The sequence below is a fragment of the Solenopsis invicta genome, chromosome 3 (genome assembly GCF_016802725.1).
Source record: "Solenopsis invicta isolate M01_SB chromosome 3, UNIL_Sinv_3.0, whole genome shotgun sequence".
Lineage (NCBI taxonomy): Eukaryota > Metazoa > Arthropoda > Insecta > Hymenoptera > Formicidae > Solenopsis > Solenopsis invicta.
In genome coordinates, this window is record NC_052666.1 from 2,931,119 (window position 1) to 3,060,000 (window position 128,882).

The window sequence follows — 128,882 nt, forward strand, 5'->3', positions numbered from 1 at the left end:
TATTACTATTATGCCAGGTGCTTTAAATGTTTATTCAATACTTTATTGTTTAAATTTTAATACACAATTTTACATTATATATAATTTTGGCACTTTTTCCAATGCTTTTCAATTCCCCTTCATTCTTTTTTCACATTCACTTACATTTCCCTTTTCTTTTTCCCTAACCTTACCGAGAGTTTCGTTACCTTTACTGTACCCCCACGCGCGTCATTAGACAAAGACAAAATAGTGGTCCAAAGCAGGCTATCTCTTTCTAGTTTTTCACGCGAGAACTTTACCCCCACTCCTCGAATGCTCGGTTTATAGATCCTATGACTATGACTTTATGTCGACTTCATGGCGACTATAAGCCAACATTGCTTTTGAGGTTATGGCGACTAGGTCGACTTTTAGTCGGCCATAAGTCGACTTGTAATCAATTTGAAATCATCCATACATTTACTACCAAATTTTTATTCTCATAATGACATTTATCAAAAACTTAATTTTAGATTTAAAATATATAATATATATTATACATTGAAGATAATAAAATTAAATTTTTTACAAATGTCATTATGAAAATAGAAATTTGGTAGTAAATGTACAAATGTAAGTGAATATAATAATAGTAATAGCGAAAGAAAGAACAAAAGTTATTTGTTTATATTATTTAATAAATTCAGTGCAAAATATTAATGTTATTTGGTACAAAATATCAATGTTTTATATATCTTAATATTACATAAAATTTATAGTTTTAAAACAAACAATTCACCGATTATATATATAATCTTTTTATATATTTTTCCCTCCTATACTATTGTCAGTTTTGCATGAGTTTCTCATAATAATAAATACAGCAGATGTCTACTGATTACACATATAGATATTGAAGCAGTTGTAAATTATAATTTACAATGAACATAATTTGGTTAAAGTCCATAAAGTTAGTATTCTATGGTAGAATTTAGCAATTTTATAGTAACAAATGCAAAACTCACAATATATTTACTTGTTTAACAATCTTCTCTTCCTATCGCCAGATCGTCGCAACCATTCTTGTATACATGCTTCTACTTCAGTGATTGTGGTATTCTTTTTCTTCAAAACAATTGCTCCAAACATAATAAATGAATCTTGTTAAAATACATGTTAAAATGACATAAAGTAGTTCTACAAAAATTCTCATCTGAAATTGTATTCAATGTTACAGAAAAGTTTGTTTAAATGCAATTCGGTACAACTACAAAGATTACGAAAAATGTTAAAATTATATACCAATTATTGTGTCAGACAGTTTCGATTTTTTTAATGATAACCTCTTCTTTTGGCCTGTCCACGTGTAAGCTTGTGCAACTTCATAGCCCATAGTTTCCGACATTAAGTTATTCACAAATTTTGGTACAGTATTTCCACTAAAATGCGCCATTTTTTTCATCTTTAACAAATAAAGCAATATTTTATATTATATAATATATACATTATTTGATTGCACAATTTCTTCAATTTATTCTTTTTCTAAGTACCTTTATTAATTAAATAAATTGCATTAATAAAAATTAACAATTATGTTTACATTAAGTAATCAACATAAGAAATTTATATTACATTACATTAATAATATTTATAATAAATTATTGATTTAAGTAGGAAATTACAATGTAATAGTTAAAAATTTCTTTTTCCATTATTTATACTTTTACCTTAAAAGTAAAAATAATGGAAAATATATATTTATTTGCCCGTTATAAGAAACTTCACACTTGAATCAATAATTGTAATTAATATAATGTAATGTAATGTAATATATTTGTTTCATGTTTTGATACTTAATAATTTAATTATTTTCTATCAATTTAATCTATTAACGTTAGCTTACTGTTATCATAAGCCCTTTAATTTTTGTATGACAAGATACTTACAAATTGTTGCCGAACATTAATATCATCCAATCTGTTATTGAACATTTCTATTTGTACCACTGTAGTGAGGGGAAAATTGGGTAACAACGATACATCGTCTTCGTCTATTTCATTTTGTTGATTATTTTCATTTTCTAGTAATTGAATGATATGGTTGAGTTGAATTTTCCGTTGAATTTTCTCATATTTGAGCGAGTAATTTTTGCGGCATTTTTCTATACAACAAAATATATAAAATAAATAATTATAAATTAACCTGGAAACATGTAACTGAAATGCAAATAAAATAAATTACTAATAATAACAATAAAGAATAAAACTGATGTGACTACACCTAGTATAAGGTAAATCTATTGATCATAGCTGGCTCTTAGTGCTATTTATATATTTGTTATTTAATATATTATATTATATATGATTTTACATATATTGTTACATATCTCAAAATGCGCGCCAAACAAATGTTAGGTCTTGATACAGTTATAGGTTAAAAACGAGAAGAATAGTACCAAAAGATTAAATTGATAATTAGATAATAATGATAACAAGCATTTAATAAAATCTCCTCTTTTTTAAAATGTTGCAAGTAAAGAATTTGTTGCCAAAGTAATACCTCCAATCAAAGTGATAATATCGTGATATTGTTCTCATTCTAGTTATAAATTTTTAAATGTTCAAATTTATTCGATGTGCAGTTTGATCTTGAAGATGTACATAAAATTGCATAATAAAATATTAGCACCAAAATCCAGCTATAACCAATTACCTTTTCTATTTTACTAAGTGTGTAAAATTACTACATTCAATTATTGAATGACATTCATTTTCAATTACTAAACATATAATAACATAGAATAGTGACAAAATGCAACAAAACTTACCACAACAAAATGTGTGCTCCAATGTTATTGAATCGTGTGTTACAGTGCTCGTGGAAGGAGGAATAGTTATTTGTGAAACAATTGTTGGTTCAACTGTTACATTCCCTGTAATTGAAAGAAATATATCGTTTACATGAAGTACATGGAAGTACATTAATAAGTATAGGAAAAAGAAAGAATAGATGAAAATATTCCTATTAACTGCTGGAAGTAGTTTTATAGAATTATCAAGAAAAGTATGAAAGAGGCATATATTAAATCTAAAGAAAGAAAAAGAAAATTTTTCATTAAGAAACAAGAGCAGCAAGAGATACGAAGAGAATAGGATATTTTATAAGATTGATGACATAATTTTAAACATACCTTGTACAACTTTTAGATTTTCTTGCTTCTCGGTCATTTTGTGCATTTCTGAAAAGCAAGAGAAATATAAGATTTTTAGTTAAATTGTTCGTATTTTTACTGAGTAAACAAAAGAAATGATAATAAGATATAACAATTTGTTTATGATAGAATTTATTTTTGCATTTACAAAATTATTTTGATTTTTTTTTAAAACAAAACATCTTTATTCGAAAAATATATTCCGTATTCAATATACAAATATTAATGTACCTGTGTCACTACATGACGACTCATCTTCGTATGAATGTAACGTATTTTCATCTATAAAATTATTATTTTTTAATATCGCATCACTTTCTCCGGTTTCTAAAATATTGTTTACATTTTTGGTTGCCACGTTGGTAAAAGCCTCGTTGATTGCTGTAATAGATCCGCATGCTATACATAAATGTACATATATGTACAAATATATACATTTATAACTTTCTAACTAACAATAATAGCGCTTTCGAGTACAGTGCGATTTAACCCAACCCGAGTCAGATTAATGACACCACATGCTGGAATTATTTAATGAGAACGTAAAATAGAGCATGTAATGTCATTAATCCACCATGAACAGAGTTAAAACCCACTATACTCAGAAGCGCTATAAGAGATTTGATTATTTATATAAGATGTTCCTAATTTAAATGTCAAGGACGTTTAGGAGAAAAATAATAACAAAAAGTACTGTAGAGATTTTCTCGATTTTGCTTTATTTTGGAAAAAAAAATGTTTAAATTATAGTTATAAAAAAACCGCTTTTTCAAATCGCTGGAAAAAAACCGGAAAAATTCCTGTTTTTTTCGGAAAAATTGCTTTTTTGCAAAAAATTGCTGCTTTTGTGGGATATTGTTTTTTATCATCTTGATTAACTATCTTTATATTGTTTTTTGAATCTGTTCATGTAGGTTGAGTCAGTTCACCAGGAAGTCTGTTAATGTCTAACTATGTTTTTGGAATGGGTTCAGTAGATGGCGGTGTAGGATGGAGTGTCGGAGTGTACTGAAAATTTTTGTAACCACGAGGGGGTCGTTCATTCGTCCATGAAACTTGTAACGGAAAACACGCGATATTACTTCATGTTCACAAACCTCAATACATATATGTTTTATATCAGCAATAGAAGGAAGAATTTTATTAATGATTCCCTGCCTTCGATCCCACAATTGGTAGCAGAGCGTGGTTGATGCAAAAAGAAGGTTGGTGAGTGTAATTGAGAGACCGAGTGTTGAGAGTTTGTGCGTGAACGACGAGAGAGAAGAGTCCGATTCAAGATGGAGAATTGGAATCTCACAAGTGTGGAACCGCTTGACGACAAGAACTATTTTCTATGGAGCGAAAAGATAGAAGGAATCCTGAGAGCGAAAAAGTTGTGGAAAAAAGTTATTAATGTGAAACCACCTGAAAAACCCGTAGAAGGTACGGAAAATTATGAGACGAAATACAAGTCATGGAACGAATGGGACGACGACAATTACGCAGCCCGTGCTGTGATAATAAATACAATGCGTAGTTCACAATTGCTGAAATACAGTCGTGAAAAAAGTGCGGACAAGCTTTGGAGCTTGATCAAGAACAACATGGCAGCGGAAACCGATCAATTGAAGGCCAAATTCCTCAGCGAACTGTCGAACCTGCGAATGTATAAAGATGAGAGTGTCGATGCATATGTGAACAGAGCGGAGGCGCTGCGAAATCAGTGTGTGCAACTTGGAAAAAATATAGAAGACTTTGAACTGAGAATGTATATACTCAGCGGACTAAGATCCGAGTTTGATCAAAATGTTCGAGTACTGGATACACAGAGGGAGCTGACGATCAATGATATAAGATACGCACTGAAACAAGAAGAATCCCGGAAGAATAAGCGAAAAGAAGAGAGGACATCGAGGGATGAATATGTGAGAAGGGCAAGAGATAAACCAAAATTCGACGTTGCGTGCTATAATTGCGGAATGAAAGGCCATGTATCGAGTGAGTGTAGAAACAAGCAAAAATGCTTCAACTGCCAGGGATTAAACCATATTTCGGCCGACTGTAAAGAACCGAAGAGAATCGCATCACGAGGAAGAGGAACAAGAGGAAACTCGAGAGGAAGAGGATTCGGCAGAAGACGCGGGCAAAATGAGGTTACGTTGAAGACAGCGGATGAGTCGGTACTGACAGTAAGAAACAGCGCGCATGTGAGTATGTCGTTATGCAAAAATGGAGAAAGCAAGGTAACGAAAGATAATTCAAACGATTGCATATGGATATTAGATTCAGGCGCGACAAGCCATATGGCCAGTAATGAGGTTATGTTTGGGAATCTAGAAGACGAAAAAAGTGATATTCGGTTACCAGATAAAGAAGGAAAAAAATTGATTGACGGGAAGGGAGAAATAGTATTAAAACAAGATTCAGTCAATAGTAGAATCCGATTAGAAAATGTGTTATGCGTTCCTGATATTAATGTAAATCTATTGTCTGTGGCAAAGATTACTGATCACGGATATAATGTGAAATTCGATAAACATGGAGCTATCGTTTACAGAGATAAGGACGAGATAAAGATGAGAGCCGTGCGTGAGGACAATGCGTACTACGTAAAAACTACAACAATGAATGACGAAAAAGCAGCGACAATTACAGACATAGACATTTGGCACAAACGACTTGGACACATCAACAAGAGGATCATCGAAGAAATGAAGAGAGAAGACCTTGTCATTGGAATGAAGGAAACCAGTAAAGAGATAAGACAATGTGAACCATGCGTGGAAGGAAAGATATGTCGAAAGGCACATCCTAGATTGCCAGGGAGACGAACAAAGAAAATAATGGAACTGTGGCACACAAGATTTGATTGATCCTATAAAACGATCGTCACGAGGAGGTAAGAGATACATAATGACGACAATAGATGATTACTCAAGAGTAATTTTTATTGATTTTTTGAGAGAAAAGGGAGAAGCGGCAAAAAGGTTGAAGGAATTGATAATGTTGAAGGAAAATCAAACTGAATTAAAATTGAAAGCAATTCGATCAGACAATGGAGGTGAATTCATAGCGGAAGAGCTAGAAAACTGGTTCAAATCGAAAGGAATCAAACATGAATTTAGCCCAGCAAGAACACCGCAGTGCAACGGGGTAGTGGAAAGGGCAAACAAATCAATTATTGAAATGACGAGGACGATGATGATGGATTCGAAACTGTCAATGGATTTTTGGGCTGAGGCGGCGAGTACAGCAGTATACATCAAGAATAGGAGCAAGTCAACGGTTCATGGAAAAACACCGTATGAAATGTGGAACGGTTGGAAACCAAATATAAATTTTATGAGAAGGTTTGGCTGCATGGCATATGTCCTGGATAAGGAAAAACAAAGAAGGAAATTTGATTCAAAGTCTGTGAAAGGAATATTTATAGGCTATGCAAGCAATAATACATATAGGGTGTATGTTCCGGAAACAGGAAAGGTGAAAGCGGATTGCGATGTTAAATTCGACGAGACCAGGAATGGATGTGAGTTGATCAATAGAAAGGCAGACAAAGAGGAAAAAAATGAAGAAAAACTGATAATCATGGGAATCAATCCCGGAAACAACGAAGAATGGATGGAAAATCGAATGGAAATAGAAGAAGATGAAGAGGATAGGCGAACTGAGAGCAGTGTTTACGAGGATGCAACACAGGAAGATCTTGGAGATGATACACATGAAAATCTAGAGAATGGAGACGAGAGCGAAGATGAAAACGAAATTAATAATGGAAGGAATGTGAGAAATGGAGTGATAGAAGAAATTCAAGAACAACCAATTGAGATTAGAAGTAGAGGAAGACCGAAGGGAACCACTAAAGCTGTAATGGAATTACGAAGAGTTGAGAGATTAGAAGAGCAAGAAAGAAATATAGGACAAAACGACGTTAGAAGATCTGAAAGGATTAAAAATCAACAGTCAGCATTACTGGTGACAGACGACGAAATTCCCAAGAATGTTGAGAAAGCGATGGAGTCGAGTGATTGGAAATTTTGGAAAGATGCCATAAAAGAAGAGCTGACATCTCTAGATAAATATAAAGTTTGGGATGTTGTGCCGAGGCCAAAGGACAAGAAAGTTATAAAGTGCAAATGGATTTTCAACATTAAAGAAGACCCGAATACGGAACAACGGGGATACAAGGCTAGATTAGTGGCACTTGGATGCGGACAACGACCAGGAGTGGATTATAGAGAAACCTTTGCCCCGGTGGTAAGAACGGAAACATTAAGAATACTATTCAGTATAAGTGCTCAAGAAAGGAGAAAAATAAAAATTTATGATGTGAGAACAGCGTTTCTACATGGAACATTAAAGGAAGAAATATTTATGGAAATGCCAGATGGATTACGAAGTAACAAAGAGCAAGTATGTAAATTGAAGAAGAGTATTTATGGACTCAAGCAGGCCGGAAGATGCTGGTATGAATGTTTGATAGATGTGATGCAGAATTGTGGAATGAAACAATCGGTGGAAGATCCTTGTTTATTTTATGTAAAAAAGGAGAATAATTACCTGTATTGTGGAATACATGTCGATGATATGGTGATTATTTCGAATAGAGAAGAATTTGAAAAGGAGTACATGGATAAGATCAAACGGTACATTGATATTAAAGATCTCGGAGAAGCGAATACAGTTCTTGGAATGCAAATAGAACAAGAGGAAGGACGAATATATGTGCATCAAAGGAAGTATATTCAAAATTTACTGCAGTTATACGGAATGGAAGAGTGTAACACTGTCGGATCACCAATGGATGTAAATGTAATTATGGAAGAATGTAGTAACAGTGAACAAGCTGATGTTCATATTTATCAGGAATTAATGGGACGTCTTATGTACTTGGGAGTGTACACTAGACCAGATATATCGTTCACACTGAGTAACCTGTCGCAATTTAATAATGATCCAAGGATGATGCATATGACAGCACTGAAGAGGATACTTCGTTATTTGAGGGGAACCATTGATTACCGCCTGGAATTCGGAGAAAAGGCTGTGGAAGGACTAATTGAATGTGAAGCTGATGCATCGTGGGATAGGACGAAGGATGCTAAATCATATTCAGGAATATTGGTGTATAGAAACGGAGACTTGATACACTGGAAGAGCAAAAAACAATCGAAGGTTGCACTTTCTTCGACGGAGAGCGAGTTGGAAGCGATGCTGGAAGGAACAAAGGAAGTCGTATGGACTGCTAGGCTACTACGTGAAATTGGGATGTCGAATGGATCGCAGACGGAACTGAGATGCGACAATTTAAATGCCGTTAGATTGGCAAATGGAGGAACATTTAAAACAAAATCCAAACTATTGAACAGAAGGTGTCATTACATCAAGGAGATTGTAAAGGAAGAAAATGTTCGTGTGAAGCATGTACCAAATGAAGTTATGACTGCGGATTGCTTGACGAAACCATTGAGTAAACCAAAACTGTCGAAGCATGTGAGGAAGTTCATGAGCGTACCCGAATGATAAAACCAAGGGGACAGATTGTGGGATATTGTTTTTTATCATCTTGATTAACTATCGTTATATTGTTTTTTGAGTCTGTTCATGTAGGTTGAGTCAGTTCACCAGGAAGTCTGTTAATGTCTAACTATGTTTTTAAAATGGGTTCAGTAGATGGCGGTGTAGGATGGAGTGTCGGAGTGTACTGAAAATTTTTGTAACCACGAGGGGGTCGTTCATTCGTCCATGAAACTTGTAACGGAAAACACGCGATATTACTTCATGTTCACAAACCTCAATACATATATGTTTTATATCAGCAATAGAAGGAAAAATTTTATTAATCATTCCCTGCCTTCGATCCCACAGCTTTTACTATATAAATGACATGTTACTTAATTTTTTATGTCTTTTATCACATTATTATTAGTCTCGTTTTATAGTTTATTTTTTCCTATATATTTTGTTATAAATATAATTACTTTCAATTCAAATTATTTTCTTGACCTGCTATTATCTTATGAACATTGAATTTAGACTACATACTTTTAATTTTTATAATACAAGTTTAAAAACTTTAATTAGTATAAAAGTAATAAGACGGAAAATTGAGCTATCTCACGAAGTATGGCAAACTACGGATTCAAAAATAAGTATGGCGAACTAAAGTTAAGAATTCATGTCGTAAAATTTTGATACTTTTTGAATTTTTCCGATGAATTTTTCTACCGTTGAGAAAAAAACCGAAAAAATCCGCGAAAAAATTGAAAAAAAACGGGTTTTTTCCCGAGCCTTTACAACTATAGTTAAATAATTTCTTTTGTTTTTGTAATTTTTTCCAAAACAAAGCAAACATAAACAAATCTCTACAGATTTTTTTGCATTAGTTTTTCAATCCGCTACATGCTCCCGAATTATTTAATTTGGGAACAATCTGTATGTTGTATTATATGCATACATAAATGACAAACCTAGCTTAGTAATTTTCGATGATGTATTAATCGGCTGGCTTGATAAGTGAGATACATTTTGACTGTCTGCAATGTAGTTCGAAGGGAATTTTAGAACTTTTTTCTTTTTTGGTTCATCTAAAAAATTAACAAAATTATTATATTAACTTGTATTCCGAAGCAAAGCGAAAGAATCATTCAACATTATTAAAAGATTTACAACAATGAAATATACTATTTTATTAAGATTGGGTTCTATTTTCAGTGTAGATTTTCTAAAAGGTTACATATGCTCTATAAAGCTTGAGTACTTTTGAATACTGGAACCCAATCTATTATATGATGTCTAATCTATCTTTCTTAAGATTGAGTTCCAATATTCACTGCAAGTACTTAAAGTCTATAGAGCACATTTTTTGTAAATTATTGAAAGATATACACTGAAAGCGGATTCTCTAAATATTTTCTGTGAATTCTTAGAATAAATGCACTATAAGTATCATAATCAATTTGAATATTACAAAATGCTAAACGTACACTATTGATATTAAACGCTTACTGTATATAATAAAACACCTAAGATGTTGCGTACAATGGAGGAAATGTTACGAAGAGGAATCAAATATTACTTTGCTCATACTTTTTATCAAGTATCGAGTTTGAACTGCGCTAAGTAATGTCGATTGCCTAAAGATCATCCACTTAGACCAGTGCTCGGAGTTAGTTGCTCATTTCGAGCCGATTCCTGAAGAGTGGCCCACTATTCCCCCACTACCGTTTGCCGCTTGACGTTCGAGCCGACGATCACGCGGCTGGCGCTCTGCATCAGGAGCGTCTCTGAGTGAAAAATACGCTGGTAGCGTACTATTTGAGTAATTTGTCATAAAAAATTTTCCTTTTTACATAATTTTTATAAATAAAAATTTCTATTATTTACATATATATTTTTTGTAAAAATATAAATGATAATAATATACGATAATTAGAATTAAGATAAGTTTTTACAACAAATTTTTCGAATGGTACGCTACTAGCGTATTTTTTACTCAGAGACGCTCCTGATGCAGAGCGCCTGCCGCGTGATCGCCGACTCGACAGTCGAGCGGCGAGCGGCAGTGGGGGGACAGTGGGCGTCGCTTCAAGAATCGGCTCGAAATGAGCAACTAACTCCGAGCACTGTTCTACTAAATGAATGCACAATTACATTTATTAAATATTTTATTATTATAATATTCGAATAAATGTTTATCAAAATAAAATAATTCGTCCCTCAGTACACGAAAAGCTGAAAAAAAAAAATTATGCAATACATGAAAATTCCAAGAATTTCTTCTTTTAAAAGATTATTTTATGTTAATGCAAAACACGTGCTTCGTGGCATGTGCAAGAGGCATTGCCTTGTTACGCGATCAGCGAAATAACGATTCAGCAATTCGGACGCTATGGATACGGGATGGATCGACAGCGAGCTAGTTGCGAATGAGTTCTGCCTTTTGCGTCGCGTTTAACGCACGCGATTGGCGAAAGGTTCTACGCCAATCTGCTCAAAAAAATGAAGAATATAAAGCAAAATGTTGCATTACTCGGTAGACGAGTCGTCGCTAGACGACGTTCGTTTCGTCGACGAATAAGTGATGCCCGTCGGATGATTCAGCGGTGCGTTCAGTTGGTCGTTGCTAGCGAAGATGACGTCATTGAGTCGTCGGAATCGTCTTCGCTAATAGGAAGAAGAGTACAGCGTTTACGTAGATTTGCTAGGAAGATGTCCGAGTCGAAGTCGCTGCTCGTGCTGAGTCCGGTGGAGAAACGACGACTGGCCCAGCGTCGTTGATACGGTAATACATGGTCGGTGGACTCTGATAGGATGGACACGTTCGTTTCTGAGTCGTTTGTGTGTGCGAGGAGCATTTCCTCCTCCAGTCGCGTCAAGACGACGACTGGTTCTTGTTGCGCCGGAGTGACAATTGTTTTTGAGTCGCTGGAGGCGGTCGTTTTTGTGTCGCGTGTCTGTGCGAGAAACATGTCTTCCTCCAGTCGCGTCAAGACGACGACTGGTTCTTGTTGCGCCGGAGCGACAATTGTTTCTGAGTCGCTGGAGTCGATCGTTTCTGTGTCGCTGGAGTCGATCGTTTCTGTGTCGCTGAGGACAATTATGGGTGCTGAAGCGTCGATGGTTGTTGACATCGCGGGCTGTGGTGACAATGGCTCCTGTGGTTGTGGTGGTGGTGGCGGCGGCGGCGGCACCGAAGCTGGTATGTGTTCTAATCGTCTTAAAACTGTAGGTCGCGAGTGCGCCGTTGGTATTACGAGTTTTGGCGATCGCGATCTTAGTGCTTGCACAATTCGCCGAACTCGGTCCTGCGCAGCGTCAATTTGTGCTTCTATTGCTTCCGCTTGCGTAAATGTGCACGGTTGCATTTGCGCGTGTCGAAGCCCTCGCAAATAGGCTCGCAGTTCTTGTAATTCGTTGTTAAGCTCTCGCGTTAAAGGTTGCGCTTTTCTCGGTGAGAGCGGCGGCGGTATTACGTTAACGACGTCTCGTTCTTCATCGTCGTCGTCGTCGTCGACAATGATGCGTCGTTTACGGCGCGGCGGTTGTATCGCCATGTCGTCATCGTTGTCATCGTCGTGACGAGCGTCGTCGTTGTCGTCGTCGTCGTCGTTGTTGCGTTTTCGTAGTCGTATGTTTTTATCACGTCGACGAAAGCCCCGTGGTTTTTTTATGGGCCGGCCCCAGGGTCGTCGGACTTGCGTCGGCGGAGGCGGCGACAAGCTTTTTCCGCGCAAACTTTCTTCAATCTCCGGCGGCGGCGTGGGAGCGCGCGGTGGTGCGTGCGACGGTCGTCGCCCAAGTCGTGGCCGCCGTTGGAGCGCTCTGTTTCGTAAACTTCGTATTTGGCGTCGGAGGTTCTTAAGAGTCTTGACGGCGACAGTGCCATCTTCGCGCTTCAGCGCGTACCACGATCTGAGTGCATTCTTCGGGTTAATTACGTACGCCGGGAAGACATGTACGTAATTGTCTATAAAGTCGGCGAGTCTCGCCGTGAGTGCGTCTTCGTCGTTTACCCGTACAACTTGTCGCGCGATGTGCGCGAACGGCGTAGACGGTTTTTTAGCAACGACGAGCGCAATCTCTTGCGCCGTTGCGTAGTCCGTTGCACGCACAGCTTTACTGAAGTGATTAATTTTGTTGCATTGTCTTAGGAACGTTTTTACGGACAACGCCTGTCTTGGATCGACGTAAGTACTTTGTACGAGGCGAGCGTCAATAGTGATGGGCTGTTCCTCGTACTTGGCCGCCCTGTCGGCGGCTGCCGCCGCTTGAAACGCCTCGATCCCGTCGTTGCCGTCGGTGTCGGACTCTTGGACGTCGCTAATCAGAAAGGCGCGTGTTTGTTTGTTATCAAACTCGTTCATCGCGCCATACGCCCACGTGGCGTACAGTACGATGAGCATGCGGACTGCCTCGTCAATGTTGTCGAGGTTCTCCTCCTCGGAGGTCCGTTGACAGCGAAAGCGCCATACGTGTCTCAGAACCGCCCAAGCGTGTTTTATGGCGCGCATTTCCCTTGGCGGCACCACGTCCGTATAAAGCGGGTATCGGCACACGTTGTCGTCGTCGTCGTCCTCGTTCGCGCGGTCATCCAACGTTCGCACGCGAATCGTGCTTGGCTCGGTTTTTCGACAAATAGATCGCGTTTCCGTACGTCCGAGGAACATATGTTTTGCGATTTCATAATTGTGAACGCGGCAGAATCCATTTATGAAATATTGCATGCGGAAATCCGCTCTGAAACACTGCTCTATGACTGGCAGCGGTGTCCAAGGTAGTGAAGGGGCTGGTTGTTGATAGTCCTCTAACAAACAACGACGAAGAAATCGAGCGTCTTCCGCGATGCATGCGTCGACGTAAAACGCTGCCAATTTGTAAATCGGCGTATTGCGTTGTGGCGTAGCAGCCAGTAGGCCGACGCGTTTATTATCGTGTCGGAAAATGTGTGATTAGCCGCTATAAATTCTGTCACGGAGGACTGCGCGCACCTCAGTGGGTCAATAGTTGTCACGTCTTCGATTCTGAGGACGCAGGACTCTCGAAATGTCCAATTGAAATGCGACAAAATGTCGCGAATGTATTGCGCCGTTACATTGCCGGCGTTCACCATCTTCGGCGATCCGTGCTGGCGGTAGAAGTCGCACATAACGGCCGCCGGTACAGTTCCGGAGTCTATTGCAGCGGAGTACTTAGAAGCGGCATTATATGCTTGAACATACGTTATTCCTCTATCGGGTAGCGCATGGTTAGGTGCCGCATGGTGTTTAAAGTGCCCGTGCTCGCCGAGGAAGTCGATGCGGTAAGGAACAAATTTTCTATCCAACTTGTGGCAGTTGTGGAACATTTTTTGCGTTTTCTTGAGATCCATTAGTAATGCATCTTTGCCATTTCGGGTCCATAGGTTAAATGCACGGTGAATTTAAATTATGTCCACGTGCTCGTGGTCGACAATAACGGACTCGTGCAGATAATGTTTGGCCACGTTCGGGGACATCTTTTGTCCGTGCGTGCAAGTATAAAAATGAACAAAATTCATCCCCGCGTTTGTTGCTAAATCGATTGCTTTTAGACGGCTGGTCGCTATTCGCGCCAGGATAGGCCAATCGTCGCGGTAGACTCGATAATTTCTTTTGATCGGGTACGCGAGATATTTTACGCCATCGCGCGCGGTCTTACTGTTAGATGGCATCGCATTGAGACTTCGTACAACGACGTTGGTGTAAAACGCCGCTGTGACCTTGCGCAGGCGACTGCTGTCGTCCGGCGCGTTTCGCAGAACTGGCGAATCATTGTTCACTTGGAAAAGCACGTAAACGTTGGTGTTGTCAACGGTGGCCAAAACGAACTCATACCACTTTCCACGGTGGCGCGCGTACTCGTCGTGACCGTGTTTCAATTTTGGCTCGCGCGGTTGATTTAAATTGTTTGCGAGAAATTTCTCACGGCATTCCAAATATCGTGTCAGTTTTGTGTTCTGACACAAAGTTATATTTTTGGGATATGTCTCTATGCGTGCCATCCATCGGCATCGGAAAGGTTCCGGGAACAGGGCGCAAGTTAAAATAGAATCTACATCGATCTCGCCCATGAGATCGGCGTGAAATTCGCCCGCGTCGTCGCGAAGCGACTCGGGCATCGGTGGTGGTGGTTGCGGCGGCGCCGGACTTCGCGCTCGGCGTCGTCGCGGCGGCGGCACGCGACGGATCGGTGCGTCGGGCACCGGCGGGAAATGACGCTGCGCCATTACGTACGCTGTTTGACTTGTTGAGTAGCTTTTAAAAAAGCTGCTCTGCACTATTAGGAATAACGATAGAGATAAATTAAAGGGGGGTGGGGGGAGAGAAAGAGGAGGTAAAAAAAATTAATTCGAGATCGAGAGGGTTAATCCGACTGAATGCGAAATTGAATGGCGAAGACGAATCATATTTGACAAATCTCGAAACGCAACTTTGTTCTCGGCGCATCGGCTACAGCGACGATGACGATAGGTTAATTAGTATACACAATGCAGTGATCTCACAACGTGATATTTCCGTACACGCTTCGCATGACGCGAATCACTGTCTTTATCTCCTTTCTTCCATCGGCACCGACCCAGCCGCTTCCTCTTTCACGTTCGCACGAGAGACAGAAGTCGAGAAGAACTCGTAGCGAATGTTCGAGAGCGTAAAGAGTAAATTAAATCGTGATTAAAGTTAATCTACATTGATAGAGGTAGTCAAGCTAGAGAGGAGAGAAAAAAGTAAAAGCGAAAATAAAGAGACAAATGGTTGGGGAGAGGGGGGGACTAAAAATTGCGGACCGTTAAAATATGCATACATACACAAACGCACACAGACGCGAACGCACGCACGCACGCACGCGCGTGCACACGGAAGATCACTACGCCGATTCGCAGATGAAACTGCGTAGCCAACTTGCGTGGCGTAGGACGTGTTTTTTCATGTTCGTGTCCGTCGAGGACCACGCGCACATTGAGAATGTCGACATCATACGCCGGTCTCGACCGGCGATCGTCGCCGGCCGACAACAATGCATCCCGCTATCAACGCGGTAACCTAAAATACGCAATTCAGGGATTCTCGCATCCCGAGATTCCCCGATGACAAGCGACGGCGAAGGGGGACGCGGGCGACGTACCTCGGAGAACCTTCCTCGTCCGCACCTCGTGCGTACCCGTGTCTCAGTGAGGCGCGAGAAGCGCCGAGCTGTGACGGTGCAACACTGGAACGGCGATATAGATCCACTGAATATGTCGGCACTACGATGATGCGTCGCGAAAACTCAACTCGAGAAGAAGAACGCGAGAAAAACGCGCACTCACTACCGCATGTATGTACGTACGAGACTCTCGAGAGGAACTGCCCGCTGCTCGGTACCGCCCCACGCCCCCCACGCTACTCGCTGCTCACTACTCACTACCGTCGCCCACCGGCATCGCCCGCCGCCCGACGCAAGCCCCGTGCACACGATCGGCGATGCGAGGGCGCCACGCCGGCCAATCGCGGCGCGCCGGTGCGAACCCTCGGCCGTCGCGCTCAATTTATACGTCTATAACGGTATATGCCAAGGACATGCACGATGGTTCGTGCGTGTCAATTATGTGAAACGACTGGCAACAACCATAATGGGAAATTGCTGTATCTTATGGCTGTCCGATATACATATCAAATTTATATTAATTAATCATATGTAATATAATTTGATAAATATATATGTAATATAATTGATAAATATATAAATATATAATAAATTATATTAACTACATTAATTGGCCCTTGTATGATCGTCGTTTCTCAATAATTGAAAATATCGTCACACGTGTCATTGACATAGCATAATAACTTTTATATAGAATGATTTCCGCGATAACGATGAGCATTTAAGAGGAAGCAAAACTGAAAAAAATTAAATTAAATTAAATATAAATTTAAATTTAAAATTAAATATTGAAAGCAAACATTATAAAAAACGTTTCTGCTTTTGGTAATGCAGTGAGCATTATATCTTTAAGTTTGATTCAGCAATTCGGACGCTATGGATACGGGATGGATCGACAGCGAGCTAGTTGCGAATGAGTTCTGCCTTTTGCGTCGCGTTTAACGCACGTCCAACGTCGATATAGCTCTCTCAACCACGATTCGCACGACACTCGCATCAGCATTTGTTACGAGCCACAGTCGCACGGCAGACGAGTCACTTAGAGGAGACTGGGCACTTTCCGTGGTGCGTAGTCAACAAGGGACAGGCTCAAAAATCATGGCTGATTCAGCTGATCGACCGGTTGGACGCTAAGTCCAACGAGACGTCCGGTCTCATTGAACCGACAACGCGACGAGAAGACAGTGTGCACATTGCAAAACGGTCCCCTGTACCGAACCGTACCCACCCTGTAATCGCACATGTGTTCAATCGAACACGAAAATTTAACTTTTGGACGAGTCGCAACGTCTCTTACACTTACCACGCTGAGAGAAAAAAAATTGCTATATTTTAATAAATACTTATTCGAATATTTCTAATGAAATAATTACTTACATATCTTTTCTAGTGGAAGAATGAAAACTTAAATTTAATTAGTGATCCTTCTACTACAGTGCTCGGAGTTAGTTGCTCATTTCGAGCCGATTCCTGAAGAGTGGCCCACTATTCCCCCACTACCGTTTGCCGCTTGACGTTCGAGCCGACGATCACGCGGCTGGCGCTCTGCATCAGGAGCGTCTCTGAGTGAAAAATACGCTGGTAGCGTACTATTTGAGTAATTTGTCATAAAAAATTTTCCTTTTTACATAATTTTTATAAATAAAAATTTCTATTATTTACATATATATTTTTTGTAAAAATATAAATGATAATAATATACGATAATTAGAATTAAGATAAGTTTTTACAACAAATTTTTCGAATGGTACGCTACTAGCGTATTTTTTACTCAGAGACGCTCCTGATGCAAAGCGCCTGCCGCGTGATCGCCGACTCGACAGTCGAGCGGCGAGCGGCAGTGGGGGGACAGTGGGCGTCGCTTCAAGAATCGGCTCGAAATGAGCAACTAACTCCGAGCACTGACTTAGACTATCGATATTAGTCGACGCTACTCAAACTCGACTAGTAATTGATAAGAAATATGTATGAGATAATATGTAATTTCTGTCTCAAATATTTTCTCCATTGCGCAGCCTAAGAGTGAAAATGAATTGCACAGATACCTTCATTCGATGTGTCGCCATAAAATTTACGTGCTTTAATAAACCTTTTTTTCGGAATATTCTCTTTTTCTTCCTATAGGACAATATTGTATCATCTGACGTAGACATTTGGGCTACTGCTTGTTCAACTGACCGTGCATTTGAGTAAGTATCTGTAACATTTTCGCATTAACATAAATAATAATTTAAAATTTTGATAAGATATAAATAATAGATATAAATAAGAGATAAAAAACCATACGGACCAAAATGTTTATGAAACTTAAACTCGTTCCAATCATTATGTGGTGATAATTGCTTGCGACAAGCTTGAGTAAGATTTTTTGTCGCAGGCATTTTAAAAGAACACTGTTCAAAGTCAATCCAAGTTATTGGTACTGTTACACAATAATCATCATAGAGCAAAACGTAGAACGTCATTCTGAAAAATGAAATTAAAAAAACAATACATAAATATGAACGTGCATGTGTATATGTATGTATGTGCACAAGGTACATTATTAAACCCTCCGCCGACATTTAATTTTGCACTTTTTTAGCGCTATTTTGAAATTTCGTACATGTTTTCACAGTTCCGAATATAAAGATATAAATTTGAAAGTTTTTCAAACTTGTAAAAATTTTAACAATTCTTATCATTATTAGTATAATTTTTATCATTATAAATTTAATTTTGGATAATATTTGTTTGCTACATATTTAAATTTAATTTAGTATCTTAAAATTCGAAATAAAAAAATTGATTCTACCTTCAATGTTTTATATTGCCAGTGGTAGATTAAATGTTTATTATTAACTATTGAGTGTTAAGTAGATTGAGAGAGAGAGAGAGAGAGAGAGAGAGAGAGAGAGAGAGCATTGAGGATTAAGAATAGAGCACAAGAAGTTTTTATTATAAATTAAATTATACCTACAAAATTGGCATGTCTGTTGTAATTTAGGCGTAAGCATTTGTGCCATATCCAATTCCACAAATATGTTTTGTACGGAAAAGTAATCGTCGTTGACAATAATATGATATATTGCTTCAGCAATATTATCTTAATTAAACGATGAATGCAGTAATGGCATGCAACACCAAGAAGTTGCATCTTCAAGTGGAAGTTGAACAGCTTTGTTCAGAATTTCTGTTATTGGCCGCATCATTAGATCCGAGAAATTTGTAGTCACATATATGTCTAACTGTTGTGAGTCGCAAGGATAGTATGGCAAAGAATTTTTTGTCAAAAATTTTTTTCCGATAATGACAGCTATTCCTTCTGTATTATGACAAATATGTTCAATAACAACAATTGTTTTATCTTGAAGGTAACAACAATTGTTGGGTTCTTTATTTGTTAGTATAAAGTCGCTAAATTCAATCATAGAATACGCATCGGTACAATTCATGGCAGGCACTTTAGAACATTTCTTTTTCAATGTAGGTGTTTTACATTTGTTACAATCAATTGGAAAATCTTTAGAAAAATATTCTGAAATTCTTTTATACAACTGCTGCAGTGGTTTCTCGGCTTTCCTAAGCATTCTTTTTATTGATTGCATGTAATTCTCGAAAGGAAAAGCAGAAAAATTATCCAATGGTCCAAACATTAATACGTCTTCGTTTATATGAACCAAATTATGTACATTATAAATTATAGCTTCGTCGCCATACAATTGCTTAAATGTCTCTACAAATGTATCAATATAATAGTAATCAATAGATCTCTGCTATATTTATTATTACGGAAGCAATCCCTTGGATGACACAATATCCGTATTGCACAATTCAATGCATTGAAATGCAGTAAGTTATCTTCAGGCAAAATATTTAACAGCACGACAGGTCCAAAGTAGAGTAAAAATTCTCGCAATTCTGTTGCTTTCCAACGACTCAATTCATCCAAAGAACGTGGTTTTCGAGCAAACTCCTTCGGTACCCGCTTTGACATTGCAATTAATTTTTCTGTCAATACCGTAAGTTTTCGTCCACTTAATCTTGATGTTTGATAACCATTTATCCATAACTGCAGTAATTTTTTCATGACTCCTAAACATATCAAATGCATATAATCTAACGGGAACTGTGAAACCATTGGCAGTTGTATTAACTCAAAGGGAGATACACCAGTATGATGCTCTTCTTGTGCTCTATTTTTGTCCGTTCGAAGAGGTGCAGTAGAGTCCAAAAATAACATATGATGATTGGAATATGTGCCTTCTTGCATACACTTTCCACATCCAAAGAATCCGTTATGTGCTTTTGTGCAAGTTACAAATGCTCTTGCAGGACTATCGCAAATGACACTTCTAATTCGTACAGTGTATCTTCTCTCACAAAAAATGAGTCCAGTATTCTGGAGAGTATTATATTCTTGGCAAAAAGGTATTAAAAAGTTTTGTATTGAAGGTGGTTTTGAATATCCATGATAAGCACTAATTACAATGCCTTGTCGCCATAAATTTTACCCAATATTGGCCAAATTTGACTTTTACTGCTTTTTGATATTGGAAGTCCATCTATATTCAAATCTATCAAAATTATTTCATTTTCCATATTCACCACCCTTGTGCGCGTCAATTGTTCAATTATTGCTTTTTCCAAACCGTAATGAAAAAAACTTTTATTATCTGCTGATACCTCTACGATGCTATTTCTCGACGTATTTAAAAGCGTTCTTGCATCTTTTGGTAGTTCAGTATGCCCACGTGTATACAATTTATTTAATAGTTCTGACAAGGCAATGTGAGTAATGTTATGTTTTACATTTCAAGAACATAACCAATTTGAAAGTGGAATTTCATTAATCTTGTCTTCGCCATTCTCTTCATTTCCCGGTTCAACAATTACGTGCTAAATGTGGAACATCGAAAGAAGGTATATTGAGATTATCTTCGTTATCTGTACAAGAGTCATTCCTAATAGTACACTGTCTTGGAGAAACATTTTTATGATCTCGCGTTTCTAAATTGATTTTTGTATTGATAGGTCTATGTATAATTGATTGCCGTTCATGTCTTGCATAAGCTTCAAGGCGCCGATATTTTTGACGTAAACATAATTCTCGGAATCTTTTAGGCATCTGTTAATAATAAATTATTACATAGTAACGCAAATATTTAATTTGGTTATTATTTCATTTCATTATTTTATTTAATTATTTAATTATTTTATTTCATTATTGCAATATTACATAAGGTGGATTATTTTGACTAAAATATTTCATTTTTTTATACAAAAGTTTTCACATAACAGCTATAAGATATAAACATAGACGAATAATATAGCAAAAACCAGTTTTGGAAAAAAAGTATCTTTCAATATAATGTAAAAATCATAGCCTGTAATGTGGGGAATTACTTAAAATTCACTCACTGAGTTTCGTCTTTCGTTTATGAGTTTATTTCTTGATAAGTGACAAAGGTTCAATCCACTCGCGTGATAATCAATGTTCACGTGTGACGTGATATTTTGTATGTGCGTGAGATGACACGCTTCGTCGCGACAACGCCTCAGGGAAGCAGCGGCCCTGAGTCTAAAGAGACGACGCCTTGGGGTAGCTGTCCCGAGTCGCGAACTCGATAAGATATTCTTAGTCGAGGAAGATCGGACCGTTCGGACACTGCTAGGCTCGGACTTGACACGTTCGACCGATTTCTGCTCGTGATTCGTAATCTGATGGAATTAACCCGTCATCCGTGGGCCGTTCTTATAACTTCTGATTCCCGAACCTTTGTCCTGATTGGCACTCAGGTCGGGTAGGCGTACGTCCAGGATAACAAATCGAAACCGACCAGTTTTTAGTTTGACGAATGAGCTGTGAACAACTAAGACAACGATCGCCGCACCCAGGATGACGAACGCGACAATAGCCTTTTCCGGGTCATCGTTTTATGGTTTAAGGGTCCGATGCCGCGGCGTCGGACCCTTTCTCGCCTTTCAAGGGATGCATGTGTACAAACATTCGGCAATTATCCGAAACTCGCCCGTTATCTCCTCGGCTATGAATTATATCGTTCGTTTTTAGAAAGCAAAATACATAATATGATTCATAGCTATGAATGGTCATTTTGACATTATCGAACTGTGTAAGTGTGGGTCGTGCACGACATTGGTGTGTGTGTGTACATAACATAGCCTTTCTTAGAAATAGAATTAGTCTTAAAAACAAAATCAATTTTTTTTATATATGATTCCTGTAATCACACACACATTCTGCCAAAGTGATGTTATATTACAAAAGTGTTACACCAAGTTTATAAAAAAAAACAAATATTTGCTTACATTAAATAATAAAATATTGACACATTTTCTATACATAAAAAAGAAACATTTAAAAATGAAATAAAAAGATAGTTTGCAAGAAGTTTACATTTTACGCCGAAAAGTTCAATCACATATTGTAAAAACTACAATACAATATTTAATAACTCAACAAATTCTTTTTTATTAATATAAAAATTATTACAATATTTTTAAGCTACACTCCAATCGACACTGATCAATATAACAATAGTGTTATATTTATATTGCTGAGTGCGAAATTTTAACATGGATATAATGTTACTGACTTTTATACAGGGTGTTTAATAAAAAAAGGTTACATATTTTGATAGCAGATAGTACTGATCAAAACAAGAAGAAAAGGTCTAATTAACATAGGTCCTAAGACTAATATTCAAAGATACAAACTATTTTGTTATTTGAGCTCTTTATCATTTTCTTATTAGTCGTGTCATCTTTAGAATGTAATGAACAAAGGAGTAGGAGAGAGAGAAGTACAATGGGGATATCTTTTTTCTAGGTGTCTTAAAAAAACAAAGAGAGATAAAGAAACAGTTTTTATTTTAATATGAAATGTAATCATTTATCCTTTGTTTATTACATTCTAAAAATGACATGACTAAGAAGAAAATGACAAAGAGCTTAAATAACAAAATAGCTTGTATCTTTGAAGATATTAGTCTTAGGACCCATGTTAATTATACCTTTTCTTCTTGTTTTGATCAATACTACCTGCTATCAAAATGTGACTCTTTTTTTTAAACACCCTGTGTATATATATATATATATATATATATATATATATATATATATATATATATACATATATAGTATTTATATTATATATATTACATATAAATTGTACTTGCATTAATTATAATTCTTAAAAATAAGAAATATATACAACGTATGTGTATATGCGTGTGTGTACATATATACATGTACATATAACTCCTATTTTTAAGAATTACATTTGTGAATAGTATCTATTCTATCTTAACCTCATTTTGCAGATATGAAATACGTATTTTTAGGCCAGTATTCATAACCAATTCTTATATTTAAGACCGTCTTAAGTACCATCTTAAGATGTCATTAACTAATCTGAAATAATAACTATATATATATATATATATATATGTATATATATGTGTATGTATGTATGTATGTATGTATGTATGTATGCATGTATAAACATCTTAATGTATTATTTAAGATAGTCTTGAAATAAGAATCAACTAATGAATATTCGATTATTATTTTATTTCATGTTGCATAAACTTTTAAATAAATGTGTTTGTTGAATTATTGTATGTTTAGTAAAAGGGAATTTTTATGTATATGCATAACGTTTATTTTTAAGACGAAATATTTATGGTAATTAAAAATGAAAATATTAAACTAAAATAATTGTTCATTTACAGAAACGTGAAATATACGAAATAGAACAGATGGACAATCGACTTATCAAGAATTTATTCGACCAACAATGTGAAAACACAATATAAATGAAGTGCCTTTAACGGTCATAGCTAGATCTAACAAGGGAAACCTGGCAGTCTGATTACCGATTTTAATAACATTTTATGGGTGTGTGGTATTCACTCAAACATTTGTCACAGTAAAGCAAATATATGTTTTGTGTTAATAAAAAATTTTAATTTAATTAAGAATAGAAGAGCATCTTTAAATTCTGCGATTTTTTAAAAATAAAATTTTATATTAAATATAAATTAAAAGTAATTTAAAAATTGTATATAACAATTAAAAAATATAAGATTTTAATGAAAAAAATGTCCTCGGGGATAGAACTTGGAACCCCGAGCGTAATAATCAACGTTTTAACGCTACACCATTGACTCAACAATCATCTTTTCATAACGATACTATATAGGTGCTGGAAATATTTAATCTTTATTTTCTTGAGAATGCCTGAATATAATGGTACCTGTGGCTTTACTGTTGACCTTCATAACTCAAAAAGGTGACGAGTAAAAAAATTTCTTTACGTGCATTTTGTAGCCGACTAAAAACCATGTAAATTTTCCTTATTAAACTTTCTTCTAACTTCAACCAGTTACGAGATATTTGCTCGGACATTTATGGACGGACACCCTGTATATATATATATATATATACATTCTTTAATACGCGCTTTATTAATTAAGAAAAAAAGACATTACCTTTGATATATTGCACAATTAAGAAAGTTGAAGCGCACACTTGCACGCTAAGGCACACCGGGCACACTGATGCACACACACAGACAAAAGGATGACGAAATCGCGGCGATCGCATATGGCGCGCACTACGCGTCAACTTTTGACTTTCGAAGTCGACTTAAAGTCGACAATTTGAAGTCGACTTTAAAAGCTGACTTTAAGTCGGCTGAAAAAAGTCGACTATTAGTCGACAAACAGACATTTGTGCTGTGTGGGGAATTATTACAAATAGTTGCTCCAAAACTTCATAAACAGACATTTTTAAGAAAGCCTGTTAATGCTGAAGAACGTTTATGTTTAATTCTAAGGTACATTTTATTAATTAATTGTTTAAGCTTACAGAAATATGAAACTGGCACACAAAACAATGCAAAATGATAGATATATAGAAATATATATAAATATATTTGAAAAATATATATTTTTTTATTTAAAAACTTTATTATATTTACAACTGTTTTAATATTACATACATTACAGATATTTGGCTTCTGGCGACTCGATGGTGTCAATATCTTATCAATACTTATTAGGATGTACAACAGTAAGCAATATTATATCTGAAACATGCGAAGTAATTTGGAATGAGTTATGCCCAATTGTCCTTCCACCTTCTTTATCGAAAAAAGATTGAAAAAATATTGCAGCAGACTTTGATCAACGATGCGATTTCCCTCACTGTATCGGTGCTATTGATGGAAAACACATTGTTATTCAAGTATTTATTTCAACAATATTGTCATATATACAATATATAAATATATATTTCATTGTTATTATAATATACTTTTTCAGTGCCCTAATAATGCTGGTTCCATGTATTACAATTATAAACACAGCCATAGTATCGTTTTAATGGCAGTATGCGATGCTAACTATATGTTTACATTTGTTGACATTGGAGCCTATGGTAGACGCAGCGATGGTGGAATTTTTAAAGAATACCAATTTGGCAAAAAATTTGAACAAAATAAAATGAACGTACCAGAAGCAGAGGATATTTCTAGAAATGGTCCCAAATTGCCGTATTGCCTTGTTGGAGATGAAGCATTTCCTTTAAAAGAATATTTGCTTCGACCATACTCAGGAAGGGGCGGGCTGACTGAAGAAAAAAATATATTCAATTATTGACTAAGTCGTGCCAGACGAGTGATTGAAAATACATTTGGTATTCTTGCCTGTCAATGGCGAATACTGAGAAAGCCAATAATTGGCAAAGTAGAAACTGTTGAAAGAATTGTGCAAAGCATTGTGTGTTTGCATAATTGGTTACGAAAACAGGACATAAACAAAAATGAATACATAACTACAAGTATGATCGATCATGATGGTCCTAATGGTTTTACACCTGGTTCTTGGAGAATGGTAGTTGAAAATGGTTCTGCTTATCGTGAGGTACAAAGAGCAGGGGCATATATGAGTACTCAGAAAAGTATGGAAGTGCGAGAAAATTTTAGCGAATATTTTAATAATGACGGATCTGTAATCCATGGCAAGATGATTATGTTTAATTGTAAAATACACAAAGTAATTTGTTAGTAGATATAAAAAATTTAATAGGATTTTCTTAGTTCATTTTTAATTAGTTTTTATTTTATTAGCTTATTTTATAAAAAAAAAAGATTCTATGTAGACCCAAATGTATGTTTCATATTCTTTTTATATTATTCATTTTCTATAAATGTTAAAATAAATGACTTCGATAAAACGTTTAGTTTTTTTAAATACCAACTTTTTATTCTTGTAATACATAACTCGTATATAACTCGTAATTTAATAGTATAAAGTACAAAAGTATAAAATAAGACATGCTTAACATAATTAAAGCATTTAAAAACAAACATTAAATAAAACTTTGTGCTTTAAACTTTTCAAAACAAAGCTTTAAGTAATAATTACTAAGTATTTGATAAATCTTTTACGAGATCGTAAGTAAACTGAAAAATTCTTTGTGCTGCATCATCTAACACTTGTGGTGGAAGTTTCCTTAATCGTCTCTCAACTACAGACACAATTGCGTCCACATCATCTGTTTTGTACGTTGCCGTGTGCTTGAGAGAAACGCACGTCGTAACTCCACGTGTTTTCCGCGGAAAGAATGCGTTGAGGAATACGTGGTCGAGAATCACTGGACTTCTCTGAATTTCCTTTTATCTTATTTTATTTGGCAGTCACCGGTTACAACTTTTACAGGTTACAAGAGGGCGTGCGTAACGCGGACCTTCTTACACGAGAGTCGATCGAGATCAGAAAGATGGGTAATGAGTATACCAGTAGAAGGCGTAATGCCACGGCGAGCGCGCCCTGTCGAGCGCCGCAGATGCGCTAGTTACCTTTCTCTTTGGGGATAAGATGGCGAAGCCCTAGCGCGAGTTTCAAGTGATTACTGTATGCAGTAAAAATTATAGTATTGAACATCATCGTCTTGTGGAGGAGCAGGCAAAGTAATCGGTGGCTGCATATTTCTTTGGCAAAAAGCATCAGCAATTCTATTAATTGCTGTAGAATTGTCTCCCTTTTTGTTCTTGCCTTTCCTATTGCGTTCTAAAAAATGTATAATATAAAATATAATATATACATTACATATTAAAAAAAAAAAAAAAAAAAAAGATTGAATAGATAGAAAATTAGATGACACATACATTGCTATCTATTTTGTTCCCAATCTTCAATAGTAATGTCAATTGATTCTTCTGCATCTTCAAAATTAGTATCTGTTGAATCTTCCGTGTTTATTGACACATTTGATTTGGTTCTGTTAACATTTGTAAAACAGTGTTACATATTTAAAATGTATAAATATTTTGCTGTTGAAAATTGAAAAATGTTGACATTTTTATATTGCTCTGGAAGAATGTAATAACATACGTTTTTTGCAAACAAGAATCACGCAAAAATGATAAATTATCGTAATGTTGCCACTTGCTTTTCTTAGCGGGTCTTTCGGATCCACTCGCTAATGATTCACTACTAATAATTCTTCTGTATGTATCATGCAGTGATTTGAACTTGGTTTTAGCCTCAATATCTGACAGTTTGCCTAGAAAACATTGTATCTCATTAATGATTTTATTAATGAAATTTCAGTTTGATATTATTCTTATAATAATTTCATTATTTTAACTGAATTGCCAATTTGGATTACCATTTAAGGCTTCGGAAACTTCTTTCCATAATTGTGCAACCGCTTTTCTGCTGCGACAAGATAAATCAATTTGTGAATTCCACAAAGCTTTGCGTGCATGAACTTCTAAAATTAATTGTTCCTCGATTTGCAGCAAATTCTCCTTTTCTGCGATATTTAACTTTTTTCTTATGTTTTTTCTTTTATTCGTTGATTCCAAATCTTCTTGAACTATAATTTCTGAATCGCTAACTAAACTACGCCTTAATATAGTTCCATCTGCTACAAATTATTATAAAATATTATAAGAAATGCTTTTAAATAAGATAATAATCAATTCGAATTTACTTACTACATATTAGATAAAAATAATTGTTTTTATCCAAGTGGCACTTATCGAAGCCTTGAAGGCACATGTGATTACCTACCTCATTCATGTCGCATATGGTTTCACATAACCCACAAGTTGCAACTATATTTATCTCAGACACATTAATCACAATTGGAAACAATAAGGAAACAATTATTTCATGCTGCAGAAGGATATATTATATACATATAAAAATACTTACTTCTACATTTTCGTTTGTAGATTGTTGTAAAGGTTTTTCCAAATGATACATGTTCGACGAATGGTTTCCAACTAACTTTAAAAAATAAAGTAAAGCGTTGTGAATCTGTTGTATAGATCCGAATTCATAAACGTTCTCAAACTTATTCTGAAATTAAGAAACGACTATGAATTCGGATCTTAGGTTACATGACGCTTATTAAAGAAACAAACCGAAATGAAGGTTATGTATTGCGATATCGACTTCGCGGTAGCACTGTTCACATCGCAGAGCGTTTCAGCGTCAAATGCTTGTAGTTGGAACTGTTCCATCTACAAAATTTTAGCCGCTAAAGTAAGAGCGAAAAATTTCTCGCTCGAAACGGCTGATTCGAGCGGTTCGTGAAATCGCACCTTTATGAATTATGACTGCCAAGGTCGTAGAAATCAATTCCAGCAAATAAATAACATATTCCCGTCATACGAGGTAAGACGTAGTTTTTTGATTCTGAAAACGCCTTATCAATCTTGACTGGACACCACTCTTTGTTGTATCGCATTCTTTTATTGACACCGGACTAACTAATTTTGTAATATATGACGAGATCAACGAAAATAAAATTCTTTTTTATTTAGTTCTTATGACAGTATCACGCGGCACTACATACTAGGGATGGGTGATTTTTTCAAAAAAATCGGTTTTTCAAATCAATTCAAAGCGGAGACTTAAGAATTGATTCGACAAAAAATTGCCGTTTGATCCATCAAAAATCGAACCTTTTAATTATTTTTATAAAATATAAAATATTATTTAAAGTAATTACACAATTCTTTATAACATAATTTTGAATAAATATAGATGATTATTACTTGTTAATATATGTTTATTGTTCTTTTATAGTCATATACAGGGTGTATGATAATGGTTGTTCCCACGTTTTACCGTAGGAGTTGACTTACCGACTTGAACTTGTAGTTCACTAAACGCTCCTTAGACGGCAGATGCTTTGGCACAGGATCGAGTTACACGTACAGGCCCCTGGTAAAACTTTTTCTCAGATCTTTTTCGTATCATTTTTCAGAACATGTGTATAATTTTTTATAAAACGTTATAAAATCTAAAAAGTTAAAAAAGTATTTTTTTTAAATTGTGAAATAAGAAATCTTAGAATATTTCAGAATTCACATGTAAGAAAAGTTCTAAGAAAAGATGTAGACTTTTTAAGTATTTCTAATTGTAAGTATTTTCAAAAAATGTTCCAATTCGTATAAAAAATACAAGAAAAACTTTAACCAGGGATGTTTTCGGGAAAAATATGATAAAATATAAAAAATTTTTTATAATTATGGAATCGTTTTGAAAAGTTATAAATTTTTTATTTTTTGTTGAAAAAAAATATAAAAAAATATTAGTCTGCTGTGCATGGTTTGTTATATTATTTCTGAAGTTCTTTAAAATAAAAGTACTTCAAAGATAATATTTAAATTCAAAGGATTAAAAGTATTAAAAAGTTGTGATAATAATTGTGTGGATATTAAATATACTTAGTATTTTTTCTACGTTTCTATTAACTACTTTTATTTATTTATTTGATTAATAAATAGAAGTAGTAATCTTAATAATAAATTTAATATAACTAACCATGCACAGCTTTCCCTAGTAAAAACTTTTCTCATAATTTTTTTATAAAATTCTTATAATTTTTCATGTTAACAATTCGTAAGTAATTAAGTGAACTTATAAAAAAATTTTTTTAAATTTTCTCACATATTTTTTCACCGAAACGTAAAATATAATATCTCGATCAGAACGATCCTATTATAAATTCTGAAAAATTGTTCAGATTATCTAATATTTCTTAACACTTTTCCCAAATAATATAAAATAATAAATTTCATAGTTTCTCAGAATGATTGCATGTGAAATTATGTGAAATTTTTTAGATTGTCTAATATTTTCATACATTTTTTTTTCAACAAAAAATAAAAAAATTTATAACTTTTTAAAACGATTCCATAATTATAAAAAATTTTTTATATTTTATCATATTTTTCCCAAAAACATCCCTAGTTAAAGTTTTTCTCATAATTTTTATAAGAATTGAAACATTTTTCGAAAATACAATTAGAAATACTTAAAAAGTCTACATCTTTTCTTAGAACTTTTCATGTGAATTCTGAAATATTATGAGATTTCTCATTTCACAATTTAAAAAAAGTACTTTTTTAACATTTTAGATTTTATAACGTTTTATAAAAAATTATACACATGTTCTGAAAAATGATACGAACAAAATCTGAGAAAAAGTTTCACCAGGGGCCTGTATGTACGTGTATATCAGGATTGGAAACGTTACGTAAGAAAGTAACGCGTTACCGTTACTTTTTTGTAAAAAGTTACTCGTTACCATTAATCGTTACTGATTTTATAAAGTAACGCGTTACCTTTACCGTTACTTCAAAAATAACGTTTCGTTAATTTTTTGTAATGCTAAAGTATTAAGTTATTAGATTTTAAAATTATGTTATTTAATAATCAATATTATAGATAATAATAACTATGAAAACATTAAATTCTCTAAACTATAATTGTATAAAACATAGCTTTTCTTATATTCATTAAACTTCTCTAATGATTTTTCTAATTTTTTATATTAATACCTTATTTACTTTTTATTATTTTTATACAATACAATTTTTATAGAAATTTAAATTAAACATTGTATTTTTAGATTTTAAACCTCGTCACATATTAATACATAATATGCTGATTATTTCGTAAACGATGCACAGTAGCAATTCTTATTTATATGTCAGATTTATTACATTACACACATTGTATCACATTAAATTCAATTACCTTTGTAAGACACATTTAAAGCTTTTTGTTAAAGCTCGCATTCCAAGAAAATAATCTAAGATATGTTTTAAACAAAAAATTATTTATTGAGCAAATTCTTATAAAGTGAATGATAGTGTTAAGAAAAATAATTGAATTAATGATGTAAAAGTTATATAAATCTTTCATAAAAAAATGACGGTCTTGAGATAAATGCGATAGTGAGATGTATATATGTATAATATTAAGTATACGTGTGCGCGCACGCGCGCATGTATATTTTAAAATATTATTTTTCTTTTTGTTTTACTCGATCACTCGCATGTTGTAGCCAAATTTTTATTACTTGTCCAATATTGTTTACCGTGTCGGAAGTATTTGCAGCGATTGTTTCTGAAAGAATGTACTTATTGTATATACAATATTATAAACATAATACTTTAAAGTATTCTATAATTGCAACATGCAAATAAGTTGTGTACTATATAGAAAGAATCAAATTTTGGTGGAATTAAATGTATTATTTGATACAAAATTATATCGATGATATCTTTGCGTGTATCTAGTACTAGCTTAAAAGAACACAAAAACCAGAACTAAACTAGAGATAAAGTAGAAGATTTATATGTTTAATAAAAGTAAAAAATAAATATAACTTTAAATTTATTATATATTCTTAGTTCTATCGGTGGAAAGTGTAAAAAATGGAAGAGATAGTACGGTCAGGATCGATAAAATGTAGAAAAAATGTGTGAAAAATAAATTTTTCTCACATTTCGTCAATCTTGACCATATATATTATCAACTGTACAAAAAATGGAACATCGATCTAGCTCTGCATAAAACAATATATTTTGTCTATGTACCTATCTATTTTTAGTATTATATAATAAATTATTATTAATATTTAGTATTATATAATGCCATACTTTTTATTAGAAATAATCCACACAGAACATAATATCTATTAGATGTCTAATGGATATTCTTGCTGGATATTAAGGATATCCAGGAATATCAAAATGACAGTCACTGGACATGTTTTAGATATCCAAATGTCCGCCAAAAGAGAGCTGTTGAATATCTACTAGATATCTGATTGAATATCCATCAGACATCCATGACATATATACTGAATATGTGTTACTTAATATCCAGTAGACACCCCTGTCATATGTAATGGATATTTACAAAAATATCCAGTGCATGTGTATTAATATTGATCATATATCTATCCTCTATAGCAAATTGTTATTTGTCATCGTTTTGACATTAAAATAACACCAAATGACATGTTTGATATTATTCTGATATCAAAATGACGATAAATAACAGCAGTTTGCTGTGGTGACTATAGGATTGTTATTGATAAAGAAGATTGGTTCAATTAAGACTGGTTTAAAAGTGACTTTTATTTAATTAAGAAACTTATTATATATACATGTGTATAATATTGATATATATAATAAGGGAACATATATATAAGCAGAAGTCTCAAATGCACAATTATGCATGCACATGCAAATCTATTCGCAGAATCTAATCTTAATAGCACCTTTGCCAAGAACCGTAAACTTTTATATTAGGAGTATAAATAAGTTTCCGCCGTTTCACATAAAATGGCGCCACTAGTATGTTATGGTTGAAATTGTCTGTTGTAAAACGTTATATGGTAAGGTTGGACATCTAGCAACAACATAACCTTAAAATATTAGCGATTTTGTATCAGCATCATATATCTTTTTTCGTCCGAAAATGTCGAGTTTTGAGCCGAATAAGCGTCATTTGCGGGAGCTTTTGATTTACTTCTTTAATTTGAAGAAATCTGCAGCCGAGGCGCATCGATTGCTTGTAGAAGCATATGGTGAGGCTGCCTTAAGTGAGAGAAGTTGCCGTGAGTAGTTTCACAAGTTTAAGAACGGTGAATTTGACGTCGAAGACAAAGAACGTAACGGAAGGCCAAAAGTATACGAAGACGCGGAGTTGGAAACATTATTAGATGAAGATTTGTGTCAAACGCAAGAAGCACTTGCACTTACATTAGGAGTGACTCAACCAGCAATTTCACATCGCTTAAAATCATTGGGAATGATTCAAAAACAAGGAAACTAGGTTCCATATGAACTGAAGCCGAGAAACGTTGAACGCCGATTTTTTACATGTGAAATGCTGCTTGCCAGGCATAAACGAAAGGGTTTTTTGCATTGTATAGTCACTGGTGATGAAAAATGGATAACCACTACGATAACCCAAAGAAGAAGAAATCATGGGGACCACCTGGCCATGCTTCAACATCAACAGCCAAGCCGAACATTCATGGAAAAAAGCTCATGTTGTGTATTTGGTGGGATCAGCTAGGTGTCGTGTATTATGAGTTGCTCAATCCGAATGAAACCATTACTGGGGCTCTGTACCAAACACAATTGATGAGATTGAGCCGAGTACTCAAGGAAAAACGTGCCCACTACTGCTCCAGACAGGACAAAGTTATTCTTCTGCATGATAATGCTCGTCCACATGTTGCGGCGCCGGTCAAAACCTACCTGGAAACACTCAATTGGGAAGTTTTACCCCACCCGCCGTATTCACCAGACATTACTCCTTCTGATTATTACCTGTTTCGATCGATGGCGCATGGCCTGTCTGAGCAACACTTCACATCATATGAAGATACAAACAATTGGGTCGATTTGTGGGTAGCTTCAAAAGATGAAGCATTCTTCCGACGCAGTATCCGTATGCTGCCAGAAAGATAGGAAAAAGTAGTGGCTAGCGATGGACAATACTTCGAATAAAACATTAGGTACCGTTCTTTCACAATAAATGCCCAATTTTTGATAAAAAACGGCGGAAACTTATTTATACTCCTAATAATTTTATATAAACCAGCATATAATAAAATAAGACAAATAAGACGAATAAGATGAATAAAAGATGTTTGATTATCTGATTAGCTAAGATATCAGATTGACTTAGTTGGCTTCTTCGATATTTGGTTAATTTTGCGAAAACAAAGCAACCCACAATCTTTTTAGTTTGAAGTTTAACATAGATTTTGTATGTTTATATTCTATGAGCAATTTAGATAAATAAAAAGACTAACCTTTGATAAATTAGTTTGTCGCAACTTTTCATTTTCAGCTCGGTATTTTGCGTGTCTGAACCAATCTTTACATTTTATTTTGAACTCTTTCTCTGTTACATTAGGAAATGTCTTCCTGACAACATCTGCAATAGTTTTTTAAAATCAGGGATAAGTTAATTTATTTTTTTAACTACATTAAATTAAAGTTAAAATGGTTTATAAAATTAGTTTAATTAGTTATTTTCAAAATTACATGAACAAAAGTTACAGTTTATTCTACATACATAGCTGTAACACAAAGACATAAGGCCCCTCGAAAGCTCATCATAGGCTGTATGATGCATAACAGTACTGCGTTACGTCCCGACCGAGCGCGGTCGCCGTTGAGCAGAATACGCGCGTTTCGGCAAAACTGGCTGTTTCGAAGCCTAAGCTTCGGGGGCTCCACAGCCCAGGAGCGGATCGCGTGGCCGGATTTATCGGCGGGCGGGCCCGATTTTCCGCGACCGATGGCCTAGTGAAGGAAGTTTTGTAACCTTAGAAGGGGTGCCGCGAGAGCGCGAGTATGGTGGCATCGGAGTCGTTCCAGGGACTATCTCCTTCTCGGATTAAATAAGTTATGAATTTTTCCAACTCGTGGAGGCAACGGTCACAATCGAGAGGGTGGCGGCGAGCAGCTATGGGCACGTGGCAAGAATCGCATTTTTACGGATTGTATGGATGGCTAAGATAGATATAGTGGGTAATTACCCCGAGATAATTTCCCTTCTTGGTGCTCGAGTGCTTGCTTTTACACTCGAGGCATAATACCATTGATTCGTTGTCGTTGCAAAAATACAAAGAGGTTACGCACTGAGCACTGCGTAGCCATATGCCGAACGAGCGAGTCGCTTCGCGTTGGGCACAGATCGAGAAAATGGCAATGCGCTGCGGTGGGCACATACTCTAATTTACCGTGTAAGATTATTATTCTTCGGGGCATAAACACGTGCACGTCTCTTCGATCTCTATTATAGTAGGCTCGGTGTTAAGGTATGGCTTGTCTTCTGAGTCGTACAAATGACGCGCGAGGTCGTTCAGTGCTTCGTAGCACTCGACGCAGTCAACCGTGGTCTCCGGAAATGAGATTAAGCAATTGCAGGACGAGCAGCGTATGGCTTCTTCGTCCCCGCCGACTATTAAATAGTGACGCGTGATTGAGTTGTAAAATACGCGATCGCGAGGGGGGAGGTTATTTTGGCACCCGTCGTAAATGATAGTGTGATTAATTTGGTGCTGATGGAAGGTGGCCAGGCTACACAATGCGGAGTTAAGCCAATTGAAGTATGGGGCTTGGGTTGAAAAATACGCGTTATGTGACATGCCTTATTGGACGTTGCGACTTAGCTTTTAAAATGACGGTAGCTGCTGAGACTGTTGCCTATGCCTTGGTGGCCGCTCTGATCAGGTGATGATCGTTCTCGTCCTTCTCGGCTATCCGGTTGTCTTTGGGTCTCGACCGTGGTACTTCTGTTTATGTACTACACTCGCGTCGCGGTGTTGCATGCATGAAAGCGGGGGAGGTTAAGCGTGGAATTAAGCGAAAGCGTTTGTGTATAAACTACCCTTTTATTACTACGATATAAAGGGTAAAAGAAGTGAGTTACAAAAGCACAATTTAAAACTACGACTACATTAAAATTAAGTTTACAGTAAAATTTAAAATCAAGGTGGATCTAGGGTTAGGCTTAGAATTAGAATGTGTCTTGCTTTAGAATTTGAGTTAGAATTTGAATTAGAATGGATTTTCGAGTTAGAGTTAAAATTGGAATTAGAGTGACTCGCTTGGATTAGCGCAAACTAGTAGCTCAGGGGAACTCGGTCGCTACAATTACGACACGGAACCGTCCTGGCTACACTAGCTCTGATCTCTACTGTCTAGTTCGAACTGCACTGCGTCGCGGGCTACATCCCTATTTATACGATTTTGAGACAAAGCTCTGGAAAAAGCGCAGCAAGTCGGTACTCTTAGTGGGGGTTGCTGCTGATGCAACCACCACTCAGATTTCTTAAATCAGGAAACTCAAATTCAAGTGCCGTGCGCGCGGACTTCTCCGCCGCGACCATCCGGCACTGAGAAATGTCAAGGAAATGTCAGTTCACGATTTTATGACTCTAACGGTCGCGCGACAGATTTCTCTGTCGCGGTAGCTTTCAAGTGCCGTGTGAGCGGACTTCTCCGCCGCAACCATCCGGCGCTGGAAAATGTTGGATTGAGATTTTATTACTTTTCGAGTGTCGTGGGCGCAGTTTTCCTATAGCGACCCTCCGTCACTAGAAAATGTTAAGTATGATTTTACGACTTACTGGCCGTGCGTGCAGATCACTTTGCCGCGACTATCCGGCGCTGAAAAATGTTAAGAACAGGATGCGACCTGACAGTTGAATTTGTTAGCGAATGCCAACTTGTCCGTCTGTTCAATATCGGTGTCGAAAAATTTATACCCGCAACGTCGCGGACGTGACAACTGTATAATATAACATCGCGCTAGATTACTGAACTTGTAAAATAAAGTAACTATCTATTAGATTTCCATAAAATTCTCATTAATCCAGCGATTTTATGCAATACTATACATTTCATGTGCGATGGGCTTGAAAGCTAATTGGTAGAAATGGACGTAACCAAAACTTGCAACCTTACAATTTATAATATTATTATAACTATTGTAGAATATATTTTAATTCTAAAGTTATGTTAAAATTAAGTTAAATTAAAAGTTAATTTTTAAAAGCGATACTTATATTAGAATGTCATAATTTTTTACAATTACTTTATTTTAAATAACAAAATAATAACAATATGCATCATTAAATAAATTATTTTATTTGTAAATGAAGTTTGCATAAAATAACCAACAAGTACTTTCATGTGGGAACGTATTTTTTTTCTATTATATAAGTAAATTTTTAATTTGGATAAAGTTATTAATAAGTACTAATAAAGTTAATAAGTTACAATTTATATGTTTTAAAAATAACTAATTAAAATTAAAGAATAATTTGAAGTTAACTATGTTAAGTTAAAAATTATTAATTTTTTACACTTTTCCGCCGGATATTCCTAATAGATCCGTATAAAAACAAAAAATGTTTTAGTAGACTGAATATTTTGAAATCGTAATTCCTCATAAGTTCAGTGAACATTCAGACGTGCATTTGCGGACTTATGAGGAATTACGATTTTGTATCGACTTGGATCTGCGGTAGCAGAACAGCGATAAAAAATTGTTCTTGAACAAATGTAATTATCAAAATTGTCATTAAATAATTTAATTACTAATGTAGAAATTTTCTCCATAAATATTTTAATCTCCAAACCGTAATTTACGGATTTTACACATACACACGCAGGCACGCACGCACACACACGCACGCACGCACGCACGCGCGCGCGCGCACACACACACACACACACACACACACACACATATATGTTATGTATAAATATTAAAACGGTATTATAAAATACTTTTATTTACTTAACATTATTTTCATTAATTCAAAGTGATAAAGTTTTCGTTTTCCTTTTCCTCCCACCCAACTATATGCACTGGCTGCTTCATTTGTAAAAACATAGATAAACATTCTTTTCGACATTTCTTCATAGCTACTTCCACCAATAGCTGCCAACATGTTAAACTGAAATATTTTTGTATCGTTTTAAAATCACATAAAATAAATGGGTGTGTGTGTGTGTGTGCGTGCGCGCGCGCGCGCGCGCGCGCGCGTGCATGTGTGTGTGTACGTAAAGGAAACATTCCAGTGGCTGTCCGAACATGTATCTACATATATTCAGACATTTATACAAAAATTTATTATTTTAAATCTCAACTGCTTTTCATTATAATATGCAGGATGTAACTAAAAAAATATTACGCAGTATATTTTTTTATACGAGATAAAGAACAAGAATCAAAGTCGAAAAGTCCCGAATTATTTTTCTATCTAAGCATTCTACTTATAAGTACGAGTATATGGTATTGAAATTTGTGAATCAGCGTCCGTCTATAGACGAAAAGCAGGAGCGAAAAGAGTACGCACTATTCTCTCATCCCTGCTTTCCGTTTATAAACGGGAGTTGATGCGCAAACTTTAATACCGTATATATACAAACAGAAAACTCAGATAAAAAATTTTGGGACTTTTTTACTTCAATTCTTGTCTTGTATCTTGTGGTATACTTTATATGTTTTTTTAGTTACACCTTGTATTCAAATTTTATGGTAATCATTAAATATTTAAAATTATATGAATCATTTATGTAATAAGAAAGTATTTGAGATTAAAGTTTTGTCTAGGTATATGTACATATTTGGTCAGTGGGACGTTTATCTCCAGTTACGATATTTAACATCAAACTCACGATACTCTCTTTTATTCCTTCTTCGTTTGATGTAAGAATAAATTGTAACAATTCGATTTCTTCGACAGTTTTCAGAGGAAAGGACATTTTACTCAATGTGTTATTTGGCATAGGGCAACGTTCTCGTGACTGATTAACATTTGAGTTTAAGTTATTTCTTGTAATTTCAAATTGCTCAGTTAGATGATGAAGGTCAAATTTTATGTCTGCCAATGATCTTTCAATACGTTGAAGTGAAACTAACAACACAAATGAATACAAATGTAAAAATATATAACACAAATACAATATAATATAATATAAACTACAAATATATATAAAATTAACCCTATCTTCAATAAAACATAATTGTTGAAGAAGTATTATTTTTAATTAATCATTAAAAGATTTGTTTCATTTGTATTAGTTTTATAAAATAAAAAATTAATACAAATTTGTATAAATATTAGTATTGCTAAAAGAAAAAAAATTTTAAGATGACTTTGTGCTAAATATACTCTCGCTGTTCAAAAATCGTTTTTGGTAAATTTTATATAGAAGATAACCATAAATATATGAAGTTTGGGTTCTTATTCCTTTAATTATATAAGTATTCTACATTATATTTTTATTACTATTAATACAGTACAATGCTGTTTTTGAGAAATAAAGGGGTATTGCTTTTGGAGGGTTATGCTAGTATTAGCGACTTTCCTCTATTATATTGAATTGTGTTTTACTTACATTTTATTGCATTATATTCATCTTTTGGCTCTGTACCTCTGCCTATACTATTTAAAGAACTTTTTGCAGAAACAGAACAATTCTTGGAAGTATTATCTGTTACTTCTTGATCAGATAAATCAACATCATGGCATCTTCTCTGTTCAATAGAAGAATATATTAATTTATAAGATGAAGTTTTTGAGGATTGGTTATTTATGTTTTGATTATTTGAGTCCTTTTCTTTCTGTACATTTTTTTTATCTGAAAGATAATATAAAATTATATCATTATTTATGCTGACGTATATAAAATTATATTTGACATTTTATAATAGATTTAAAAGGTTATTTAAACATAGGAGGTAATATTAATATTGTAATATATTATTTACAATTATTTAGATTAAAAAATGTTTTTAAAGTTGCACTGTTCAACTATAAAACTAGTTCAAATTGTTATTTTCAAATTTTTTTAATAATTAAAAATAATTTATTAATATTAAATTGTTTGAAGCATACATACATTCATGAACATTGATTTGTCCCTCTTAGAATTTAGCGAAGAAAGTCCTAAAGAGTCTATTTTATTCATATACAAAAATTATTTTTGTGACTTACACCCACGGTAATTGCGATTGTTTCCCTCTCTGGGGAGATTTTATAAATGGAGAAGTCACCATTTTTCTACATACTTACAGTTCATGATTAACGTAACGACCAATAAGCTCTAGTCGTTACGTACATATGTATAATTCTTATAGATGAACAAAGTGATTCAGAATGAGACGAATTAATATCCACGGATGTATCTTAAAATACACAAAAACAGTTTTAACATTACTTGTATTTATAGGTGGTTTTGGATATGGTGGTAAGCAAGTTTCATAATCACTATCATCGCCACCGCTTTCATTATCATCATCGTTATTAATTGTTCTTTTAGCTTTGATTTTTCTTTGTGTTTTTTCGTCAGTATCTGTATTAATATCAGAAATTATTTCAGCCTTTTTAAGTTTACTCCGTGCTTCACTGTAGGACTCTAAAAAATACAAAAAGTCTAATAATATCTATAAACAAAAACCTTGCAGTATATTGCAGTTGTTCGCAAATTATCCTTTATAGACAAATTAAAATTCCTTGTAATATATTCACATACCATATATACCAAAAACTCGTTTAATTGGACATGATAGCCAATCATCTTGATGTGTTTGTCGTTTTTTAATTGCTTTATTTATTTCCTTGTCTGTTTTATAATTTGGATACCAACATTTATTTTTAACATTTTGTATCCAATTTTCCGGTACAATTTGTAACCCATCAAGAAATTCTACCAGATGGAATGTATGTGTATTAAGAGCCATCTCTAATACTAAAATCTAAAAAAATACAAATGCAAAACGTACATAATAACAAGGTACATAATAACAAGAGTAATAGATATACGTACATTCTGTATGCAACAATGGTACAAGTATGAATACATCATTACATTTAAATTTGACATATTTTGTTTTAACAAACGTTAGAGGCCAGGCCGATAAATGTCCACATTCTTTCGACTCATATATTCCCAACAAGGATGAATTACACGGTTCAGTATACAAGTTACTCAAACCAATGAATTTTCGACCAATAATATAAAGTTCATTGGCAGTCGTGGTACCAATGTTCTCTATGACAATAATCGAACCATCATTTAAACTACAACAATTATTTGGATTTTGAATAGATAAAGTGAAATCTGCTGTTATAAATTTTGAATATTGAGGACTATTTATTCCAGGCAAAATTGGGCCCGCATTGTGTACTCCATATACACCTCTTTTTCAAACGATAAGCAATGTTTTAATTCAGTTAAACGGTTGTGGATTTGTTGCAATGGACGTTCAGCTTTCCTAAAAAATTCTTTTATTTGTTTTAAATAATTTTCATATCGAAAAGCGCTGAACGTATCTAATGTGCCAAATTTTTTAACATCATCTGTTAGATGAGTTAGTGCATGTATATTATGAGAAATGTGCTTTGGTCCATATAAGATTTAAATGATTGAACAAAGTGTTGTAGTAAAGATTCGGCATAAGTAACATGCGAAAGATCTGAAGAACACAATAGCCGAATAGCCACATGCAGCGTTAAAAAATTCTTGTAAATATCTTTAGTTATGTAATTCTTTAAAATAATTGGGCCAATATATAACAGAAATTGCCTCAATTCTGTAGCTTTCCATAAGCTTAGGTAATGCAATTCCCTTGGTTTACGAACAAATTCTGCGGGTATTGATGTCCGCATTTTAGTCAATAATTCCGAAATGCTGGTAATGTTCTTTTGTATTTTGAAATCAAAATGTGAATCTTGGCATACTTCGTTAATCTCAAGGCTAAGATCCTCGATATTTACGTAAAAACCGCTGTGTATTGTTCTGTGATGCAACACATTTGTTGCATTCTGTATCTCATCGAACAAAATATCATTCGGCCAACGGAAAAATGTGATCTCATTTTTGGGAAACTGACGTACGTGAAGAAAACTGCAGGGAAATTGAATCTCGCTTAGCGCGACTTCCCATTCCCCTCTCTGGATCACGTGAGTACTGTCACTTGCTTGCTTGTTTGCTCCGCTTTCTGAGCTTTATTTCTGCTGCTTTCTGCCCTCCGGGGCCGCTTCTTTCAGCCTCTGTCTGTCAAGGGCCTCTTTCACTTGACACCACACTGTCGCGGTGAGTGTCAACTTTACTTTTCGGCGTTCTCTCGCTGCTTTTCTGGCTATCTCTACTCCTGGAGGTTATGGGTCTCTCTTAGCGGCATTCTGCTCTTGCGCCTGCGCCGTGACTGGAGCGCTTTCGGCGTTCTGCTACTCATCGCCGGCGAGCGCGCGCCTGAGCGCGTTCTCAAACCTACCAGCTCCACATCACCTGTGCGTCCCGCAACACTTCACGGGCCGGCCTAACAATCTCCAGCCAATCAGTATGCCTCTGTCCTGCCGAGTGTGCAAAAGGTTTCTGTCGGCGACAACAGCAATCCATTGCGAGCGCGATGCGAAGCACACCTTCCACGCGGAATGCATGGAGCTCCCCACCGACTCAGCAACCTCTCCGGACATTTTTTGTCCAATTTGTCAGGAATCTTGCCACTCTCGTCTTTCCGCTCTCACCAAGTGACTCAGCCGCTGTCTGCCCTGCTCCTCCGGAGTCCGATTCTGACTCCATTCTCTCCGCTCTGCTCTCCAAGATGTCGCGTATCGAGACACAGCTGCGGGACCTCTCCACAATCAAGACGCAACTGCTGGATCTCTCGACTATTAAACCGCAACTTGCTGCCCTCGATGCGCGACTCTCTGCTACGTCGGACATTCTCACTGCGTCCATCCTCGATCTCAAGACGCAGCAGGATGCTCTCGGTAGGCGCATGGATGCCCTCGAGATGCGCGGTCCGTCCGGCGACCAACGGGAGTTCGAGGGGATCGAGGCAAGGCTGGAGACTTTTGAGCGGGCCAAGCTGAGCTCGGAACTTATCATCTTCGGTGCCGGGGAGCCACCTTCTGAAGCCCTCCGCGAGACTGTTTCGAGCATTGCTGCTGCCATTGGTGTGGAGGTCGCCCCTGGCGATATAACTTTGTGTTTTCGCATCCCTGCCAAGGGTGGACGACCTCGCCCTATCATCGTCAAGCTGACCACCTGCGACGCTCGGAACCAGTGGATCGCCGGGAAGAGAGCTAAGGGGATGCTGGATGGATCCGACGTTCCCGGTCTTCCGCCTGATATCATCGACATCAACGAGCGGCTTTCTCCTCGCGCCCGTGAGGTCCTTGGCGAGGCACGGCGCGCTGTCAGGGAGGGACGCTTACATCGCTCGTGGGTGAGAAATGGGCTCATCCTTGTCCGGCGTCACTCTAACACCCCCCCTATCCGCATCCGCGACCGTGCGCACTTGCAATCGCTGATCTCGGGGGCGCCGGTGCCCTCTTCGGGTGGGGTTGATGTCGGGCCGTCTTCGAGCGGTACACGCTCCTCCTCTGCGCCTGCGAGCGCCGCCGGTCTTTCGCGGCCTCCCCTGGCTTCACGATCGACCCCCGCGCCGCCGGCTCCACTCGGTCCCCTCCCGCGGGGTGCCCCTCCTAATATTAACTCCGACGCGGCTGCCTCGGCTAGGGTCCTGCGGTCCAGAAAGGACTGACGGTCTGCCCGGGTCGCCCGTCTGCCTCCAGAGTACCTGCGTCTCTGCCACGTGAACTGTCAGTCGCTCCTCCCCCATTTCTCTGAATTCGCGGACTTTTTCCACCGGGAGACTTTCGATATTGTTGCTATGTCGGAGACTTGGCTTAAGCCTCATGTTCCCGACAACTTCGTCTCCCTTCCCGGCTATCGCGTCATTCGACGCGACCGCGAGGGGAGGGGGGAGGGGGGATTGGCGTTTACGTGCGCGGCGACATCGGCGCTTCTATCCTTGCAGCGTCCCCTGGTCCCTACAACTGCCAGCCTGAATACATGCTGCTTCGCGTCTCCCCAAAGGCTTCCCGTCCTTTCCTTCTAGCCGTCATCTATCGACCTCCCAAAGTCGGTCATCTTTCCATCTTCCAAGCCGACTTTGAAAAATTCCTTCCCTCTTTCCGCAACGCAGTCATCATCGGAGACTTTAACATCGACACCAACCGCTCCACTCACGACACGGAATCTCTCTTGGATTTCTGCTCCACCAATCATCTTTTTTTCGTTCCCTTCGGCAACACTCACCATACCACCACCTCTCATACTAGAATCGACCACTGCCTCGTTAGCAGCCTCTCTCTCGTAACGTCTCACCATCAACTTCCAGTTCCGTTCCTGTCCAACCACGACCTCATCGAGGTGTCACTCAACTTTCTCATCCATCGCCTCCCTCCTCGCCTTGTCACCATCCGCGATCACTCCAGGACCGACTTACAGACTCTCCACAGTCTCCTGCTATCTCCCAACTGGCTATGCATCCGCAATTTCTCCCATGTCGACGACGTGGTTCTCGCTTTCTGTCAACTCCTTACCTCTGCTCGTGACAAACTCTTCCCGTTAAAATCGTTCATAGCGAGGAGACCTCCCGCCCCTTGGATAAATGACACCATCCGTGATCTCCTGCGAAGGCGGGACGTAGCTAGGAGAGCTTTCCTCCGCCTCCCCTCTCCCTCAAGGAGGGAAACCTTTCGAGTGCTCCGCAACCAAGCCAAGGCCGCTATTAAGTCCGCCAAAAATACTTACTTGACTAAAAGGCTTGGCTCGACCTCCAGCGCAGCACGATTATGGTCCGACTTGCGCTCTCTGGGCCTCGCTAGCGCTGGGACTCAGTGTCCGCATCTAAATGTCTCCCTAGAAATCCTGAACTCCTTCTTCTCCTTAGCTCACCTCGCCTCACCCGACCCCCCTATCCCGCCGCCAGGCTCTCTTCAAATCTCTCCCTCTAGCCCACCCTACTCTCTCTCTCCTCTTCCTTGCTTCTCTGTCTCTTCCTCGCCTCTAGCCGACCCTTCCACCTTTTACTTCCTTCATATTACACCCGACGCTCTGTTGCGTGCTCTGCGCCACAGCACCTCCAACTCTTCCGGACCCGACGACATCAATCGTCGCCTCATCTTAATGTGTCTTCCGTGCATCTTTACTTTCATCCTTGATATCTTTAACCGGTCCTTTACCACTTCCTCCTTTCCCTCCTCCTGGAAACTCTCTCACATTATTCCACTTCCCAAATCCAAGCATCCCTCCGAACCTTCCCATTTCCGCCCTATATCCTTGCTTTGCTTCCTGTCCAAAGTGCTCGAACGCGTTGCCTTCGAGCAACTTTCCTCCCACATATTGACCTACAACCTTCTTGATCCTCTCCAAACCGGCTTCCGAAGGGGGCATAGCACACAAACGGCTCTACTGAAGCTGCTCGACGATGTGAGACTGGCCATCGATAAAAGGATGGTCACTTTGCTCGTCCTGTTCGACTTTACAAAGGCCTTCGATACGGTCTCTCACGAGCTCCTTCTTCGTAAGCTGTGCTCCTTCCGCCTGTCTCCCTCCGCCTGCCAATGGGTGCGGTCCTACCTTACGGGGCGTCACCAGCGCGTGCGTGGCCCGAACGGCTCCTTCTCGTCTTGGATGCCTGTTCTCGCCGGGGTCCCCCAGGGCTCGGTTCTCGGCCCCCTGCTCTTTTCACTCTTCATTAACGATCTCAGATCCGTCCTAAAACATTGCAATCACATCCTGTACGCGGACGACCTTCAAATTTACATTCACTTTCCACCTGCTGAAATTGACGCCGCTCTCGCTAAGGTCAGAGCGGACATTGCCGCAATCGAGTCCTGGGCCCAGAACAACTTTCTCATCCTTAACGCTCGCAAAACCAAATCCATGCTCCTGGGGTCCTCTAAATTCATCAACAGCATCCCCTCCTCTCGTATCCAACTTCACCTCAACGGTGCACCAATTGAAACTACCGACAAGTTCACAAATCTCGGCATCTGTCTATCCAGCTCTCTCAGCTGGTCGGAACAAGTTCGCGGCACCTCGAGCCGCGTCAACGGTATCCTTTGGCGGCTAAAAGCTTTCTCCGGCTGCCTCTCCTTGCGCCTCCGTACTCAGCTCGTCACGGCTCTCATCTTCCCCGTCTTTGACTACTGTGCGGCCCTCTTTACAGATTTAACGGGGCAACAAAAACTAAAGCTAAGACGCCTAATGAACTCATGCGTGCGGTTCATTTACAATCTTCGCAAGGATGAGCACATTTCGGGGTACTACGAGAGGTTGGGGTGGCTCAGCTCTGACGACAGGAGGGAGTATCTCACATGTTGCCTCCTATTCTCCATCATCCTTAATTCGTCTCCCCCCTATCTCTCGGAAAATTTCCGTCCTCTTCACCGCCCTCTCTCACACCTGCGCTCCTCCCCCTCCTCTTCCCTCGATCTTGCCATCCCCTTCTGCCGCACCTCCACCTACCAACGTTCCTTTCATTCGACCGCATGATCTCTTTGGAACAATCTCCCTCCTGCCGTCAGGGAGACTGCCTCAACTAGCGCCTTTAAGCGCTCGCTCTTCGGCTATTTATTGAGCCGCGGTCGTGCTATAATCCCTCCCCCCCCCGCCAGGCACATAGCGCTCCGCAACTTCACTCACTACAAACATTACTATCACCGATATGTTATTTCATTTGTTTTGTTTTGTTATTACAGAATTATTACATAGTTTAGTTATCTCAGTTATATCTACTTCTTCTTTGCAGCTTAGTATTCTCCTGCAATTTCGTTTGTTTTTAGTTTGTAAGTGATATTATTGTTACTCTCTACGTTTTTCTGTACTTCTGTGCGTCCTTAGAGGGCTTGCCCTAGGACAGAATAAATGCTTATTCATTCATTCATTCATTCATTCCCCTTGCAATTCTAATGTTTGAGGTAATTCAGTGATGAAAGAAGAAGTAGTATTTTCCGGAAAATACTTCATACTGCTATTGCTCGGAAGAATCATGTGAAATTGCTCCGGTGGCGACATCTCATAGTCGAGTTAAACTCGAAGCTGGGATCCAAGAGTCGAATTTGCTAGGATAACCTCGCCAACTAACCAGTAGTTGTTTATTAGTTCCACGTCCCCTACTCTTTATCACACGATCGACGATGAACTCTTCCTCTTGCAGATCTTTATCAATTCTCCCCAATTCTTGCTCGTAAAAAATCCTGTCTATGACTTCTCTTGCTAAATCACGCAATTCGTACACACGTGGATTTCGCCATTCGAGAATACGGTGAATTCTAAATATCTCCTCACTCCAGTTTGCTTCGTATCCTTTCTCAAAGGTGCCTTTCGCTCTACTGACGCTAACGAGATCACCGACGTGATATTTAGCCTTTTGCCCACGATTCTTGATTTTGTTAATGTCTTCCCATTGATGAGTCATATTTTCACGGGCAATACTTGCATTTTCTCTCGTAACAACCACAGGCTGTATTCTAGTGGCCGAATGACGAGTGTGATTGTACGCGTGCACGATATCTTGCAAAACATCAATATAACGTCGTGTGTTTTTATGAGTAAAATACCGCCATATAGCGCTCCTTTAACGTTCTGTTAAAACGTTCGACGATGGCGGCTTTGATGTCAGGGTTGCGCGCTACTCTAAAACGTATATCGTTTTCTTCCAGAAACTTTTGCATCGCACGCCCAACAAATTCTTTACCCTTGTCGGTTTGCAGACATACAGGTACCCGTCCGTTGCTTCTCGAGAGTATACGCTGGAAAGCCTTTGTTACATATGCTGTCGTTTTATCCCGTAATGGTTCCACCGAGACAAATTTACTGAGTACATCGATAATCACAAGAATATAAGAATATCCGTCATTGTAACTTTTCAGATTTTGTAGCTCAATCAAATCACCCTCCCACACATCATCGATATTCGTTACGTTGTAATGTAGCCAAGGAAACTTTCGTCGCAGCGAACGATGCAGCGAGTACGTGTCTTGCGATTCCAACCAACGAACGACTTTGTCACGTGTGAAATTTGGTTTAGCGGCGCGCGTTAGATTTTCTACTGCTGAGAAACCTGCGTAATGTGAGGAATCGTAATACAGTTTTTCAAGTTCCGACATTAATAATTATTTCTTTAGTGTACTCCAATCTAGCAATCGTCTTTTTCTCGCTGGAAGTGAATCTACGTTTTTCATAAAAGTTGTAGGCGGATAAACTTTACGAAAACGAGGGGATAGAAACAATGAGTAATTAGGAGCTTTTTCTTCCTGCTCGCACTTCTTGCGTTTTCTCGTTCTTCGTTCTTTTTTCAACACCGTTGGACGCGATTTTGGCGTGGAGCCTGCGTTAGGTCGTAGTTTCTCAATAATCGGAGACGAAAAAGCGGAGGTTGCGTTTAACAGGTGTTTATTTCCTACCAGTGACAAACGCGTGTTTAAGCTGCATAGTAATCGCGCAAACTGAGTTCTTCCTAGCGGTGGTTCTACTGTTTTTCTTTCTCGCATCGCGTCGTTTATCAGCTCGACAATATTCGAATCTTTTACAATGTTGCCATTTATAGTCACGACTCCATCCTCGTCCCAATAAATTTTATCAGGCACCGGATTATCTAGCAAGTATTTCATCAGTAAACGCGCTTGTGCACGATACGATTTTGGGACACTTTCTACTATTTTACTGGAGCTTTTTAACAATTGAATGCTGTGATTTTTTTTCAACACAGTATTGTCGATATCGGGTAAATGAGAAAGTTTAGCAGAAGTTTGTGATTTTCGTGAGATATCATGAGAAACGAGTGTCGGTTCATTGTCAATAGCGTTGTCGATCTCTTCCGGAAGTCGTGCTTCATTCTCTACAATTTCAGTTTCGTTGGCTACATTTTGTCTTCTCGCTTCACGGATATAGTGAAGATACCGCCAAAGCACTAATCATTGCAAGGCTTTACGCGATTGTCTATCGACGTTTCTGTATCCTCCCGGAGGAATGATTCCTATTTCCCCCTCGCGCAGAAAATTTTTTCGATAAACTTTCATACACGTGGAAGCGATAGTCGTGCATTCTTCGAAAGGACACACTCCGGCGCGCTCTAAAAATATTTTCTCAAAAGCTACACAAGCACGCCGTAAAATATCTATGTCATTTCGACAATAGCGTACGATTTCTTGCTGGAAGTCAAAAATGACATTTTTACTTGTCATTTCCGTATGCCATGCAAGAAATCGTTCGCGCTCATCGGACTTCACTTGATCGGGGGAATAAAATCGTGCCTCAGGTAACAGACCGACATACGTTTGATTCTCCACAGTGTTAAATAAATGCGGAAAAGTGCCTTTATCCGCCGTATCCCTTAACCCAAAAGCTTTAGGTAATTCGGATAATCGCATCGGAATATAATTAACACTGTCGATAAACTTTGTATGCCCGACCGTCATCACGATAATCTTTGTCCCGTTCAAAGTTACCCTCGGCTTTTCTCTTATTAACGATTTTTTGACTAGATATTTTAAAATAAATTGCGCGTTGAACGCTTTTGCATTGTGTGCGATACAGATAATATTTTTAAAATGTTTTGTTGGACGTGTCATAAAATCTATAAATTGTTTTACCGGATCGATGTTGAATATAAATTCACGCGTTCCACACCGCACCGACATGTCGTCTATCGCCACGCAAATCGCGCAAATTTGCTGTGCCACACAGAGAGTTGGAACGTGTAACTTTACGTTCTCGTTTCCTTCGAGCGTCTCGTCCTGTCGCGTTTCAAAATCGTAAAACACGAATGCGACAGCTCCCTTGGCGACATTACCGTTCTCATCCTCGAGGTCATTAGCGTTTCTTTGTACCTCTTCACGTATCGTCGCAGCAGCACTCGTACCCTCGCCAGGGTCTTCTGCTACGACTCTACGTCAAAGAGGTTGCATGAAACACGAATGATTCACGGGTTGATGAGAACAACATGTCCTACAATAGGCACTGTCACATTCGTGTCGCGAGTTAATTTTTATAAATCTATTACATATATTACAAATTTTAATTGAATTTCAAACCGTTGATTTTCCCTTATATGATTTTTCGGCACGATGACGCTCGAAACACGTATTACCGAAGAACGTACGGTTACACGTTTCACACCTGATTTTCTCAGCGTCGTGACGTTCACAGGAGGGTATAGCGTAGCAGCGTGGACATTTTTTAGAGCAACGATGCCCTCTATCAGGCCGGTAACCGATGTTACATGCTATGCAATACCCTCCTCGTAAACCCGCAGCAGCTTTTAAATTTAATACCGGATTGTAATGGTGTTTATTCTCATAATACATTATATTTAAAGTATACTGCGGTTCGCGACCGAGAGAGGCGAGTATCGCGCGTCCGTCGTAGATCGGGTTCCCCCGCGTCCGAAATCTTTGAAGCCGTAAACCATTATAGCGATATTTTCATTGGTGAGATACCGTTGGAATTGTTGGATTTCATGAATCTCACATCCTTCCTCCGGTATCACGATGCCAGCGTTGCTCGTTAATTCTATCGCGTAATCCCATTGTAGCGAGGAACGTTGGAATCTTACAGCTTCCCACATTTCGTCACGCGGCCCCGTCCGTAGATTTCCACGCTCACAGTGGACTTTCGCGGCTACGAGCGAACGAGGAAAACACAAATTGTCATCGTTAATAATTTCTAATATAGATCGTTTGGCGACGTCTTCCCGCGTTAACTGATTTGACATTCTTCCACGACCCATTGGTACCGCGACGTTGAAATTTGGTTGGTAAAAGTTTCCGCGATATCAATTCCTCTTGCGCTTTGTGCTACCGAACTTACGAGGTCCCATATGTCCTCGTGAGTCAAGTCGCGCACAGGACGAAACGATAACCCTGCCGGTCCGCGCGTCAAACTATCGGAAATAAAAGATAGGCCCACGTAATCCGTTCACTCGAGCCTATCGCGTATCTATAAATTTCACGGAACGCGTTTTCCAGCCATTGCACAGTATTATTACCTTCCGGTACTGCCCGTATCGCGAAACTCGCCTCTCTTCCGAGTATTGCAAAATTTCTAAATCTATGCGCGTTTTCCGTAGCTCTATATAATAAAAGTCGTCGCCAACCTAATGCTGCTGTTGTTGTTGTTGTTGCAGGTGCTGTTGCGACTGCTGCCGCTGCTGCGAGCGTGGCTGTTGCGACTGATGTTGCTGCTGAGATCTCTGCTCAGCAACATTCTCCCTAGAATTTTGTATTCTAGCCACTTCATCAAGTTCAGCGCCGATTTGAACTGAAAAATTAAACATTCTTATTAATTATTACCGTCATATATTGTGTTTATTTAATTTTTTATTATTAATACGAGAAAACGTCGACAAAAGTTATATCATATGAGGTGACTCACCCAGTTATCGATGGAGACCCTTTTTTACGTCACGCCACCAGTAGATGGAGTATCACCAATTGACATTCGCGTTCATACTTTCCGCCTACGTCGTAAAGCAAGATGGCGATGCGTTACAAAATTTTCTGTTTTCTTCTTTTCTCAAGCTAACTTTCTTCTTCTCACACTTAATAACCTCATATTGTGCAAATATTGTGTAATAATAGCATTAAGAATTGACAAAAATTTTAAATAATCATGCTAAGATAAAGTTACGTAAAAAACAAAGTACTTTTATCGAAATAAAATTTCTAAGTAATATTTACCAATAATTAAATCTAAATGCAGGAAAATAAATATTTTACAATTATTTAAAAAATCAATGAATTCTTTATTTTAAAATATTATGATAAAAATATAATATTTTATACAATATTTTTTCAAGATATAATTAGGAATAATTGCACAATAAAAGGAAAGAAAATGAAAGAAAGAAAAAAAGTCAGAAGAAAAAGAAACAGAAGTCTTTCTCTCCAACTTTTTGTCATCTCGCTATCTGACGCAGGCTGAAAAGTTGGAGCGTATGCCAGTGGGTGATGCTCGTTCTGCTGGCGGTGTGAAGTAAAACATCCTCTGTAGGTTATGAGTCTCGTTTACGACGATTTTCTTTTCACAGAATTTTATTTACCCTGATCCGAGAAAAAAATGACAAAAATGAAATATGTCGTCTAAAAATTATTTTATATTAGTTGAAAATAAAATGAAAATAATTAATAATAATAATATTTACCGTTGTATTCGGGTGAAGAAACTCTCTCGTTTTCTTCTTCCTCTGGCTCCTCTTCTGGCTCCTCCTCCTCCTCCTCCTTCTCCTCATCTTGCTCTTCCTCCACCTCATCCGAGCCGGAGCCGGAGCCACCATATCCTTCGTCATCATCTTCCGCCGCTTCCCCCTCTCCTCCCTCTTCATTATCGTCGCCGTCTTCCTCTTCATCAACACCGTTTTCATCTACATCCTGCTCTTCTTCATTTTCGTCTTCCTCATCATCATCATCTTCCTCTCTATTTTCTCCTTCTATTATTTCCCTTGCTTCTTCTTCCTCCTCGTCTAAATTTTCATGTTCCTGCTCCTCTTCCTGTGACGGTCTCTCTCATCTTTCTCCTTCTCTCCTCATCTCCTCCCTCTCGTGTTCTTGCACTAGAAAAAAAAGAAAAAAATTTGATGAGAACAAAGTCAGGTTTAATTATTGGTAAATATAAGGTAGTTTTTTTTAAGCTCTTTTTCTTTTTTTTTAATCTTACCTGGGGAATATAAATTTATATCGGATGGTGTTCCGGCATCTTCTACAACATCGTTCTCATAATCATCTAAAACATAATAATTCCAATTATTATTATTTTATTAATATTATAACATAATATTTTGTGATTTAAGAAATTTACCTGTTATATCGATGACAAGAATATTCCGTTGAGTGGGAATATCCTCCTCCGCATGCTCGACTTCAATTCGTGGTCTTCCTAGAAAATTCATATATTTTAAAATTTCTAATTTACAACGAGAGACGGCTTACGTCTCATGCCTAGTGAATGCTAAGCTACTTACGTGCGGGTACGGCGCCCTGGAGCTCCTCTTCCGAGCGACGCCGTCTCACCCCACTATCCCGTTCAACCGGGAGCGCGACAGGAGCTCGCGGTAGCAACGCATCGTGTTGCTACGGGTCTTTCATCTGAAAAATAAATATTATTAAAAATAATATCTAAAAATTCTTACATTTTAATATGATTTGATTTATATTGACTTAACTTGTCGATTTTCTGCTTGACGCAGGAAGTCAGCTTTCAGACCTCCCGCATCACTCTCGAAATGCCCGTTTGCACGCCGCGTTTCAACATGATGCTGGAGAATATTCTCCAGCCTCGCGTCGCCACCGCAGAACCCTGTTCTGTGCATAATGCACAGCAATGTGCTGGAGCACTCACCCGCGAATTTATGAAATAGCGCGTAATTTGAGGCACCATCGTCAAATTTTAATTTATTAAAGTAATGTTTTTTTACGATTTTGCTCTCCACATTACACGCTATAACAAAAAATTTCGCCATAATGTCGCGCACCATTTTCACTTTTTTTTTTATTTTACTTGCACACGCGTTTAACGTGGTACACGAAAACGTGTCTTATAACTCGAGAGTACGAAAGACGAACTAACGCTAAGTTCTCCTACAGCTCATTTTATAGCTTTTAGTTTCTATTATTTGGAAAAAATGTAGAGGGAAAACTTACCTCAATAACTTCACCTTCTCTTGACCTGATTGGAAATTTTCAAAAAAAATGTCAGGAAGGAAAGTAAAAACTTTGCTAGATAACTCCACCTTCTCTCGAGCTGATTGGAAATTTTCATAAAAGCCCAGAAAGAAAAGTGAAAACTTAGATAGCTCCATCTATTTTTGAACAGTTCCGAGAATTTTCTCGAAAAGTCAGGAAAGTTAGAGAAAAAAATAAATTTATCTTGTTTATGTCTCCGCTTTCTCCTGTCTTAAAATTCTTTGCTCTAAGTAATATATCACCCCCACCCTCCTTTAAATTAAAAGATTTGTTTTTGACTAAAAATCCAACAAAAGATAATGTATTTTTCTAGAAATGCATTCAAAATTTATGTATCTTTTTTTTAGAATAGTAACCCGTACTTATATCGAAGTACCGACATTTTAGAAATTTCGACTGACTGTATTGTTTCATTGAAAAAACCTAATGCACCCTGTTTGAACAGGTTAGAACAGGCTCTCCGTTAGTGATACACAGTAGAAACTCACATAAAGTGAGAGACAAACTGCATTAAAAATTTATTCTCCAGAAAATCTAGAAAATTCGAGAAAAATCTAGAAAACTCTAGAGAAATCTAGAAAATTCTAGAAAAAATCTAGAAAACTCTCTAGAAAAATATAGAAAATTCTAGAAAAATCTAGAAAAAATTTTTTAAATTTCACAGTTACATGCGCAGTCACGTTTTTTGTAATGTCACAACGTCGCAATATCGTGACAACGCAGCGTACAGAGTCGACGTGGTTAGCTATGATTTGAACTCAAATTCATTCGAGTCTCCTCGTTCGAAGTGACAACCTCGTGGACAAGTAAGTCGGTCTTTTTCCCGGTCCGAGTGTCTTTTGCATTAATTTCATCAGACGAAAGAACAAAGAAGATGGCCAACCAAAAAGTTATTATTAACTCTGGGAAACGATCGGCGGATCTCGATACAGCCTGGACGAGCGTCGACGAGAGGAGAAGCGAGCAATTTCATATGTTGCTGACAACATCATATGGACTTAACAACTCACATACAAAGAGGATTCATGTGGGTCTACAAACGACTAGCAAGGGGATCTTCGAGCCAGTGGTGAAATTAAGCGGAAACAACGCTGACGGAGTTTATTTCGATGTGGAGTCTTGGCAAGAATTTCAAGAAAACTTGGGGCTCATGAGCGAATATTTGAGTGCCAATAATGAATTCAAGCCAGATCCCATCGTGATGAAAAATAATATTTCCATCATCTTTACCACATCCTATGGTTCGAAGTTGCTGACGTGCAAGGAGAATGAAAATACCAACGTGGAGGTTGGAGATTCAGCACCGCCGGCGAAGAAGCGAAAAACCTATGCTGTAACAATCGTGATGCAGAAAACTACCTTTCAGGGCTTGGAGAATCTAGTGAAGTGTGTGAATTGTTATTTGGAACATTTAAAATCTTTAACTAATGTCGTTAATGAGTGCGCACAATATTTAATTAAAGAAATAGAACTGTAACTTCCACGAAGCTACGTAGATCGTGACATTATAAAATTAACACTAAGAGGAAATTATAGCGAAATTGGGTGTAATGTACGTACTCAAATTAAAGATTTAACTTTTCTTGACATGTTCTTTAATATAATATTTTTGGAACTAACTTCGCTTCGCTTTGATGAAATTGTTAATATAATTTTGACAAATTATAGATCATAACACTGTACATAGTTTCATATTCAAATAAAAACAATTGTGAAGCGACATATTCAATTGAGTACTTTTTTAAAGTAAGAATGTAAGTAAAATTATTGTATAAATAAATGTTTTACTTTTGTAACTTTTAAATTTATACTATTTCTTTTACTCAACCTATACCCTTAATGTTAAGAATTTTTTTGTACGTTTTCAGCATTACTCGTCTTTGAAGCAGCGCAAAACGGATTTCTTTTGTTTTTGTAACGTCTAAGTAAAATTAAACAAAAATTATTTGAAAGAATATTCTTACAGAAACTATGAAACGTAGCTTGCATGTTCATTCCTGTTTTACTGATTCAATAATTGTAAAAATTCTGTATTCTTAGCTGTCATAAATCAATCTCCTTTTGTAACATTCAAAAATTAATATAAAAGAAACCTTAGAAAGTTTAATTTCTAAAACTATAAATCGAAACTCATGCTCATTCATGTTTTGTTAAATCCATAAAAAGACAAAAAAACTTTCTATTGCTTATAGTTGTCATAAATCACTCTCCTTTTTGTAGCATTTCAAAATTTAATATAAAAGAAATTATTTAAAAAGATATATTATTCTCTCAGAATTTACAAAACATATAATTATTCTTGTTTTATTAGATTCTGTAATGACAAAAATTTTGTATTGTTCCTTTATAGCATTTCTTTGTTACCATTCTTTGTTACCATTCTTTTAAAATAAGTTTTTCTTTTACCTTTAAAAGAGTTACCGACTTTTGATTCGTAATCCCCGCTAGTACTTTCCTTTTTTCTTACCCCACCCTTGCGGAGCAAACAAATGTTTCCCCCGAAATGTCATTTTCCTTTCAATCAACTTGTGGGCAACTATGGGAGCGACCAATCAACTCTTGGGCAGCCATGGGAACTTCCAATCAGAACGCTTTACTCCCACCGGGTGACACACAGCCATACGCGTGCCTGCCATTCAAAGCGCTCCAGACAGTACCAACTCCACCCCTCCCAACTATTTTACCTAATTATCACCTAATTTTCACCTAATTATTACCTAATTACTACCTTTTGTCAGGGTCAGGACCCCCGCTGTGAGACCTTTTTCCCCCTTCCTCGGTCTGGGACCCAGGACCCCTGCTGTGTAACCTACTTTCTCCCCACCCCTGTGACGTCATTTGTTTTGACGCCCCATGGCTGCCCACATACTACTCACGTGCGTCTTCCAGCTCCCTGATTTTACTATCTTTAGTGTTTCCGGCGTTGAGCAACGGTGTCACCTCAGATCTCCTTAATTGGTGAATTTATAACTACTCAATTCGTGACATCTGATTATTGCCGTGAGAGTCATCGTATTCTTGGAATCGGGGTGATGGATTTTAAATATATTTTAACAATTTAAATAATGGAATTAATTAATTTTGTTGATAGAAACTGTAGATGAAGGGAAAAAATTATAGAAAAAATCTATAGGGACATAATACTGATAAGGATCGTTCGGCAGGAAAACGGGGATCCAGTCGTGGGGATTTAGGGCCGTAACTATGGAATCTATTTCTGCATTTTCATTGAAAAATCTTCCTATTCCTAACCCAAGTAGTATTTACCCAAGTGGTACTATTTGTGTATTTTAACAGAAAAATTTTTCTATGCTAACCTATGTGGTAATTACGTTTAACTTTAAGTCTACAAAAGTATATTATTGCTTAACACTACAAAACGCGTGATATCAGTACAAAATTACCTTTTCAAAAAAGGTAAAAAAAAGGCGGTATTTATGTGTGTGCGCGCACCTTATCTTTAATTTTACCTAAAAACACAAGTGATACTATTTCTGTATTTTAACAAAGAAATTTTTCTATGCTAACCCATGTGGTACTCTCTTTAATTTCTATACAAAATCTAAGTGATTGTATTTCTGCATTTTCATTGAAAAATCTTCCTATTTCTAACCCAAGTAGCATTTACTTAAAAATAAATATTTTTTATTTATTTAAACCAACCTAAATGTATTCTTCCCAAAAAATGTATGAAATCTTTAAATTGCGCCATTTATAAAGAGAATATGTTGCTCTTTGAAATAATTGCTGTACTACTTTTAACAAATAAAATGCAAGTGATAGTATCTTTATTTTTTAAATAAAATCCAAGTGGTATCTTTAATTCCTTTCTAAATAAAATTCGAGTGATACTATCTGTGTATTTCTATTGAAAAATTTTTCTGTTTTAACCTAAGTAGATGTACTTAATTTTAAAAAGTTTCAAAGGAATATATAACATTTAATCTTAAAGAACTAAGGAAAAAACAGAAATGAGAAAGTTTTATTAAAATATAAAATTTTTTAACTACAAAAAATTGCCGCTGCTAGATATTTAAATATCTAAATAAAATGTTGTAAAATATTTATTATAATAGTTATGGTAACTTAGATAACTATAATAATTTACAATGTTACTTGTAAAAATTATAATGATTTACAATGTTACTTGTAAAAGATAATAATTTACAATGTTACTTGTAAAAGAAACAAGTGTTGAAGAAATTTACTCATTAACTTACTTCGCGTAATTACTTTATTTTATAACGTGTATCTTACAAGTGTTACATTTATCGCATTCTTTCTTATGTCAATTCTTTTCATTGCTTTTTTTATCTAGCAGCGGCAATTTTTTGTATTTAAAAAATTTTATATTTTAATAAAACTTTCTCATTTCTGTTTTTTCCTTAATTCTTTAAGATTAAATGTTATATATTCCTTTGAAACTTTTTAAAATTAAGTACATCTACTTAGGTTAAAACAGAAAAATTTTTCAATAGATATACACAGATAGTATCACTCGAATTTTATTTAGAAAGGAATTAAAGATACCACTTGGATTTTATTTAAAAAATAAAGATACTATCACTTGCATTTTATTTGTTAAAAGTAGTACAGCAATTATTTCAAAGAGCAACATATTCTCTTTATAAATGGCGCAATTTAAAGATTTCATACATTTTTTGGGAAGAATACATTTAGGTTGGATTAAATAAATAAAAAATATTTATTTTTAAGTAAATACTACTTGGGTTAGAAATAGGAAGATTTTTCAATGAAAATGCAGAAATACAATCACTTAGGTTTTGTATAGAAATTAAAAAGAGTACCACATGGGTTAGCATAGAAAAATTTCTTTGTTAAAATACAGAAATAGTATCACTTGTGTATTTAGGTAAAATTAAAGATAAGGTGCGCGCACACACATAAATACCGCCTTTTTTTACCTTTTTTTGAAAAGGTAATTTTGTACTGATATCACGCGTTTTGTAGTGTTAAGCAATAATATACTTTTGTAGACTTAAAGTTAAACGTAATTACCACATAGGTTAGCATAGAAAAATTTTTCTGTTAAAATACGCAAATAGTACCACTTGGGTAAATACTACTTGGGTTAGGAATAGGAAGATTTTTCAATGAAAATGCAGAAATAGAATCACTTAGGTTTTGTATAGAATTAAAGAGAGTACCACATGGGTTAGCATAGAAAAATTTCTCTGTTAAAATACAGAAATAGTACCAAACGATATACATGCATCACATCACATGAGATGGGCATGACGTGCATAATGCATTATATATCCTCGTTTAACGTTAGTTAGTTGAAAAACAACAAGGATAAATGATGCATCGCATGTTATGTTATGCGTGAATCGCATGTTATGTTATGCATGAAAAGGAACGCACCCATAATCACATAAAACGGCTATAATGAGCACCACTCCGTGTCGAAAACATATACAAGTTTCTCTTAGCGACGATCGGCAAAAAGAATGTCGTCTGTCCCGCAAACCGAGATATATTGCCGATTCAGTTCAGGTTACGGGTTAGGAAAGCCATGATATCACGACAATCATTGTCGCGACACTCGCGGCCATCGTGATGCATCACATGGTTGTATGCGGGCTGATATAGTGTAGAGTCCCTAGAAGTAGAGAGTCTGGACATCTGCCCCTAAAGCTGCGTTCAGATTCCTCACCCGGGTGTACTATGATGTTGTTTTATCTTTGTATAGAATAATGTCTGGGTGCACCTTGGTGGAGAATCTGAACGCATCCTAAAATGTCGGTGATGAATATGTCAGTGTATGTACATATATGTATACATATGTATACCTTATGTGTGTGTATGTTTATCATTGTGTGCACATAAACGTGTTGTATGCTGTTATCGCATTGGCTAAAGAGGATTAAATAAGGATCCGTATTGGTGCTGCCATTTTAGGTGCAGTCCAATCACGTGGAACCCCGAAATTTCCAGACTCTCCACTTCTAGGGACTTTAATATAGTGTAGTAACGAGCACCACTCGTTACTCGTGTCGAAAAAATGTACTGGACAAGATTCGCTTGGCGACGATAATAATAATGACGTATCTTAAATGTAAATCGTCGAGATTTGGACTTTGCGTCGCGATATCTCCGCTCGTAGGGCACGGAGAGAAAAAATAAAAACACTTTTATTATGCAATTTTCCCCAAGCTATCGATTGAGACTACTCGGAACTTGATCGGTTCAGCCGTTACTGAGATCTGATAATCTCATTATGCTTGAACTCGCTGACTCGCATAAAAGAGGCGCTGGTCTTTCTCGCTGACGCTGATGATGACGCTAACGCTGATGATGAAAAAAAAAAAAAAAAATACCGCGAGACGCGACCGCGCCTCCTGATATAGAACGTCTAAGTCCAGGTGAAAGTGTAGACAAAAATCAGACAGAGTCAGGAATGGACTTTAAGGGAAATTGCTCTACTATTTCTTCAATGGAGTTTTGAAGCCCATTGAAGTAGTAATATCGCGGGCGACGAGGAAGGAGCTCAACTTCTTCCAGGAACTCCACACTGGATGTGAAGCACGCTGGAGAAGGAAAGGGGCTTGATGTAGGACGGTCGAAAAGAATAGGAGAGTAGGAAATACTAGACATAGATTCTGGAGGAGAATCGGGGGCTATTTTATACGTGATTAAGAAGAAGATTGAGACGACGGGGGAACTCCTTCCGACTCGGGTCGGAACTCCTGAGGAGTTCCAGGATCCTCAGGAGAAATGGGAGAAAGAGGTTTGAGATCTTGCAAATCTTCTGATTCCTCAGGAACGAGGTGTTTCTCTTGAGGAGCGGTCTCCTGCTCCAAGTGGTCGCGCCTTCTTGGAGGTACTCTTCGTACGCCTGATCGAGGAGTATCTGCGCTTGTCTGACTCGCTCGCGGCGAAGACGTCTCGCGGTCCGGCGACCGATCGTGGAACGTTTCCCGTAGTTGACCACTATCAACCGCATTCAATTGTTAATAGTAATCCCGAAGGAGCCAGAGAAAGAAGAATGGAAAACTTACTTGTTAACAGACGAAAGAAAGAGACTGCAGAATTCTGTGGGGTTGAAGGTGCTTAACGAAGCGCAGGCTGTTGGCTCCAAGGAGTGCTTAAGCTGTCAATTGGTGGTGCTCGGAGGTTTTATATATAAAGTTCTTGAGCACAAATCGAGCACAATTCTAAAAATATTCGCACAGCTTCTAAACTTGTTAGATGATGATGCAAAACAAATGTGAATGAACGTGAATGTGAATGCGAGTACAAATGCGAATGCAAACGCGAATGTCAGAGACGCTCGGCAGTTGCATTTTATAGGGTTTAAAAAAAGGGCGTGGAGATGATCAAGTGGATGAGATGGATACTTGATTGGATGAAACTTTTTGAGATTTCTCTAATCTTTCATAAATTATTTGCTGTTGAAATTTTGGGTTTGCTCGTTGGGTATTTCACCAACGCTCACTACCAATCATCTTTTTGGGTGATCTCTCGTTGGTTAATTTTCCATCTTCTTCTGGGTTTTCTTAATTTTTAGAAGGACGGACAGGTGCGTCGTCCAATCGCTTAAGGGATTCGTTATCTATAATTTCCCCCTTTCTGGAACGTTTGATGCCGATTTTTTGTATCGTGTTCGTTTATTTAGTACTCATTTTTCATATAAATCTTCTTTCGGCTTGTGATGATACGTGCGTTTAAACGAACGAAGCCGGAGTTATAGATTTTATAGTTATATAGTTTCCGACGGCGTCGCAACTCAATGTTATCGTTTGCTGTCGCCAGGCTTAAATATCATTTCTGTTTTTCCTTTTCGTTCCGGCTTTGTCCTTATGAATTACTGTTAGGGTGAGCAAATATTGCTCGTAATTTTGTCATTGCACGATTTCCTCTTTGTGCTTCTATTTAGCCGATTTATTACTCCGGACGCGATATTTGAGCCTGATATCTTTCAATTTTTTTTCTAATAATAAACAAGGGACAGCGTTATTGTAAAGAGCAAAATTGTGGGGGCCTTTGGATGCGATGATTAAGTGTTATAAATCTTAAGAACAATTTCTTCACTTTGTTTCGTTTTTGTATTTTACACGAGGGATGCGAAAAGAGAAATCGTGGAATCCTCCGGATGTAACAGTAAGAATGTTAATATTTATATATACTCAATCTTCTAAGATTTTACATCTTTTGCTTTTCCATATGAAATCACTGAATTTAAATGTGTTGCTAAGACTTGATATTGTTTTTCTAAATTATAATGTGCGTTTATGATGATCAATTTTACTTAAGCAATTTCTGCATGTTTTTCTATGTAACATATTAGAATTTCAATTTGTTGCATAGTAGCCCTTCCTCGTTGGCAAATTCTTTTCTTTTTTTCTAAAAAAATATTATGATAATGTAGTCGTAAAATGAGCGAAGCGAGTTATTAAAATACGTCTTTATTTATGCGTTACAAAAGAAAAGGCAGTTCACGCCATAGCGTGATTGAGTAGATGCGTGTGTGATAAAGAATGAGTGTTAAGGCGGCGCGTAATATGCGCGAACGCTGCTCGGTTGCCGGGAACGATAAGGTGCAAGATTTGACAGCGCAAATCTTTTCACATTAAATATACATCCATTAAATACACACATATACGCACACGCGCACACACACATAAACGCGCGCGAGAAGTGGTTGATTAGATCGGAGCTTTTCAAGATCGAGTTTGTACGAACGGATTATGTAAGTTCCTTTAAGAATAAGAGAAGAGGATACGAAAAAGGAAAGATTCCGGTCTTAACTTCAAGCTTCTTAAACACCAGCTAATATTTATATATTCCAAGCAACAATTGCGTAAGAAAGTTATACCCTATAATCAGAAAGTACCGGGAATTTTTTATTTAAAAGTACCGCGCATGCGGGAACCGGTTTATTTTTTTTTCCTATGTTGGTACGACCTTAAGACGCACATCTGTCAGGTTTTAGTGCCATCCGATCATTAGTGTCTGCCTGGCGTTTGTTTACATCAGTCAACTTTTTTCATTTTGCCGCAATTTACCATGAATAATTTTGTTGAACAAAGAGTTTGTTTGAAATTTTGTGTTGCGAACGAAATTTCGTGTGCCAATGCACTGAAAATGTTGCATAAAGCATTTTGCGAATCTGCTCTATCAAAAACAAGAGCATACGAGTGGTATAAAGACTTTAAAAGTGGTCGTACAGTGGTGGAAGATTTCCCTCGTTCCGGACGTCCATCGACGTCGAACACCGATGAAAACGTGAAGAAAGTGAAAGAAATGGTGCTTGAAAATCGTCATACCAGCTTAAGAGAGATGTCTAGTGAACTTGGCATTGCATATGGAACGGCACAGCATATTGTGGTTGATGTTTTGGGTATAGATTCTTGGATTTTGCATGATGATAACGCACCATCGCGCCGAGCCCGAATTGTACTGAATTATTTGACCAAACATCAAGTAAATACCATCAAGCAAGCACCGTATTCACCTGATATGGCCCTGTGCGACTTTTTTTTGTTCCCCAAGTTGAAGTTGCCACTTTGTGGAAAGAGATTTCAGTCGATCGAGGAGATCAAAGAGAATGCGACGAGGGAACTAAAGGCCATCCCTTCGTCGGCCTACCAGGGATGCGTGGAGGACTGGGTCAAGCGTTGGCACATGTGTGTTGCTTCAGATGGATCATATTTTGAAGGAGATAAAATTAATTTGCCTGAAATTTAACTCTATTTTGTTTTATTTAAAAATTCCCGGTACTTTCTGATCATAGGGTATGCGCATCGCACACATCTTATGAGAGTTTTTGTTTTAAATCTTTACAATTAAAATAATTTTTTATATATAAATTCAAATGCTTCATCCTCAAATTTACGAAAAAAATATGACATGAATCAAAAAACTTTTTTAATTATTTGGAGAAATTTAGAAATTTGAAAAGTACAGTTTGCTGGTTATATTTGTATACCGATTCGAATGTTTGAAAAACTATGCAACAAAAATTTCCATAAAATGCAATTATGTCAAATCCAGCTCAATATAGAAATGCAAAAAATTGATATACGTTTCTGTAATTAGCGAAATATTATATCGTTAGGTGTTAAACTTAATTCCTGCCGCTCGCTACTAGAGGGTGCTGGCTGGCGAGTTTCGACAATGAAGTCATATGTGTTTTGTAATTTAGACATCGCTGAAAGTGATTCAATCATCATAGATTAGATTTCTCGACGCCAAAGACATTTTCCAATCGACTGAAAATAAATCACGATAAGCTGTTTTTCCGACATGTGCTTCTTCACTACTTTGACCTCAAGAAAACCACAGCTGAAGCGCATCGCTTATTATCCGAAGTGTATGGTAATAAAACTCTATCGGAAAGAACATGTAGAGTTTAGTTTGAACACTTCTGAAACGGTAATTTTGATGTGAGAGACAAAGAACGTCCAGGACAGCCGAAAAAATTTGAAGATGTCAAGCTGCAAGAATTGCTCGATGAGAATCCAGCCCAAACGCTTTTAGAGTTGTCGGAACAGTTAAATGTTACTCCAATAGCCGTCTCAAAACGCTTGCATGCCATGGGAAAAATTCATAAGAAAGGGAAACGGGCTACCACATGAAATGTCAAAAAATGCTATTTTGAATCGTTTGACTATTGCAACTTCTTTGTTTGTCAGGCAAAGAAAAAAGAGTTTTTTGTAGCGCATCGTGACTGGCGATGAAAAATGGATTTATTTTGATAATCCCAAGCAGAAAAAATCATGAGTGGACCCCGGCCAACTATCCGCTTCAACGCCGAAGAGGAATATTCACGGGCATAAGACCTTGCTATGCGTTTGGTGGGACCAGAAAGTTGTGCTGTACACACTCTTGGGTCCAAACAGAACCGTTACAGCTGATTGCTACCAGCCAATTGAGTGACGTATTGATGCAAAAAAAATCATCTGTAGTCAACAATCGATGCAAAGTTGTTTTGTTGCATGATAACGCTCGACCGCATATCGCGAAAAGCGTGAAGCAGGTACTTGCCAGCTTGAATGGAAAGTTCTGCCGCACCCAGCCTACTCTTCAGACCTGGCGTCGGATTATCATCTCTTGCGATCGATGCAACACGCACTTACGGACACACACTGCTCCGGTTACAACAAAGTTCAAAAATGGGTGGATGAATGGTTCCCCTCGAAAGACACCGCGTTCTACCATCGTGGGATTGCCTTGTTGCCGGAGAGGTGGGAAAAAAATAATAGAAAATGAAGAAAATTACTTTGATTAAGGCATTCATTCATCTTTCCTTCGAAACAAATCGATTTTATAGACAAAAAAACGGCAGGAATTAAGTTACCTTCAATTTAGCTTTTATATATTTGTATTGTTCAAAACGAGAGATGACTGGAATTATTTTTAAGAATATTTGAAAATCATATTTCTTCGTACTTAGACACAAAAAAGTGTTGTGATTACTTTTAGAATTTCTATCTTTTCTTGTTTTGAATAATTATTTTCTCTTCGGAATAAAGAGAAATATAAAAAATGCTAACAGATTAACAAGTCGTCTTCGTGTTTTGATATATCGTTAATGCCAATATTTCGTGAACATTTTAGATCATTACTCTCAAGGGCGACTCGAGAATCATTTGGCATTTTTTAAGAAAAATCTGTAAAATCCTTAAAAATTTAATTAAAAAGTACTATTACATAAACAAAGATTTAATTTCTTTCATCTACATTGCTTGAAATTGAGAAACTTATTGTTACACGTTTGATCCGTGATTTGAAAGTGACGAAAGTGACATCTTTGGTTGTACTTACTATAAAATATCATTGAACAATCTGTAAAAGAATAAATAGAATTTTGGAGTTCACGCGTTGCTCGATTTCACACTATTAACTATCGTTTCAGTAACATTGCAATACTTTTTTTTTAAAAAGGGATTATTCGCATTAATTGTTGCAAGATCACGAATCTACACTGTGATTATTTTCATTTTCAATTTCTCCTAATCTACTTAAAATCGACTGTTAACCGATTATTTCTAGGCTAAGTTTTGTTGACTGTTTTTTAACTTCGTGTGTAAGTTGACTCAGGGCCAATTATTTTGAGGGAAATTAAAAGTCACCTTTTTATGTTCAACTTGTACTTGACTTATATCATTAACTTTTTGCATTATTACAATACGCCCCGTCGGAGCGCACAATCACTAAGCAGTCACTAAGGACCACTGTCAGAGACAGAAAGTCACGTGACTAGGCGTTCTCCGTAAAAATAATGCCAGACAGTGCATCATAATCAATGAACTCGCATGAAAGTTGACTCTCTCTTGTATTAGAGTGAGCGGGAGCTCTCTCTCTCTCTCTCTCTCTCTCTCAAGAGGGCCTCTATACAAGTGAACAAAGGCAATGACGTAGCCAACAAAGCGAGCTCTCTCAGGATCTTTATATTTTTCCTAGAGAGAACTCCTCAGAACCTCTGCAGTTAATTCCAGAGTCAACGAATTTTTATCCTGGCTTTAGAATTTTTATATTTTGCCGCATACATGTTCACGGGATCGTTTACTGGTCCCTACATTCAACCGATTCCCCAAGAATCCGCGGATTCCAGAGTAACTCTCTTCCCATGAACAAAAGAGGTTAACACAAAAAAAATCAGTAATAAATACAGATGACGTTAAATTGACTAAAAATCAACGTATAGTTGTCTGAGCAGTAAATTGATCATGTAAGTCAACTAAAAGTTGCGCATAAAAAAGGTTATTTAAAAATAACTGAATTGGTCGGCTGAAAACCGATGATGATCAAAACATTTGTTAGTCAACCATAAGTCGATATTTAGTTTGATTTTTAATTTGATTTGAACTTTAGACTTCTTCTGCCTAATAATCAACTAACAGTCGATTTCGTTGATTGGATAATTATGTTTTGTTCCGCACGCTATGTAACAATAAAATGTTTGAAAAGAACTTCAAAGTGCGTTTAATCTATGATTTGTTGTATATACATATAAGATACATTTGTAAAAAGAAGTTTTGAATTTAAATTTAATGTATAATTTACATTATATGTATTCAAGAAAAAATTACGTATTATCCATCGAAGTTTCTTTTGACTTTATAATCAACATGTTCATAGATCCGCAGACTTTTTTTCTCAACATTTCTACAGTGAATGAAATGACATTATCAACTCTTTCGCGCTTGTCAGGAGCCAATGGCCTACGAAATAATAAACATAGTAGGAATTATTTTACGTTAATGCAATTTTCATAATTGTAATAGGTTGTCTCAAAAGTTCTTTCCGCTTTTTTAATAGAAATTAATTGTGCAAAACTTTATAAATGACCCAATTTATTGAATTAAACGTTTAAAAACTAAAACGAGCAAACTTCAAACATCAACAAAAAACCTACTTTGCACCTAGTCTTTTGTTGTTTTGCAATGCTGAGCAACGCACAAATTATTGTATGAAAAAAACTTTTGGGACAATCTAACATTTCGTACGCATACAAAAATTTGAAAAAGTTGAGTATGTCAAAAGCTTGTTAACTGTGACGTTATATTTAAAGAGCGCACGATCGCATTACCGGCATTACATATAGTTGGATATGCAAGACAGAAGAATGAGGCTATCTATACATGCATTACACTCGTCATCTTCTATGAGGAAGATTCCGGAGGTACTAGATGATACTTGGACAAAATAGCTACTTGGATGAATAAGCTGATTAAAGTGAGCTTTTCTTGGCTGCAAGATGTGCTAAAGACTACTACTAGCTTCTTAATTAAAGAAAACCGTTATGATCACTGAAATTTGTAACGCATACATTTTTTACACCGACCGACTACAAGAGTACTTTCAGACTTTTCCATCACAAGAAAGACACAAGAAGGAAGACCAGTTTGTTCTACTTATACTTGTGACAACTTGTACCTGTTCGTGAACAACATCACTCTTTCGATAAAGTAATCACTCGCCCAAGTCACCAATCAAATGAATGCGCTTCGCAGACAACAAGCATGTAATCACTGAAAAAAAGTCCAGTGAAGTATGGTTCCAAATTTAACAGCGACTAAAATTATCCTGCTCTGCGAATATACGGAAGTTTGCGATCAACATAAAAAAGACACTACTTTATTACTTATCATTTCGTTTCGTTTAGTTTTACATTTAGTTTTATATTTAGTTTTACAATCATTTTACTTCACACGTTCACTTACATTAATGGCGAAGGTACATTAGTTCGTAGAAAAAAAAAAACATGTGCGTAATATCTCTTATTTAATTTACTACCATACAAAGCGCAACTATTGTTTAGGCGTGGAAGATGTCGTGATACATCATAATACGTATATACACTATAATATATCGCATTTCCATTAACAATGGATGAGACTAGTGTTAATGGTCAAAACAAGAGAAAACTGTAATTATATTTAAGAACATTTAATAATCATATTTTATTCTTTTTTTTACATAATAAATCTTTATTTTTTCCTTTTTTTGTAATCCATATCTCTCGTTTTGACCGTTCAACAGCTATTATTTTATTGAAACAAAGAGAATTGTTATATAGAATTTTCTTTATTTTTCTAGATTACTAGAAAAATTTTAAATCTATTACTGCGTCTTTGTTAAGAAATAGAATATTACCGAATAATTTAGAAAATAAATTCGAATAAATTAGAAAAATAAAAGAACAAACTTTCGAAGTTTGCTACTTTATAGTATAGTATCGCGTCAGCAATGTCAGATATGAGCTAAAAAAAAATTTATCTTCAACATCAAAAAATTTTTTACTCCGCTCTGTAAGTGTAATAATTAAAACATCAAGAAAAGAGATGAAAATCTTTTGATCAACGATTCGCTATATTTGCAGTTCTGTATGATAAAGTTTTCAAATTTAAGTTTAAAGTTTTGCATTGTCCACGAACATGTATTGTGTGTGTTGTGTACGACAAATAACGAAAAAAAACTCTCATATAACTTTCAAATAACATTTTCATGTCAGTGAACAATATGAAATAATGAAATGCTAATCAGTCATGTCATGAGATGCCAGCTGGCATTAGGAAGCTCAAAGTTTTATGAAATCATATCATAGAATTTATTTAAAAAAAAAAAGTTCTTACAATTATGAAAATCTGTTGGAGAAGGGGTTGGATCCCGAGAACACGCTAAGGGCTCTGCAAAGGGGTCAAAAATAGAACGAGGTGACCCTGGTGATTGTTTAAAATTGATTTCTACGTGAGGTCCAGGGGAGTAAGAGGGGGAAAGATAGCGACAGGAGGAAAAAGAGAATGATTCGGAGGACAGATTTGGGACTGGTGGAGATAAATCAGTCAATTCGTCGGAAGTTCTTAAATTAGTTAGAGCGCTAGGCGAAACAGAATTTTCTCCTCGCACGTTGCTTAATTTTTCGGAGAGCGCCAAGCTTCCGGACCTTCTTGTTTCGACGACACCGACAATTCTTAATGGCTCTTCGAGACTTACTCGATTCAGGGACTCGATTACGCACTAGAATGAATTTAAAATTAAGGCGTTCTCTTTTTGTAATAAAGGAAAATAAAATCTAGATCGTAATTACTTGAAAGGAAGAAAAAAGAAAGAGTTGTAATTATAAAAAGCAAAGGAATTCTTTGTTTCCGATGGAAGCAAAGAAGGTTGCTTCGAACGAGAGTTTGATTGTATCCAGCAGGAATTAAAAAGTAGTTGCGGATTCAATCAAAAGAGAGTTCGATTGTATCCAGCAGGAAGTAAAAGAGAGCTGCGGATTCAATCGAAAGAAAGTTCAATTGTATCCTGCAGGAAGTAAAAGAGAGTTGCGGATTCAATCGAAAGAGAGTTCAATTGTATCCTGCAGAAAGTAAAAAGAGTAATAAAGGGAGGCAAGAAAGGGTAGTGAAATAATACTGGGTATATAAATATTTTGAAAAATATGATAAAAATCTTACTAGAGAGAGAAGGTAGTCTTATGGAGAACAAAAATAATGGATAGCTAAGACTTATTGTTGGTTAAAATTTATGAAGGTGTGAATGATTTGATGTTTGTCGGAGCGGATTCAGCTTACAACGGCGGACAGCTGATCAACGGTAACCACTCAGATTGTTCGGAAGTATGTTTCATATTGTCACATTTCAATATTATTTCTGAAGTTCTTTAAAATAAAAGTACTTCAAAGATAATATTTAAATTCAAAGGATTAAAAGTATTAAAAAGTTGTGATAAAAATTGTGTGGATATTAAATATACTTAGTATTTCAGTCTTGAGGCTTTCGTGGCCATTGCTATTGTTAACCGAGAGGGTTTCCGGATGGATGCCACGTGCGTGTTGGGCACTTTGCCGACGTTTCACAAACATTGCAGCTTGCATCATCAGGGCTGAGAGCTCCGATATTGAGCTCCCTTCGGTTGTGGTGGTCCTTATATATCCCCGTTGCTCCTGGTGGGGGTTGGGATGGGGAGTTTGACTTGGTCAGCCAATCGGAGCGTTTTAATTGACTGGCCGGTCGATTAAAAAACCCGGGAGAACGGTATGCCAAATAGGATTTACTTGAAAGCCTTTGTCGCGGTTGAGGTTGTCAGGATGTTTCAAGATTCCCAGACCTTCTCGATATTTTCTGGCAAAATAGCCTTGTGACGGGGCCAACATGGTAGACTTATCATACTGCACGGCATGTCCAGTCTCCATCCAATGTTCCGCCAAGGCTGATTGTGAAAAGTGGCTGTATTTGGCACACCTCTGGTGTTCTTTGATCCGTGTACTGATCTTTCTCCCGGTTTCTCCTATGTACACTTCCGCAGGCGCAAGGTATCTTGTACACACCTGGTGTTTCCAGGCTTGGTCTTTGATCTTTGGGGTTAGGGAGTAATTGAGCAATTTTCTTTTGGGGTTTGAAGATTACTCTTATGTTATGCTTACTCAAAATTCTGCCTATGCGCTCTGTTGTTCCTTGAAGGTACGGAAGGACAGCCGTCATTTTTCTTTCTCTTTCTTCATCTAGATTTTCGGTATCGTTGGGACTGGAGATTTTGTTCTTCAATCTCTTAGTTATCTGATTAATGTTCTCGCTGTTGTACCCATCCCTAGTCAAGGTCTGATTAAGATGTTGTAACTCCTCATCCAGGAACGTTAGTTCAGAAACTGTGAGAGCTCTGTATACCAATGAGCTGATAACTGAATTCTTTTGTGAAGGATGGTGATGGGAGGTTGCGTGAAGATATCGGTCATTGTGGGTTGGTTTTCGGTAAACCCACGAATTTACTCGAATAATATAGTGTAATGAATTTTGTTTGGTACTTACTTTATGACTCAGCCATGGTACCATCGGCTATGTGGACGTGTCGGCTTTGTGTCTTCACGCGATGCTTGTTCAACTCGGTTTAGTTCTTGAGACTAGCACCGCCAAACACATTGTAGCAGTTCGTTTTATTGGTTTAACGAGTCGACGGAGAAGACCGCCTGACCAGCCTGACTGCAAGACGCCACGTTCTTAGATGGTGCGCGTTGTTTCACTAATGACTAATGACTAAGCACATCGCACATTATTTCGGTGGTAGGACTACAGTGATGCTAGAGATGCCCCGTACATGCGCATGCGCGTTGGTTTACAAGTTTTTATGAACAATAATTATATTGGTCTAAGTTATGCTATATAATTACATTATATGCATAGAATGTTTCTAAAAACCTACATTAATATTTGTTATATAACGCGGCAAATGATAGAAAGAACATGAAATAACATTTGTTTCCATAGTTCTTTTATGTAAAATTTAATAAAAACTCAATGAGTTACATAAACCAATAATTATTGATAATCTATATTTATTGATTTACGTCTTGTGTATATATTGAATGTAACTTAAGTTGGACAGATCACCAAACTATTTTTTTTACAGAATTTTGTAATACATGTATTACAAATTTGAAAAAATTTTCACACAAGATTACATAATTACTTATAAATTGTTGACATGACACATGAGGAAAACTTTTATAAAAAATTATAATAAAAGTTTCTCCAGGGAAAGCTGTGCATACTCCTATTACGTCCAGGGTTGAAGAAGGGTCGGTAAGATACGTGGGGAGAAGGGAGGGACGTAACAACTTGAGAACGTGCACAGAAGGCACGACAGGCCGCGTCGACAACCCGGGGTATATGGGTCAGTGGGACCACAGCGGGGGCCCAACGACAAATACCCGGGGCGTTTCGCGTCCCTTGGTCCTGTTTTGAGGCAGCAATTTTAATTGCTTTACCTCGGGATCGGATTTAGTGCTTGACTTAATAGAGCGAGGGATAGTGAGTCAGGTTGAAAAATTAGGATAGATTAATCGTTATACATAATTTATTCTAATGAATAATGATAAAGAATACAATGTCGACTTACTGGGCAATTTAACATTTTATTCTTATGATTATTTATTTAAATGAACAGATTGAATTAGCGTTGGTTTCCCCCTTTTACATATATATATATATATATATATATATATATATATATATATATATATATATATATATCGTTAAATTAAAAAGGGAAACCTAAATTGGACTCAAATTGTTTAATACAGAGTAGATTTGTAGTACTAAGTGGTGAATGTTGTTTAATTAATAAGGAGTTTAACTATACCATTTAAATTAACAATTATAATGTGCGATACAATTAAGTTGAGCTTACAACAAATAATACAATAATACTATTGTCTTATAATAGTTACCATTTACAAATCTTTCTAGAAATATACGTGTATGTATACGTGTATGTGTGCCTATGTTGGGACTTCATTTAATACTGCAGTGTTGGGTCGGAAGTGATTTAGAAATATTAATTTGGGGATTAAATAATATTTCGGATATATATGAGGGAGATACACGGGGACTGATGCATCGAGGGGAGACTGAGAAAGGAAGGCACGGACCGCTTCGAGGTCAAATTCGTCGGGGCCAATGGAGAACGCGCCAGGAGGGAGTGGGACAGAAGAGATCGGAAGCAAAGAGAGAATTGACTCTAGTGATTGAAGAGGACCAGGGGCAAAATAACAACGTGGTGGAGGTGGAGGTAGCTCCTCTACGAACTCTACACTAAGCGCGGGGCTAGGTGAACGAAGGCACAGTGCCAAAAGCTGTGCCTATAAATATCCCGAACGTTTGTCCAAGAATCACAGTTAACAGACAAATGCTCCACACCTGTATAATTCTATTAAATACCATTGGCTGCCCTGTCATGTAATATGATATTAACAAGAAAGATGATGTGCAAAGTATCTAAAAGTCAAACAAACTTTTACCTAATTTGTAAAAACAATGACATTTTTGAACTGACACTATAATGGGTTCACTTTTTTCAGCTGAATTTTTTGTGTCATATGTTTTCTTTCTAACAAGAAAAAGAAGAAACATAAAATTCAGCTGGAAAGTACTTTATATTTAGACTAAACTTTATGTTTAAACAAAATAATTAGCGACAAAATTGTAATGCTGTGCATTACAATTTGAAACATACTTGCACCGGAATATCCGTTAACACTTTTACGCTGTAGTAGGCTTTAAAAGAGTACCAATTATTTAAATGTTCCTGTAGAAATACATTCGCTTCCGTGGGAACTACAATGAGATATATTTAAAATGTTACAATTATAATTTATGAACTTCAAAACTGATTTCTTCTTATTTTAAATAAGATAAATTGAAAATATTGCTATTGAGATTGTATTTTTCTCGGTTTTTTTTTAAATTACCAGACTGTAGTAATGTTTAATGTAATTATTCATCACGACAGATCTTATGTAAATTTTCTAACTCTTCATCTTTCTGTTCAGTTATCACCTCGAGAACTGCAATCAAAGAAGTACAATTAATACCGCAATTGTTCTTTGTCGTTAATAAAGAGTAATAATTTTATATTTTTTAAAATTAATGACAAAATCTACCTTTTCATAACTTTAAAAAATTTGCAGTGCAAAAATTAATAAAAAAAATTAATTTTAAAATTATAAAGAGATGTGTGAGTGAAATGTATATAGATTTCTAAAATACTTTATATCAATTCACTTTTCTTAATTTTAGTTTTCTTATAATTTATTTATCAGAGAGTGGTACAAAAAACATTACCAAATTCGGCTATGTTGTGTAAAAGCTAGGACGCGTAAATCCGGCAATGTTGTACGTGCTCAAGATTTCGCTTTTTGGTCCGCAATACATACATTTTCCTCGATTAAGTACCATGATGTCATCGAAAAGCGAAATCATACGACCACTAGTATTGCACAAACTACAGCGCAATTTGCTTTCGTCATATTGTGCAATATGCTAATTAACTGTTTAACAGAAATTATATATTTCCATACAGTATATTAAAAACAATATTATAGGTAAAAGAAAATCATAACGTACAGCTTTTACAGACCAAAATTGCGTTTGGGGATAATGCAATTGATCAATCGATAAATTAAAAAACTTGCCCTACATTGTAACGTTACTGCCGTATAATTAGAATATTCTGCACTTGTACAACAGTGCTATCTAAAAGTTTTAAATTTGAATTTTGTATCGATTTCTTAATGCTATCTATCAGAACGCAGTAGAAATAAAAACCTTTGACATGTGTATGTATCAATGTGTATTAATGAGATTTCAATGGTGATTACGGCCAGACTTTTCGAAGTTTATTACTTATCTCTTGTCGCAACCATGAGGTATAGATGTGCACCAGAAAATGTGTTTGAACGACTTAAGGAGATATCTCCGTAAGCTTTTTGAAACAATTTGACAGTCTTCGAAATTGACAAATAAGTTTTGCAAGAAAATTATATGCCACACGTTGGGAGAGAGAGTGAGAGAGGGAGAGAGAGTGAGAGAGTTGTGCTTCCCTTGAAGTCCACGCCTGGGAGGACGGGTTCGGGGAATCGTTCTTTCTTTGGAAATTGGGAAAAAATGTTTCGATTTTTAGGGCAAAAAGTTGTCGAACTTGTATCTTCGTGGGAATTTTATTGTTAACTCGTGACTAAAAAAAGTTTTTCTTTTGCAGGTTTATTTTTATTTTAAGTGAGATACTCGTTGGAGTTTGTTTAATTTCAGTTTTGGGATTCGTGCGAAGTGAAGTTTTTTTTGTGAAGAATCTTCGAAACTTTGTGTTAAGAAGACCGCCTTGCCCCGGTTTTTTTGAATCGAGGTTTTTCCGAGGGCCTGAGGGCAAATGCCGAGGCGGGGACATAGGGAGCCCTTAAGGCGTTGGGTCCTCGAGAGTTAATTTCCCCCACTTGTCCGAAGAATGAAGGAAGAAGTGCTCAAAACTCAAGCTGAAGAGTAAGAACGAGCTACAGCGTAAGCAGGAAGATGACGTCTTGTGGACGAAGTCACGCAGCTCCGAAACCCTTTGCAGCAGCTAGGGGAAGAGCAAGAAGTCGTGAAGATTTTAGAAGTCCTTAGTTGGTTGTCGGGACGACAACCTAAAGAAAGGGGGCAGTGTTACGCCCGGTATAGGCGTGTATTATGTTATAAATGTCTTTTGTCTATCAGTGGCGATGTTCGTGTTGTTGAGGTCTGAAGCCTGGTTTTGGTGACAGACGTGTAGAATAAACGTTGGAGTTTTTCAAAGATTCTGCTTTATTATTTATCGCACGCGAGTGCCTTTTGTGTGAGAGCGCGCGAGAGTGTTTGTGTAACCGACGGACGTAACATTTTTGCCCAGCTTCACATTCATTTCTCACAGCGTACCGAGCAATATTTCTATTAGGTATAAGTTTTATTGCATTCCAGCATTAATTACGCAGTTACACAAAAAGTGTCATGTCCTTGAGATTAGACCCATGTTTTACTTTAGCTTTTAGATACGTGGATGACATTGTATTCTCAGAGCCGTAGCCACGAGAGCGCCAGAGGGTGCGCGGCTCTCTAACATTCTTTTGGCACCCTAAACTAGAATCCTATATAAAGAGAGAAGCGACATTGATGTCCGCAGCTCTGATTGGTAATCTGATTGATACTTGATTGGCTAAGCGAGCAGCCATATTGTGACCACAGCTGTTTGCAGAATGATACGAATGGTGTTTGATGACGTTAGAGCGGTCCCAAAATGGCGGTAGAGGACTCAATTGGATACTGAAGGTTGTGGTGCGGGTTCGATGTTGCTTCTCTTTTTATATAGGACTCTACTCTAAACAGAACAAATAACGACTAATGTACTTTAACACAATCTTTTGCTTTTTTACCGTTAAGAGTGTATTATTTTATTTGTGTATTTAAATACAATGGAGGACGTTTTTTTGTTTATACATAGATATAATACATTATTATTTTTGTAATTTTTATATTAATATATTTTGTTTTTAGTTATCTAAGAAAGTTTTAAATTGATATCTTAAAATATTATTTTGATTAAATTGTAAGCACTCTCTACTTTTTCTCAGGTACTCTCACAAAATTCGTTCTAGATACGATTGTGTGTACTTTCTACTACGTAGGTCAAGGATAAATATGATATTGAATGTTTTGTTTAATGTTTATCATCCAAGACTTAATTTCACGGTTAAGGTGGAAGAGGAAAAAATAAAATATCTAGATATAACTTTAATTAAGAAACACAATTTTATGATATACGATTGGTACCAAAAACCGATTTTTTCCTCTCGATATCCCAATTTTTATCGAAGCGGTTATTGTACTTTTAATAATTAATTGCCAATATATATACTAATTACACACAAACATCCAGTGTTGACTCTTACGGCATTAATTTATATTTTGATTTTAGATTGCATTATTAGGAAGAAGTAAATTCAGTCAAACATTTGAACCGCACTGTGTATAAAATTAAAAGCAGCTTATAACAATATCGATTATTTTGATAAAACGATCGTTATTGATTGATAGCAGCATTAATAATTTATATCATACTTGGTAAGACGCCGCACTGTCAAGACCGCTTGTTGGCTCATCTAATAAGAAAACTGATGACTTGGTGAACATTTGCACGCCGATAGACAATCTTCTTCGTTCGCCACCACTTAATTTCATTACTGACGTGTCCAAGCAATTTGACAACCAGAGATTTTCTGCGATATTGTTTACCTAACAGAAATATTTGATGCATTGTACATTTTATATTTATATATATATATATATATATATATATGTGTGTGAGTGTGTGTGCGTGTGTGTGCGCGCGCGCGCGTGTGTGCGTGTGTGTCGGTGCGTGTGTGTGTGTGTGTCTGTGTGTGTGTGTATACATACATACACACACATATATATATATATATATATATATATATATATATCGTTAAATTAAAAAGGGAATTGGACTCAAATTGTTTAATACAGAGTAGATTTGTAGTACTAAGAGGTGAATGTTGTTTAATTAATAAGGAGTTTAACTATACTATTTAAATTAGCAATTATAATGTGCGATACAATTAAGTTGAGCTTACAACAGATAATACAATAATACTATTTTTTATAATAGTTACCATTTACAAATCTTTCTAGAAATATACGTGTATGTATACGTGTATGTGTGCCTATGTTGGGACTTCATTTAATACGGCAGTGTTGGGGCGGAAGTGATTTAGAAATATTAATTTGGGGATTAAATAATATTTCGGATATATATGAGGGAGATACACGGGGACTGATGCATCGAGGGGAGACCGAGAAAGGAAGGCACGGACCGTTTCGAGGTCAAATTCTTCGGGGCCAATAGAGAACGCGCCAGGAGGGAGTGGGACAGAAGAGATCGGAAGCAAAGAGAGAATTGACTCTAGTGATTGAAGAGGACCAGGGGCAAAATAACAACGTGGGGGAGGTGGAGGTAGCTCCTCTACGAACTCTACACTAAGCGCGGGTCTAGGTGAACGAAGGCACAGTGCCAAAAGCTGTGCCTATAAATATCCCGAACGTTTGTCCAAGAATCACAGTTAACAGACAAATGCTCCACACCTGTATAATTCTATTAAATACCATTGGCTGCCCTGTCATGTAATATGATATTAACAAGAAAGATGATGTGCAAAGTATCTAAAAGTCAAACAAACTTTTACCTAATTTGTTAAAAACAATGACATTTTTGAACTGACACTATAATGGGTTCACTTTTTTCAGCTGAATTTTTTGTGTCATATGTTTTCTTTCTAACAAGAAAAAGAAGAAACATAAAATTCAGCTGGAAAGTACTTTATATTTAGACTAAACTTTATGTTTAAACAAAATAATTAGCGACAAAATTGTAATGCTGTGCATTACAATTTGAAACATACTTGCACCGGAATATCCGTTAACACTTTTACGCTGTAGTAGGCTTTAAAAGAGTACCAATTATTTAAATGTTCCTGTAGAAATACATTCGCTTCCGTGGGAACGACAATGAGATATATTTAAAATGTTACAATTATAATTTATGAACTTCAAAACTGATTTCTTCTTATTTTAAATAAGATAAATTGAAAATATTGCTATTGAGATTGTATTTTTCTCGGTTTTTTTTTAAATTATCAGACTGTAGTAATGTTTAATGTAATTATTCATCACGACAGATCTTATGTAAATTTTCTAACTCTTCATCTTTCTGTTCAGTTATCACCTCGAGAACTGCAATCAAAGAAGTACAATTAATACCGCAATTGTTCTTTGTCGTTAATAAAGAGTAATAATTTTATATTTTTTAAAATTAATGACAAAATCTACCTTTTCATAACTTTAAAAAATTTGCAGTGCAAAAATTAATAAAAAAAATTAATTTTAAAATTATAAAGAGATGTGTGAGTGAAATGTATATAGATTTCTAAAATACTTTATATCAATTCACTTTTCTTAATTTTAGTTTTCTTATAATTTATTTATCAGAGAGTGGTACAAAAAACATTACCAAATTCGGCTATGTTGTGTAAAAGCTAGGACGCGTAAATCCGGCAATGTTGTACGTGCTCAAGATTTCGCTTTTTGGTCCGCAATACATACATTTTCCTCGATTAAGTACCATGATGTCATCGAAAAGCGAAATCATACGACCACTAGTATTGCACAAACTACAGCGCAATTTGCTTTCGTCATATTGTGCAATATGCTAATTAACTGTTTAACAGAAATTATATATTTCCATACAGTATATTAAAAACAATATTATAGGTAAAAGAAAATCATAACGTACAGCTTTTACAGACCAAAATTGCGTTTGGGGATAATGCAATTGATCAATCGATAAATTAAAAAACTTGCCCTACATTGTAACGTTACTGCCGTATAATTAGAATATTCTGCACTTGTACAACAGTGCTATCTAAAAGTTTTAAATTTGAATTTTGTATCGATTTCTTAATGCTATCTATCAGAACGCAGTAGAAATAAAAACCTTTGACATGTGTATGTATCAATGTGTATTAATGAGATTTCAATGGTGATTACGGCCAGACTTTTCGAAGTTTATTACTTATCTCTTGTCGCAACCATGAGGTATAGATGTGCACCAGAAAATGTGTTTGAACGACTTAAGGAGATATCTCCGTAAGCTTTTTGAAACAATTTGACAGTCTTCGAAATTGACAAATAAGTTTTGCAAGAAAATTATATGCCACACGTTGGGAGAGAGAGTGAGAGAGGGAGAGAGAGTGAGAGAGTTGTGCTTCCCTTGAAGTCCACGCCTGGGAGGACGGGTTCGGGGAATCGTTCTTTCTTTGGAAATTGGGAAAAAATGTTTCGATTTTTAGGGCAAAAAGTTGTCGAACTTGTGTCTTCGTGGGAATTTTATTGTTAACTCGTGACTAAAAAAAGTTTTTCTTTTGCAGGTTTATTTTTATTTTAAGTGAGATACTCGTTGGAGTTTGTTTAATTTCAGTTTTGGGATTCGTGCGAAGTGAAGTTTTTTTTGTGAAGAATCTTCGAAACTTTGTGTTAAGAAGACCGCCTTGCCCCGGTTTTTTTGAATCGAGGTTTTTCCGAGGGCCTGAGGTCAAATGCCGAGACGGGGACATAGGGAGCCCTTAAGGCGTTGGGTCCTCGAGAGTTAATTTCCCCCACTTGTCCGAAGAATGAAGGAAGAAGTGCTCAAAACTCAAGCTGAAGAGTAAGAACGAGCTACAGCGTAAGCAGGAAGATGACGTCTTGTGGACGAAGTCACGCAGCTCCGAAACCCTTTGCAGCAGCTAGGGGAAGAGCAAGAAGTCGTGAAGATTTTAGAAGTCCTTAGTTGGTTGTCGGGACGACAACCTAAAGAAAGGGGGCAGTGTTACGCCCGGTATAGGCGTGTATTATATTATAAACGTCTTTTGTCTATCAGTGGCGATGTTAGTGTTGTTGAGGTCTGAAGCCTGGTTTTGGTGACAGACGTGTAGAATAAACGTTGGAGTTTTTCAAAGATTCTGCTTTATTATTTATCGCACGCGAGTGCCTTTTGTGTGAGAGCGCGCGAGAGTGTTTGTGTAACCGACGGACGTAACATTTTTGCCCAGCTTCACATTCATTTCTCACAGCGTACCGAGCAATATTTCTATTAGGTATAAGTTTTATTGCATTCCAGCATTAATTACGCAGTTACACAAAAAGTGTCATGTCCTTGAGATTAGATCCATGTTTTACTTTAGATTTTAGATACGTGGATGACATTGTATTCTCAGAGCCGTAGCCACGAGAGCGCCAGAGGGTGCGCGGCTCTCTAACATTCTTTTGGCACCCTAAACTAGAGTCCTATATAAAGAGAGAAGCGACATTGATGTCCGAAGCTCTGATTGGTAATCTGATTGATACTTAATTGGCTAAGCGAGCAGCCATATTGTGACCACAGCTGTTTGCAGAATGATACGAATGGTGTTTGATGACGTTAGAGCGGTCCCAAAATGGCGGTAGAGGACTCAATTGGATACTGAAGGTTGTGGTGCGGGTTCGATGTTGCTTCTCTCTTTATATAGGACTCTACTCTAAACAGAACAAATAACGACTAATGTACTTTAACACAATCTTTTGCTTTTTTACCGTTAAGAGTGTATTATTTTATTTGTGTATTTAAATACAATGGAGGACGTTTTTTTGTTTATACATAGATATAATACATTATTATTTTTGTAATTTTTATATTAATATATTTTGTTTTTAGTTATCTAAGAAAGTTTTAAATTGATATCTTAAAATATTATTTTGATTAAATTGTAAGCACTCTCTACTTTTTCTCAGGTACTCTCACAAAATTCGTTCTAGATACGATTGTGTGTACTTTCTACTACGTAGGTCAAGGATAAATATGATATTGAATGTTTTGTTTAATGTTTATCATCCAAGACTTAATTTCACGGTTAAGGTGGAAGAGGAAAAAATAAAATATCTAGATATAACTTTAATTAAGAAACACAATTTTATGATATACGATTGGTACCAAAAACCGATTTTTTCCTCTCGATATCCCAATTTTTATCGAAGCGTTTATTGTACTTTTAATAATTAATTGCCAATATATATACTAATTACACACAAACATCCAGTGTTGACTCTTACGGCATTAATTTATATTTTGATTTTAGATTGCATTATTAGGAAGAAGTAAATTCAGTCAAACATTTGAACCGCACTGTGTATAAAATTAAAAGCAGCTTATAACAATATCGATTATTTTGATAAAACGATCGTTATTGATTGATAGCAGCATTAATAATTTATATCATACTTGGTAAGACGCCGCACTGTCAAGACCGCTTGTTGGCTCATCTAATAAGAAAACTGATGACTTGGTGAACATTTGCACGCCGATAGACAATCTTCTCCGTTCGCCACCACTTAATTTCATTACTGACGTGTCCAAGCAATTTGACAACCAGAGATTTTCTGCGATATTGTTCACCTAACAGAAATATTTGATGCATTGTACATTTTATATATATATGTGTGTGTGTGAGTGTGTGTGCGTTTGCGTTTGCGCGCGAGCGTGCGCGCGCGTGCGCGCGTGTGCGTGTGTGCCGTTGTGTGTGTGTGTGTGTGTGTGTGTGTGTCTGTGTGTGCGTGTATACATACATACACACACACACACACACACACACACATATATATATATATATATATATGTAATTTGTACAATCGCACTTAAAATTTACATACTTACTATTGAATTAATCTCTTGTTTGTTCTGATTACCGTCGAGTTGTAATCGAGCCGCTATGTAGAGCGTTTCGCTTGTTGTGAGGAACGGCAATAAATCAAAGTGTTGCGGTACGTAACACACATGTTTACGGAACATTGCTCGATTCCACTTAACGTCGTTTATTGTGATAGTACCTTTAACATCTAGGGGTTGTTTTCCCGATATAATTTTCATCAAAGTAGTCTTTCCTGCACCGGAAGGACCAATTATTACTGTAAACTTCCCTGATTCAAAATGCCCCGTGACGTTATGTAAAATTGTTTTCTCAGCTCCTGCAGTAAACATTCATTAATTGATATTAACTATTTCTACGTAACAATGCGTACAACGCAACTTTTCTCTCGTGCATACGTATCGCATTTACGGCGAGTCTCGATAGCGCACATCTCGATAGCACACAAACCACTCACAATGGCAGATGCCTAGAGATTTTCCGTAGGTTGGGTCAGATAAGTCAAGATGATTGGTTGGTAGGCTATCGGGATGTGCGCTATCGGAACCCTCCCTCGTATTTACACATTTTAAGATCTACGTTTTCTTGTAAAACAATGGCGAAAGCTTTCTTAAATTAGTATGTGTAACACAAACTTGCCTTTGCGGTTGCGAACCAAATAGGAAAGATCGTTGAATTGGATATACATTTTTGATTTCCACTTCTCGGCTTCCAGCTGTTTTTTTTATTCTTGCAACTCGATCTTGCACTCATTGTCCAACATCCTCGCTGCGTTATTTTTAGTATTGCTTTCCGGCATCTTTCTGAGCATTTTGTAAAACAGTTAGTCAATATTTGATTAATTTAAATGTCAGTGTTTACAATCTCGTCCTACTTATTGTAAGTTGAAAGTAAAAATTGTCTTTCATCTTCACAAAACGTGTAAATGATTAAGTCTATCTGTAAAATGTATCGCATATGGAGCTGTCAGTTGCGACTGTCGAGTCCATACACTGAAAGAAACGATTTCTTTTAGTGTAGAACTCATGTTGCGATTGATTACAATCCTTAATGTATTTATCTTAATGTATTCATGTAATGTATGATCACAGGAAATTAACAATTATCACTGTGTAGAGTTTTTTGCATTGGAATAGTTAATTTGAATATTTTATTTTGAATCAGCTAATATGCAATAGATTGTCATCACACAGATAGAGCATTTAATGTATGAGGTGTACTTGCGAAACAAAAAGTTCATTCTACTTCGCTCTTTGGCTGTATGTTTACATGTTTTAAATTGCAAAAAAACGACGTTTCAAACAGCATAAACTTTCTCTATCGTTTTTGCATTCGTGAATAAAAAAAAATTATTTTAAAACAGTTTTTCTACTATAACAACTTCAGTATTTAGTTAGGTAAAACATGTATAAAACCTTTCTTATAGACCTTATTACAAACTTCATTTTTTGTTTGACACATATTGTAGTGGTTTGGTAGAAATAAGTAGAACGATTCTTCTAAGTATAACAACTTTATTGATAATACAACCAAGAGCACCGGCTTGAATCCTGCCCACCGCGGTACGCCATGCACGTGTGTCAGCGAAAGTGAAGAAGGGAAGGCTCTGAACGCACGATTCCCGGCTAGATGGTCAATCTCGCGCGTTCTGGAGATCATCTCTTGTAATGTGTCGCCCTCTGGGCCATAGATTATATTGGTGAACATAAGATCGGTTCGTCCACCAATCACAAAGTAACTATACTAACACTCTCCCCCTACGAATCGATCATCATTATGGTAAGCAATCTTCACTCACGAAGGCGTTAGGACAAGTACATTTGGTCGCAACACCATTCTAATTTTTCTTTCGATACGCTCTTCGTAAAACAGTCTGCTACCATATTATTCGTGTTAACATGTGATATAGCAATAATACCATTTTCAACCTCTTCGCGAACAAAGTAATACTTAAGGTTTACGTGACGCGTTTTCGTGGACGATTTCGCATTTTTGACCCACTGAATAGTCGCTTGATTATCGCAAAGTATCGGTGTCGGCTTGTCAACATATTCATTACAATGTAATTCGGTAAGCATACTCTGAATCCACATTATATCCTTAACCATTTCAGAAACAGCACATAATTCCACTTCACAAGTGGAATTACCTACAGTTCTCTGTTTCTTGCATCTCCATGAGATTAACGAATTGCCAATGAATAAGGCTCCCCCTGAGAAAGATCTAGCTTCTTCTGCGTTCCCCCAACTGGAATCAGAATATGCTTTGAGCATACCAAACTCACGATCATATCCCAATCGTCTATATTTACTACCACTTAAGTAGCGTAAAACTCTTTTCCCTATCATGTAATGTCGCTTAACCGGAGAATGATTATATTGTGAAAGATATGACGTTACGAATGCTATATCAGGCCTTGTCCTGTTCGCTAGGTATAATAATTCTCCAATTAACTCTTGATACTTGTGAGCGTCATAACTTTCATTTTCTTCTGCGTGTGTTCTGTCTTCGCCCGTTACAATCGGAGTACCTACATGTTTGCAGTCTGACATCCCGTATTTATTTAACAGTTTTTCTATATAACTACATTGACTTATATATATATTCCTTTAAGATCGCATTCCACTCGCATTCCCAAGAACTGCTTTGTTTGGGTAGTTTCAATTATCTCAAACTCCCTTTTCAATGAGTTGATAATTTTATCGCATGCTTCTGAGTTATCATCTATGGTAATGAAGTCATCAACATATGTACCTAATGCAAAGAAATATCCCTTATTGTGGTTACTAAATATACAACTTTCTGAAGCTAAAGGCTCAAGACCGTTCTTTGATAGTTTATCTTTCAATTTATTGTACCAATTACGTCCGGACTGCGGCAGTCCGTATAGACTCTTTTTTAATCTACAAACCTTTCCGCTCTCGAATCTATTAATAAAGCCAGGAGGTGGTTCCAAATAAACAGTCTCCTCTAATTCACCGTACAAGTACGCGGTCCTTACGTCGAAAAATCTAACGTTCAAATTTTTCTTAGCCGCTATTGCAATTAGGGCCCTCCAGGCATCTATACTAATTACGGGTGAATAAGATTCGTTATAGTCTCGATTCTTGACCTGGTTAAAGCCCGCTGCCACTAATCTGGCTTTATATTTAGTATTCTGATTTTCATCCTCTTTAACAGAAAATATCCATTTGCTTTTAACTATTTTCGTCCCTATCGGACGGTTACAAATGTCCCATACGTTATGTCTTTTTATGGAAGCTAACTCATTTTCCATGGCAGTTTCCCATTGTCTCCAATTTATGTCTTTCTGCGCCTCATCGTAATTATTTGGTACATGGATATTTCCTGCTAAATGAGCGTTATGAATATTAGATAATCTATCTGAACGTCTTACCCCTTCCTCTGTCAAACGGTTCTCGCGTTCTCTTAGGCATTCTTCTTTACGTCTTAAGGACTCAACTGCTGTGAGACCCGGTGGCCTCCCTCTTCTAATAGCCCCGATTTGCTCTACGTTTTCACCTATATTTGGATTGTCTATATTTACCGCTCTTTCTCTAACGTTATTGTCGTCTATAATACATTCCATTTCACTATCATCTTGCTGGTTATCTATATCGTTACCTATCTCTGTTTCAAATTCTGTGTCAATGGTAATCGGATCAGATACATTTAAAAGGTTTTCTATATCCCAATTCTGACACTTTTCATTGTTATTGTCCTGCTTTATGTACTGACATCCTTTAATTAATTCATCAAATTTTACATTTCTTTCTTCGATAATGGTTTCACTATCTATATCAAATAATCTATATGCCGCTCTTTCTCGCAAATATCCTAACATCACTGCCCTTTTTCCACTAGGTTGTAATTTATTACGCAGGTTCTTGGGGATGTGGTAATATGCGATACACCCAAACGTTCGCAAGTAGCTGACATTAGGCATCTTGTTATGCCACATCTCGTATGGTGTTTTTATCTTATTTTTCCTAGGAGTGAGGTTGGCTGTATGCGTGACGTAGGCAACCGCTTCCGCCCAAAATATCAACGGTAACTTACTATCATATAATATAGTACGTGCCCTTTCCAAGATTACTCTATTACCTCTTTCCACTTTACCGTTACTTTCTGGATTGTATGGAACAGTTCTTTGGTGCATTATACCCTCTTTATCTGTAAATTTATGAAATTCTTTATTAACAAATTCAGTGCCATTGTCTGTGCGCATACAACCAATCCCTTTCTTTAGTACGTTTTTACATTTTTCATTAAACATTTGTATAAATGACAATGTTTCGCTCTTATTTTTGAGAAAGTAAGTAAAATACATGCTGCTACAGTCATCAATTATAAGTAACACGTAACGTGACCCTCCAATAGAATTTACTGGCATAGGCCCGCATATGTCAACATGTATTAAATCTAATATTTCTTTACTCTGAGCGTGTGTTATTTCTTTATGTGGCTTTCTCGACAATTTGCATATTTTGCACGCTTCGCAATTGATATCACCTAACTTGCTTTCAATACCGTTGACAAGATTTTCCTTTGTTAATCTCTGCATATACTTGTCATTAATATGTCCTAGCCTACGATGCCACATATTGGTAATATTATCGCTAAATTTACTGTTACTTTCACTCTCGGAGACACTATTACAATCATTCACAATTACGGGACTCATGCATATTATAAAATGATTATCAAGCTGTTCTCCTAATGCGATAACTTCGCCTGTACTCTTACAAATTTTAACTTCAAATTCACTAAAGTTTACCTTTAGTCCGCGTTCCATTAGCTTTGCTACGGATAGTAAGTTTGATCTTAATTCTGGAACGTATATAACGTCGTGTATAGTGGCATATGTAATATTTTGTTCACTACTTTGAATTTTTACTTTAAGAGAGCCGATTCCTTTAGACTTAAGTACATCGTTTTTTCCTGCTAAATAAACTCTACCTTCGATAGGTTTAAAATTAACAAAATATTTTTTTTCAAATGACATATGCGAGGTGCAACCGCTATCGATTATCCATTTGTTACCGTCTCTATTATAAGAACTACTACTAAATGCTTGGAAGCTAGCGTAATCTACCTTGTGTTCCGAGGTTTGGTTACCATTTTTACCTTTGGTGCTGTCCTTTTTGTTTCTCCCTTGACACTCGGACGTCCCGGCCTCTTTGCTCCTCCGATGATAGCAGTCCTTAGCCACGTGATTGGTTTTCCCACAGATAAAGCATTTTTTCTGAAATTTCCTCTTGTGAAGATTTTTGGCTGCATACGCAGTGTCTTGTCCCTCGCTGCCGCTTCTTTTCTGCAGTTCCTTTTCCTTTTCCTTTAGTATTTCTAGGATGTCCTCTAGCTTCTTCTCTCGCTGGGTTTTCAGGATCTCACGGATGTGACTGAATATGTTGTGTAGTCCCCTGACTACGTTATATGCAATTTGGCGCTCGGTTATAATCAAGCCCGCCGATGCACATTTTATTGCGAGACCACGTGCTCGACTTATGTATTCGTTTGCACTTTCGTTATCTAGCATCTTGATATTTTTCAATTCCTCACCAGCATCGATGGCTCTGTCCTCGGCTGGTCCAGCGTACCGATCGTGAATTGCCTTCCACAACTGCTTCGCGTTTGTCTCACTAGCGAACTGTAGAATCTGATTGTCGCTCAGGGACAAGCGAATACACGCCACGGCGTCGGCGTTCTTTTCGTCCCACTCGTCTTTTTCTCTTCGTTTATCGTCTCCTGTCGGGCGGTCAGTTGTGAGTACTCTTACCAGTCTCTTCAGCTGTAACACTGATTCCATCTTGATTCGCCAGTTGAAATAGTTTTCGCCCGTTAGTAACGGCACGGTGGGAAGAGCTGTTTTATCCGCCATTTTTTTTTTTCTTGTAGCGTTCTCTTCTCGTGCGTCGATCTCTTGGTTTTGATATATCTTCTTTTCGTTCTCGGCTAACCACGCTCTGCTACCAATGTAGTGGTTTGGTAGAAATAAGTAGAACGATTCTTCTAAGTATAACAACTTTATTGATAATACAACCAAGAGCACCGGCTTGAATTCTGCCCACCGCGGTACGCCATGCACGTGTGTCAGCGAAAGTGAAGAAGGGAAGGCTCTGAACGCACGATTCCCGGCTAGATGGTCAATCTCGCGCGTTCTGGAGATCATCTCTTGTAATGTGTCGCCCTCTGGGCCATAGATTATATTGGTGAACATAAGATCGGTTCGTCCACCAATCACAAAGTAACTATACTAACACATATTTTTGTAAAATAAAGATTTTTTGAAATAATTAAGAAAAAATGTTTTTTCTTTCTTTAAGTATATTTCGAAAACTAGACGAGAACACCAATTAGTTTATAAGGAAAAGTTGTGCAGTATCCTTGCCTCTATAACATATGTCAAGGTCAACATGATTGGAGCTGGGTTACTTACAGTGCACAATTACTAAAAAATAGACTTTTAGGCGCGCGCGCACGAAAACAGGCGCTTTTTTTTTACCTCTTTTTGAAAATATAATATACTCTGTTTTATTTTCTGCTTGTTATATCGGTCTTATTTCTTTTTGTTGAACGGTTTTTATATTTAACTAGAACTGTTTAACTATTTGTTAAATAAATCATCACAATATTAGAATACAAAATTACGTTTGTATTTATGATGAAAATATCATACATAAAATCAGTGAGAAAGATAATAATAAATGATAATGATTGACATTAAACATTACATATTTGAATCACACTATTAATCAAATTACAGATCAATAAAACTGAACAAAGAAGACTCAGTTAAATTTGCGTCATCAACAACCGACATGGATGAAGATGATTTTCGGACAATTGGATTCTAGATGTACGTCGAACAAGAAATAATTTTTTAAAGAAAGGAGAGAATTTAATACGGTTATAAATGTTGCAACGACAGAAGAAGTAATGCAAGCACAAGGAATTGAAAGAATAGAATTTATTGAATACTGCTGAAAAGAATTCTATATGTAGAATACACACAGCTTAAAGGAGTTCTATATGTACTGTAACGACATCGCTTCGCGCACGGACGGTGATCGGACGGAAACGACGTCGCGAAGGGTCGCCGAAGGAATTAGATTCGTTTTCTAGTTCTAGGTACAACGATAGGTGTTTATTTAATAGACATTAACGCGTAAAAACAGAGCAAGTGACAATTGTACGACGTGAGCGTAATGAAGTTATATAGAGATCAAAAGAAACGGAATACTAATGCGTGGCGAGAAAATATAATCTACGTTAATCTAAGCGCGCAGACGGACAGACGTAACAATGTGTTTTTGCGGACGTAAAAACGGATCGGATATTTACAATCTATCTACAGCGGGCCCGCGTCGCGAGACGCGTTTTGCGAAACGACGTCGAACTCGTTTCTTGGAATTCCGATGTCACGGCTCTCCGAGACGGCGGCCTTGTTGCGGCCGTGAAATTGTTTCACGGCGCGGCGCGTAGTGTGGTACAACGGAGACGCAGCGCGTACACGGATCCGTGTATGTCGATGTTCGACTGCGCGCGGCCCGTCGCGAGAAAGTTAATACCGCTGGTGTAATTGCTGGGTGGCACTACCTCACGCCAAGTACGCTTGGTGGAGGCACGGAGCACCGTACCCCCTTACGTGTAGTAGCACCGGACTCGGGTTGCGGTAGGGAACACCCTGCGTCAAGTGGCTTGGCGGGGCCCAAGCTGTCTTGAGATCGTTGCGGCGTATGAGGATGGCGGTTCGGATCAGTGGCGAAAAAGATCGAGAGTCCAGTGTTTTGACTGAGACTGAGGCGCTCGATCTCGTTCGCGACCTGGGGATCTTTTCGGCACGCCGATCAAAAGCGGACAACGTATCTGGTATCTTTGGAGGGCAAATACAAAATACAAGAATATTTGAAGGAGTATGTAGAACGAGTAGAAGAACATTGAAATTTGCAAGTTTGTAAAATAAAGTGTGACAATGGAAGAGAATATGTGAATAAAGATGTTCTATTATGGTATAAAAGAAAAGGAATTGTATTGGGTACTATACCCAGGGGCGAATTAACAAATTTTCCGCTCCTAGGCTGTTTATACACTGCCCTCCCCCCCCTTCCACATTAAATAGATTATCCATCGATTATGCACATCAATGTAACATGCAGATTTGATACAGATTCACAAATTTATTTTATCTTTGAGTTTTTCTTGCGGCACGATCCTTATTATCTCTTCTCAGAAAACTTCAATTTTTTTTTAGTTTGCAGTTTTTGTACAGTATAAGGTATAAAATGTGATATATATGTAAAATTTTTTTTAGAAAATATTTTACTTTAGTATATACATGCTTACAAATTTATACAATACATTTTCGGATCTAAAGATTTTATTTAACAATTTTTTTTTTTAATAAACAACTTTTATCGCTCATTTTGTGCCGGTGTGAAGTTAGCATTCCATTTTTAAAAAATAAATATTTTAATCAGAGTTTCATTTGCGCCCATAATACTTCTACAGTTCTTGGTAGATTAAAACAATAGTACTGTCAATTTGAATAAAAAAATTTAATTTTAAAAATATGGGGTGTCAGCTTCCCGTAGAACCCCAAGTTACGAAAGAAATAAATAAAATTATTACAAAACTTAAGAACTATCGCAGAACTATCGAAAAATGCCAAAGAGCCGACCAGAACTCGCAATGAAAACATACTTTACTCTTGTGATATAAACCAACGTTTAGGTTTAAAAATTGTAAATAAATAGCCAATAGAACTCTTTTTAAAATTGTCAAAAGTATGTGAGAACCGCTAACAAGTCGATCGGAACTGTCATCACCACGTTCTATGATGGATGGGGTCTTATTTCTAGTTCTCGAAGAGTTCTATGGTTCTTGATAAATTTTAAGAATAGTCTGCATATTTAGTATTTTTAAACAATTTTTTAATCAGGGGGTCGATTGCGTATTCCAAAACCTAGTGAAAATGGTAAAAGTGAGCTCTCACTCGATTGGCTACTTTTCACCATAGTGGAAATGCGACATTTCTCACGTGACATTGCTCGGCAAGTATTTTGATGTCGAGTTCAATCAAACTGTGTCGAATTTGGTCGAGTTTGCGGAGTCTTGTATCGTTTCAGAATGGAGTACCTTTTACTTTTTATCGAGCAAGAGGAAAATGCGAATTAGAAAAAAAATTAGAAAAAGAAATTTAAATTTATTAAGAAAGAGACTGAGAGATACTCAGGATACATTCGATATTCTAGATAATATATTCTAGATAATACATTATAAAATTGTATAAAGTATATAAATAAATTAATAATTATATAAGTATATAAATAATAAATAACAGTAAATAAATAATAAGATATAAATAATATAAGTATATATTGTAAATCAATTATGCAATATTTACGCACCGTTTTTTTTAAATTGATATCTTACTCGGAACACGCGTCGTCAATCGTCAACAGGAGGGACTTTGAGATTATTGGAGATTAACTCAGAGGCTATGCACCGTTTTTTAAAGGTTATGTGAAGTTTTCTACCATTGCTTGCACTCGCATTTGTGATTTTCACTCACGTGAGCATAGGGATATCGCATTTTCACTATGCTCATAGCCAATCGCGCGTATTTTTTCATGTGAGATGAAAATACGAGAAGTGAGAAAAGTCGACAAAGATACATAATCGACCCCCAGATCGCAGGCACCCCATCCATCATAGAACGTGGTGCTGACAGTTCCGATCGATTTGTCAGCGGTTCTCACATACTTTTGACAATTTTAAAAAGAGTTCTATTGGCTATTTATTTACAAACAATTTGTAAACCTAAACGTTGGGTAAATCACAAGAGTAAAGTATGTTTTCATTGGGAGTTCTGGACGGCTCTTTGGTATTTTTCGATAGTTCTACGATAGTTCTAAAGTTTTCTATAGGATTCGTTAAGAGTTTCGGCGTTTATAATTTTTTAAACAATTTTTAAACCTAATGCTGGCACCCCACACAAAAGTAAAGTACTATTTTAATGCAAGTTTTAGACGGCTCTTTGGCATTTTCCGATAGTTCTGCGATAGTGCTAAAGTGTTTTATAGGTTTTGTCAAGAGTTCCGGCGTTTATAAATTTTTAAACAATTTTTAAACCTAAATGCTGGCACCTCACACAAGAGTAAAGTATCATTTTAATGCGAGTTCTGGACGGCTTTTTGGCATTTTTGGATAGTTTTGCGATAGTTTTAAAGATTTTTATAGATTTCGTCAAGAATTCCGGCGTTTACCTAATTTGAAACAATTTTTAAATTCAAACTAATTGTAAGACATCTCATTACAAGAGTAAAATACCATTTTATTGAGAGTTCTTGACGGCTCTTTGACATGCACACGCACATGCAAACTTACACACACACACACACACACACACACACACACACAGAGAGATACACGCACACGCGCACGCACGCACGCAAGCACACGCACAAATAAAGTGCAAAGTCCAAAACTCCAATCGTGTAATTTCAGTACATCCAAAAAGTCGTCCGAAACTCGTTTCAAGATAGTACTTTTCTTTTGTGTGGGGTGCCAATTTGTGGGATTAAATATTGTTTAAAAATTTATAAACGCCAGAACTCTTGGCGAAATCTATAGAAAGTTTTAGAACTATCGCAGAACTATCGAAAAATATCGAAGAGCCGTCCAGAACTTGCAATGAAAAGATACTTTACTCTTGTAATTTAAACCAACGTTTAGGTTTAAAAATTGTTTGTAAAGAAATAGCCGATATAACTCTTTTTGAAAGTGTCAAAAGTATGCGATAACTACCGAGAACCGCTAACAAATCTATAGTAACTGTCAGCACTTCTATGTCAGCGTTTTATGATGGATGGGTTGCCAGCGGTCAGATTAAAAATGTGTTTTAAAATATTAGATATGCAAAACTATTTTTAAAATTTATCAGAAATTATAGAACTTTTCAAGAACTGTAATATTTTGTGATTTTATTAATTTTTTCGTAACTTGGGGTGTCAGCGGTCAGTTAAAAAATGTTTAAAAATACTAAATATGCAGAATTATTCTAAAAATTTATTAAGAGCTATAGAACTCTTTGAGAACTATAAGATTTTGTGATTTTATTTATTTATTTTTTTTTGTAACTTTGGGTGCTACGGAAAGTTGGCACCCCATATTTTTAAAAAAGAATTTTTTTGTTCAAATACTGTTCAATTAACAGAACTATTATTTTAATCTATCAGGAATTGTAGAGCTATTGTGGGTGCAAATAAAACACTGATTAAAATATTTATTTTTTAAAGATAAGATGCCAACTTCACACCGGCTCATTTGGTCGCATCCTAAAATTTGTCGTCCTAGGTCCGGGCCTAGGTAGGGAATATGGCTCCGACTATACCATACATAATTCAGCAGAACGGTAAAGCAAAAAGGTTGAACAGAACCTTATTAAATAAAATTAGAGTATTCTTGTTTGATTTAGGATTTAATAAGGATATGTGTGGTTATATTGTTCTGTTTATATAATAAATATAATATTGTTTTGTTTATATACAGGGTGTTTTAAAAATACCTAGCACTAAATACGTTACGAGATTTCTTACATAAAAATAAATAATAAAGTTTTCAAAAGAAAAATCAAGATATCAATAGTTTTTGAATGGTGAGCTGTTAAATTTGACCAATTACGGAGCGTAACCATCCGGCGCTCAGATACGTCGCACTCGAACTGTCTTATGTTTTCCATGTCTTAACTTTTATGTATTAATTAAACAAATAAAAAAATAATGATATTTAAACATTTTGTTAAGTTATTACTTATAATTTAAGAAATAATAAGTCGAGTCTGCTTTATGTCTTTAAACATTTGTTTATTGGCTATTTTTAGGAATAGTTTTTGTCATAGGCGACGTTCATAAAGCTAACAAATTGAAAGGATTTCCAGTTTTTCCATAGAAAAAACGTACTGCTGCAGTCCGTGGAATTTGAAGGTCACGGGCGCGTTTGTTTGAGTGCGACGTGCCTGAGCGCCGGATGGTTACGCTCCTTAATTGGTAAACAAGATCACCATTGGTTCAACAGCTCACCATGCAAAAACTATTGATGTTAAAACTAATGATATTACACAAATAAGAAAAATTAAATTTATTTATTAGATTCAAATAAGGGCGGAGAAAATAAACATGAAGATTGTGTGGGAAGATGCAAATAATGAAAACAAAAAAAATTGATCTTTAGTCAATAGAAAAAGACAAAAAGGAAATTTAAATAATAACCAAGAAGAAAATCATGAAGACTTACAAAGGGAAAAAACGTGTAAAAAATCCAAAACAGAGGAAGTGTCCGTTTTCAAGAATAGGTAATGTTTACTTATAAAGAAACAACAACAGGATATGATAAATGAAAATGGTAAGAGGCTATAAATGAAGAAAAGAAATTACTAGATGGAAATAATACATGAGAAGAAGTAGAATTGAAGAATGAATAATATAAAGCAGAGAACGAGTTATTTTTGGAGGTTTTTCGAATTACAATTCATCTTAACAACCAAGATATAGCGGAACGTTTTGAATGTACTTGTCCTTTAGCTGCATTAATTTACATTTTTAATGTCGAATTACTATACTTAAATATAAATTTCTTAAATAAACTTAAATAAACACAGATAAAATGATATTTCTAACTAAATTTCTAATGGTATTTCTAAAGTTTCTGAACGCAGGAAAAATTCTAAATCAAGAAATTTCTAAACAATGGAAAATTAAAAATATATAATTTTGTAACAAGGTGCTGTGTTTTTTTTAAACTAAACTAATTTTTTTAAATTATTTTTATAGATATCCACATTACAACCACTTTTTTCTTTCGATTATGCAGTGCACGAGATTTTTATAAATCACGTCCTAAATAATAAATATTTCATTACTTTGAGTCTAAAGTCTGTCGAACAACACTCTGACGAATGTAATTGTTCAAGTTTCAATAGAAAATATTAATTATGAACATAATTATTCAATAAAATGTAAATGGGGGTGCCATATTACCCTCTTCTCCTCTACCTTTGTCTTTATACCATAAACACACCTTCACTTCAGGCGCCATCTACACATTTCAAAGTCTCGAAGGCAATTCGACCGAGTTTCCTAGCTCGCGTGACATCCCCTGCCCCCATTAATCCTACACCTTTTCTTATTGACAGGAAAAATTCAGTCTCGATACTTACCAGACACACTATGTATATTATATATAATTGAATATTTAAACATTTTATTCATAATGATTATTTTATAAATATAATTTATATAAAAAAAAAATATTCAATAGTTATACTAATAATCTCAATATGAAAAGAAGTAAATTTATTTATTCTTTAATAAACAATACATGTTAGCAAAATCTATACATTATTCAATAATCGTCCAAGATATTACAAAAAATTTTGTGTAAGGATTCACAAGTCTTCTAATGCCATCTAAAAAAATTAAATGAAATAAGTGGGACGTAACTTTGAGGAAATTTTTTGCAAAGAACCACGCACAGTTTATATGAAAAAAAGTGCTCAGTTGATTTGCATAAATTTTTTATATGTTGTAGTGCATTCCTAATAAAAAAACCTTAAAAATTATTATTTTAGTTGATCATAGTCAAATAAATTTAAAAAAATTATAGCATTGCGAAAACTATTAAAATAGAATAGAATTATAATACTGTGAAGAAAGTTAAAACTTGTTTTAATTGAAAAAGAGACAGATTTTCTTTAATTAATGAACATCTTGATCAATATTTAAGGTTATCTTTGTCCTCTTATAATACTAATTTTTAAAAAATTGCTAAATCATTGCAATGTCATATATTTTTATTATTTATATTATTTTTTAAATTTTATTATACGTTTACATGTGTATTTTATTTGAATTCTATTAGAAAATTTATAATTTTTATATTAATCATTTTCTTATTAATTTGTTCTTAGTTAAAACACCTATCCCTATTAATACGTTTAATAAAAGGTTAAGTCATATTTTCTCTCATTTTGTACTTTTTCTCTTACACCTTATACATACATAGATAGATCACGAAGTTGCTCTACTAAAAATAGTAGCTCACAGATGTAAAAATGTTGGGCACCACTATTCTAAAAATTGAGGTTTTTTTATTCGGAATGCAAGTACTACACCATATAAAAAATTCAAACAAATCGACCAAACGAGTTTTTTTCATAAAAATCGTGCGTGATCCTTTAGACTGCTATTGAAAAACAATGTTGTATATATTTTACTAACATTATGCTTGAAAAATAAGTAAGTTCATTTTACTTTATGATTTCATCTCGTAATTAATAAATATTTTACAGAGCAGAATTCATCGATTGATTTCGAACAAAATTTCGAAACTGATAATACAGTCACATCCACAAAAATCAGAAGACACGAAAAATCGACATGGCACCATCAAAAGGTTTTATGTTCACGAGCTCTAATCTGTATCATGCGAGATAATGTAAGTACAAATGTTTAAAGTAATATTTAAATGATTTGTTAGGTAAATCAGAATGTTATGTTGATCGATCTTTTAGACCTTTACAAAACTAAGAATTGCAACGCACATCACAGCTGGACTTCTGTTCGGATTAATATATTATAATTTTGGTGACGACGCCGTAAAAGTACAAAGCAATATATCTTGCTTATTTACCGTTCAAATGTATTTATTTCTACTAAATGCCCTACAGACGGTGCAGATGAGTGACACAAATTCTTTTAATATACTTTATATTTCATATTATATACATATATACTTGCATATGCACATACATGACTATATGTATATATACGTATATGTATCTTTTTATATTGTATATAAACGTAATATATAAACAGTTGTACTTTATGTTTGTAAATAATTACATTAAACATTACTACAGTCTGGTAATTTTAAAAAAAACCGATAAAAATACAATCTCAATAGCAATATTTTCAATTTATCTTATTTAAAATAAGAAGAAATCAGTTTTGAAGTTCATAAATTATAATTGTAACATTTTAAATATATCTCATTGTAGTTCCCACGGAAGCGAATGTATTTCTACAGGAACATTTAAATAATTGGTACTCTTTTAAAGCCTACTACAGCGTAAAAGTGTTAACGGATATTCCGGTGCAAGTATGTTTCAAATTGTAATGCACAGCATTACAATTTTGTCGCTAATTATTTTGTTTAAACATAAAGTTTAGTCTAAATATAAAGTACTTTCCAGCTGAAATTTATGTTTCTTCTTTTTCTTGTTAGAAAGAAAACATATGACACAAAAAATTCAGCTGAAAAAAGTGAACCCATTATAGTGTCAGTTCAAAAATGTCATTGTTTTTACAAATTAGGTAAAAGTTTGTTTGACTTTTAGATACTTTGCACAACATCTTTCTTGTTAATATCATATTACATGACAGGACAGCCAATGGTATTTAATAGAATTATACAGGTGTGGAGCATTTGTCTGTTAACTGTGATTCTTGGACAAACGTTTGGGATATTTATAGGCACAGCTTTTGGCACTGTGCCTTCGTTCACCTAGCCCCGCGCTTAGTGTAGAGTTCGTAGAGGAGCTACCTCCACCTCCCCCACGTTGTTATTTTGCCCCTGGTCCTCTTCAATCACTAGAGTCAATTCTCTCTTTGCTTCCGATCTCTTCTGTCCCACTCCCTCCTGGCGCGTTCTCTATTGGCCCCGAAGAATTTGACCTCGAAGCGGTCCGTGCCTTCCTTTCTCGGTCTCCCCTCGATACATCAGTCCCCGTGTATCTCCTTCATATATATCCGAAATATTATTTAATCCCCAAATTAATATTTCTAAATCACTTCCGCCCCAACACTGCCGTATTAAATGAAGTCCCAACATAGGCACACATACACGTATACATACACGTATATTTCTAGAAAGATTTGTAAATGGTAACTATTATAAGACAATAGTATTATTGTATTATTTGTTGTAAGCTCAACTTAATTGTATCGCACATTATAATTGTTAATTTAAATAGTATAGTTAAACTCCTTATTAATTAAACAACATTCACCTCTTAGTACTACAAATCTACTCTGTATTAAACAATTTGAGTCCAATTCAGGTTTCCCTTTTTAATTTAACGATATATATATATATATATGTAAAAGGGGGAAACCAACGCTAATTCAATCTGTTCATTTAAATAAATAATCATAAGAATAAAATGTTAAATTGCCCAGTAAGTCGACATTGTATTCTTTATCATTATTCATTAGAATAAATTATGTATAACGATTAATCTATCCTAATTTTTCAACCTGACTCACTATCCCTCGCTCTATTAAGCCAAGCACTAAATCCGATCCCGAGGTAAAGCAATTAAATTTGCTGCCTCAAAACAGGACCAAGGGACGCGAAACGCCCCGGGTATTTGTCGTTGGGCCCCCGCTGTAGTCCCACTGACCCATATACCCCGGGTTGTCGACGCGGCCTGTCGTGCCTTCTGTGCACGTTCTCAAGTTGTTACGTCCCTCCCTTCTCCACACGTATCTTACCGACCATTCTTCAACCCTGGACGTAATAGGAGTATGCACAGCTTTCCCTGGAGAAACTTTTATTATAATTTTTTATAAAAGTTTTCCTCATGTGTCATGTCAACAATTTATAAGTAATTATGTAATCTTGTGTGAAAATTTTTTCAAATTTGTAATACATGTATTACAAAATTCTGTAAAAAAAATAGTTTGGTGATCTGTCCAACTTAAGTTACATTCAATATATACACAAGACGTAAATCAATAAATATAGATTATCAATAATTATTGGTTTATGTAACTCATTGAGTTTTTATTAAATTTTACATAAAAGAACTATGGAAACAAATGTTATTTCATGTTCTTTCTATCATTTGCCGCGTTATATAACAAATATTAATGTAGGTTTTTAGAAACATTCTATGCATATAATGTAATTATATAGCATAACTTAGACCAATATAATTATTGTTCATAAAAACTTGTAAACCAACGCGCATGCGCATGTACGGGGCATCTCTAGCATCACTGCAGTCCTACCACCGAAATAATGCGCGATGTGCTTAGTCATTAGTCATTAGTGAAACAACTCGCACCATCTAAGAACGTGGCGTCTTGCAGTCAGGCTGGTCAGGCGGTCTTCTCCGTCGACTCGTTAAACCAATAAAACGAACTGCTACAATGTGTTTGGCGGTGCTAGTCTCAAGAACTAAACCGAGTTGAACAAGCATCGCGTGAAGACACGAAGCCGACACGTCCACATAGCCGATGGTACCATGGCTGAGTCATAAGGTAAGTACCAAACAAAATTCATTACACTATAATATTCGAGTAAATTCGTGGGTTTACCGAAAACCAACCCACAATGACCGATATCTACGCAACCTCCCATCACCATCCTTCACAAAAGAATTCAGTTATCAGCTCATTGGTATACAGAGCTCTCACAGTTTCTGAACTAACGTTCCTGGATGAGGAGTTACAACATCTTAATCAGACCTTGACTAGGGATGGGTACAACAGCGAGAACATTAATCAGATAACTAAGAGATTGAAGAACAAAATCTCCAGTCCCAACGATACCGAAAATCTAGATGAAGAAAGAGAAAGAAAAATGACGGCTGTCCTTCCGTACCTTCAAGGAACAACAGAGCGCATAGGCAGAATTTTGAGTAAGCATAACATAAGAGTAATCTTCAAACCCCAAAAGAAAATTGCTCAATTACTCCCTAACCCCAAAGATCAAAGACCAAGCCTGGAAACACCAGGTGTGTACAAGATACCTTGCGCCTACGGAAAAGTGTACATAGGAGAAACCGGGAGAAAGATCAGTACACGGATCAAAGAACACCAGAGGTGTGCCAAATACAGCCACTTTTCACAATCAGCCTTGGCGGAACATTGGATGGAGACTGGACATGCCGTGCAGTATGATAAGTCTACCATGTTGGCCCCGTCACAGGGCTATTTTGCCAGAAAATATCGAGAAGGTCTGGGAATCTTGAAACATCCTGACAACCTCAACCGCGACAAAGGCTTTCAAGTAAATCCTATTTGGCATACCGTTCTCCCGGGTTTTTTAATCGACCGGCCGGCCAATCAAAACGCTCCGATTGGCTGACCAAGTCAAACTCCCCACCCCAACCCCCACCAGGAGCAACGGGGATATATAAGGACCACCACAACCGAAGGGAGCTCAATATCGGAGCTCTCAGCCCTGATGATGCAAGCTGCAATGTTTGCGAAACGTCGGCAAAGTGCCCAACACGCACGTGGCATCCATCCGGAAACCCTCTCGGTTAACAATAGCAATGCCCACGAAAGCCTCAAGACTGAAATACTAAGTATATTTAATATCAACACAATTTTTATCACAACTTTTTAATACCTTTAATCCTTTGAATTTAAATATTATCTTTGAAGTACTTTTATTTTAAAGAACTTCAGAAATAATATTGAAATGTGACAATATGAAACATACTTCCGAACACTCTGAGTGGTAACCGTTGATCAGCTGTCCGCCGTTGTAAGCTGAATCCGCTCCGCCAAACATCAAATCATTCACACCTTCATAAATTTTAACCAACAATAAGTCTTAGCTATCCATTATTTTTGCTCTCCATAAGACTACCTTCTCTCTCTAGTAAGATTTTCATCATATTTTTCAAAATATTTATATACCCAGTATTATTTCACTACCCTTTCTTGCCTCCCTTTATTACTCTTTTTACTTTCTGCAGGATACAATTGAACTCTCTTTCGATTGAATCCGCAACTCTCTTTTACTTCCTGCAGGATACAATTGAACTTTCTTTCGATTGAATCCGCAGCTCTCTTTTACTTCCTGCTGGATACAATCGAACTCTCTTTTGATTGAATCCGCAACTACTTTTTAATTCCTGCTGGATACAATCAAACTCTCGTTCGAAGCAACCTTCTTTGCTTCCATCGGAAACAAAGAATTCCTTTGCTTTTTATAATTACAACTCTTTCTTTTTTCTTCCTTTCAAGTAATTACGATCTAGATTTTATTTTCCTTTATTATAAAAAGAGAACGCCTTAATTTTAAATTCATTCTAGTGCGTAATCGAGTCCCTGAATCGAGTAAGTCTCGAAGAGCCATTAAGAATTGTCGGTGTCGTCGAAACAAGAAGGTTCGGAAGCTTGGCGCTCTCCGAAAAATTAAGCAACGTGCGAGGAGAAAATTCTGTTTCGCCTAGCGCTCTAACTAATTTAAGAACTTCCGACGAATTGACTGATTTATCTCCACCAGTCCCAAATCTGTCCTCCGAATCATTCTCTTTTTCCTCCTGTCGCTATCTTTCCCCCTCTTACTCCCCTGGACCTCACGTAGAAATCAATTTTAAACAATCACCAGGGTCACCTCGCTCTATTTTTGACCCCTTTGCAGAGCCCTTAGCGTGTTCTCGGGATCCAACCCCTTCTCCAACAGATTTTCATAATTGTAAGAACTTTTTTTTTTTAAATAAATTCTATGATATGATTTCATAAAACTTTGAGCTTCCTAATGCCAGCTGGCATCTCATGACATGACTGATTAGCATTTCATTATTTCACATTGTTCACTGACATGAAAATGTTATTTGAAAGTTATATGAGAGTTTTTTTTCGTTATTTGTCGTACACAACACACACAATACATGTTCGTGGACAATGCAAATCTTTACACTTGAATTTGAAAACTTTATCATACAGAACTGCAAATATAGCGAATCGTTGATCAAAAGATTTTCATCTCTCTTCTTGATGTTTTAATTATTACACTTACAGAGCGGAGTAAAAAATTTTTTGATGTTGAAGATAAATTTTTTTTTAGCTCATATCTGACATTGCTGACGCGATACTATACTATAAAGTAGCAAATTTCGAAAGTTTGTTCTTTTATTTTTCTAATTTATTCAAATTTATTTTCTAAATTATTCGGTAATATTCTATTTCTTAACAAAGACGCAGTAATAGATTTAAAATTTTTCTAGTAATCTAGAAAAATAAAGAAAATTCTATATAACAATTCTCTTTGTTTCAATAAAATAATTGCTGTTGAACGGTCAAAACGAGAGATATGGATTACAAAAAAAGAAAAAAATAAAGATTTATTATGTAAAAAAAAGAATAAAATATGATTATTAAATGTTCTTAAATATAATTACAGTTTTCTCTTGTTTTGACCATTAACACTAGTCTCATCCATTGTTAATGGAAATGCGATATATTATAGTGTATATACGTATTATGATGTATCACGACATCTTCCACGCCTAAACAATAGTTACGCTTTGTATGGTAGTAAATTAAATAAGAGATATTACGCACATGTTTTTTTTTTTCTACGAACTAATGTACCTTCGCCATTAATGTAAGTGAACGTGTGAAGTAAAATGATTGTAAAACTAAATATAAAACTAAATGTAAAACTAAACGAAACGAAATGATAAGTAATAAAGTAGTGTCTTTTTTATGTTGATCGCAAACTTCCGTATATTCGCAGAGCAGGATAATTTTAGTCGCTGTTAAATTTGGAACCATACTTCACTGGACTTTTTTTCAGTGATTACATGCTTGTTGTCTGCGAAGCGCATTCATTTGATTGGTGACTTGGGCGAGTGATTACTTTATCGAAAGAGTGATGTTGTTCACGAACAGGTACAAGTTGTCACAAGTATAAGTAGAACAAACTGGTCTTCCTTCTTGTGTCTTTCTTGTGATGGAAAAGTCTGAAAGTACTCTTGTAGTCGGTCGGTGTAAAAAATGTATGCGTTACAAATTTCAGTGATCATAACGGTTTTCTTTAATTAAGAAGCTAGTAGTAGTCTTTAGCACATCTTGCAGCCAAGAAAAGCTCACTTTAATCAGCTTATTCATCCAAGTAGCTATTTTGTCCAAGTATCATCTAGTACCTCCGGAATCTTCCTCATAGAAGATGACGAGTGTAATGCATGTATAGATAGCCTCATTCTTCTGTCTTGCATATCCAACTATATGTAATGCCGGTAATGCGATCGTGCGCTCTTTAAATATAACGTCACAGTTAACAAGCTTTTGACATACTCAACTTTTTCAAATTTTTGTATGCGTACGAAATGTTAGATTGTCCCAAAAGTTTTTTTCATACAATAATTTGTGCGTTGCTCAGCATTGCAAAACAACAAAAGACTAGGTGCAAAGTAGGTTTTTTGTTGATGTTTGAAGTTTGCTCGTTTTAGTTTTTAAACGTTTAATTCAATAAATTGGGTCATTTATAAAGTTTTGCACAATTAATTTCTATTAAAAAAGCGGAAAGAACTTTTGAGACAACCTATTACAATTATGAAAATTGCATTAACGTAAAATAATTCCTACTATGTTTATTATTTCGTAGGCCATTGGCTCCTGACAAGCGCGAAAGAGTTGATAATGTCATTTCATTCACTGTAGAAATGTTGAGAAAAAAAGTCTGCGGATCTATGAACATGTTGATTATAAAGTCAAAAGAAACTTCGATGGATAATACGTAATTTTTTCTTGAATACATATAATGTAAATTATACATTAAATTTAAATTCAAAACTTCTTTTTACAAATGTATCTTATATGTATATACAACAAATCATAGATTAAACGCACTTTGAAGTTCTTTTCAAACATTTTATTGTTACATAGCGTGCGGAACAAAACATAATTATCCAATCAACGAAATCGACTGTTAGTTGATTATTAGGCAGAAGAAGTCTAAAGTTCAAATCAAATTAAAAATCAAACTAAATATCGACTTATGGTTGACTAACAAATGTTTTGATCATCATCGGTTTTCAGCCGACCAATTCAGTTATTTTTAAATAACCTTTTTTATGCGCAACTTTTAGTTGACTTACATGATCAATTTACTGCTCAGACAACTATACGTTGATTTTTAGTCAATTTAACGTCATCTGTATTTATTACTGATTTTTTTTGTGTTAACCTCTTTTGTTCATGGGAAGAGAGTTACTCTGGAATCCGCGGATTCTTGGGGAATCGGTTGAATGTAGGGACCAGTAAACGATCCCGTGAACATGTATGCGGCAAAATATAAAAATTCTAAAGCCAGGATAAAAATTCGTTGACTCTGGAATTAACTGCAGAGGTTCTGAGGAGTTCTCTCTAGGAAAAATATAAAGATCCTGAGAGAGCTCGCTTTGTTGGCTACGTCATTGCCTTTGTTCACTTGTATAGAGGCCCTCTTGAGAGAGAGAGAGAGAGAGAGAGAGAGAGAGAGCTCCCGCTCACTCTAATACAAGAGAGAGTCAACTTTCATGCGAGTTCATTGATTATGATGCACTGTCTGGCATTATTTTTACGGAGAACGCCTAGTCACGTGACTTTCTGTCTCTGACAGTGGTCCTTAGTGACTGCTTAGTGATTGTGCGCTCCGACGGAGCGTATTGTAATAATGCAAAAAGTTAATGATATAAGTCAAGTACAAATTGAACATAAAAAGGTGACTTTTAATTTCCCTCAAAATAATTGGCCCTGAGTCAACTTACACACGAAGTTAAAAAACAGTCAACAAAACTTAGCCTAGAAATAATCGGTTAACAGTCGATTTTAAGTAGATTAGGAGAAATTGAAAATGAAAATAATCACAGTGTAGATTCGTGATCTTGCAACAATTAATGCGAATAATCCCTTTTTAAAAAAAAAGTATTGCAATGTTACTGAAACGATAGTTAATAGTGTGAAATCGAGCAACGCGTGAACTCCAAAATTCTATTTATTCTTTTACAGATTGTTCAATGATATTTTATAGTAAGTACAACCAAAGATGTCACTTTCGTCACTTTCAAATCACGGATCAAACGTGTAACAATAAGTTTCTCAATTTCAAGCAATGTAGATGAAAGAAATTAAATCTTTGTTTATGTAATAGTACTTTTTAATTAAATTTTTAAGGATTTTACAGATTTTTCTTAAAAAATGCCAAATGATTCTCGAGTCGCCCTTGAGAGTAATGATCTAAAATGTTCACGAAATATTGGCATTAACGATATATCAAAACACGAAGACGACTTGTTAATCTGTTAGCATTTTTTATATTTCTCTTTATTCCGAAGAGAAAATAATTATTCAAAACAAGAAAAGATAGAAATTCTAAAAGTAATCACAACACTTTTTTGTGTCTAAGTACGAAGAAATATGATTTTCAAATATTCTTAAAAATAATTCCAGTCATCTCTCGTTTTGAACAATACAAATATATAAAAGCTAAATTGAAGGTAACTTAATTCCTGCCGTTTTTTTGTCTATAAAATCGATTTGTTTCGAAGGAAAGATGAATGAATGCCTTAATCAAAGTAATTTTCTTCATTTTCTATTATTTTTTTCCCACCTCTCCGGCAACAAGGCAATCCCACGATGGTAGAACGCGGTGTCTTTCGAGGGGAACCATTCATCCACCCATTTTTGAACTTTGTTGTAACCGGAGCAGTGTGTGTCCGTAAGTGCGTGTTGCATCGATCGCAAGAGATGATAATCCGACGCCAGGTCTGAAGAGTAGGCTGGGTGCGGCAGAACTTTCCATTCAAGCTGGCAAGTACCTGCTTCACGCTTTTCGCGATATGCGGTCGAGCGTTATCATGCAACAAAACAACTTTGCATCGATTGTTGACTACAGATGATTTTTTTTGCATCAATACGTCACTCAATTGGCTGGTAGCAATCAGCTGTAACGGTTCTGTTTGGACCCAAGAGTGTGTACAGCACAACTTTCTGGTCCCACCAAACGCATAGCAAGGTCTTATGCCCGTGAATATTCCTCTTCGGCGTTGAAGCGGATAGTTGGCCGGGGTCCACTCATGATTTTTTCTGCTTGGGATTATCAAAATAAATCCATTTTTCATCGCCAGTCACGATGCGCTACAAAAAACTCTTTTTTCTTTGCCTGACAAACAAAGAAGTTGCAATAGTCAAACGATTCAAAATAGCATTTTTTGACATTTCATGTGGTAGCCCGTTTCCCTTTCTTATGAATTTTTCCCATGGCATGCAAGCGTTTTGAGACGGCTATTGGAGTAACATTTAACTGTTCCGACAACTCTAAAAGCGTTTGGGCTGGATTCTCATCGAGCAATTCTTGCAGCTTGACATCTTCAAATTTTTTCGGCTGTCCTGGACGTTCTTTGTCTCTCACATCAAAATTACCGTTTCAGAAGTGTTCAAACTAAACTCTACATGTTCTTTCCGATAGAGTTTTATTACCATACACTTCGGATAATAAGCGATGCGCTTCAGCTGTGGTTTTCTTGAGGTCAAAGTAGTGAAGAAGCACATGTCGGAAAAACAGCTTATCGTGATTCATTTTCAGTCGATTGGAAAATGTCTTTGGCGTCGAGAAATCTAATCTATGATGATTGAATCACTTTCAGCGATGTCTAAATTACAAAAGACATATGACTTCATTGTCGAAACTCGCCAGCCAGCACCCTCTAGTAGCGAGCGGCAGGAATTAAGTTTAACACCTAACGATATAATATTTCGCTAATTACAGAAACGTATATCAATTTTTTGCAGTTCTATATTGAGCTGGATTTGACATAATTGCATTTTATGGAAATTTTTGTTGCATAGTTTTTCAAACATTCGAATCGGTATACAAATATAACCAGCAAACTGTACTTTTCAAATTTCTAAATTTCTCCAAATAATTAAAAAAGTTTTTTGATTCATGTCATATTTTTTTCGTAAATTTGAGGATGAAGCATTTGAATTTATATATAAAAAATTATTTTAATTGTAAAGATTTACAACAAAAACTCTCATAAGATGTGTGCGATGCGCATACCCTATGATCAGAAAGTACCAGGAATTTTTAAATAAAACAAAATAGAGTTAAATTTCAGGCAAATTAATTTTATCTCCTTCAAAATATGATCCATCTGAAGCAACACACATGTGCCAACGCTTGACCCAGTCCTCCATGCATCCCTGGTAGGCCGACGAAGGGATGGCCTTTAGTTCCCTCGTCGCATTCTCTTTGATCTCCTCGATCGACTGAAATCTCTTTCCACAAAGTGGCAACTTCAACTTGGGGAACAAAAAAAAGTCGCACAGGGCCATATCAGGTGAATACGGTGCTTGCTTGATGGTATTTACTTGATGTTTGGTCAAATAATTCAGTACAATTCGGGCTCGGTGCGATGGTGCGTTATCATCATGCAAAATCCAAGAATCCATACCCAAAACATCAACCACAATATGCTGTGCCGTTCCATATGCAATGCCAAGTTCACTAGACATCTCTCTTAAGCTGGTATGACGATTTTCAAGCACCATTTCTTTCACTATCTTCACGTTTTCATCGGTGTTCAACGTCGATGGACGTCCGGAACGAGGGAAATCTTCCACCACTGTACGACCACTTTTAAAGTCTTTATACCACTCGTATGCTCTTGTTTTTGATAGAGCAGATTCGCAAAATGCTTTTTGCAACATTTTCAGTGCATTGGCACACGAAATTTCGTTCGCAACACAAAATTTCAAACAAACTCTTTGTTCAACAAAATTATTCATGGTAAATTGCGGCAAAATGAAAAAAGTTGACTGATGTAAACAAACGCCAGGCAGACACTAATGATCGGATGGCACTAAAACCTGACAGATGTGCGTCTTAAGGTCGTACCAACATAAGAAAAAAAAATAAACCGGTTCCCGCATGCGCGGTACTTTTAAATAAAAAATTCCCGGTACTTTCTGATTATAGGGTATAACTTTCTTACGCAATTGTTGCTTGGAATATATAAATATTAGCTGGTGTTTAAGAAGCTTGAAGTTAAGACCGGAATCTTTCCTTTTTCGTATCCTCTTCTCTTATTCTTAAAGGAACTTACATAATCCGTTCGTACAAACTCGATCTTGAAAAGCTCCGATCTAATCAACCACTTCTCGCGCGCGTTTATGTGTGTGTGCGCGTGTGCGTATATGTGTGTATTTAATGGATGTATATTTAATGTGAAAAGATTTGCGCTGTCAAATCTTGCACCTTATCGTTCCCGGCAACCGAGCAGCGTTCGCGCATATTACGCGCCGCCTTAACACTCATTCTTTATCACACACGCATCTACTCAATCACGCTATGGCGTGAACTGCCTTTTCTTTTGTAACGCATAAATAAAGACGTATTTTAATAACTCGCTTCGCTCATTTTACGACTACATTATCATAATATTTTTTTAGAAAAAAAGAAAAGAATTTGCCAACGAGGAAGGGCTACTATGCAACAAATTGAAATTCTAATATGTTACATAGAAAAACATGCAGAAATTGCTTAAGTAAAATTGATCATCATAAACGCACATTATAATTTAGAAAAACAATATCAAGTCTTAGCAACACATTTAAATTCAGTGATTTCATATGGAAAAGCAAAAGATGTAAAATCTTAGAAGATTGAGTATATATAAATATTAACATTCTTACTGTTACATCCGGAGGATTCCACGATTTCTCTTTTCGCATCCCTCGTGTAAAATACAAAAACGAAACAAAGTGAAGAAATTGTTCTTAAGATTTATAACACTTAATCATCGCATCCAAAGGCCCCCACAATTTTGCTCTTTACAATAACGCTGTCCCTTGTTTATTATTAGAAAAAAAATTGAAAGATATCAGGCTCAAATATCGCGTCCGGAGTAATAAATCGGCTAAATAGAAGCACAAAGAGGAAATCGTGCAATGACAAAATTACGAGCAATATTTGCTCACCCTAACAGTAATTCATAAGGACAAAGCCGGAACGAAAAGGAAAAACAGAAATGATATTTAAGCCTGGCGACAGCAAACGATAACATTGAGTTGCGACGCCGTCGGAAACTATATAACTATAAAATCTATAACTCCGGCTTCGTTCGTTTAAACGCACGTATCATCACAAGCCGAAAGAAGATTTATATGAAAAATGAGTACTAAATAAACGAACACGATACAAAAAATCGGCATCAAACGTTCCAGAAAGGGGGAAATTATAGATAACGAATCCCTTAAGCGATTGGACGACGCACCTGTCCGTCCTTCTAAAAATTAAGAAAACCCAGAAGAAGATGGAAAATTAACCAACGAGAGATCACCCAAAAAGATGATTGGTAGTGAGCGTTGGTGAAATACCCAACGAGCAAACCCAAAATTTCAACAGCAAATAATTTATGAAAGATTAGAGAAATCTCAAAAAGTTTCATCCAATCAAGTATCCATCTCATCCACTTGATCATCTCCACGCCCTTTTTTTAAACCCTATAAAATGCAACTGCCGAGCGTCTCTGACATTCGCGTTTGCATTCGCATTTGTACTCGCATTCACATTCACGTTCATTCACATTTGTTTTGCATCATCATCTAACAAGTTTAGAAGCTGTGCGAATATTTTTAGAATTGTGCTCGATTTGTGCTCAAGAACTTTATATATAAAACCTCCGAGCACCACCAATTGACAGCTTAAGCACTCCTTGGAGCCAACAGCCTGCGCTTCGTTAAGCACCTTCAACCCCACAGAATTCTGCAGTCTCTTTCTTTCGTCTGTTAACAAGTAAGTTTTCCATTCTTCTTTCTCTGGCTCCTTCGGGATTACTATTAACAATTGAATGCGGTTGATAGTGGTCAACTACGGGAAACGTTCCACGATCGGTCGCCGGACCGCGAGACGTCTTCGCCGCGAGCGAGTCAGACAAGCGCAGATACTCCTCGATCAGGCGTACGAAGAGTACCTCCAAGAAGGCGCGACCACTTGGAGCAGGAGACCGCTCCTCAAGAGAAACACCTCGTTCCTGAGGAATCAGAAGATTTGCAAGATCTCAAACCTCTTTCTCCCATTTCTCCTGAGGATCCTGGAACTCCTCAGGAGTTCCGACCCGAGTCGGAAGGAGTTCCCCCGTCGTCTCAATCTTCTTCTTAATCACGTATAAAATAGCCCCCGATTCTCCTCCAGAATCTATGTCTAGTATTTCCTACTCTCCTATTCTTTTCGACCGTCCTACATCAAGCCCCTTTCCTTCTCCAGCGTGCTCCACATCCAGTGTGGAGTTCCTGGAAGAAGTTGACCTCCTTCCTCGTCGCCCGCGATATTACTACTTCAATGGGCTTCAAAACTCCATTGAAGAAATAGTAGAGCAATTTCCTTTAAAGTCCATTCCTGACTCTGTCTGATTTTTGTCTACACTTTCATCTGGACTTAGACGTTCTATATCAGGAGGCGCGGTCGCGTCTCGCGGTATTTTTTTTTTTTTTTCATCATCAGCGTTAGCGTCATCATCAGCGTCAGCGAGAAAGACCAGCGCCTGTTTTACGCGAGTCAGCGAGTTCAAGCATAATGAGATTATCAGATCTCAGTAACGGCTGAACCGATCAAGTTCCGAGTAGTCTCAATCGATAGCTTGGGGAAAATTGCATAATAAAAGTGTTTTTATTTTTTCTCTCCGTGCCCTACGAGCGGAGATATCGCGACGCAAAGTCCAAATCTCGACGATTTACATTTAAGATACGTCATTATTATTATCGTCGCCAAGCGAATCTTGTCCAGTACATTTTTTCGACACGAGTAACGAGTGGTGCTCGTTACTACACTATATTAAAGTCCCTAGAAGTGGAGAGTCTGGAAATTTCGGGGTTCCACGTGATTGGACTGCACCTAAAATGGCAGCACCAATACGGATCCTTATTTAATCCGCTTTAGCCAATGCGATAACAGCATACAACACGTTTATGTGCACACAATGATAAACATACACACACATAAGGTATACATATGTATACATATATGTACATACACTGACATATTCATCACCGACATTTTAGGGGCAGATGTCCAGACTCTCTACTTCTAGGGACTCTACACTATATCAGCCCGCATACAACCATGTGATGCATCACGATGGCCGCGAGTGTCGCGACAATGATTGTCGTGATATCATGGCTTTCCTAACCCGTAACCTGAACTGAATCGGCAATATATCTCGGTTTGCGGGACAGACGACATTCTTTTTGCCGATCGTCGCTAAGAGAAACTTGTATACGTTTTCGACACGGAGTGGTGCTCATTATAGCCGTTTTATGTGATTATGGGTGCGTTCCTTTTCATGCATAACATAACATGCGATTCACGCATAACATAACATGCGATGCATCATTTATCCTTGTTGTTTTTCAACTAACTAACGTTAAACGAGGATATATAATGCATTATGCACGTCATGCGCATCTCATGTGATGTGATGCATGTATATCGTATGGTACTATTTCTGTATTTTAACAGAGAAATTTTTCTATGCTAACCCATGTGGTACTCTCTTTAATTCTATACAAAACCTAAGTGATTCTATTTCTGCATTTTCATTGAAAAATCTTCCTATTCCTAACCCAAGTAGTATTTACCCAAGTGGTACTATTTGTGTATTTTAACAGAAAAATTTTTCTATGCTAACCTATGTGGTAATTACGTTTAACTTTAAGTCTACAAAAGTATATTATTGCTTAATACTACAAAACGCGTGATATCAGTACAAAATTACCTTTTCAAAAAAAGGTAAAAAAAGGCGGTATTTATGTGTGTGCGCGCACCTTATCTTTAATTTTACCTAAAAACACAAGTGATACTATTTCTGTATTTTAACAAAGAAATTTTTCTATGCTAACCCATGTGGTACTCTCTTTAATTTCTATACAAAACCTAAGTGATTGTATTTCTGCATTTTCATTGAAAAATCTTCCTATTTCTAACCCAAGTAGTATTTATTTAAAAATAAATATTTTTTATATATTTTATCCAACCTAAATGTATTCTTCCCAAAAAATGTATGAAATCTTTAAATTGCGCCATTTATAAAGAGAATATGTTGCTCTTTGAAATAATTGCTGTACTACTTTTAACAAATAAAATGCAAGTGATAGTATCTTTATTTTTTAAATAAAATCCAAGTGGTATCTTTAATTCCTTTCTAAATAAAATTCGAGTGATACTATCTGTGTATTTCTATTGAAAAATTTTTCTGTTTTAACCTAAGTAGATGTACTTAATTTTAAAAAGTTTCAAAGGAATATATAACATTTAATCTTAAAGAATTAAGGAAAAAACAGAAATGAGAAAGTTTTATTAAAATATAAAATTTTTTAAATACAAAAAATTGCCGCTGCTAGATAAAAAAAGCAATGAAAAGAATTGACATAAGAAAGAATGCGATAAATGTAACACTTGTAAGATACACGTTATAAAATAAAGTAATTACGCGAAGTAAGTTAATGAGTAAATTTCTTCAACACTTGTTTCTTTTACAAGTAACATTGTAAATTATTATCTTTTACAAGTAACATTGTAAATCATTATAATTTTTACAAGTAACATTGTAAATTATTATAATTATCTAAGTTACCATAACTATTATAATAAATATTTTACAACATTTTATTTAGATATTTAAACATCTAGCAGCGGCAATTTTTTGTAGTTAAAAAATTTTATATTTTAATAAAACTTTCTCATTTCTGTTTTTTCCTTAATTCTTTAAGATTAAATGTTATATATTCCTTTGAAACTTTTTAAAATTAAGTACATCTACTTAGGTTAAAACAGAAAAATTTTTCAATAGAAATACACAGATAGTATCACTCGAATTTTGTTTAGAAAGGAATTAAAGATACCACTTGGATTTTATTTAAAAAATAAAGATACTATCACTTGCATTTTATTTGTTAAAAGTAGTACAGCAATTATTTCAAAGAGCAACATATTCTCTTTATAAATGGCGCAATTTAAAGATTTCATACATTTTTTGGGAAGAATACATTTAGGTTGGTTTAAATAAATAAAAAATATTTATTTTTAAGTAAATGCTACTTGGGTTAGAAATAGGAAGATTTTTCAATGAAAATGCAGAAATACAATCACTTAGGTTTTGTATAGAAATTAAAGAGAGTACCACATGGGTTAGCATAGAAAAATTTCTTTGTTAAAATACAGAAATAGTATCACTTGTGTTTTTAGGTAAAATTAAAGATAAGGTGCGCGCACACACATAAATACCGCCTTTTTTTTACCTTTTTTTGAAAAGGTAATTTTGTACTGATATCACGCGTTTTGTAGTGTTAAGCAATAATATACTTTTGTAGACTTAAAGTTAAACGTAATTACCACATAGGTTAGCATAGAAAAATTTTTCTGTTAAAATACACAAATAGTACCACTTGGGTAAATACTACTTGGGTTAGGAATAGGAAGATTTTTCAATGAAAATGCAGAAATAGATTCCATAGTTACGGCCCTAAATCCCCACGACTGGATTTCCCCCCGTTTTCCTGCCGAACGATCCTTATCAGTATTATGTCCCTATAGATTTTTTCTATAATTTTTTCCCTTCATCTACAATTTCTATCAACAAAATTAATTAATTCCATTATTTAAATTGTTAAAATATATTTAAAATCCATCACCCCGATTCCAAGAATACGATGACTCTCACGGCAATAATCAGATGTCACGAATTGTGTAGTTATAAATTCACCAATTAAGGAGATCTGAGGTGACACCGTTGCTCAACGCCGGAAACACTAAAGATAGTAAAATCAGGGAGCTGGAAGACGCACGTGAGTAGTATGTGGGCAGCCATGGGGCGTCAAAACAAATGACGTCACAGGGGTGGGGAGAAAGTAGGTCACACAGCAGGGGTCCTGGGTCCCAGACGGAGGAAGGGGGAAAAAGGTCTCACAGCGGGGGTCCTGACCCTGACAAAAGGTAGTAATTAGGTAATAATTAGGTGAAAATTAGGTGATAATTAGGTAAAATGGTTGGGAGTGGTGGAGCTGGTACTGTCTGGAGCGCTTTGAATGGCAGGCACGCGTATGGCTGAGTGTCACCCAGTGGGAGTAAAGCGTTCTGATTGGAAGTTCCCATGGCTGCCCAAGAGTTGATTGGTCGCTCCCATAGTTGCCCACAAGTTGATTGAAAGGAAAATGACATTTCGGGGGAAACATTTGTTGGCTCCGCAAGGGTGGGGTAAGAAAAAAGGAAAGTACTAGCGGGGATTACGAATCAAAAGTCGGTAACTCTTTTAAAGGTAAAAGAAAAACTTATTTTAAAAGAATGGTAACAAAGAAATGCTATAAAGGAACAATACAAAATTTTTGTCATTACCGAATCTAATAAAACAAGAATAATTATATGTTTTGTAAATTCTGAGAGAATAATATATCTTTTTAAATAATTTCTTTTATATTAAATTTTGAAATGCTACAAAAAGGAGAGTGATTTATGACAACTATAAGCAATAGAAAGTTTTTTTGTCTTTTTATGGATTTAACAAAACATGAATGAGCATGAGTTTCGATTTATAGTTTTAGAAATTAAACTTTCTAAGGTTTCTTTTATATTAATTTTTGAATGTTACAAAAGGAGATTGATTTATGACATCTAAGAATACAGAATTTTTACAATTATTGAATCAGTAAAACAGGAATGAACATGCAAGCTACGTTTCATAGTTTCTGTAAGAATGTTCTTTCAAATAATTTTTGTTTAATTTTACTTAGACGTTACAAAAACAAAAGAAATCCGTTTTGCGCTGCTTCAAAGACGAGTAATGCTGAAAACGTACAAAAAAATTCTTAACATTAAGGGTATAGGTTGAGTAAAAGAAATAGTATAAATTTAAAAGTTACAAAAGTAAAACATTTATTTATACAATAATTTTACTTACATTCTTACTTTAAAAAAGTACTCAATTGAATATGTCGCTTCACAATTGTTTTTATTTGAATATGAAACTATGTACAGTGTTATGATCTATAATTTGTCAAAATTATATTAACAATTTCATCAAAGCGAAGCGAAGTTAGTTCCAAAAATATTATATTAAAGAACATGTCAAGAAAAGTTAAATCTTTAATTTGAGTACGTACATTACACCCAATTTCGCTATAATTTCCTCTTAGTGTTAATTTTATAATGTCACGATCTACGTAGCTTCGTGGAAGTTACAGTTCTATTTCTTTAATTAAATATTGTGCGCACTCATTAACGACATTAGTTAAAGATTTTAAATGTTCCAAATAACAATTCACACACTTCACTAGATTCTCCAAGCCCTGAAAGGTAGTTTTCTGCATCACGATTGTTACAGCATAGGTTTTTCGCTTCTTCGCCGGCGGTGCTGAATCTCCAACCTCCACGTTGGTATTTTCATTCTCCTTGCACGTCAGCAACTTCGAACCATAGGATGTGGTAAAGATGATGGAAATATTATTTTTCATCACGATGGGATCTGGCTTGAATTCATTATTGGCACTCAAATATTCGCTCATGAGCCCCAAGTTTTCTTGAAATTCTTGCCAAGACTCCACATCGAAATAAACTCCGTCAGCGTTGTTTCCGCTTAATTTCACCACTGGCTCGAAGATCCCCTTGCTAGTCGTTTGTAGACCCACATGAATCCTCTTTGTATGTGAGTTGTTAAGTCCATATGATGTTGTCAGCAACATATGAAATTGCTCGCTTCTCCTCTCGTCGACGCTCGTCCAGGCTGTATCGAGATCCGCCGATCGTTTCCCAGAGTTAATAATAACTTTTTGGTTGGCCATCTTCTTTGTTCTTTCGTCTGATGAAATTAATGCAAAAGACACTCGGACCGGGAAAAAGACCGACTTACTTGTCCACGAGGTTGTCACTTCGAACGAGGAGACTCGAATGAATTTGAGTTCAAATCATAGCTAACCACGTCGACTCTGTACGCTGCGTTGTCACGATATTGCGACGTTGTGACATTACAAAAAACGTGACTGCGCATGTAACTGTGAAATTTAAAAAATTTTTTCTAGATTTTTCTAGAATTTTCTATATTTTTCTAGAGAGTTTTCTAGATTTTTTCTAGAATTTTCTAGATTTCTCTAGAGTTTTCTAGATTTTTCTCGAATTTTCTAGATTTTCTGGAGAATAAATTTTTAATGCAGTTTGTCTCTCACTTTATGTGAGTTTCTACTGTGTATCACTAACGGAGAGCCTGTTCTAACCTGTTCAAACAGGGTGCATTAGGTTTTTTCAATGAAACAATACAGTCAGTCGAAATTTCTAAAATGTCGGTACTTCGATATAAGTACGGGTTACTATTCTAAAAAAAAGATACATAAATTTTGAATGCATTTCTAGAAAAATACATTATCTTTTGTTGGATTTTTAGTCAAAAACAAATCTTTTAATTTAAAGGAGGGTGGGGGTGATATATTACTTAGAGCAAAGAATTTTAAGACAGGAGAAAGCGGAGACATAAACAAGATAAATTTATTTTTTTCTCTAACTTTCCTGACTTTTCGAGAAAATTCTCGGAACTGTTCAAAAATAGATGGAGCTATCTAAGTTTTCACTTTTCTTTCTGGGCTTTTATGAAAATTTCCAATCAGCTCGAGAGAAGGTGGAGTTATCTAGCAAAGTTTTTACTTTCCTTCCTGACATTTTTTTTGAAAATTTCCAATCAGGTCAAGAGAAGGTGAAGTTATTGAGGTAAGTTTTCCCTCTACATTTTTTCCAAATAATAGAAACTAAAAGCTATAAAATGAGCTGTAGGAGAACTTAGCGTTAGTTCGTCTTTCGTACTCTCGAGTTATAAGACACGTTTTCGTGTACCACGTTAAACGCGTGTGCAAGTAAAATAAAAAAAAAAGTGAAAATGGTGCGCGACATTATGGCGAAATTTTTTGTTATAGCGTGTAATGTGGAGAGCAAAATCGTAAAAAAACATTACTTTAATAAATTAAAATTTGACGATGGTGCCTCAAATTACGCGCTATTTCATAAATTCGCGGGTGAGTGCTCCAGCACATTGCTGTGCATTATGCACAGAACAGGGTTCTGCGGTGGCGACGCGAGGCTGGAGAATATTCTCCAGCATCATGTTGAAACGCGGCGTGCAAACGGGCATTTCGAGAGTGATGCGGGAGGTCTGAAAGCTGACTTCCTGCGTCAAGCAGAAAATCGACAAGTTAAGTCAATATAAATCAAATCATATTAAAATGTAAGAATTTTTAGATATTATTTTTAATAATATTTATTTTTCAGATGAAAGACCCGTAGCAACACGATGCGTTGCTACCGCGAGCTTCTGTCGCGCTCCCGGTTGAACGGGATAGTGGGGTGAGACGGCGTCGCTCGGAAGACGAGCTCCAGGGCGCCGTACCAGCACGTAAGTAGCTTAGCATTCACTAAGCATGAGACGTAAGCCGTCTCTCGTTGTAAATTAGAAATTTTAAAATATATGAATTTTCTAGGAAGACCACGAATTGAAGTCGAGCATGCGGAGGAGGATATTCCCACTCAACGGAATATTCTTGTCATCGATATAACAGGTAAATTTCTTAAATCACAAAATATTATGTTATAATATTAATAAAATAATAATAATTGGAATTATTATGTTTTAGATGATGATGAGAACGATGTTGTAGAAGATGCCGGAACACCATCCGATATAAATTTATATTCCCCAGGTAAGATTAAAAAAAAAGAAAAAGAGCTTAAAAAAAACTACCTTATATTTACCAATAATTAAACCTGACTTTGTTCTCATCAAATTTTTTTCTTTTTTCTCTAGTGCAAGAACACGAGAGGGAGGAGATGAGGAGAGAAGGAGAAAGATGAGAGAGACCGTCACAGGAAGAGGAGCAGGAAGATGAAAATTTAGACGAGGAGGAAGAAGAAGCAAGGGAAATAATAGAAGGGGAAAATAGAGAGGAAGATGATGATGATGAGGAAGACGAAAATGAAGAAGAGCAGGATGTAGATGAAAACGGTGTTGATGAAGAGGAAGACGGCGACGATAATGAAGAGGGAGGAGAGGGGGAAGCGGCGGAAGATGATGACGAAGGATATGGTGGCTCCGGCTCCGGCTCGGATGAGGTGGAGGAAGAGCAAGATGAGGAGAAGGAGGAGGAGGAGGAGGAGCCAGAAGAGGAGCCAGAGGAAGAAGAAAACGAGAGAGTTTCTTCACCCGAATACAACGGTAAATATTACTATTATTAATTATTTTCATTTTATTTTCAACTAATATAAAATAATTTTTAGACGACATATTTCATTTTTGTCATTTTTTTCTCGGATCAGGGTAAATAAAATTCTGTGAAAAGAAAATCGTCGTAAACGAGACTCATAACCTACAGAGGATGTTTTACTTCACACCGCCAGCAGAACGAGCATCACCCACTGGCATACGCTCCAACTTTTCAGCCTGCGTCAGATAGCGAGATGACAAAAAGTTGGAGAGAAAGACTTCTGTTTCTTTTTCTTCTTTTTTTCTTTCTTTCATTTTCTTTCCTTTTATTGTGCAATTATTCCTAATTATATCTTGAAAAAATATTGTATAAAATATTATATTTTTATCATAATATTTTAAAATAAAGAATTCATTGATTTTTTAAATAATTGTAAAATATTTATTTTCCTGCATTTAGATTTAATTATTGGTAAATATTACTTAGAAATTTTATTTCGATAAAAGTACTTTGTTTTTTACGTAACTTTATCTTAGCATGATTATTTAAAATTTTTGTCAATTCTTAATGCTATTATTACACAATATTTGCACAATATGAGGTTATTAAGTGTGAGAAGAAGAAAGTTAGCTTGAGAAAAGAAGAAAACAGAAAATTTTGTAACGCATCGCCATCTTGCTTTACGACGTAGGCGGAAAGTATGAACGCGAATGTCAATTGGTGATACTCCATCTACTGGTGGCGTGACGTAAAAAAGGGTCTCCATCGGTAACTGGGTGAGTCACCTCATATGATATAACTTTTGTCGACGTTTTCTCGTATTAATAATAAAAAATTAAATAAACACAATATAAGACGGTAATAATTAATAAGAATGTTTAATTTTTCAGTTCAAATCGGCGCTGGACTTGATGAAGTGGCTAGAATACAAAATTCTAGGGAGAATGTTGCTGAGCAGAGATCTCAGCAGCAACATCAGTCGCAACAGCCACGCTCGCAGCAGCGGCAGCAGTCGCAACAGCACCCGCAACAACAACAACAACAGCAGCATTAGGTTGGCGACGACTTTTATTATATAGAGCTACGGAAAACGCGCGTAGATTTAGAAATTTTGCAATACTCGGAAGAGAGGCGAGTTTCGCGATACGGGCAGTACCGAAAGGTAATAATACTGTGCAATGGCTGGAAAACGCGTTCCGTGAAATTTATAGATACGCGATAGGCTCGAGTGAACGGATTACGTGGGCCTATCTTTTATTTCCGATAGTTTGACGCGCGGACCGGCAGGGTTGTCGTTTCGTCCTGTGCGCGACTTGACTTACGAGGACATATGGGACCTCGTAAGTTCGGTAGCACAAAGCGCAAGAGGAATTGATATCGCGGAAACTTTTACCAACCAACTATTCAACGTCGCGGTACCAATGGGTCGTGGAAGAATGTCAAATCAGTTAACGCGGGAAGACGTCGCCAAACGATCTATGTTAGAAATTATTAACGATGACAATTTGTGTTTTCCTCGTTCGCTCGTAGCCGCGAAAGTCCACTGTGAGCGTGGAAATCTACGGACGGGGCCGCGTGACGAAATGTGGGAAGCTGTAAGATTCCAACGTTCCTCGCTACAACGGGATTACGCGATAGAATTAACGAGCAACGCTGGCATCGTGATACCGGAGGAAGGATGTGAGATTCATGAAATCCAACAATTCCAACGGTATCTCACCAATGAAAATATCGCTATAATGGTTTACGGCTTCAAAGATTTCGGACGCGGGGGAACCCGATCTACGACGGACGCGCGATACTCGCCTCTCTCGGTCGCGAACAGCAGTATACTTTAAATATAATGTATTATGAGAATAAACACCATTACAATCCGGTATTAAATTTAAAAGCTGCCGCGGGTTTACGAGGAGGGTATTGCATAGCATGTAACATCGGTTACCGGCCTGATAGAGGGCATCGTTGCTCTAAAAAATGTCCACGCTGCTACGCTATACCCTCCTGTGAACGTCACGACGCTGAGAAAATCAGGTGTGAAACGTGTAACCGTACGTTCTTCGGTAATACGTATTTCGAGCGTCATCGTGCCGAAAAATCATACAAGGGAAAATCAACGGTTTGAAATTCAATTAAAATTTGTAATATATGTAATAGATTTATAAAAATTAACTCGCGACACGAATGTGACAGTGCCTATTGTAGGACATGTTGTTCTCATCAACCCGTGAATCATTCGTGTTTCATGCAACCTCTTTGACGTAGAGTCGTAGCAGAAGACCCTGGCGAGGGTACGAGTGCTGCTGCGACGATACGTGAAGAGGTACAAAGAAACGCTAATGACCTCGAGGATGAGAACGGTCATGTCGCCAAGGGAGCTGTCGCATTCGTGTTTTACGATTTTGAAACGCGACAGGACGAGACGCTCGAAGGAAACGAGAACGTAAAGTTACACGTTCCAACTCTCTGTGTGGCACAGCAAATTTGCGCGATTTGCGTGGCGATAGACGACATGTCGGTGCGGTGTCGTTGGTGTGGAACGCGTGAATTTATATTCAACATCGATCCGGTAAAACAATTTATAGATTTTGTGACACGTCCAACAAAACATTTTAAAAATATTATCTGTATCGCACACAATGCAAAAGCGTTCAACGCGCAATTTATTTTAAAATATCTAGTCAAAAAATCGTTAATAAGAGAAAAGCCGAGGGTAACTTTGAACGGGACAAAGATTATCGTGATGACGGTCGGGCATACAAAGTTTATCGACAGTGTTAATTATATGCCAATGCGATTATCCGAACTACCTAAAGCTTTTGGGTTAAGGGATACGGCGGATAAAGGCACTTTTCCGCATTTATTTAACACTGTGGAGAATCAAACGTATGTCGGTCTGTTACCTGAGGCACGATTTTATTCCCCCGATCAAGTGAAGTCCGATGAGCGCGAACGATTTCTTGCATGGCATACGGAAATGACAAGTAAAAATGTCATTTTTGACTTCCAGCAAGAAATCGTACGCTATTGTCGAAATGACGTAGATATTTTACGGCGTGCTTGTGTAGCTTTTGAGAAAATATTTTTAGAGCGCGCTGGAGTGTGTCCTTTCGAAGAATGCATGACTATCGCTTCCACGTGTATGAAACTTTATCGAAAAAATTTTCTGCGCGAGGGGGAAATAGGAATCATTCCTCCGGGAGGATACAGAAACGTCGATAGACAATCGCGTAAAGCCTTGCAATGATTAGTGCTTTGGCGGTATCTTCACTATATCCGTGAAGCGAGAAGACAAAATGTAGCCAACGAAACTGAAATTGTAGAGAATGAAGCATGACTTCCGGAAGAGATCGACAACGCTATTGACAATGAACCGACACTCGTTTCTCATGATATCTCACGAAAATCACAAACTTCTGCTAAACTTTCTCATTTACCCGATATCGACAATACTGTGTTGAAAAAAAATCACAGCATTCAATTGCTAAAAAGCTCCAGTAAAATAGTAGAAAGTGTCCCAAAATCGTATCGTGCACAAGCGCGTTTACTGATGAAATACTTGCTAGATAATGCGGTGCCTGATAAAATTAATTGGGACGAGGATGGAGTCGTGACTATAAATGGCAACATTGTAAAAGATTCGAATATTGTCGAGCTGATAAACGACGCGATGCGAGAAAGAAAAACAGTAGAACCACCGCTAGGAAGAACTCAGTTTGCGCGATTACTATGCAGCTTAAACACGCGTTTGTCACTGGTAGGAAATAAACACCTGTTAAACGCAACCTCCGCTTTTTCGTCTCCGATTATTGAGAAACTACGACCTAACGCAGGCTCCACGCCAAAATCGCGTCCAACGGTGTTGAAAAAAGAACGAAGAACGAGAAAACGCAAGAAGTGCGAGCAGGAAGAAAAAGCTCCTAATTACTCATTGTTTCTATCCCCTCGTTTTCGTAAAGTTTATCCGCCTACAACTTTTATGAAAAACATAGATTCACTTCCAGCGAGAAAAAGACGATTGCTAAATTGCAGTACACTAAAGAAATATTTATTAATGTCGGAACTTGAAAAACTGTATTACGATTCCTCACATTACGCAGGTTTCTCAGCAGTAGAAAATCTAACGCGCGCCGCTAAACCAAATTTCACACGTGACAAAGTCGTTCGTTGGTTGGAATCGCAAGACACGTACTCGCTGCATCGTTCGCTGCGACGAAAGTTTCCTTGGCTACATTACAACGTAACGAATATCGATGATGTGTGGGAGGGTGATTTGATTGAGCTACGAAATCTGAAAAGTTACAATGACGGATATTCTTATATTCTTGTGATTATCGATGTACTCAGTAAATTTGTCTGGGTGGAACCATTACGGGATAAAACGACCGCATATGTAACAAAGACTTTCCAGCGTATACTCTCGAGAAGCAACGGACGGGTACCTGTATGTCTGCAAACCGACAAGGGTAAAGAATTTGTTGGGCGTGCGATGCAAAAGTTTCTGGAAGAAAACGATATACGTTTTAGAGTAGCGCGCAACCCTGACATCAAAGCCGCCATCGTCGAACGTTTTAACAGAACGTTAAAGGAGCGGATGTGGCGGTATTTTACTCATAAAAACACACCACGTTATATTGATGTTTTGCAAGATATCGTGCACGCGTACAATCACACTCGTCATTCGGCCACTAGAATACAGCCTGTGGTTGTTACGAGAGAAAATGCAAGTATTGCCCAGAGGCGTAGCGATGGGGGGGCAAATGGGGGCACGTGTCCCCGGGCGCCGATGATGAGGGGGCGCCAAATGGTCCTTTAGAATTGATGACAAATTTTGGGACACGCGGGGAGTCGACGCCAGTGTGCCGACTGAACGGGGCGCCGGGCCCGGGGCTACGGGTGAAAGTAGAGTGGGGATAACTTGTAGAGGCGCACGGCGCGGCCTGCGCCTCTGCGAATTACCCCCACTCTACTCTACTCCCACCCATAGCCCCGGCGCTTCAACCTGCAGTCGCGTGGGAGTTAAGGGACATAAGAACGTCAGTCTGGACAATCAGCGCATCTCCACTCCCCACTTCTGCGAGATCGCGTTCTTTTGCTACCTACGCGAGATAGAAAAAATATAGAGGCGCGCCAAAAGGGTAGATACCTCTGATGAGGATACGAGATTATATAAATATACGATATATGGTACATAATTTAACTTAAAAAAAGTATTATTTTTTAATAATTATATAATAATGTCGGGAAAGAAACTTAGTGGCTTTCAGCGTCGGAAAAGAAAGGTAGAATATGAAAAAGAAGATACGAAATCCAGAAAATTAATGGCTGGATTTTTAAAAACAAATCAGTCGATAGCATATAAGGAAGTAGATTCGGATGCAGAGGCAAGAGATGACTGTATTAATAATTATCAGAATGAGCCTAATATTTCAGGTGTGCAGAACGCCCAATTAAATAAAAATAATGAGGACCAAGATGATGATGCGAATCAATCAAATATTTCAGAGGAAATAAATACTGATGAAACCAAAAACGTAAAAGAAAACAATGACGAAGATCAGTTTGAAAAATCTAGTTATTCCGATGAATTAGAACAATCAGATCTATCGAAAGTAATTCTTGATATATTTAAATACCACGATATTGCATATTTAGAATTTGACGAAACATCGCACTTGCCAAAAATATCGCAGCAGCTTCGTACTGAGATGATTATTCGAGGCTCAGAATATTTCCAGAACAAATCTGGTCCATTTGTACCGTCAGGTGGACGGTCAATGACTGTGTCATGGTTTAAACGGCGACTTGCTAATCAAAAAGGAAATGAAGTAAATAGATCGTGGCTACTTTATTCACCATCGAAAAAGGCGGCTTATTGTTTTTCTTGCTTATTATTTCCTTCGTCCAAGCCCAATACGAGATCATCTTTTGAATTGGCTACTGGATTTAGTAACTGGAAGAAGCCAGAAAAATTGTCAGCGCATGAAAATAGTCCTAGTCACCGTAAATCGTTTACTAGTTGGAAAGAAACGGAACGAAGATTAATTAAAGGAAAAATACTTGATTCTGAACTAGAAGCTCAGATTGCATCTGAGAAACAACGATGGCGAGATGTGTTAGATAGATTACTTGCTTGCATAAAGTATTTTGCCACTCAAAATTTGCCATTGCGTGGCCATTCAGAAAGCTTAAGTCATGACGATGGTAAAAATTTGGGAAACTTCCTATCTCTTCTAAAACTAATAGCTCGGTACGACCCACTTTTAAAAAACCATCTCAACTATGCTATCGAGAATCCACACTCTACATCCTACTTATCTCCGCAAATTCAGAATGAATTTATTCATCTTCTTTCCTCTGCTGTCAGGAACAAATTGGTAAACGACATAAAAAAAATAAATATTATGGCATTTTGCTTGACTCGACTCCAGATCTCGCACATCGAGAGCAACTGTCTGAAGTTATCAGATACGTAGATATCGATTTTGTTAATAAAACAGTTGTCATTAAAGAATCCTTTTTAGGATTTATAGAGTTGCACGCTAAAAATGCAGCTTCTATAGAAAAAGTGATTGTGGAGAAATTGAATTCTGACAACATATCTTTAGATAATTGCAGGTCACAATGCTATGATAACGCGGCTGTGATGGCTGGATATATATCTGGAGTTCAACAAAGGATCTGTGAGAGAAATCATCGAGCTTTGTTTGTTAATTGTGATAACCACAGTTTAAATTTAGTAGGTGTACATTCAGCTAAGCAAGATCCACTTGTCGTTACATTTTTTGGTAAATTGGAGAATATTTATTTGTTTTTTTCGCGATCGACTTTGCGATGGGAAGAATTAAAGAAAGCCGTGAAGAAAACAGTAAAGCGTGAATCCGAAACCCGATGGAGTGCGAGGTATGAAGCTGTTAATGCTCTTTTTGATGGGCTCGATGCACTAGTGAACCTATTGGAGAAAATGTCAGGTGACTCGAATAATACAAATGAGACAAGAAGTGAGGCAGAATGTTTACTAGAAAATATTTTAAATTTCAACTTCTTAGTTCTGTTGCATTTCTGGAATAACATCCTAAGACGATTTGATCGCGTACAGAAACGTCTTCAAGATCACACGATGAACTTCTGGGATGCAGCTTGTGATTTGAAATCCCTAAAAATTGACATCAACAATTTGAGAGATGAATTTTGTCAAGATGCTGTTGAATATGGGAAGATGAAATGTGAAAGTTGGGATATAGATATTGAACGACGCATAAGAAGACGGCGAAAGATGCCTGGGGAAGTAACAACAGATGTAGGATTATCAGCAAGTGAAGAGATAATGCGCGTTATGAAAAGCGTTTTAGATCGGCTTCAACAAGAAATAATCACGAGATTTACTCGCCTGGAAGATTTAAATTCAAAATTTGGGTTTTTACTTAATGTTACAGAGTTACTTCATGAAAAAAACACGGATAATCTTCGTCAACATTGTTCTAATTTCGGTGAATTTTATAACATAGATGTTGACGGAAATGAACTCTATAGTGAGATCTGTGACGCCAAGATGTTACTTCATACTCGCGGCGATACATTACCAGATACTCCGATGAAGCTTCTTTCATTTATAATATCATACGGTGATGACGTGTTTCCCAACTTGTGCGTTGCCTTGCAAATTCTTCTCACAATTGCTGTTTCAATTGCCAGTTGTGAACGCTCTTTCAGCAAATTAAAATTAATTCTTTCGTATCTACGTACATCAATGGGACAAAATCGCCTAAGTGATCTTGCTCTACTCAGCATAGAGAAAGAAACATTAGATCTGGTGGATTTCAATGAAGTAATTGATAAATTTGCGATTACGAAGGCCAGAAAAATTAATATTTAATATTTCGAGAAAGCTCGCTTCTATAAAAATAAAAAAAATGCAAAAAAAACTTAAAAAAGAAAAACACAAAAAAATTAAAAAAAGAAAAATGCAAAAAAAACTTAAAAAAAGAAAAATACAAAAAACGAAAAATGGAGTCGATAACCGCCACGTCCTCGATTCGTGACTCTGGGTTTAGCTGAGAGCGGTTATATTGTATATTGTTCAATAATTGAAAGTAATATTATGTATTAACTGTAAAACATACTAAGATGAAAAAGTTTAGCACGAGAGTACGCAGCTTTTTTTAATTTATTGGATGTACCAATTGATTTTGATAGATTTTTTCATTTCATCTTTCTGGACACATTTAAGTTAGAATATCTCGGGAACCTGATAATGGTAATGGAGCGATTTAGGTCACGGTTGGACTTGAATTCAGCGAATCAGCATGCCAAAAATCTTTGGAATTAGCTATAGAGGTCTAACGGATAGAGGGCGCAAATAACATTACATTGAAATGTCCCCGGGCGCCACACTCTCTCGCTACGCCTCTGGTATTGCCCGTGAAAATATGACTGGTCAATGGGAAGACATTAACAAAATCAAGAATCGTGGGCAAAAGGCTAAATATCACGTCGGTGATCTCGTTCGCGTCAGTAGAGCGAAAGGCACCTTTGAGAAAGGATACGAAGCAAACTGGAGTGAGAAGATATTTAGAATTCACCGTATTCTCGAATGGCGAAATCCACGTGTGTACGAATTGAGTGATTTAGCAAGAGAAGTCATAGACGGGATTTTTTACGAGCAAGAATTGGGGAGAATTGATAAAGATCTGCAAGAGGAAGAGTTCATCGTCGATCGTGTGATAAAGAGTAGGGGACGTGGAACTAATAAACAACTACTGGTTAGTTGGCGAGGTTATCCTAGCAAATTCGACTCTTGGATCCCAGCTTCGAGTTTAACTCGACTACGAGATGTCGCCACCGGAGCAATTTCACATGATTCTTCCGAGCAATAGCAGTATGAAGTATTTTCCGGAAAATACTACTTCTTCTTTCATCACTGAATTACCTCAAACTGTAGAATTGCAGGGGGAATGGGAAGTCGCGCTAAGCGAGATTCAATTTCCCTGCAGTTTTCTTCACGTACGTCAGTTTCCCAAAAATGAGATCACATTTTTCCGTTGGCCGAATGATATTTTGTTCGATGAGATACAGAATGCAACAAATGTGTTGCATCACAGAACACAGCGGTTTTTACGTAAATATCGAGGATCTTATCCTTGAGATTAACGATGTATGCCAAGATTCACATTTTGATTTCAAAATACAAAAGAACATTACCAGCATTTCGGAATTATTGACTAAAATGCGGACATCAATACCCGCAGAATTTGTTCGTAAACCAAGGGAATTGCATTACCTAAGCTTATGGAAAGCTACAGAATTGAGGCAATTTCTGTTATATATTGGCCCAATTATTTTAAAGAATTACATAACTAAAGATATTTACAAGAATTTTTTAACGCTGCATGTGGCTATTCGGCTATTGTGTTCTTCAGATCTTTCGCATGTTACTTATGCCGAATCTTTACTACAACACTTTGTTCAATCATTTAAATCTTATATGGACCACAGCACATTTCTCATAATATACATGCACTAACTCATCTAACAGATGATGTTAAAAAATTTGGCACATTAGATACGTTCAGCGCTTTTCGATATGAAAATTATTTAAAACAAATAAAAGAATTTTTTAGGAAAGCTGAACGTCCATTGCAACAAATCCACAACCGTTTAACTGAATTAAAACATTGCTTATCGTTTGAAAAAGAGGTGTATATGGAGTACACAATGCGGGCCCAATTTTGCCTGGAATAAATAGTCCTCAATATTCAAAATTTATAACAGCAGATTTCACTTTATCTATTCAAAATCCAAATAATTGTTGTAGTTTAAATGATGGTTCGATTATTGTCATAGAGAACATTGGTACCACGACTGCCAATGAACTTTATATTATTGGTCGAAAATTCATTGGTTTGAGTAACTTGTATACTGAACCGTGTAATTCATCCTTGTTGGGAATATATGAGTCGAAAGAATGTGGACATTTATCGGCCTGGCCTCTAACGTTTGTTAAAATAAAATATGTCAAATTTAAATGTAATGATGTATTCATACTTGTACCATTGTTGCATACAGAATGTACGTATATCTATTACTCTTGTTATTATGTACTTTGTTATTATGTACGTTTTGCATTTGTATTTTTTTAGATTTTAGTATTAGAGATGGCTCTTAATACACATACATTCCATCTGGTAGAATTTCTTGATGGGTTACAAATTGTACCGGAAAATTGGATACAAAATGTTAAAAATAAATGTTGGTATCCAAATTATAAAACAGACAAGGAAATAAATAAAGCAATTAAAAAACGACAAACACATCAAGATGATTGGCTATCATGTCCAATTAAACGAGTTTTTGGTATATATGGTATGTGAATATATTACAAGGAATTTTAATTTGTCTATAAAGGATAATTTGCGAACTACTGCAATATACTGCAAGGTTTTTGTTTATAGATATTATTAGACTTCTTGTATTTTTTAGAGTCCTACAGTGAAGCACGGAGTAAACTTAAAAAGGCTGAAATAATATCTGATATTAATACAGATACTGACGAAAAAACACAAAGAAAAATCAAAGCTAAAAGAACAATTAATAACGATGATGATAATGAAAGCGGTGGCGATGATAGTGATTATGAAACTTGCTTACCACCATATCCAAAACCACCTATAAATACAAGTAATGTTAAAACTGTTTTCGTGTATTTTAAGATACATCCGTGGATATTAATTCGTCTCATTCTGAATCACTTTGTTCATCTATAAGAATTATACATATGTACGTAACGACTAGAGCTTATTGGTCGTTACGTTAATCATGAACTGTAAGTATGTAGAAAAATGGTGACTTCTCCATTTATAAAATCTCCCCAGAGAGGGAAACAATCGCAATTACCGTGGGTGTAAGTCACAAAAATAATTTTTGTATATGAATAAAATAGACTCTTTAGGACTTTCTTCGCTAGATTCTAAGAGGGACAAATCAATGTTCATGAATGTATGTATGCTTCAAACAATTTAATATTAATAAATTATTTTTAATTATTAAAAAAATTTGAAAATAACAATTTGAACTAGTTTTATAGTTGAACAGTGCAACTTTAAAAATATTTTTTAATCTAAATAATTGTAAATAATATATTACAATATTAATATTGCCTCCTATGTTTAAATAACCTTTTAAATCTATTATAAAATGTCAAATATAATTTTATATACGTCAGCATAAATAATGATATAATTTTATATCATCTTTCAGATAAAAAAAATGTACAGAAAGAAAAGGACTCAAATAATCAAGACATAAATAACCAATCCTCAAAAACTTCATCTTATAAATTAATATATTCTTCTATTGAACAGAGAAGATGCCATGATGTTGATTTATCTGATCAAGAAGTAACAGATAATACTTCCAAGAATTGTTCTGTTTCTGCAAAAAGTTCTTTAAATAGTATAGGCAGAGGTACAGAGCCAAAAGATGAATATAATGCAATAAAATGTAAGTAAAACACAATTCAATATAATAGAGGAAAGTCGCTAATACTAGCATAACCCTCCAAAAGCAATACCCCTTTATTTCTCAAAAACAGCATTGTACTGTATT

At 36.4% G+C, this 128,882-nt stretch overlaps 11 protein-coding genes, 1 long non-coding RNA gene and 1 other non-coding gene across 19 annotated transcripts in view; 6 read left to right on the forward strand and 7 right to left on the reverse strand.

Annotated features, from left to right (window-relative positions):
• Window positions 1-993: 993 nt before the first annotated feature.
• LOC105207017 lies at window positions 994-18,913 on the reverse strand. The gene is made up of 10 exons (XR_005574337.1): window positions 18,777-18,913; window positions 18,099-18,283; window positions 17,863-18,014; window positions 9,625-9,741; window positions 3,404-3,571; window positions 3,152-3,199; window positions 2,789-2,893; window positions 1,908-2,122; window positions 1,264-1,423; window positions 994-1,100 (listed from the first exon to the last, which is right to left on the reverse strand). It is a non-coding gene; the product is annotated as an uncharacterized LOC105207017 (transcript).
• Window positions 17,617-26,056, forward strand: LOC120357155. The gene is made up of 3 exons (XR_005574346.1): window positions 17,617-18,006; window positions 24,829-25,066; window positions 25,144-26,056. It is a non-coding gene; the product is annotated as an uncharacterized LOC120357155 (long non-coding RNA).
• Window positions 26,057-26,383: 327 nt separating this feature from the next.
• On the reverse strand, window positions 26,384-27,761 carry LOC120357133 (the record flags this gene model as incomplete). The annotated part of the gene is made up of 4 exons (XM_039446884.1): window positions 26,384-26,892; window positions 26,991-27,103; window positions 27,217-27,388; window positions 27,494-27,761. Coding segments are annotated over 3 exons (549 nt in total), but the record flags the coding sequence as incomplete, so codon positions are not given.
• LOC120357150 lies at window positions 27,762-28,832 on the reverse strand. 2 transcript variants are annotated; one of them, XM_039446969.1, is made up of 3 exons: window positions 28,257-28,832; window positions 28,045-28,119; window positions 27,762-27,954 (listed from the first exon to the last, which is right to left on the reverse strand). In XM_039446969.1, exons 1-3 carry the CDS (start codon window positions 28,353-28,355, stop codon window positions 27,817-27,819), a joined length of 312 nt encoding a protein of 103 aa, XP_039302903.1. In that variant the 5' UTR covers window positions 28,356-28,832; the 3' UTR covers window positions 27,762-27,816. The 2 variants fall into 2 exon arrangements, with proteins under 2 accessions (XP_039302903.1, XP_039302902.1); XM_039446968.1 differs by having other exon boundaries at window positions 28,045-28,191.
• An 8,612-nt stretch (window positions 28,833-37,444) lies between these two features.
• LOC113005331 lies at window positions 37,445-50,771 on the reverse strand. 5 transcript variants are annotated; one of them, XM_039446946.1, is made up of 7 exons: window positions 41,576-42,081; window positions 40,506-40,730; window positions 40,212-40,434; window positions 39,897-40,094; window positions 39,075-39,317; window positions 38,352-38,590; window positions 37,445-37,627 (listed from the first exon to the last, which is right to left on the reverse strand). In XM_039446946.1, the coding sequence occupies exons 2-7, from the start codon at window positions 40,560-40,562 to the stop codon at window positions 37,460-37,462; spliced, it is 1,128 nt and encodes a 375-aa protein (XP_039302880.1). In that variant the 5' UTR covers window positions 40,563-40,730; window positions 41,576-42,081; the 3' UTR covers window positions 37,445-37,459. The 5 variants fall into 5 exon arrangements, with proteins under 5 accessions (XP_039302880.1, XP_039302881.1, XP_039302882.1 ...); XM_039446947.1 differs by lacking the exons at window positions 40,506-40,730; window positions 41,576-42,081 and adding an exon at window positions 50,635-50,771; XM_039446948.1 differs by lacking the exon at window positions 40,506-40,730.
• On the forward strand, window positions 42,059-55,590 carry LOC120357142. Its single transcript, XM_039446950.1, has 2 exons — window positions 42,059-42,912; window positions 50,665-55,590. The coding sequence occupies exons 1-2, from the start codon at window positions 42,091-42,093 to the stop codon at window positions 50,800-50,802; spliced, it is 960 nt and encodes a 319-aa protein (XP_039302884.1). The 5' UTR covers window positions 42,059-42,090; the 3' UTR covers window positions 50,803-55,590.
• A 15,681-nt stretch (window positions 55,591-71,271) lies between these two features.
• Window positions 71,272-72,812, reverse strand: LOC120357154 (ATP-binding cassette sub-family G member 4-like; the record flags this gene model as incomplete). Its single annotated transcript, XM_039446976.1, has 2 exons — window positions 71,272-72,460; window positions 72,699-72,812. Coding segments are annotated over 2 exons (285 nt in total), but the record flags the coding sequence as incomplete, so codon positions are not given.
• Window positions 72,813-73,251: 439 nt separating this feature from the next.
• LOC120357146 (ATP-binding cassette sub-family G member 1-like) lies at window positions 73,252-82,058 on the reverse strand. The gene is made up of 5 exons (XM_039446961.1): window positions 81,901-82,058; window positions 81,270-81,580; window positions 80,838-81,011; window positions 76,091-76,264; window positions 73,252-73,512 (listed from the first exon to the last, which is right to left on the reverse strand). The coding sequence occupies exons 1-5, from the start codon at window positions 81,947-81,949 to the stop codon at window positions 73,441-73,443; spliced, it is 780 nt and encodes a 259-aa protein (XP_039302895.1). The 5' UTR covers window positions 81,950-82,058; the 3' UTR covers window positions 73,252-73,440.
• Window positions 82,059-83,066: 1,008 nt separating this feature from the next.
• LOC120357134 (secreted RxLR effector protein 161-like) lies at window positions 83,067-83,813 on the reverse strand. The gene has a single exon (XM_039446885.1). The coding sequence runs from the start codon at window positions 83,811-83,813 to the stop codon at window positions 83,067-83,069; it is 747 nt and encodes a 248-aa protein (XP_039302819.1).
• A 14,845-nt stretch (window positions 83,814-98,658) lies between these two features.
• Window positions 98,659-99,414, forward strand: LOC120357135. Its single transcript, XM_039446886.1, has one exon. It carries the CDS (start codon window positions 98,659-98,661, stop codon window positions 99,412-99,414), a length of 756 nt encoding a protein of 251 aa, XP_039302820.1.
• A 17,142-nt stretch (window positions 99,415-116,556) lies between these two features.
• On the forward strand, window positions 116,557-119,208 carry LOC120357148. Its single transcript, XM_039446965.1, has 4 exons — window positions 116,557-116,639; window positions 116,715-116,780; window positions 116,885-117,292; window positions 118,172-119,208. Exons 3-4 carry the CDS (start codon window positions 117,074-117,076, stop codon window positions 118,358-118,360), a joined length of 408 nt encoding a protein of 135 aa, XP_039302899.1. The 5' UTR covers window positions 116,557-116,639; window positions 116,715-116,780; window positions 116,885-117,073; the 3' UTR covers window positions 118,361-119,208.
• Window positions 119,209-122,515: 3,307 nt separating this feature from the next.
• Window positions 122,516-125,154, forward strand: LOC120357136 (zinc finger MYM-type protein 1-like). The gene is made up of 2 exons (XM_039446887.1): window positions 122,516-123,482; window positions 123,803-125,154. Exons 1-2 carry the CDS (start codon window positions 122,516-122,518, stop codon window positions 125,152-125,154), a joined length of 2,319 nt encoding a protein of 772 aa, XP_039302821.1.
• Window positions 125,155-125,622: 468 nt separating this feature from the next.
• LOC120357145 overlaps window positions 125,623-128,882 on the forward strand; it is a 4,898-nt gene continuing 1,638 nt past the window's right edge. The window contains exons 1-4 of one of the 2 annotated variants that reach the window (XM_039446955.1): window positions 125,623-126,281; window positions 127,418-127,640; window positions 127,758-127,955; window positions 128,535-128,777. In XM_039446955.1, the coding sequence (XP_039302889.1) occupies window positions 126,111-126,281; window positions 127,418-127,640; window positions 127,758-127,955; window positions 128,535-128,777 (835 nt within the window). In that variant the 5' untranslated portion in view covers window positions 125,623-126,110. Of the gene's footprint in view, window positions 126,282-127,417; window positions 127,641-127,757; window positions 127,956-128,534 lie in introns of both variants that reach the window. The other variant, XM_039446954.1, reaches the window with a different exon arrangement.

Excerpts from the sequence above, each read along its gene's own strand:
- LOC120357150 (XM_039446968.1), bottom strand. The coding sequence starts at position 28,355 with ATGGAACAGTTCCAACTACAAGCATTTGACGCTGAAACGCTCTGCGAT. Across the intron at positions 28,192-28,256 it reads AATACATAACCTTCATTTCG|AATAAGTTTGAGAACGTTTA; the intron begins GTTTGTTTCTTT and ends TCTTAATTTCAG. Across the intron at positions 27,955-28,044 it reads CTACAAACGAAAATGTAGAA|ATAAATATAGTTGCAACTTG; the intron begins GTAAGTATTTTT and ends AATGTGTCTGAG.
- LOC113005331 (XM_039446946.1), bottom strand. The coding sequence starts at position 40,562 with ATGTCAAATTTAAATGTAATGATGTATTCATACTTGTACCATTGTTGC. Across the intron at positions 39,318-39,896 it reads AAAACCACCTATAAATACAA|ATAAAAAAAATGTACAGAAA; the intron begins GTAATGTTAAAA and ends ATTATCTTTCAG. Across the intron at positions 37,628-38,351 it reads AAGGAATAAAAGAGAGTATC|TTTAACATGTTGGCAGCTAT; the intron begins GTGAGTTTGATG and ends AAAATATTTCAG.
- LOC120357142 (XM_039446950.1), top strand. The coding sequence starts at position 42,091 with ATGCGAAGCACACCTTCCACGCGGAATGCATGGAGCTCCCCACCGACT. Across the intron at positions 42,913-50,664 it reads GACGCTTACATCGCTCGTGG|GTGCTGTTGCGACTGCTGCC; the intron begins GTGAGAAATGGG and ends TTGTTGTTGCAG.
- LOC120357146 (XM_039446961.1), bottom strand. The coding sequence starts at position 81,949 with ATGTATATCCAATTCAACGATCTTTCCTATTTGGTTCGCAACCGCAAA. Across the intron at positions 76,265-80,837 it reads ACAGTGCGGCGTCTTACCAA|GTAAACAATATCGCAGAAAA; the intron begins GTATGATATAAA and ends TATTTCTGTTAG. Across the intron at positions 73,513-76,090 it reads ACAGTGCGGCGTCTTACCAA|TTAATTAGCATATTGCACAA; the intron begins GTATGATATAAA and ends TCTGTTAAACAG.
- LOC120357134 (XM_039446885.1), bottom strand. The coding sequence starts at position 83,813 with ATGTCAGACTGCAAACATGTAGGTACTCCGATTGTAACGGGCGAAGAC.
- LOC120357135 (XM_039446886.1), top strand. The coding sequence starts at position 98,659 with ATGACCGATATCTACGCAACCTCCCATCACCATCCTTCACAAAAGAAT.
- LOC120357148 (XM_039446965.1), top strand. The coding sequence starts at position 117,074 with ATGAAAACGGTGTTGATGAAGAGGAAGACGGCGACGATAATGAAGAGG. Across the intron at positions 117,293-118,171 it reads TTCTTCACCCGAATACAACG|TTCAAATCGGCGCTGGACTT; the intron begins GTAAATATTACT and ends TTAATTTTTCAG.
- LOC120357136 (XM_039446887.1), top strand. The coding sequence starts at position 122,516 with ATGTCGGGAAAGAAACTTAGTGGCTTTCAGCGTCGGAAAAGAAAGGTA. Across the intron at positions 123,483-123,802 it reads AAGCTTAAGTCATGACGATG|GATTTATAGAGTTGCACGCT; the intron begins GTAAAAATTTGG and ends AATCCTTTTTAG.